This window comes from Mya arenaria, chromosome 4 (assembly GCF_026914265.1).
Source record: "Mya arenaria isolate MELC-2E11 chromosome 4, ASM2691426v1".
Classification (NCBI taxonomy): domain Eukaryota; kingdom Metazoa; phylum Mollusca; class Bivalvia; order Myida; family Myidae; genus Mya; species Mya arenaria.
The window spans coordinates 34,210,223-34,336,940 of record NC_069125.1 but is presented as its reverse complement, the minus strand read 5'-3'; the positions used below and the strand labels follow the sequence as shown (position 1 = coordinate 34,336,940).

Here is a 126,718-nt window from a genome sequence, read left to right as displayed (position 1 = left end):
GCTGCGTAGAAGTTTGCTTTAGAGCGCTCTAGAGTTAAACGCATAACTAAGGACCTCTCGCTGCGTAGAAGTTTGCTTTAGAGCGCTCTAGAGTTAAACGCATAAGTACTTTTGAGGTTGCACTTTAAATGCCTTCATCGAACACATCTGAACTATTTAGTTTATGGGATGTTTTCACATTTTTATACAAAAAACGGTTATGCACTCAAAAAACTAAGCAAGTCTTTTGACATTGTCAACTACATTTATTCAATGACCAAAATTTACCAGACAACCAAACATGTCGTACATAATATTCGAACCAGCTTCCAGGTCGATCAGGCTTTTAAGTACCACGAAAAGAGCAATGGCGCATTATCAGTGTGTACCACGTGATAAATTACGTCATAAATGCTACGTCGGAAGGTACTATTTTGCTTCAAATGAAGACTTGAAACAAAGATAACTTTCCTATTTATTCATTATATTAATTGAAACATGGCGCAGTCTACGCCAATTATAGAGCCCCCCTTCGGTCATTTACCAGAGTTTGATTGAGAGTTTAGTTTCTTAAAACACTTCGACAAACCTTTTCAGAATACGGCCGTCTGACGAAGCATTGTCAAAACATTATTTTGAACAAAGGTTTGTCGAAGTGTTTGAGGAAACTAATCACGTAATCAAACTCACGTTATAAAACGAAGGCGGGGCTCTTTAAGCAGCATAAACTGCCCTTTGTATCATTTCAAAAGGTGAAGAAAATATAGTAACCATTGTATCATGTCATTATTCGAAGCAAAAAATTGCCTTCCGATGAAGCATAAGTGACGCAATTTATCACGTGGTATACACACACTGACTATGGGTTACACCTAGTATGATGTTTATAACTCAAACAGTGCATTTTTTAGAAACTGGGGAATTCCATTGCCAATTAATTAAGAGTACATTTTAAAGTTATAACACAATGTGCAAAGTGTTGAGATAAGTATGTACTTTCAGTTAAAGATGCTGACACTCAAGTAGTCAAGATAAAATGTAGTTATATTTCACCAGCACGTTTTTACGATATCGGAGGGCAAATATTTGCTTCCTCATACAAGTGTTTAACAAAAGCGGTGGATATATTGACCTGTTAAGGATGCATTTATAACATCACGTGATAATGTCAATCAACCAATCACGCAACACCACAGCCATCATTAATTTTCAAACGCGTTACGTTAAAATTCTGGTCTTCAAAGACGATATTTGAGGAAATATCAACATTTGCTGAAGTGTTCCAGCTTTTGGTATTTTTGTTTAAACACTCCTTATAATTTGCCACACTTTAGTTCGAATTTTAAAAAGTGCATTTTACAAACCATGAGCAAGTTACTTTAAAAGTTAAAAGAATATTTTACCGGTACATGTATGTCAACAAAACATCGACTTCGGAAACAAGATCATATAATAATCAACTTTATACAAATATGAACGATGCTAAAGATCGATGACGAATCCAAACAGTTAAGGTAATTCTTAAATAAATAAATAATAAGAAAAACATGTATAAACACACTTAAGTATGCGTAATTATGGCAAAAAAAAAGCTTTTCCGGCCAATATGGTCTGACTGTTTACTAGAATAAACTAAATGAATATAAAAGAAAAACTTAGAATAACCTAAACGAAAACAATAATATTAATAATAAATAAACACAATATGTTAAGCTATTATGTCCTAGGGCACGGTTGAGCTCCGGAAGTGGTGTGGTTATTGTCCGACAAGTTTGACAGCAGTGGCCAGAGTGCTGGACACACTGGTGGTCAGTCAAGTTGGCAACCAGGACACACAGGCTGGGTACTTTGTCACCATACGCACAACCTAAAACATAGGACAAATCAATGTAGCAATAAAGAGCAAGGGTCTGTTCAGGAATCGTTGATGTCTATGTACGACAATTTAACAGCTGCGGACGGAGTGCTTGACAATGATGGTCAGTCAAGTTGGCGACCAGGATGCATGGTATTTTGTCGAAGTACGAACTACCTAAGACATAGTAAAATACATATAGACCTAGTTCCTTGATGAAGGAAGTGGTGTGGTTATTGTCTTATAAGTTTAGTGAACGGAGTATGGCCAGAAGGCTAGACACATTTGTGTTTCAGTAGGTGTCGCTGGTCCAAACAGGTTGGGTACTTTGTCACCGGACATGCGCCCTATAACGTAGGCCAGACATATCGTTTAATAACTTTACTAAGCACGTTTCAGTTCAGAAAGCGGACTGATCAGTTCCCAAAAGTATATACAGTGGAAACTCACTAAACCGGACAAGGGTCGGACTGGGCAAAATTTCCGGTTTAGTGAGGATTCCGGTTTAGTGAGGATTTGATGTACGGAGTAAGTTTACTCAAAATATTAACTGAGTTAACCTTTAAAGGCTTTTGTCCTCTAGGGACAGTTCAATTTTCCGACGTTTAGACAGTGGTTGAGACATGATTAAAACACTTGCAAAAGTGATAAGCTTAATTAAACATTTCTGCGTTTTTATAATCATCTTGAAATAAAACAACTCGCGTAATTTAATGCTTGTTTAGTATGTTTGATAGTTTAATTAACGCACCGCTCTAATTTGATTGAATCATAGAAGTCTTTAGATAAAACAACCCTCCAAAATGATCACTAAATAACCGTTTCTAGTTCTTTATTTTCTGCAACAAACAAATTAATGTTTCAATCAATTTTCTTTTCACAAGTTTGATTATCGTTTGATTATCGCGCGACAGTCAATCCACAGCGCAATCATCATTATCGATTATCGAGTTAACACAACATCACAGGTGTAATATTTAACGACGCACCGGCTGTCAAAATAAAGTGACACGCTATTCGCGAATACCTAATACGCAACATTATTTTGACATGTTTGAACAAATAAACGTCCAGTTTTGTGAGGTAAAATTACGTTGACAACTAACAAATTTTCTCGATTTTTTGTCCGGTTTCCGGAATTCCGGGGTTCCGGTTTTGTAGGGATTTTTTTACATTGAAAATATAAGGAGAAAACCGGGACTCTGAAAAAAGTCCGGTATCCCGAGGATTCCGGTTTTGTGGAGATCCGGTTTAGTGAGTTTCCACTGTATATAGTTCCCGAAGTATTTAGTACACGGTGGTCAGTCTGAAAATCAGACAAATATATTATGCAAGAATATATAAAATAATAACATTTGTGCAAAGATATTTCCTGTTTAGATAGCTGGGTAAATAAAGTGTATCCATTTCATATTGAAACATTTGGCAATTAGATAAAATAATATATGAATCAGCAGACATCCGTTTTAAGTAAATAAAGAATGTTTACCTTCAAAGTCGACCCTAATATCCGAACAGGATTTGCAGCATTTGGTTGCGACCACCGGCGTGTAGCAGACATGTGACCCATGTCTATCTATATACCACGGACAGCTCATGCCACTGGACACCACATGGACATTATCGCACGATCGATTTTGAGAAACAATAGGTGTTGTTGTTGTTGAGTCTTTGGCAACCTTCTCTTCCGTTGGCGTGAAATGTGTCGGGTTCAAATGTTTGCATTTAAATATTTTGGATTAAATTTTATTTTAAAAGCATGGCATCCGATGGGCTGTGCATCTAAAGATAAAGTATTGGTGCGTGCTAGAATAATTGTAACACAATTATGCCGGCAATGATAAAGGATGACTGACTTCAATGTTAATTCGACGTTCAGCACTTTCGTGCGTTATATCGTCTATGCAATTTGTTTGTGTCTATTAAATATAAGTGCATATATTTGTGCACGTACCTGTCTGACATGTGTGGCAGCAGTCGGTCAGGATGGAACTGCTAGCACCCGTCGTTTGCGTGCAGTGCCAGGGGCGACAACCTTGGATACGGTCTCCGTATGCGCAATCTGGGGTAAAAAGAACATATTGAATATATAGAGCGATGTTTAAATTCCAAATCCAGAGATATTCATACAATTGCACAACCTTGCGATATGATAATTGTAACCAACTGTGTACACTTGAATGAATGAAAAGAATGAGGTTGAAGGGGTGTTTAGCCGGCATCTTTGTTTCATTGTTAGGGAAAGTCCAAATACATTATGCAGTGTTAGTCCTAAAGACATTATAAAGCAGATGAGTCATTTGGGCATTACCGTTTTATTGCGGATATATGACTAAATTCTCCTTTATTTTCAATCCAATTGAAATAATGACTGTTTCATGCAGTTCACTTGATTTATTTCATACGCATGAAAACCTGCCTTTAGTAAGATTAATAAGCATGCTTACTTGTGATGGGCGTGGCGACTGCTGAACATGAGCGACAGCATCGGGCTCGGACCTTATCCTGGTAGCAGTAAGCTGGCCATTGGTCAGCCAGCTCCGCGCAAGTCATCGAGTTGAATGCAGGGCCTGGTTGGTCTCCTAACACGCACGAGTCTGGAAATATAAATAAATATAAACCACTAGCTGGAAATGTTACCGCTTTAATAACTAAACAACTAAAATAACACTATCTTTACAAACTAAAGCAAGTACGCTATACCATATCAAATTTACTGTTTTCAGAAACAAATTATGGTCGTTTGAAATACCGTTTAAAGCATATATATTTAAAAAAAGAGAACAGAACAAAACATAAATTGACATGATAGAAAAGGATATAGTTATTGCATTAGACACATTTACATACATGAGTTCAACATTGGGTCCAGCTTTATTGCATGTTTTTGAAAAATGAGCATAAACTCTGAATGCGCACGGCAGTACCTTCTTCAGACAGGAAGTGATGATTTTACAATTATAATGGAGTTAATTTATAATTTGACAAACCTCTGAATTCGGGAGCCTCGTTTGAGAATTCACATTCGCCGTGAACGCACCACTGTAAGAATAGTTGTAGTTGTTATCTTTTTAGTTCATTACAAAAAAGCGTATATTTAAAAAACGTTGAAAATGAGGGACGTATAAATTGATTGTTAATAGGGTTATCATATTAATTAATTTCATAGATTGAAACATGGACTTACCCACTGATGTAAATGCGTTTATCATATTAATTATATAAACAGAAACAGAAATAACAGATTGTAGTGTTTATCTAGTCAATGTACGCTTCTTAAAATGAAACAAAATGAGATTCAAAAACATAAAATGTAATTTCATTAAAGACAGTAAAACGATTTTAACAACTAAATAAAAGAATTTGCGGCTTATGCTGTTTTTGCAAAAACAAAACAACTGCGAAACATGTAAAGGCTGAAAAACCTTTCTCCGTACCCGTTTGTGCCCACAGGAAGTACCCCTGGCGGCCGTGTGCAGCACACAATCTGTGGGAGAGGAGGGGTCCCGACAATATATGGCCTGACACAGTGTGGAAGCGTTTCCGAACTCGGCACCCTGTGAATATACAAACATGTATTATAATGGTAGTATACTAGTAATTATCGGACTGTTTTGTATCCTTTCTGTTGCCAAATATTGTCAATGTTTGGGGTTTGGTGGTCTTATTGCCAAGTTGTTGAAGGTTTTAACAACTTGGAAATAAGTTGGGCTTTTTCATATGTCGCTCTGTGGTTTAGGAGGGGAAGTCGTGTAGAGCGAATGAGGCTTTCAAAAACAGGGCCTAGTTTCACAAAAGGACTGAAGTTGCATTGCAAACTCAGCAAGGCTTATATGATACCCTGGTATCAGGTTATCAGGTTATGATACGCCGGGGTGCCGAGAATGAGAGAGACCTACATGATGATAGTCTTATAAAACAGACTTATCGGATAATTGGTTGTCAGTGTGGGGGATGGGGTGAGGGTAAACGCTATGTTATTATAAAAACGCTTTCACTATTTACCCTACATAAATACGACCCATCTCCCCAGATAAGACGACACTGCTGGTCCGGGTCATACGCCTGGCCCGGTAGTTCAAGGTCATCGTTGTGACCAGGATCAGTCGGCAGCCGGAAGTTGGCATCAGGAACGATGGCGGTTCCTGTCGAGGGTGGGCCAAATAAGCACGTTTGGTCATTCCTGAAAATGAATGTCAATAGCATTCGGAACTCCTCGGCAACTACGTTAGATAAACTTAAAGCTGCACTCTCATAGGATTGACCATTTTAACTACTTTTTATTTTTTGTCATGGAAAAAGCAAATTTTTGCATAAATATCTGCAAACCAATAATCTTAGATTGCTGACAAAAAATAGATCGTAGATTCTCATATTTCTGTTCGAAAATTAATGTTTTATGGCTTAAACCATTTCATTTTTTTAACTTATATATAAAAATCTGCGATCTGATGTTTTTGTCAGCCGGTCTGAGTATGACGCAGATTCCAGCTCATCTGAGACTTCCGTCTACATCATTCCACAACGAAGAGGCCATCAACCCGCTCCTGAACCACCCACAAGCGTCAGTTATGGCAATACCCCATCTTCTGCTTCTTTTCCATCACGTCGCTCCATTCAATCCCCCATAAACTCACTAAATAGTCCCAATGCCCCCTTTCTTGTCCCCTCTTCTATTTCAGTGACCCCGCCGGTGCCTACTCCCAGGCCGAGCCGTACCAGGCGTCCTCCAGAGCGGTACGGAGAGTGGGTATCTTCACAGATAGCGGAAGACGTAGTTATATATATTTAGTGTTTTCTACTATTCTAATTCTGAACACAGTGGTATGTTTTTTTTATTTTGTTGCAGTGCTGAAGCCATTGATATTTCATTGCTGCAATTGTGTTTATTTCGTTTTATACTGTTTTTATCTTTCTTGCTTTGTGCTAAGTTACATATGGTTTTCACATATATATGTATTTCTTGGCAGATACTGGGCAGTGGTGCTGATCGTAGGCCTGACAACCCTACGATGGGATCAGTATCATTTATTATGTTTTGTATGTGTTTATTGTTGCAAAATAATTTTCACCTATACATCTTTTTCAGTGAGGAATGATTTTCTCATTATTGTTTTCATATATTTTTCACTTGACGTGATTTCACTTTCATGTCATATTAGATGTTCATCTTTTAGAAATATTATGTTTAACATTGATAGATTATTTTTCAGTGTGAAGCCCTTTTTATGAATTTTCAGGTAACACCAGGTTCATCAACTTTTATCTTTATGTTAACACTCCTCTTAATAAAATTTTTCATTTAGGAATGTCGGAGACATTTTCAACTAAGAGGGGGAGTGTGTAGAATAGGCCAATTTCAACTATAACTCCACCCCAACTGTCCTGTTTGTTATTGTCACTTGTTTGTCCATGTGATTCTCATGTTTATGTAAATGAGTGTATGAGGTTATGTATGAAAGTGGTCAAACGGGTATATTTATATTTAACTAACAGTTTCATTGGCTCTCCTATTTTTATCCCACCGCCCTTACTAATTTTCTAGGTTTCTCTAATCATTCCCAACCTAAACGCACAACTGCAAAGTTGTCCGTATATAGTTTATACATTCAGTTTCAACATAACTGTCTGAATCTTATTTAAACGATTGTATCGTTTCACAGCCTGGTGAGTTATTATATATAATTACATAGATTACTATTAGTCGTTCGTTTGTATTAATTAATATCTAAATAATAATTAAACCCGTTTTGTATTTGCTTCTATTTTGTTCAAACACGTGGCCATTGTATTGTACCTTGTATAATGTATTTTAAACATTTGCTTATTGTATTATATTATATTTTCGTATATATTATTATGCCCCCTTTTGAAAAAAGTGGGTTTTGCACATGTCGGTCGGTCGGTCGGTCGGTCGGTCGGTCTGTCTGTCTGTCGGTCGGTCGGAATACCAAATGGTTTCCGATCAATAACTTGAGAACGCTTTGACCGAGGGACCTCATACTTGGTATGTGTATTGGTCATCACCAGCAGATGAACCCTATTGATTTTGAGGTCAGTGGGTCAAAGGTCAAGGTCAGTGTGACCTTTACATGAAAAACGGTTTCCGATCAATAACTTGAGAACGCTTTGACCCAGGAACCTCATACTTGGTAGGTGTATTGGTCATGACCAGCAGATGGACCCTATTGATTTTGAGGTCAGTGGGTCAAAGGTCAAGGTCAGTGTGACCTTAACATGAAAAACGGTTTCCGATCAATAACTTGAGAACGCTTTGACCCAGGGACCTCATACTAGGTAGGCTTATTGGTCATGACCAGCAGATGAACCCTATTGATTTTGAGGTCAGTGGGTCAAAGGTCAAGGTCAGTGTGACTGTAAGCTGAAAAAAGGTTTTCTGATTGTCCATATTTTATTTAAGTGTCCAAATCCTACTAACAATTTGGCTCCCAAGGGGGCATAAATGTTTCACTAACATCTCTTGTATTTATAGGTTCTTTCTACATACTGCTTATTTATACATACTGGTAATAAACAGTAGAACCCTGAGAAGTGTTGAGTTTACCACCACCTTCTACATATACAACTGGTTTTAATGGATTTTCGCAAAAATTGGCTCGTTCCAAAACAAAAAAAAAATAATAATAAAAAATAAATAAGTTGTCAAAACATTCAATCTGTGAAAGTACAGCTTTAATGACTTAATACACATGTTACTATATATAGTAACATTTTAACGTTGTCAGAATAGTCATTATCGGCGCGGCTGTACCATAATCATCAAAATTGATAATAGCCCTGGGCTATTATCAGTCACGTGACCGATAATGACCCTGCGATTGTCCGCACGTGCAACGTGACGCAATTTCACGTTGTTGAAGATGGCTGACGGAGTAGACATGGGTGAACGTACGCTCGAAAATTTAGCCAACAGGCTACTTCAACTGGATTCTGCCATCGAAAAAAATGAACATTTCACTGAGGCACAAGCCCGGCAATTCATTGAAGCAAAGAAAAACAATGCTACGGTAACAAAAACAAGGAGTGACATGAAAAAGGTGAACGATTGACTGAATGATGACGGCGAGACCCGCCAGATCAAAGACATTCCACCAAAGGAGCTAGATATTCTTTTATCCAGATTCCTGCTCAGTGTCAAGAAGACCAAGCTTTCGGCAGAGGCGAATGGCCCCGCTGCAACCAACTTCGACCCATCTACCCTGCGTGGCATCTTGTCAAGTGTAAAGAGACACCTGTCCGAGAATGGTAGGCGTATTTCTGCTTGTTATTATTATCTAAAACAACTAAAGTTAATATATTAACACCTTAATAGTTATATATTTTATAGTTGCCTATAATTTTATGCACAGACTTTGATTATTTTAATCATAATCAACTCGTTTTGCAGAGTACGAAGGCGATGTCATGGGCGGAAAAGAGTTCAAACTCACACGGGACACGCTAAAAGCGAAATGCGTGGACTTGAAAGAAAAGGGACTTGGCAACAAAAAACAGAGAGCCGATCCCTTCACTTCCTCAGAGATTCAACATTTCTACGAAAAGGAACTTCTTGGAGCCGGTAAGTTTGGCAGTTAATTGATTGTTTACATATCACTAAGCAACAAAGACAAGGGAGACAACTAAAGCATAAACAGAATGACATAAGCCGGTCCCCGGTATTCAAAAAAGCCTACCTTTATAATATGTATTGCGTGGTAATAATGAATAATGGGTAATTATTATTGTATGACGAAATTCATGGATTTTATGTCTGTTATTTTATATTTCTTTAACCTAATATATATTTTATAAACATTCATTACTATATTAAGGTAGAAAAAAGAAATCTATATGCATTTAGAGTGAGTTTACAGTGCAGTACATTGTTAAACAGTAGAGAACATTATACAACATAATAATCAAGCACATTTTAACTGTGTAATTGTTTCAAATGGTATACATTTCGAATTAATTACAGCCTCTCCAATTTCCCTCACAAATACCATTTGGCTTAACAACACCATGCACCTTGGATTGCGAGGAAGACAGGAGCACTTGACCATGTTGTGGGGGGACTTGGAATTAAGCCAGACCGCCGATGGTGTGAGTTACTTGGCCTTCACGGAGAGGGCGACAAAAACAAGAAACGGAGTTGCTGGTGACCACAGGCAATATGTACCTAAGCTCTTTGAACAGCCAGGTAACCAAGTAAAAATAGCATTGTTATAAAAAGGTTATTTTTTCTATTGATTACAGAATTAATAATTTATATTATATGTATATATAAATAAAGAATACTTGTTTGCAAGAAGGCGACAACTAACCAAGTACATTAAATGTTGATTTATATAGTGTATGCATAACAGTTATATAACTTATTTCTTAATTTGAAAGTATTACGATTAAACATGGCTACGTTTCTATTTAGTTTAACATTATCAGATTGCTTCAGTTCAAATAAATTTGGTAGTATCTTCCAAATATATTTGACAATAAGTGTGTTTCTTAAGTCATTAAACAGAGGACATTCAAAATAAAATGAAATGAAATGACTTAATATAATAATTTTTGTTCACGTGAAATATTAAACTTGTGATTATGTACACTTGTAGATATATATATATGCACACAGTTGTATGTAATTATTGCGAGTTGCATGTATAGTATTACCGAAATAAGATAATTGCTTTGTAAGACGTTAGAGTTGAAAGAACATTGATGGTTAAAACACGATAACTGTGTACATGAATACATCTTAACTAACGATTCAGAGTGAACAAAAGAAAATACAAAGAAGAATCGCACTTAAGATAGATGAGACGAAGAAAACAAAGTAAAACTGAGTCGAAGAAAACAAAGTAAAACTTAAAATCTTAAATACCTGAAAATATATTGATTTTTCAATAATCAAATCCTTTCAGCTGCACGTTTAGCTAGATGTATCCCCTTTCCATACGGAAAATATTCGTGAGCCATGCAATCGACTGAATTAAGATAATATCTTGTTTGTTTAAGTAATGAGTAACACTTTAAGAGTGGGTTTTATTGCACTGAACTTCAATGCATTATGGTTGTATTGCTGAATCCCTTGCTATCCGTTGTAACATAATAGGATGTATCATTTTCCGAGAAAAAAGATATTATAATTTAGTTAAGTCGGCGTTTAATCCATGGTTCACATATTCATAAAGCTCGAAGGATTTGGTGAACCGTATCAATGTTAGTATTTATTCAGTAGTATTCACTTCAAAGTTTCAATTTATTGTAGTATTAAGGAACACATAGCAGGCATAGGGATATTGAATTTCTTCGTTCAATTTTTAACAAGTCCGTGTTTATACAGGGAGATATGCATAAACTGAAAACTTAGAAGTGTCGTCTATTGTAACAGCCCTATAATAAAGAAAAACAAACGCCAACCATGGAATATTTGGCAAAAGCGCCGACAAGAGTAACGTCAAAAACTAAACCGATTTCTGACTGCTGACTGTTTCAACTGATTTTCAAGAGAATCTTAAGCGCGGCTATGTATTGCTTCCAATCGTATTTTGCATTTTAAGCTACGTTTTATAAAATCTAGCTCAACTGAAAAAAATAAGTCTACTATCATTTGAATTCGTTATATCTACTCGAGTGTATGTATTAGAAGCGACCCTCTTAAAATGACCAGATATTTAATGTCAATATCGGACAAAAACAGCAGCAGAAGGCACAATTTTACTTTACATTGCCAAAATGTTCTTGGAGGAGGACACAAACCACTCTGTCCGCATTCACACCATATGTATTCGGTTAATGGTGAGGGGACATTTGTCACAATGTTCGCCCCGAAGCTGCGTTGCCTCTAACGCCAAAGTCAGGGTCCGCCATAGATTAGACATATTTCTGTCGTTTGTTTACATTTAAACTGTGCGTGTTTTCTTACTGGCACTACTGCAATTAAAGAGTATCCCATGTTCATAGGTACGGCTCCTAGCGTCCAATGTACACACTTCCTCAGGCTGTGATGTGTCCACACACTTGGAACTGTCAAATATTGCCATATAGTGCCAAATTAAGATACATTCTCTGCAAAAATAAAATGTTTTTCCTTCTTTCATTCAATTTTAAAAATAATATTGATACTTGAACACAAGCATCATTTTGTATCTATAATTCTATATTAAAAACCAAGGGGCAGATAACTGTAGTGTTGAGCTAGGATGGTTGATGAATTATAGAATTCATCTTATCCATAATAGATGGGAAAACAAAACCCTTAACCAAACGAAGCTCTTACACATAAAAGAAAAGTATGATCATGAACTACTTTTCAGTTATAAAACCTTTTGCACCAATATACACATAATTATAAATCAATTAAAACAATTAAAAATACAATTAAGCCTGCGTAAATATATTTTTATTAGAATAATATGTGCATTTTTATTATGTGGTTTACATCGGCTGTATGGACGATCCACACGAACATATCTCACATAATTATATAGTTGACATACATGTAAATATAAGCTGAAGAAAAAGAACCAGGTAACGCTTATCATAAACATAATTTCGTATTGTCGTTCTTTTGAAACATATTTGTTTCAACTGCCATGGACACATTCCTTCTAGATTGTCTTGATGGAGCCAAAGAAGTTAACCTCTCCCATCATGCTCTTTGTGTAGACTTCCAGTGCCTCGTTTCTGTTTATTACCCCTTGAGCTTCAGCGTTGTTAATCAACGTTTCGTACTTGGTTACTCCGGAACTGTCAGGACTAAAGTTTTCCTGGACCCACTTGGTGTACACGCCGAAATTGCCCTAAAATGATTTTGCAAAAGAAACGGCATAAGGCTGATTATTGTGTAAGTTTATGATATTTGCCTTAGGCTGATACGTGGGCTTTTTTATTTAAGCTAAATAAAATCCCCCATAAAATATTCACCTTCTCAAAAGTTAGGTTATATAGTTCAATATGAGTTTGGCGCGGGACCATATTCGTGTAACTTGACATAGGTCCTTTCAAAATACAATTATTGCCTATTTAATGGTCATTGACAAGTTATAATCTTCAGTTGATAAGCGGAAAGTGCATACTGTATCTGCTGCAATCTGCTGTCCAATCCATGGCCAAAGCTTTGCACAAGGTATGAGGGCAACCACGAAGTATACCGAGTTGAGGTTCATGGCTACATTGTGTTCATGGGCAATGTAGGCCGAGCAAGCTTGGCCTAGCTTTATTCCGGATGCGTCCTCAATATGCCAGGTATTGAACAGTGCTTGGTAGTATCTACAGAGAAATATAGATTGATATAAACGTACATGTATGTACAACAAAAAAGTTCAATGCTTTTTTGTGTATGTCGCCAATGTTCACCGAGCAAGCATCTAGCCATATAGTAGACGAGTCTTCTATATGCCTTGTGTTGAACAAAGGTGATAATGTATAAATAGTTACCCAATGGATACTAATTTAGTTCATGGAACATTGTATTTAAGGCCAATGTACACAGAGGAATTATCGACTAGACCATATGGATATGGTGGATATTTGTTAATTTCAGTGTAAGATTGTAATTTATTTCACGAGTGTCGGGCAAAACATATTTTCACGATTAGCGAAGCCACGGGTGAAAATATAGTTTATATGGAAAATATAGTTTACTCGTGATCATAGAAAAACTATATTTTCCTATGACACTCGTGAAATAAAATACAATTTTACACTGAAATAAAACAAAAATTCTGTTTCTTTAATGCTTATTTTCCGAGTTTTAATTTATTTTCTTAATTACCCCCTTTTTTGAAAAGGGTGTTATTAACGCCGCTACCCGTGAGACGCCCCTCACGCAAAAAAAATGGCTGTCAATTTTCTATTTCCGGTTTGTTGAGAAAAAGTTCTCTGATATTTATTTTCATAAATGATAATTCGCTTCTTTTTAGTGCAAAGATTTTATGAGCAGTTATCAATGAAGTTTTACAAGTACATCTATGTTCCAAAACATAACGAATACACTTTTATTTTAAGCGTGGCATGCATACATAACCAAATAACTACGCCGCCAATTATTGAATGAAAATTTGATTGGGCGAATATCTTAGCAAAACAATTGCAGATAATCATTGGATATAAAACATGTTTCTTAGTTTAAGAATGTGTTTCATGATACATGGATATTCAGTCATCTTACTGTCAGAGACCAGTATGTTTCGATTGAAGACAGGTCGTTTTCCAGGTAATGACAAGACTAATTTTGATGCAAAGAATCAAAGGCGTCGCGAAACAGGACTAAAAGGAAGAAGATGCAGTTTAGTTGCATACCATCACATTCCAGTGATACCGGGATATTATCAGATAAAAAATCTCGGTATAAAATTCCCACCTATTTATTGCCTATTAAAGGTATGATTATCGGATAAAGATATCTTATTTGCTGTTTTTGTATTACAATAAGTATATTCAAGAAGCCGGACTGTCTACCTATTGATACATGTTAATTATGTTTTTAACATATTCAAAGTCATAGTAGATTATTGTTGACATTGATACCGGGCCTATCGATACCGGGATTATATTACCCGGTACTTACTGTGACGAAAAACCCGGGATCAACATAATCCTGTACCATAAACTGTCATACCGGCTTTTCCCAATATCGATACAATGTACCGGGTTTTAGCACTACCCCGGAAGTATATTAACTGTAATTCCTGCCATTTGATTGGTTGACGGGTTATCGTGTGAGCCGACATGAACCAAGCTGAAAAAACCCCGTAGCCATCGAATTTGGGGGCGAGTTATTTAATACCCATTAATTGTGCCCAAAGGTTGGTGAAAACGGTATAAAACATAGGGATTTTTGTGTGTCTTGATTGTTTTTTTATCAAACACATTTTATAGTTTTATTTTACAATACTAATTTGGCTGGTCCATTTTGTTCACGTGATCCTCCATGGTACAACATTGATACCTATCCCAAACTGACGACGCGTCCGAGAAGTTCGTATTAACGTATTGCAACGACAAACAGTTCAGAATACATTTGAACAATGATATAACATTCTATTTATTTTCGAACAGTCGTTTTCGTCTGTAATTTGTTTGGTATGAAAGCAAATGTTCGAACATTAAGCTTCAATATCAAGAAAACGTTTGAAAAATGGGATAACCAGTTTTCTAATAAACGGTAAGTTGTTAATTTCCAAATATATTAAGTTAAATTTAAGTAACATTTCTTTAAATTTATAATGTTTTTGTCAACATTTTCTAGTTCAGTATTCTGTTCTTATCAAGGGCAAGTAACTGCAATGGATTTTAAAAGTAGTTCTGAAAGTTAATATTTTCAATCCTTATTTTGTAGTGGACATATCAAATTGATATTTTCACTGTTGTTATTTCACTGATTAAACTCCATATTTTATCGAAAAGTATGAAAGAAATATGAATAATGTGTCAGTTCTATGAGTATATTACATTCGTTGTTAGTATAAGCCTAACAAGCTTTATGAAACGTCAATATAATATTAAAAGAACATGTCATGCATAAAGTGAAGAAACAAACACTTACTCCTGGTATGATTTTAACGTTTTCTGCAAGAACTGTTTAATAAACGGATCTGTTGCGTTTGATTCGGCGATAGCAATGTTGTTTGATGCCTTATAACAAAACACGGAGTCCTGTAGCATATAACCTCCTGAAATGTTTACATAAGACATTAATGTTACACTTGGTAAGACATTTACTTATGTTTTTGCAGCAACATAATAATGTACTATTTTATGGAAAAGTGAAATACTCTCTATATTTATGTTGTCTGTTTGTTTGATTTTAGGTATTCACATATATAAACGCACTGCATGTCAACAAATTATTTGAATGTACTTTGATATCCTGGTTATATGGTGTTCTGCTTTTATTGTTTGTTGTATAAAATGTACTCAAAACCATCATTTAAAACTATTTCTCTAAATTTGAATCGTCATCGTGTATTTACCGAAGCCCTCGGGGTTGAGCGAAGCGTTCCTAATTCCTTGTACAAACCCGGACTGTAATGCTTGGTTGTGATGCTGTTGCGTCTGTTGCCAAAGGTACTCCGAGAGCAAGGTCCTAGGGGCCTTAAGACCTCTGGCATCAGTGACATCAGCAGCCACCATGAGGGGGCTGGCATCCAAATGATGAACCAAGTGGGTGGCACTGCGGGGACTTCTTCCGATTGACATGGTCGAGGGGCTTCAGTAGATAGGTAAACATTTTCTTATAATACTGTATAAATTGAAAAGGACTCTTCCTCGTTTTGTTCGAGAGACATTAAGTGTTTTGTGAAATATTCTTAAGGTAGGTAAAATGTCATCTAAGAAGAAAATAATTGATCACTAGTTTCTTAAGATTGGAAAAATGTGGCAGAGACTGTACCATCTAGCAGAAAATCAGAATTGCTGTACGGCATATAGCAATGTTTGCCTCGGAAAACGCCTAAAAGCAAAGGCTTTATTTTATTTCTTTGCTTTTTTTAATTACACATGACGCAGTCTATCCCGCTTAAGGGCCCGCTCTCCGGTATCCCGCTTTCAGGGCCCGCTCTCCGGTTCTTTTCTTGAATTGGATTGGTTATCTAGCTACCTTTGTTTTTTCGTTGCTATCTAATCCAAAGTTTTAAACACCATTTGGGGAGAAAATCTTGTCAGCTAGTCCTTAGAATAGAGTAGGACTTATTAATTCCTTTCAATGAATTATGTCTAGAACCAACAATTGCGCGATAGTATAACGACCTGACATTCGTAAACTCCAGAGAAATAAGGGAAATAGTCGGCTTTGACGAGTTCATGTGTGGTTTATATTAAGGAATTCACGGGTTGAATTAGGGCTCTTGAAAGCTTCTCCGTACCCAACTACCCCTTAGCAAACATTGCCGGCTAAAATAATTTCTTGGTTTAAGCATCTTCCGCGGCAAACGCAATTTTTCAAAATAATAACAATTAACATTCAAATATTGTCAACACCCGTTTTAAAGTTGACAAAATTTAATATGTGTTTATATGTTAAATAATCATCAAAAGAATCATATCGAATAAATCTGCCGTGGTCTAATGGTTAAGGTGGCTGACCGCAATTCTAGAGGACACGAGTTCGATCTTTGTTGCCGGCGAAATATGTTTTTTTCTATTATTTTTACCATTTTTTATTTTCTGTTTTATTAGAAAAATGAGAAAGTATCTCATTTATCATATGATATGTATTACAATATTTCCGTTCAAATTCTATATTAAATTACATTTTAAAAAATGCCCCTTGAACTAAAACTTGGCTAATTTGACGCAGCTAATGGTGGTCAAATGCGTTTTGAAACCATGTATTAAACTGGGCGCATCTAGGGAGAAGGTTTGTATTTTGAACTTGTTTTTCTCACAACCAAATGTTGTTATTTTTGCCAGATGGATACATTTGTTCTATTTCAATAATATTTAACAATATGATTAATTCTTGAGTCATTATACAGAGGACGTTCAAAAATAGAATAAAATGAAACTTGTTGATCTACATATGCACAACGGTGTATATAATTATTGCGATAATTGATTGCATGCTATTACTAAAATATGCTAAATTATTTTGTAAGACAGAAGAGTTGAAAGAACATAGACGATTGAAAACACGATTCTTGTAGTGTATACATTTTAACTTACGTTTCAGAGTAAACAGAAGAAAAGACGAAAATAAATCCAAATCCAAATAAAGATAGATGAAACACAGAAAGCATAGTAAAACTTAATATTTGATCTTAACTACTTGAATATCTTGATTTTTCAATAATTAAATCGTTGGTGTTGCACGCATAGCTAGATGTTTTCCCCTTTATATACGGACAAATATTGAGAATTGTGAGTCATGCTATTAATTAAAATAATATCCTGTCTACGATTTCAGCTGAACTTAAATACATTGTAGTTTATTGCCCAATCCTCTTACCTAAGGTTATTATTATAATTTAGTCAAGTCAGCGTTTTATCCAACGTTTACATAAAAAAATATTCATAAAGCTCACATTTAACAACTACGCAAAGATAGCTCAGACTATAAAACAATTGCAGGAGAGAATTTAAAAGCTCTGATCACCTAATGGAAAAGAGAGGTTTTGACAAAAGGAAAATTTCACATAATCTTTAAGCTTTCTTCTCGATTCGGTTCAATTGTAAGTTTAACATATATTATACTGCCTTATGCTGATGTTTTCTGCATTGTCTTACCTATGATTATGGCTAATGTTTGTTATGTATTAGTTTGTGGACTTTTAAATAACTATTATCAAAACCTAAGTGTCTTTTGTCATTCGTATTTGATAATCTTAACTCTACCAATGAACTTAAGAACGCATTTTGTTATGCATATAATGGGTACCATAAAGTAAAATTCTAATCAAAGTAATGTTATCAAATGTCACTTCACAAGTCAATGTGCATTTATGAAATAAAGTTTATAATTTAAACAATATGTATTCAACATGTAAGAAGGTTAATAATATTAGCTCCTAGCTATCTCCTCAATCCACAATGACGGCTCAAGGATTTTAAATAAAAAGGTGTAGCACTGTGCACGTGCACCTACCCCCCCCCCCGACCCACCCCGACCCAACCCCATGGTGATGTCGAAAATACACGTTTGTAGGAGGTCTCGAACCCTCATTCAACATTTTGGAGCCTGTTCGTATCTGTTCAGAATGCACCATTTCACTTAACGCAGCCAAAATGTTCGTTGAGGAGCATTCATACCACTCTGGCCGCATTCACTCCATATATACTTCGGTTAATGGTGAGGGGACATTTGTCACAATGTGCGCCCGGAAAAGGCGTTCCCTCTAACGCCAAAGTCAGGGTCTGCCATAACTAAGATATATTTCTGTTAACATTTAATTTGTGCGTGTTTTCTTACTGGCACGACTGCAATTAAATTGCATCCCATATTTCAATGTTCGACTACTAGCGACCCATTTACGTACTTCCTCAGGCTGTGATTTCAATGTTTACACTGAAACTATCAACTCTTGCAAAAAAGTGTCAATTTCAGTTACATTGCCAAAATAATAGTTTTTTCTTCTTTCATTCAAATTTGAAAATATTTTTTTTACTTGAGCAATAGCACTATTTTTTTATTAACATATAAGGGGCGAATAACTTTGGTGTTGAGCTAGGATGGTTGATGGTCAATTCAGGTTGATCTGTAATATCTCTATAACCATATGCATAGGAAGCAATCATAGAATACAACTTACTTCAAAAGATGGGAATGCATCCCCTAACCAAACGGAAATGACATATCTTCACTTTTCAAATTAAAACTACTTCCTTATAGCATTGTGTATGCAGTCTGGCATACGTGTACAATGTAGTTGTCTTTTACAAAGATTGTTCAAAGTATGGCCCTGTGGTTTAAAGCTGCCCTGAAAAAGGGGTGACAGGTTTTCTATATAAAATATAATAACATCGTTGAAAATGATCTCTGAAACTGCAAATAACAGACCTTTGATATAAAATGATTTGATCGAAATAAAGAAGTATGTGTACTTTGGTTAACATACGCTAACCACGTAAATTAATTTGAATAAGTCTGATTTTGATTTTACGACTTTGAGAAATTCAAAAGAACTATGACTTTATCTGATTAAACGCTTTACCCCCCCCCCCCCACACACACACACACTTAACGAGACTTTTCAAATTTCCAAGCAGTTTTAGTCTAAAGTTTAAACTAGCCCATTCAACAGTGACCCCTTGTGTTGTGTAATTAAATCGGTCCTTTACATCAGGACGAGCCTACAAGGAATTCGAGCCAAGCGAGTTCGAGCCAACGGGGTTCGACTGTATATTAAAGTTAGATAATTCCCACTCAAATGTTAGGTTATATAGTTCAATTTGAGTTTGGCGCGTGACCAAATCGGTGTAACTTTACGTGGGTCCTTTTTCAAAATATAACTTTTGCCTATTTTATGATCATTGACACGTTATAATCTTCAGTTGATAAACGGAAAGTTCATACTGTATCTGCTGCAATCTGCTGTCCAATCCATGGCCAAAGCTTTGCACAAGGTATAAGGGCAACCACGAAGTATACCGAGTTGTAGTTCATTGCTAATTCGTGTTCATGGGCAATGTAGGCCTTGCAAGCTTGGCCCAGCTTGATTCCGGATACATTCTCAATATGCCAGGTATTGAACAGTGCTTGGTAGTAACTATAGAGAGATACAAATTGGTATATACGTAGATTTATGTACAACAAAGATGTTCGATGCGAATTTGTGTCTGTCGCTAATGTACACCGAACAAGCGTCTAACCATACAGTAGAAGAGTCTTTTTAAGCCATGTGTTGAACAGCTATCTATGTTACAATAATTACCCAAGCACTATCATGGTACAGTGTATTCAAGGTCATTATACACTGAGGAATTATTTACTAGATCATATAGAAATATATTATTCCCTACATCAATGTGTCCCTTTGTTGTATATATACAATCGATCGGTCCGTATATCACTGTAATTTGATAAAAATCAAGTTTTATGACGTCAGCGGTCATATCATATGTTCGGCCTTTCCGGACAATGTAATGTGGACCGCTGACGTCAACAGTTAAGTGTGGCTTTCTATTTTTACAACGACGAACATTTTTCGAAAGTAGATATTATAACTTTTGTCCAATAACACATCTCAAGCCCGTTAAAAATATAGAATGATAATATATAATGTTCGGTATAATACAAGAAATATTTCCACATCACTTCGGGTATATGGCATTATTAGGACTGGCAAGTCAGACCCAAAATGTGAATGGACTTTGGCTAACGCCTCGGTTCATATACACTTTCGGTAAATGACTGGCTGGTGTTTATAATGACATGTATATGACCCTCGATGGTGTGTGATATTTTTTAAATATACAATGTGTCCAGTTTATGAGTACATTACGTTCGTGGTCAGTATATGCCGAACAAGCTTAATGAAATGTGTGAAATATTAAAAATCAATTAAAGTAACAAACACTCACTCCTGGTATGCTTGAAACTGTTCCTGCAAGAACTGTTTAATAAACGGATCTGTTGTGTTTGATTCGGCAATAGCAATGTTTTTTGATGCCTCATAACAAAACACAGAGTCCTGAAGCATGAAACCTCCTGAAATGTTTACATCAGATAATTAAGTCAAACATGGTAAGACCTTGACATATGTTTTGTCGGGGCATATACATGCATTTTTGTGGTTAATGATAATGCAGTAACATAATGATGTACTAGTTGTGTTGAATAAAGAAACATATCTATATTTATGGTTTATGCGGTTCTTAAAAAAGCATATAACAATTATGTAGTTTGTTAGCTTTAAATAAAGAATTCACATATATATTAAGGCACTGCATGACAAAAATATTTGTTTGTCCTTTGGTATCCAGGTTATATGGGGTTTTTTTTGTTTTTTGTTCGTTGTATAAAATGTACGCATTATTATCATTCAAAACTACTTCTCTTAATTTAAAATGGTATCGTGTATATACCGAAGCCCTCGGGGTCGAGAGAAGCGCTCCAAATTCCTTGTACAAACCCTGACTGCAATGCTTGGATGTGATACTGTTGCGTCTGCTGCCAAAGGTACTCCGAGAGAAGTATCTCAGTGGTCTTAAAACTAATTGCATCAATGACATCAGCGGCCACCATGAAGGGGCTGGCATCCAAATGATGAACCAAGTGGGTGGCACTGCGGGGACTTCTTTCGATTGACATGGTTGAGGTAGATAGACAAGCATTTAATAACAATACTAAATTAATTGAAAAGGACTTTTTTTCCAAATTCTAAACGGACATACATTAGAAGGTAGGTAATATGTCATCTGAGAAATTATAGATAGATCATTGTTCAATACGATTTTAAAAGCAGACAACCATGTTCATTTAAAAATATATATACAAAAGAACAGTTTGTATATACAACGCGTGATATCATATCATTAATGCTACGCCATATAAAAACGTTTTACCTCTGATAACGCCTAAAAATTAAAGTAACTTTAGGTATTTCTTTAATCGTTTTACTTAGATGTACGTATTACAATATTTCCGTTAAAGATTCATATATGATAACATAAAAGGACGATGCCCCTTGAACGAAAACTTCAGAAAAAAATGAAGCAGCTGGAGCTGGTCACGTGGGCTTTGAAATGGCCGCATCCAGCGAGAAAGTAAGTATTTTGTTTTTGTTCTTCTCTCAATTAAGTGTTGTTGTATTTTCCGACATGCTGCATGACAAATATATTTCATGATTGAATAGTTTATTAGTTTATTCACAATACATATGGACATCATGTCCATGAGATTATATACATACATTAGAATAATTCATTCACAAGTGGACAAGAAATTGTCAAATTACACACAAAATGTACAAAAAGAATATCAGAGAAAAATCATACATGTATGAAAGTATGCGACAACGAGAGGACCATGTACATCAAATTTTGTGTTATAGGTGTATACATAATAGTCTATTGTTAATAGTTATATAACACATTTCATAATTTGAAAGTTGTTATTAAATTTAACATTATCAGATTACATTCAATTTGATTCATTTTGTCTCTTTCAATACCATTTATCAATATGTGTCCATAGTGACATGAAATCACTTTCACTGAAACAATTGTAAATGAGTCACGCCCTTTATATATAAATATATATATGTGTGTGTGGGCGAAATGTCATGAGCCATGCAATTAATTGAAATGAGATAATATCCTGTTTTCCTTGAAATGCAAGTAAAAAGTAATATTAAAATGTGAATTAAGTGTTTCTGTTTAAGTAATCATTCAGCCGAACCTAAATGCATTGTGGTTTTTTTGTGGGTTTTTTGCTTAATTCACTGACTAATTTTTCTTAATTAAATAATTGTCACGATTTCTCCAGGAATTTACTTTTTGTCAAGATAAAAAGATTCTATAATTTATTCAATTCAGAGTTTACACAAACGTTTGAATGTTCATAAACTCGAAGGAGTGACATAAGAGAAAACTCGCATAACTCTTAAGCTTTTTTCTCAAGTATGTCTACTTTAAATCATTTAACATCTATTATACTCCTAAAGTGTAGTGTTTCGCAAATTGTTTCGTGTTAACCTCTTAATTTTCGCGACATTTATTTAGCTAGCTATTTAAAATTGGCAATATTTTTGTTTGTAAGATGATTATCATATGACTAAAAACAGGCTTGTAAGTGCCCAGAACTGCCACCTATTACCCTTTTTAGCTATACAACGATAACAGGTCAACCAGTCATGGTTTATAACACGAAATAATTCGCGAACGTTTACATGTAGTATTACGGCAGTCATCTGTCTCACAGTTATCATGATAAACTTATATCTATTAAACTTATGTCCTTGCCCCAATTTCTCCATCAGCCAACTGACCTACTTACTTACGTCAGTGCTTGTTTTTACAAAACGGAAAATAGTAAAATTCACAAGTAATTTTTGAAGTCTCGGAACAATACTATCTATCATGTGTGTCCGTTCCGGATGGAAAAAGCCCACCGCTACAGAGGCTTGTCGAGTTAACCCCCACGCTGCGTGCCCGAGGGTCGGATTTTTCCAATTGGAAAAATAGTATTGATTATTATTTATTGAATAATCATAAATGATATCATTTAAAAACCTATAATGTCAATATCACTTTTGATAACATTTGACAAACTTTTTGTACAATAAAGTCAGTAAAAATGTTAAACTTACTGAAGTAGTATGCTTTATTGCTTGATGTGTGTTCTATTAATGTTCTGACAGTTTATGTTTGCTATACTGTTTTACATAGGCGTCCACCTGTAAATACTGAATATTTTATTTGTTCACATGGGCCATGGCCTTTTGCATATTTTGTTATAAAAATAAAAGCTTGAAGCTTTAAAACTATTCGCGTGCAAATTATACAATAAGGTACACGGTATCGCTAGCTGCGATAATATTGTTATCAAAGCAATGTATAAGCAACTACATATGACATATACTTAATCTATCTCCTAATCTATATTTGGATTATCATATGCATGAACGAACAATGGCAATGACCTTCAAATAAGGCAAAATATGTTCAATAGATATTGACATCGTTTAATGTGTCAATTCAGCAATAAAAAGCAATATTACATGACAAAAGTATGTCACTAAAATAATGCTCCTGATAAGCGTATGTCGTTTCAACATATTTCTGACGTAACCTTCAAGCAAAACTGCTCTATCTATACAAAATACATATGGAACTAAAATATAAATAAAAACTTAAATTGGGTTTTAAAGCAATGTATAAGCAACAATATATGACTGTAAAAAAGGTTCTCGTTACTGGACGCATGGTTGTTGTTTTTTAAAACATTAGATGATTTTGGTTTCGGTTCTATATGACTTCAAAAGTGTTCTCAACATTGATGTCTAGACATAATAGAAGTAATCAATTGTAGAATACATTATTATTTCAGACAATATTGGTATGAGCCATAGGAAATAGCACAGTGTAAGATGCATATAAAAAGACCAATGAAGATCACCAGTCTTATTCATATATCTTGCATTACGACTATATGTACATACACTTCGTTATCAAATAGGTAGATACACCAGAAATAACACAGCTAGAAAGCAAAGACATGATCTTTGATGCAATACCATTGATGTTGAAGATGAAATTCACTTGTTTTTGTCTTTCTTTTAACAATATAAGAAAGACAAATATAAAGTTATTTTATAACACCATATGTATTTAAGTTTACAATCGTTACAACAAAATTATAGAAATGAACTTCTCAACATCATCCACGCTACGAGCTCCGTACGAGTAGGTTTTATGTCCAAATTTTGCAAATTCGCACGTTGTCCGTACGCACATCGTTGACTTTTGCGAGCATTTTACGGATTTTTTTTTAACTCGTCGAGGCCTCGGCGGTGAATATTTCACCAACCTCCCGAGTTCTTGCTGAGCTCGTAGGAATTTTCGAAGTCGTGAGCAGCTCGAAAAGGGCTTTTTAGAGCTCGTATGGGCATTGCATTTCATGTGGAGAGATACAGAGTGTCTTTTGGGTATGATGGGTCATGGTCAAGGTCGCTGTTTTAGAAAAAAATACTTTTCCACAGAGTTACTTTAGTTAACTTATGTTTTATAGTGATAGGCGTACCTTGGGATTTGCATTTGGGGTCAATGCATGGATTATTCGTGGTGCAGCTTAGTGAATAACAAATGCATGTCAAGATGTGCTTGGGTTTTCATTTGGGGTCAGTTGGGCCAAGGTTAAGGCTGTTGTTACTAAAATAGGAAATGGTTGCCAAACAGTAACTTGAGTGTATAACGATGTATAATGACGAAACATAGTCTATAGCAAGTCACTGTTGTGAAGTTTCTTCCATCTATATCGCCGAACTGGTTAATTCTTGTCGTACGGACACCGTGCGGACACCGTGCGAGCACCGCACGAACACACGTGCATACAACGAGGTACGTCTGAGCTCCTTGCGAGCTCCGCACGACTTGCCTGCGATGACAGTACGGATATTCTACGAGTGCATCCTCCAAAGCATCATACGGGGCCCGTAGTCATGTGACAAGAAGGTATGACAGTACGTACGTATTTAAACACTTCGCTGTCGAACGATACAATTTTATAAATCGAAGGGCATCTAACGGATATGTAACCGAATCATTTAACGTTTTTTTTATATGAATCACAAACACGATCGAAACAATTCTCCTTCTTTTCAAGTGAATGTTATACATAGACAACGTAGGTATGAGTAAACGCCATTTCCGGACAGTACCAATACAGACCCTAGTTCAACATTTTTATTTGAATCAATAAAAATTAAGCGGAAAAAGGAGGGAGCGGGCTTGGATAAAAATATAGCAATTAATTTATAGTCGCCGTTTAGCAAAATATACATATAATTTTATGAGTTTCAAATGAATTGTCTGAAGTATATCAAAACGAGTGCAATATAATAATATGTATGACTATATAGATGCATTATGTAAAATAAATTATGTAAAAAAAAATCACAAAAACGCGTTCCAACGTCTGTCACGGTTTAATTCTCCGGATTCTTGTTATAATAAGGATGCTTTTCAGAATGTTACAGTTCATAAAACAAACACAATCATTTCAGGGCAAAAATGCCGTAGTTTTTAAAATCAATTTTAAAATTATATAAAGAAGCGCTATGGACTTTGGCTGCCACCTGCCCACGTATTGAAGATGTATACTTGGTGATAATACAATGATATATGCATGTGTGAATGTACAATAATGATACATGCAAAGTGGACTTCCTCGACTTCTGTAAAACACTATATGCTGAGATAATCATCACCCATCTTAATGCTACAGATATATGATGTTAAATACAGTCGGTGTACAAGATTGGCTCACGGTGACCGATTTAGGGCCTTAATGGTTTGTTTTTTTAAAACCCTTAAATCATATGTTCTAGTTCTGCTTATTGTGTCCGACTGTATTAAATTTTGGTTTTTCCAAGAGTAAGATTATGGCCTAAATCGCTCACCTATCCTCAAGCCATTGTGGTCTAGACGCTGCAAAATTTTAGCATATTTCCTTTTTAGTATCATAATTATGATAATATCCAAACATGTGTGTAATAATAACAGTTCTACATTACTTACTTTTTTGAACTCCTTTTTCGTTTAACGCGCTTTGAAGATTGGGGGCCTGATATGAAACTTTCGATGTTCAGATGTTGAATGTTTTATCCTGCTATCAGTCCTTCTGATGACGGGATAAAAGTCTGTCAGACAGATAAAAAAAACTGATATCCCCGGCAGACGCGCACGTGCGGCGTATGTATATGAGTTAAATATGATCATTTGCCATGATAACAGATATTCTCACCAAAGTTTTTTTCTCTTTTTTCGTCTGTTGTTCTTACACTGACTAATGCATTTCTCTAAACATCCTATGTCACCATTCGGAGGTCCTCGGCCATTTTTATCGAAGACAACCTCGGATGTATGTCGAAGCATCAGTTCGTAAATTTTTGAATTATATCTTTAATGAGATGTAGTGTTTTAAGGTTGTATCTATTAATCGAAGTTTAAATTGATTTCCAGTGAAGTGTAATATTGCAAACATGACTGCTAAATAAAATGACTACGCGATCTACTTGCAGCGGACTTAAACGTACCACTTTTTGAGTATGTTAACCGTCCAAATTTATCCGAGGTTGTTTCCGAGAAAAATGGCCGAGGAGTTCCGAATGGTTATGACACAAGAACAATAAACATGAAAAATAACAGGATAAATTAGTGATGTTCCGATGATCGATATTATCGAAAATTGATTGGTTGGCGACAATCGATTGTGTTTGGTAATATTCGATCATCGATTCAAGTTGGTTTTCTTGATTTCTCTTTTGAGTTCATTTATACATTCAGAAGTATTTAGATGTAATTGTTAGCAATAAGGCCAAAAGCAATAACGTCAAACATACATTTAACATAAGCATAGTTAAGGATTTCGAGTTATTGTGCAAAATTAAAACAACAATTAAGGTATTGTCAAAAACCGATTGTACTAAATATAATCGGTTACTTGAGTGGACTCGATTATCGATAGTCAAACTGGAACTGATTCAAAACACAAGGATAAATCGAATATATGGTTGGTTGCGAGTTGAAAGATATTAATCCGCCGAGCGGTAAGATTTAGAACTAGTCAAACCAGGTTAACGAATATGAGGTCGAAACTACTTTTGGATTGTCAACTGACAAAAAGTGACCGGCACTAAAAAGAATCATGTAAATCATAGTCCATCAATTGACAAGTTTATAAAAATAGTATGTTTTTAAAAACAAACATAAATCACTGAATGGATGTATCACTGTAATGATAAACAAACTCAATTTTCTTTCAACAAATTGTTTAACGTCGCCGTTAACAAACATGTGAAATACACAAATAGCTCGTGTTCAATCCCTCAACATTATAAAATACGCAATCAAGATTTATCTCTCAACATGATAAGATACGGAAGCCGATTTATCCCTCAACATTATAAGATACGGAATGGCGATTTGTCCCTCAACATGATAAAATACGGAATGCCGATTTATCCCTCAACATTATAAGATACGGAATGGCGATTTGTCCCTCAACATGATAAGATACGGAATGGCGATTTGTCCCTCAACATTATAAGCTACGGACTGGCGATATGTCCCTCAACATTATAAGATATAAAATGCCGATTTATCCCTCAACATTATAAGATACGGAATGGCGATTTGTTGAAGCGTTGTCGTACAGTTGCGAGAAAACTATTATCATTGCCAACATCTTGGAAAAGCCAAACTTCAAAAAAACAAGAGAACACAATAAATCCTTTAACAAAGAGCACCAAGATTTGCGATGTGGATAGGATACCAAGTCCCTTTTTAACATAGTGTAAACGTGTGTCACATATTTATTTTCTTTGGATTATAAAATCTTTAACCAGAACCTAACTATGTTATAATACCTTCTCACTTGAAAGTCAGTTCGCCCCAATTCACCATATATAAAACCATTTTGTGTATTTATTTTTACACCTAACATTTGTTTACAAAAAAATGAAGATGAGCTCGTTCTAATGTATTTCCCTTTACGAACTCCCAGACCACACTGCCATAGTTTAAAATGGGAGTACTAAGTTTATCAAAAAGTTCCATTCTATGATTCACTGATAGATATGTAAATTTATGTAAATACTTATTCATTGCAAAATGCCTTTAAATGATTGGCCCGTTATACGTGTGTGTGCTTTAAAAATGACTCTGTAGTGGTAAAAACAATACCTATATATATATATAAACTTACTTACGATATCAATAATTTCAGCTTTATAATAAAACACAGTATTTCTTGGTAAGCAACCTCCTTTCCTACAAATCATAACTTTACTTTTCCTGACATTAACAAGTTTCCATCGATTATAATAAGATTCCAGTGTATTTAAATTGAACTGCAATTCCTCAATACTTTTCGCAAAAATAACTATGTCGTCTGCGTATAACATAAGAAACATTTTTAAAACATCAACCTCTGAACCATTTAAAAATAATCTTCTATGTCATTCAAAACCATGCTAAATAAAAACGGAGACAAATGTTAACCTTGACGAACATCCCTAACACACAATCAAATTGATCATTTACCTCATTACTTCATTACATTGTTTCACCCTTCATTTTATAGACGAGTAAATAGATCTAATGATGTCAATTATGTTACCTCTAATTCGTAGTTGTATCAATTTCGTCCGCAAGTTCTCTCTAACAACATCATCAAAAACTTTAGTAAAATCAATAAAAGAACAATATAATTTGTTACCTTCATTCAAAATATGTGTAATTATACCATGTAAAACAAAACCATTATCAACCGTACTCATATATAAAATGGAATGGCGATTTATGCCTCAACATACCGCAACGTTATAATATATGGAATGACGGTTAATCTCTTAGCCTTATAAGATGCGGAATCGAAAAATATACGCACTATTTGGCTATAGCGCGCTCTCAAATTAACCGTGTAAGTAATGGCCCCTTTCTGCGTAGGCGTTCGCTTAAGAGCGCTCTTGTGTGGTCCGAGTAAGTAAGGACTTCTTGCTGCGTTAGATTTGACTATAGAGCGCTCTAAAACTAATTGCAAAGGTAAGGATCTCCTGCTGCATAGGATTTGGCAATATAGTGCTCTCAAATTAATCGCTTTAGTTAGGGCCTCTTTCTGCGTAGGATTTCGCGTAAGAGCGCTCTTGTGTGGTCCGAGTAAGTAAGGACCTCTTGCTGCGTTAGATTTGGCTATAGAGCGCTCTAAAATTGACCGCCTAGGTAATGACCTCTTGCTGTGTAAGATTTGGCAAAAGAGCGCTCTAGAATTAACTGCAAGGGTAAAGACCTCTTGCTGCGTAAGATTTGGCCAAAGAGCGCTCTAAAATTAACCGCATAAGTAAGGACCTGTTGCTGCGTAGGAGTTCGCTTAAAAGCGCTCTAGAGTTAACTGCGCATGTAAGGACCCCCGGCTGTGTAGGAGTTCGCTATAGAGCGCTCTTGAATTAACCGCATAAGTAAAAACCTCATTCTGTGCAGAAGTTGGCTAAAGAGCGCTCTAAAGTCAATCGCATAATTAAGGGCCTCTTGCTGCGTAGGAGTTGGCTATAGAGCGCTCTAAATCTAATTGCGTAAGTTAAGGCCTCTTTCTGCGTATGAGGTCGCTATGGAGTGCTCTAGAGTTTACCACTATAGGAAGTAAGGGCGTCTTCCTGCGCAGGAGTTGACTCATCTTAAATGAATTGCGTAAGAAAGGACCTATCGGTGCGTAGGAGTTCGCTCTAGAGCGCTCTAGAGTTAACCTAATAAGGCTAATAACTCTTAAGGTTGTGCTTTAAATGCCTTCATCGAATACACATGAACTATTTAATGTATGGTTGTTTTCACATGTGTATACAAAACAGTTATGCACTCAATAATCTAAACCAGTCTTTTGACATTGTCGGCTACATTTATCCAATGACCAAAATTTACCAGACAACCAAACATGTCGTACATGATATTCGAACCAGCTTCCAGGTCGATCAGGCTTTTACGTAGCACGAAAAGAGCAATGGCGCATTATCAGTGTGTACCACGTGATAAATTACGTCATAAATGCTACGTCGGAAGGCACTATTTTGCTTCAAATGAAGACTTGAAACAAAGATAATTTTCCTATTTATTCATTATATTAATTGAAACATGGCGCAGTCTACGCCGATTATAGAGCCCCCTTCGGTCATTTACCAGAGTTTGATAGAGAGTTTAGTTTCTTAAAACACTTCGACAAACCTTTTCAGAATACGGCCGTCTGACGGAGCATTGTCAAAACATTATTTTGAACAAAGGTTTGTCGAAGTGTTTGAGGAAACTAATCACGTAATCAATCTCACGTTATAAAACGAAGACGGGGCTCTTTAAGCGGCATAAACTGCCCTTTGTATCATTTCAAAAGGTGAAGAAAATATAGTATCCATTGTATCATGTCATTATTCGAAGCAAAAAAATGCCTTCCGACGAAGCATAAGTGACGCAATTTATCACGTGGTATACACACACTGACTTTGGGTTACACCTATTATGATGTGTATAAATCAAACAGTGCAATTTTTAGAAACTGGGGAAATACCATTGCCAATTAATTAAGAGTACATTTTAAAGTTATAACACAATGTGCAAAGTGTAAAGATAAGTATGTACTTTCAGTTAAAGATGCAGACACTCAAGTAGTCAAGATAAAATGTAGTTATATTTCACCAGCACGTTTTTACGATATCGGAGGGCAAATATTTGCTTCCTCTTACAAGTGTTTGAATGACTCGCTCATGATGTTGGACCAAAATTAGTTTTCCCGGTAATGCATCTGAAAACATTATTTTATCATTATTTTACTCTATCATATCAAAATTGCGGAAAAATGAAGTTATAGCAAACAAAGGTATTTTGGTTTTAGAGGGCAAAAACACTGTACAGCCGGCTTGTCCACACGGCCACCGGGACTTTAACAAAAGTGATGGATATATTGACCTGTTAAGGATGCACTGTTAACATCACGTGATAATGTCAATCAACCAATCACGCAACACCACAACCATCATCATTTTTTTTAATAAGCTTTTGGTACTTTTGTTTTAACACTCCTTATAATTTGCCACACTTTAGTTCGTAATTAAAAAAGTGCATTTTTCAAACCATGAGCGAGGTACTTTAAAAGTTAAAAGAATATTTTATCGGTACGTGTATGTCAACAAAACATCAAGCTCGGAAACACGATCATTTAATAATAAACTTTATACAAATATGAACAATGATAAAGATCGTTGGCGAATCCAAACAGTTAAGGTAATTCTTAAATAAATAAAAAATACGAAATACATGTATACACACACTGAAGTTTGAGTTATTATGGCCAAAAAGGCGTGTCAGGTCTTTGAAAAACCTAAATTAATATGAAAGAAACAATAATATTAACGATAAATAAACACAATATGTTAAGTTATGGTGTCTTAGGGCACGGTTGAGCTCAGGAAGTGGTGTGGTCATTGTCCGACAAGTTTTACAGCAGGGGCCGGAGTGCTGGGCACACTGGTGGTCAGTCAAGTTGGCGACCAGGACACACAGGCTGGGTACTTTGTCACCATACGCACAACCTTAAACATCGGACAAATCAATGTAGCAATAAAGAGCAAGGGTCTGTTCAGGAATTGTTGATATCAATGTGCGACATGTTTTACAGCTGTGACCGGAGTGCTGGACACTGATGGTAAGTCAAGTTGGCGACCAGGACACGTGGTAATTTGTCACCGTACGAACTACCTAAGACATAGGATAAATACATATAGACCTGGTTCCTTGATGAAGGAAGTAGTGTGGTTATTGTCCAACAAGTTTAGTGACCGGGGTGTGGCCAGAAGGCTGGACACATTTGTGCTTAGGTAGGTGTCTAGTCCAAACAGGTTGGATACTTTGTCATCGGACATGCTTCCTAGAACATAAGACATAATATATCATTGAATAACTTTGCTAAGCACGGTTCAGTTCAGAAAGTGGATTGGTCAGTTCCCAAAGAATTTTGACAGCAGTTTCCGAAGTATTCAGTACACGGTGGTCCGTCTGAAAATCAGACAAATATATTACTAGTATGCAAAAATGTATAAACACATTACATTTGTGCAAGATATTTCCTGTTTAAATAAAGTGTATTCATTGCGATTCTGGCTTTTTATATCTAAATATTTTGCAATTAAATAAATTTATATATGGATCAGCAATCATCTGTTTTAAGTTAATAAAGAATGTTTACCTTCAATGTCGACCCTAATATCCGTACAGGATTTGCAGCATTTGGTTGCAACCACCGGCGTGTAGCAGACATGTGACCCATGAATATCTATATACCGAGGACAGTTTATGCCATTGGACACCACATTTACATCATCGCACGATCGATTTTGAGGAACAAGTGTTTTTGTTGTTGAGTCTTTGGCAACCTTCTCTTCCATCGGCGTGAAATGTGTCGGGTTCAAATGTTTGCCTTTAGATATATTGGTTAAATTTTATTTTAAACGCATGGCCTTTGATGAGCTGTGTATCTAAAGATATAGTCTTGGTGCGCGTTAGAATAATAGTAACAAAATTATGCCGGCAATGATAAAAGGATGACTGACTTTTTCAATGTTAATTCGACGTTCAGCACTTTCGTGCGTTATATCTTCTGTGCAATTTGTTTGAATCTGTTGAAGATAAATGCATGTATGTGTTCACGTACCTGTCTGACATGTGTGGCAGCAGTCGGTCAGGATGGAACTGCTAGCACCCGTCGTATGCGTGCAGTGCCAGGGGCGGCAACCTTGGATTCGGTCTCCGTATGCGCAATCTGGGGTGAAAAACACATTCTGAATGTATAGAGCAATGTTTAAGTTCCAAATCTAGAGATATTTAAACAATTGTACAACACAATGATAGGAATATTGGAACTAAATGTGTATACTTCAGCAAATGAAAAGAATGGGGGTGAATGGGTGTTTAGCCGGCATTTGTGTACCATTTTTAGGGAAAGTCCAAATACATTTTGCTGGTTAAGTTCAAAGGACATTACAAACCAGGTGAGCCATTTAAGCATTACCGGTTTATTGCTGATTTAGGACAAAATGTTCCTTTAGTTTCAATCCCATTGAAATAATGATCGTGTAGTTCAAATCCAGTTACTTCATAGGCATGGACACCTGTATTTAGTAAGATTTATAACCATGCTTACTTCTGATTGGCGTGGCGATTGCTGAACATGAGCGGCAGCATCGGGCGCGGACCTTGTCCTGGTAGCAGTAAGCTGGCCATTGGTCAGCCAGCTCCGCGCAAGTCATCGAGTTGAACGCAGGGCCTGGTTGGTCTCCTAACACGCACGAGTCTGGAAATTTATACATTTAAACCATAAGCTGGAAGTTACCGGTTTGATAACTTAACAACTAAAATAATACTATCTTTACGAACTAAAATAAGTATGCTTTACCATATTAATTTTACTGTTTTTATAAACAAATTAGGTCTAAAGCATATATATTTCAAAAATAAGAACAGAAAAAAAAACATAAATTCACATGACAGAAAAGGGATATAGTTATTGCATTAGACATATTTACATATATAATTTCTACATTAGGTCCAGCTTTATTGCATGTTTATGTAAATTGAGCATAAATTCTGAATGCGCACGGCAGTACCTTCTTTAGACAGAAAGTGATGATTTTTTTATAATTATAATGGGGTTCATTTATGGTTTCACAAACCTCTGAAATTGGGAGCCTCGTTTGAGAATTCACATTCGCCGTGCACGCACCACTGTAAAGATAGTTGTTATTGTTATATACTTTGTACACCACAAAAAGTACATTTAAGAAAACGTTGAAAAGGAGGGACGTATCAATTGATTGATAATGGGGTTATCAACCTTATATGGGGAGAAAGCTTATTTGTGTACTAAACGTTAAACAACGTTAGAAAAACAGTAACGTTTTTCTCCTATTCAACAATTGGTTGAACGTAACCACTGTGTATTCGGTAAAATAACAATATCCGGTGTACGGAGACAAGCAATGAGGTAAAAATATAAACAATTAAAAGTAGTTCAAGTAGACCCAACACGTTTAGCCTGTTGTTTTTTTGTGTTTTTTTTGAAAGCACAAGCCGTTCAGCTTCAAATCTATAAATATGTAAGGTAGCCAATGGTCTAACAATGTATAACCATGCTTTGATTCACGGTCACGTGCAAAAATGTAACAATGAGTAGACACTTCTGAATTGGTGTAATTTGCCATGAATTGGTGTAATTTGCCCTGAAAACATTACTTTCAGCATTGCGATTTTAATTTATTTACATTGCTTTACGTATATCGACCACTTATGTTGACAACGATTGTTATATAGTAAGGTATTCCATACTTCTTCATTTGTGCATAATTATTTCCGTACAGTCAAACATAAAAGGTAATTTCATTAAGTACAGTGTTTTTGCCACACAACCAAGTACGAAACTTGTCTTAGCTCCAAACCCGCCCCCGTACCCGTTTGTGCCCACAGGAAGTTCCCCTGGCGGCCGTGTGCAATGCACAATCTGTGGGAGAGGAGGGGTCCCGACAATACATGGCCTGACACAGTGTGGAAGCGTTCCCGAACTCGGCACCCTTTAAATATACAAACATGTATAATAATAGTAGTATACTGGTGACTATCGGACTATTTTGTATCCTTTAGGTTGCCAATTGCTGTCAACTATTTCAAGAACTTGGAAATAAGACATCCGAAGCCCAAAAATGATTCCAGTAAGGCTTTTTCAAATGTCGCATTGAGGTTTAGGAGGAGAAGTCGTGTAGAGCGACTGAGGCTTCAAAACAGGGCCTAGTTTCACAAAAGGACTGAAGTTGCATTGCAATGTAAGCAAACTAAGCAATGCCTACATGATGGAAGTCTTATAAAATGTCAGTGTGTGTGGGGGGGGGGGGTACTATTTACCCTGCATAAATACGATCCATCTCCCCAGATAAGACGACACTGCTGGTCCGGGTCATACGCCTGGCCCGGTAGTTCAAGGTCACCGCTGTGGCCAGGATCGGTCGGCAGCCGGAAATTTGCATCCGGAATGATTGCGGTTTCGGTTGAAGGTGAGCCCAGTAAGCACGTTTGGTCGTTCCTGAAAAAGAATGTCAATAGCATTCGGAACACCTCGGCCATTTCTATCGAAAACAACCTCGGATGTGTATATATATATGGTTTAAAATATCAGAAATATTTACGCTCTAACTACGCTGCAAGTAGATCGCGTAATAATTTCAATTAAGAAGTTAAACTTAATAACTTAATTCTTGTGAATCTCAATTATGTTTGCAGTAATTCACTTCACTAAACCAAGATATACAAATACACGTAAAACAACATTTAATTAAAAATATTATTCATTTTTACGAACTACATCTAATGATGTACAGGCATATATCCGTGGAGTTCCGAATGTGTAAATAGATGTTCATTTTGCGGTTAATTTGCATTGATACTATTTTCGGCATTAATACCGTTATTTTTTTCACCAAATTAACATATTGAATATTTATTAGCGTTGACGACCGGACACATTCATTTTATTTTTTTCTTAGAAATGACAGTTTCCTCAAGTGTATTACTCGTAAAGTGCACAAATAGAATTACAGTATTTTATTAAGTTTATAATCAATCATCTTTAAAACGTCAAGACTCATTGAGTTTTTTTGGAAATTAGACGTTTGAAGCGTAACATTTCGGAAAAAAAACTATTTAATACTTTTTAAGGATATTCAGCCATATTAACGAACACATACCAGGGACGGATCCGGTAATTGACGTTATGGGGGGGGGGGGTCATGCGCCCCTTCCTCATAAAATAAATGTATAGGTTTTAAAATGTTGGCAGGGGGGTTTAGGGTACTCATATTTTGATTACAATTTCAGTCCGAAATGAGCGATTATTCCTTTTTTATCCAATATTGACACAAAAACTTAATTTGGACGATAAAGGGGGGGAACGCCCCTCCCCCACCCCCGAATCCGCTAGCGCTTACGAGTTTATCGTTGCATTCGAGGTGATTCGATAAAACGATTCGAATATTTAACTACGACAGTTTTAATAAAAACGCACGAGCGACAAAAATCGATATTGCTAATTCGGCGCTTACGACCTTTAATGGAACGGCCACAAGGCTGGTTATACCATTAACTTTAACTTTACATTATATGTGAACACTTACGACATAAGTTCGGCGATGTGGTGTCGGAAGTACTGCTGTGAACAGTTGGAAAAGAACCACCCATTGGTGACGGCGGCTTCGGATGAAGGACCGGAACCGGACACAGCCATGATGTAGCGGTCCTCCGAGCGGCATGTGTTATTCTCGCCGTCATGCAAAGCGCCGAGACTTAAATGGAAATATTCAAAGGAAATCATAATAATGTTATTCTACACCCCACCTTGTTAAAATCCATTCCAGCCCATCCATCCCGAAATCCGTCCTTTTATTCCTTGAATTTAACTCAACCTTAATTATTGCATCAAACAGGTAAAGCGAGATGTCAGATATCCAGTCGCGCCCACTCCCTGAAATCCCCTAGGGCTCCTCTTCCAGGGCTCGCCTAAGCGCATGTAACGTTCCTATATATGTCAGACCGGAAGCGAGCGCAAGGTCAATTCAATAGTAACATACCGGGGCCGGTATTTTTAAAACATCTTAAGTCATTTCCTAAGCTCAGTATCTCACTCGTCATTTGATATATTAACTTAATAATATCTTAAATACTTTATTTCATTAGTTTTATTGAAAGTGTATACTTTTATTCTTAAAACAAATGCTTTTGTTTTAATTTAACGAGTAAAATTTTAAGAAATCGACTGAAGTTAAGAAATGACTTAAGATGTTTTATGATTACCGCCCCTGTGTCCGATCTCATGCCGAACCCTTAATGGAAATACCGGAGAGGGTTCCGAATGATATGAGGGATGATAGTTGTTTCATAGAATGATTCGAGCGTGTTTCGAATGGTCCCCCAAAAGAGCGAGTCCCTGCCAGGCATATAAGTTTTAGTTCAAATTACCTGTGTCCAATCTCGTGGGCGACGGTCCCGACCCCCTGGAATCCCCCGGGCTCCTCTACAACGGAAAGACTGTCCTCTGAACACAACGTCCCGATGTACGCCAGGCCGGAAGTATGTGCCACCCGGGAGCCGTCCGCGGATGTCTTGTATAAGTCGTATCTTATATAACAGGCTTATTGTGTTAGTATACACTTATTAGGTTTCTCTCAGATTGCGTAACACAATGACCAAATTGCCAGTTCCATTAAGATCGTTAGAAAGTTATCAAAACAGCCTAATACAAACAACTACAACAAGTGTGTGTTCTCAAAATAAAATAACGGCTTTTGTATGTTAGTGAAACAAAAAAATATCATGGGAAAACGTGATTACCCGGTAAAAAGAACGGTATGGTCGCTATACGGAAGTGATGCATTAGCCGCCCAGTCCCGGAAATGGGTTAACGCGACGTCCGCGTCTCTAGTATCACCGGGTGTCTCTGTCTCATTCACGGCGTCAGCTAAAATGTCCTCCTGAAAATGGAACGTACATATAAAATAGAGGAAAACTATGATGACCGTATGTTTATGTATGTATTACAGACTAAGTTTCCAGCTAGGAATATGCTAAAAATGGTCCCTAAACAGCGATATTAAATTCTCAGCAATAATGAGTTTATAATTATCTTGAATAAATGAAGTTTTACTGATGGGCTGGATCCATACATCCGATTGTTAATCTCTTTAGAATACTATTGAACTCGTTTCTAACAACAAGAAAGACCATTGATGCAAAGCATCAAAGGGCGCCGTTTAATAGTTTATGCATTTGTTATATGTTGAAAAACAAGGAATAGTCAAGGCCAATAAGCATATTATGGTGCATTGAACCGCATCCATGAAATTCTCAAAATATGTGTAGTATTCTGCTTAACAACATAAGCAAAAGTAATAAAGTTGAAGAGTTTCAAGTTGAAGATTTCATTAGGGGTGGTACATTAATGAACATGCCAGAATTAGGGTGCTTGTGCACTGTACTTTTTGATATTGCCACCTATCCATATATAAGTTTTATTGCAATACCATGAGTAGATTTAAAGAAATGCTCTGGTCAATAAAAAGCGGCAAAGGGCAAAAATTCTGTAATTAGCTGAAATACAGCTATAGTTATTGTGCACTGCACTTCCTCTCGTGCTTTATGCACCAGTCAATTGTAACCACGGCCCCCAGGTCCGGGGGTATACCGGGGAAATGGGCAGTGTTTTTACATTCCAGGTGGCCCCGCAGTGCCGGGTGAATGCAGTGGTTTTGTCTATGCGCCAAGTATAGCGGGGATGGGCTTTACCTAGGGTCCCTGGGGTGCGGGGGCATTTGCCCGGGCTTGGCTGGACCGGAAGTCAAAGTCCCCGATATTCCCAGGACCTGAGGGCGTGGTTACAATTGACTGGTGCATTACCATTGAATGATGTTTAATGAAATTCCAAACAGTAGTTTTCTAGTTCTGCCACGGCAATGGGGGGGGGGGGGGGGGGGGGGAAGGGAAGGGAAAAATAAGTTTCCTCTTTATATTGGGGATTCATCATGAAGGGGTGATATGAAATGACAATTTAACAATTAATAACAATTTTCGAAGTACTTTAATAAACATTATCATTTCCTCTGAAAGTTGCAAACATAAATAGTAACAATATATATAACAGGAAATCTATATGAAAACAATAATCCTTGAAGGCCATTATTATTTAAACTGAATTAATGAAAGTGTAAGATTTATGAAGTTCCCGCGAAAACATCTTATCATATGACTTACTCGACCAATCGTTTTGTGCGCACTGTGTAGTGTTCTAAAAATAAAACAACTCGGGGGCAATCGTAATGAAATTTTTCTAATGTCACCTTCAACACATTAACAAATAAAGTTAGGTGAACATTTTATTCCGATATCGCTTAAATTAAAGAAAACAGCTTACCTCATGGTTTATCAATGCAGTAAACATAACAAAACAAAATAAAACATAATTATTCACATTCACATAATTACCGGTCCACACATTTTACATTTCCCGCACATGATTACAGGTAACCAATCGGAAAACGTAAACGAATCGGGACCAGTTATTAAACTTATTTGTCGTTCTTCCGAAATAATGTTTAAAGACAATCTATTCAACCATAGATAGCATTTTTAACACCCATGCAATCGCCATCTATTTGCATTTTTTAATCATAATAAAATAACAATAAAACCCAACTGTCCATCAAATTAAAAACCGCCCCCACCACTAACTAAAATAAATTCCCATTCCATAATAGGCGCGCACTTCAGTGCGGCGCCAAAAATCAAAGATATTGCCTGAAAGTGCAAGACCATCAGAGAAAAATGAGCGGTCACATCTAACGCAATAGTATATAATAAAATTCTAGACCCTTACCTGTAAAATGACAATCCCGGACAGTCGGACGGATATTCGGAAGTCTGGAAATCCGAGTGTGCCAAACCTGAGATCCACCTGAATACAAACTATTAATATTTAGTAAATGGTATTCTTTCTTCAAGCACTTCGGAAATGGGGCCGGGGCTTTTCTTCTTGGGGAAAACTGTGATATTTTGACTTAATTTTGGAAGTCCAATTTTGCCTTAAATTAGCAAGAATGCTTTAAGAAAAAACTGAAAAGATAAAAGAATGTGATAAAGTTTTTTTTCTTTACAGAATACACATACGGAAACGGTTTGGGGAATTTTATTTCCTCATATGGGGAAAAAGTATATTGTATGTTTCGTAACTTGGAATGGCGCCAAAACCCAAAATTTGTAAGAAAAAACACTGAAATATAACGTTTTAAAGATTAACATGTTTATCGATTTCTTTGTTTCTATGCCATGTTAAAAACAGTTTTGTTTTACAATTAATCAGTTTATAAAATGGTTAATGAACATTATTAATATTACCTTACCAATAAATGTACAGTTTTATAAAAACAAACAAATGTATCCATACCCCATGAAAGACGTGCGTGTAATAATTTTGGATTTCGTAGTGAGCTGTAGTTGCCGTTTCTTCTGGGGACAGACCCTTATACAGTGTTATCCACCTATATTGAAACATACGAAGAAAACATAGGTGATAATTATTTGTTTACGTGTAAGATGGTAGACGTATATTTCACCGGGTGAGTATTATTCACTTTTGGTGTGCACGAGGTGAAATACATTTTACTCTGAAAAACATAACCAAAAATATAATTAAAACCTTTTTTTTATTATATGCCTTAAATTGGAATTAAAAATCATTTAATTACACATTTCTAGAAAATTGTATGCGCACGTAACGTTTTTCTGAAATGATTTCGTTGAAATTGTGTCCCAGCCTTGTGCACGATGACGTTTGTTTTGGAACCGAAAGCGGGCTTGACACAGTGAAAAGGTTCAAATTGATCACTGTTTGAAATAATGAAATATCAATTTAATTTCACTAATAAATCTCAATAAACTACCGGAAAGCATATAATAAAATAGCAAAACAAAATGACGCATACGTTGCATTTTCAAGCGTTAGTGTTGACACTTTAACGTATTTAGCACACGCCAAAACCACGTGTGCAGACAAGCAAGGAGAAGAAAATAAGCAGAAACGTGACGCTAACGTGGCTTATCAAATGTTTCTTAAACGTTAGTTATGACATTTTACATTATGCAGCACACGTAAAAAGAAGAAAATCGGTAAATCAAAATAAGATCAAAATTAAAGATACATTCCGTAAAAATGTTGCATGGTATCGTTATTATTGAGAAATATCATCGATAAATATGTACCGTTTATGATTTAGCATATCTAAGTCATATTTAAACCAAATATAACCTGTGTTGGATCCAGGATTTGACGTAACTTATGGGTGTAACCTTTTGACTTGGACCCCTCTATCAGAACCAAAGTTATTTGGTTGAAAATATTGGCATGGATGTTTGGAGGTACTTTATACCTCTGAAATACTTTTGGATCCACTATAGCTAGAACGTCAACAGTAAACGTCGTGACGTCATGAATTACATCATTGGAACGCCGAACACGTGAAACGGTGACGTCAGGGATTTGCAGCAGACGGGATTTCTCTGAAACAAATCAGTTCTTAAACACTTAATTTACTTATTGGAATGAACAAAACAAGACATCTATATTAAAAAGTGATAGTGATTTAGTGGTATACATATACAAAATTACGTGAGTTGCCATTTAAAGGAACTCTCTCATTTTTTTGTATGACGAATCAAAGTTTGGCAAATCATTAGGAGTGTTAAAACTAAAATACTGATAGCTGAAACCCTTCAACAAATGTTTATTTACATCTATGCTCAAATATTGTCTTTGAAGTCCACAATTTTTAATAAAGTTAGTAACGCGATTCAACAACAGGCTTAACGGTTAAGTTTTCCATATGTTTGTGTATGAGTCCTTGTGGGCGTGAGGTTTTGTTGTCAGTTTTCTAAAAAAAGTCCTTGACTGTACTAGCGTTTGTTCGCAGCTCACTTAAACCGGAATATTTTTTTTACTTTTAGTGTTACTTCATCTGCAATTTCGGTATCAAAGAGTAAAAAATAAGCTATAATATAAGTGTTTCCAGATGCATTTCCGAGGGGGGGGGAATGCTGCAAAAGCATGAGCGAGTCCCTTTAATATAAAGAAGTTCTTTATAATTTTCCAAAGCGCGTGTCATATTTTTTGCGTATGAAATGCCAACGAGTGTAAGATTCGTTATAACACATTGATCATTCGTCGCAAAAAAATTATGATTTATTAATTTATCCAAAATGGTTTGACGCTAATTGAGTAGGGCGATATGAAGTCTATGTCGTGATAAATGTAATATAAATGTATTTTAAATAATTATGTCTGAAAAAGAAGCTGTGAGAGGCACGTACCTTTGAACTCGTTAGTAAACCAGCTGGTCAGGACCATGATAACGAACAGTCTCAAGTCTGAGTTCAGACTCAAGTGGCAAAAGTGCAAGTCTTCATTTCATTGTAACTTTCCTTCTAGTTGAGTATTAATAATGAAATTCGCTGAATTTTATTACGATTTTAAACTGTTCAATGATTCACCTTTATTTTTGGCAAACAAATGAAATAAAGATACGGGGGGCGGTATTTAATGGAAGTGTTTTTCTGAGTCTGAATCTAGACTTGGACATGAGTTTGTTCGCAATCATTGCCCCAAAACTGGTTTATACCCAGTACCAGGGTACAGACCCAAGAGAGATTTACTAGATCGTGAAAGGAATATTTGATAACTAGACGCTACTATTATATGGTTCGAACACCTAAATATGCATGTAAATGACATAACATCATAAGTACTTGATCGCTCTCCTTACCTATATTTTGATTATCATGTGCATGAACGTACAAAGACAATGGCCTTCAAATAAGGCAGAATATGCTCAATAGATATTGACATCGTATAATGTGTCAATTCAGCAAAAAAAAACCATTAATTCCATGACAAAAGTATGTCACTAAAATACCGCTCCTAATTAGCGCATGTCATGTTAACATATTACTTACGTAATTATCAAGCAAAAAGGCTCGATCTATTAAGAAATGCACATATAAAAACAAGAACAAAATATTTTGTTTTGTAAAAAGTGTTCCACGGACCTATTAGACATTTTAGTATAACTGGTAAACTGCTATGGCCTCATGTTTTATTTTACTAATTTTAAATGATTAAAATGTGAAGTAAAGTGTGTATATATATATATATATATATATATATATATATATATATATATATATATATATATATATATATATATATATATATATATAGCGGTTATCGTGCGATTGCTCAATAATATAAAAATTTGAAATATTTAAAAAAAAAATGCAGTCAATTGTATAAAACTGACTAATTCTTTGGTAATAGCCAAAACGTATATTGATTGGTCAATAATAGTATAAAAAATAACTGCTGACCAATCAATTTACTTTCACTCGAGATAGCTGCTGGTCGTTTGTTCGCCTTTTACTTTTTTGTCAGTGGAAAAGACTTACAAAATCGAAGAAAACTTCATTGTTTGTTCATACGCCATCGGTGCAATTATTTCAAAAAATGTACCAGGATTATTGTATACGTCAAACTTGAGAAAAATTATAACTTGCCCTGATTTTTGATCTGTTTTTAATAAAACAAAATGTCAACAAACCAGATCTGACGTAATCATGCGTGACGACCCCGGGGCGGGCGGTATGGAGCCTCTGCACGTGCACAACAAGAGTACCATTGTGGGATGGGAATGCATGTTTGAACGGATATACAGCATACTCCTCCCCATCAGATAATATCATGCCACTCTATAAAAAGTAGATAAATAATTTTAGGTCGTCTTTTTCAAAGAAAGAAATCAAAGTTGTGTCATAGTCTTGCTGTCATGGTCGGCGGCGCGGCCGTCATTGGAGATGTCGTTCAAACCCCTAACCTTTGGCTTTTTAAGATAGTCACATGAACCTCCAGTACTGCACGTTACGACACTCAGATCTGAGATCTGATAGTCTTCAGCACAGGACAATTAAGATTAAGATCAATACCAAGAAGATGTGTGTACTATACACGGCTTAAAGCTGCACTCTCACAGATATACCATTTTTACAAAAAAAAATAATATTTTTTGTCTTGGAAAGAGCAAAGTTTTGCGTAAATATCTGCAAACCAATGATATTAGATTTCTGACAAAAAATCAGATCGTAGATTTTCATATTTCCGTTCGAAAATTAATGGTTTATGGTCTAAACCGTTACTAACGGTTTAAGAAAAATGCATAAAACATCAATATTTGAACTTAAATGTAAAAATCTGCTATCTAAGTTTTTGTCAGCAGTCTTATATAAATGGTTTCCATGGATTTTCGCAAAAATTGGCTTGTTCCAAGACAAAAAATAAAAAAAAGTTGTCCAAACGTTCAATCTGTGAGAGTGAAGCTTTAAGCCTTTAATGCGTGTGGTATGCCAATTTTAATACGTATATGTGAAAAAAATGTGCATGTGTTATATATCGATATCGTAAATACAAAATAGTATATACTACATACTGATGATGTGATCATGTAGTTTTGTCGACTTGTTTAATGGCAACTTGACGAATTACAAAACGACATGTTGCCATAATCGACGTTTCCGCGTTTGAAATGAATTGTTGTGAAAAAACAAAACAAGTTAAACATGCATAGTCGACGTGTATAACCTAATCTGTCGACAACAAGTGTCATTTCGATGTCAATATAGTTTTAGCAAGTTAACAGGTGAACATGTCGACATAATATTGAAATAATGATCACAGCAATGATATACCCGGCATGTGATATTCTTAGACGCTTTCATAGTTCTGCCCCCTGAATGCAAAATATACATTGACCGTGTTACGGCTATTTTGGGCCAATTTTGTGAGTTAATTTTGTTCCTGTACTATGACAGGAGTAATTTACTTACCACTTTGATTTTAGATTTCTCCGAACAGTCGAATATAAAACGAGCATCTTCCAATGTGCTTTTATATGTGGATGAGTGATTCTGGAAAATAGGAATTGAATAAAAACATTAATTATCGTACCAAGAAATATATGTTATGTTTTCTCCTTGAAGCTTATGACCTCTTTTTTATTCTCCGTAGCATGTATGGAATGGGGTCGAGAATCCCAAAACAACAAAAAGCATGATATGTAACCATATATGTATACAATTCTTTTCAATGAACTATTTCCATTTAATCATTGTTTATACATACACATTACAATAACAAAACCCGTTTGCCATGAAACGTAATGTTGAATTATAAGATATGAAATAGGTAAGAAGTATATTGTTATAACACCGAATCTGGAAGAAATAACCTCTACAGTTGAGAGAAATATATGCAAATTTAAGCATTTTTTTTCGACAACAAGTAGGTCGTGGCTGCAAGTCTAGCTAAAAATTACAATTCACCAATTGTTCAGAATTTTGGTTAAGTTAACAACGTTGTTTACGTCATCGTTGTTAACTTTAACATTGTTACTGCCATGGAAGTTTAATGGATATACATATGATCTGCTGTGTTTCTAACAAGATTTGAGACAACTGTTTCAGCTCTACTTGTTTATTTTAAATATGTAACCACGTCATCAAATGTCTCATGTTTAAATGGTAGCAAAGATGTCGCTAATTACGATGTTAACTTGTAGTTAACAAAGTCCTGAATAATCGGTCTTATGGAAATGATTGTATTGCTGTGATGCCTTTATTCTTGTTATTCACGTGTTTAAGCATTCCATAAATTGATTATTAATTATTATCTTTACCATGTGCATCTAACACGGATGTCTTAATTCCCTAAAACATATTTTTACCTACAACTGTATCTAACTTAAGACAAATGTATGGAGTCATAGAATAAAAATCACCTTAACCATGTTTGAGCGAAGTTTGCCTTGTCGGTAGACCGTAATGGCTTGTGGAGGCTGAATCCGGATGAGATTATATGAGATGTTCTGTCGGGGAACGGCTACAGATGTCATATTTAAACTGAGTCTGTCTGGAAATCTGCAGTCACCGACATTTGAGTCGTCGATGGATGCAAGGAAAATGCCATCTGTGGAAGAAATATGAGATATAATATGACAATATACTGTCGATGCGTGGCTATGGGTGTCAGGTTTTAACTCATGTCAAGCGATGACAAGGAGTGGCTATCGGTGTCAGTTTTTAACTGATGTCAAGGCGTGGCAATTTGTGCCCGGGTCTAACTGATGTCCAGCGATGACAAGGCGTGGCTATTGGTGTCCGGTTTTAACTGATGTCAAGGCGTGGCTATGGGTGTCCGGTTTTAACTGATGCCAAGGCGTGGCTATAGGTGTCAGGTTTTAACTGATGTCAAGGCGTAACTATGGGTGTCAGTTTTTAACTGATGTCAAGGCGTGACTATGGGTGTCCGGTTTTAACTGATGTCAAGGCGTGACAACGGGTGTCAGTTTTTTTACTGATGTCAAGGCGTGGCAATGGATGTCAGGTTTTAACTGATGTTAAGGCGTGGCTATGGGTGTCCGGTTTTAACTGATGTCAAGGCGTGACAACGGGTGTCCGGTTTAAACTGATCAGCGTGGCTATTGGTAACTGATGCCAAGGCTTGGCTATGGGTGTCAGGTTTAAACCGACGTCAAGGCGTGGCTATGGGTGTCCGGTTTTAACTGATGCCAATGCTTGGCTATGGGTGTCAGGTTTTAACTGATCAGCGTGGCTATGGGTGTCCGGTTTTAACTGATCAGCGTGGCTATGGGTGTCCAGTTTTAACTGATCAGCGTGGCTATGGGTGTCCGGTTTTAACTGATGCCAAGGCTTGGCTATGGGTGTAAGGTTTTAACTGACGTCAAGGCGTGGATATGGGTGTAAGGTTTTAACTGACGTCAAGGCGTGGCTATGGGAGTCAGGTTTTAACTGACGTCAAGGCGTGGCTATGGGTGTCCGGTTTAAACTGATCAGCGTGGCTATGGGTGTCCAGTTTTAACTGATCAGCGTGGCTATGGGTGTCCGGTTTTAACTGATGCCAAGGCTTGGCTATGGGTGTAAGGTTTTAACTGACGTCAAGGCGTGGCTATGGGTGTAAGGTTTTAACTGACGTCAATGCGTGGCTATGGGAGTCAGGTTTTAACTGACGTCAAGGCGTGGCTATGGGTGTCCGGTTTTAACTGATCAGCGTGGCTATGGGTGTCCGATTTTAACTGACGCCAATGTGTGGCTATGGGTGTAAGGTTTTAACTGACGCCAAGGCGTGGCTATGGGTGTAAGGTTTTAACTGACGCCAAGGCGTGGCTATGGGTGTAAGGTTTTAACTGACGTCAAGGCGTTGCTTTGGGTGTAAGGTTTTAACTGACGTCAAGGCGTGGATATGGGTGTCAGGTTTAAACTGAAACTGTCGGAAAATCGGCAGTCACTCACAAATGAGTAGTTGATGGTCACATTGAAGTTACCATCTGTTTAGGAATACATAAACGAGATTTATATCGGGGGTTTGCTATGGATTGAACGTTTATAAAATATTTGTGAAATGTATGCATTATAAAATAATTGAATACATGTTTATAATTACAGAAGTAATACACACGGAAAGAGATTTGTTTTCTTGTAAAAAAAAAATGACGAAGATAAAAGTCCAAACGCTTAAAAATTACATACTCGTTCAGAAACGTTCGTAAGTACGATACTGAATCGACGAATTTATGAAATAACAACGATACTGAATCGACAAATTTATGAAATAACAACGATACTGAATCGACGAATTTATGAAGCAACAGCGATACTGAATCGACGAATTTATGAAATAACAAGGATACTGAATCGACTAAATAATGAAATAACAACGATATTGAATCGATGTATTAATGAAATAACAACGATACTGAATCGACGTATTAATGAAATAACAATGAAACTGAATCGACGAAATAATGAAATAACAACGATACTGAATCGACGAAATAATGAAATAACAAGAGTTTCAAGAGTTTATTGGCGAATCGGCATGTTTGCCTTTGGCCATTTACAAACTGTCTAATTATGGCCAAGACACAAAAGTATATTGATTTATAAAGCAATTATGTGATAACATTACATATACATTCACAAAAGCAATATCCTAATAATATATACGAAAATATAACCATTAGAAGCAGCTAAACTTCTAGCTTTTCTTGTCTTAATTTCATAGCACTATATATAAACTTAGCTAAGTTTTGTAAAAATAAGTCCCTCTTTACTGACATCAAATATTTAAATTTAGCCATATTTGGCCAATTAAATTTAATATGATATTTTTTCTAAGATCTGAATAACAACAATATTGAATCGACGTATTAATGAAATAACAACGATACTGAATCGACGAATTAATGAAATAACAACAATACTGAATCGACGAAATAATGAAATAAAAACGATATTGAATCGACGTATTAATCAAATAACAACGATACTGAATCGACGAATTAATGAAATAACAACGATACTGAATCGACGAAATAATGAAATAACAACAATACTGAATCGACATATTAATGAAATAACAATGAAACTGAATCGACGATATAATGAAATAACAACGATACTGAATCGACAAAATAATGAAATAACAACGATTTTGAATCGACCAATTAATGAAATAACAACGATACTGAATCGACACAATTAATGAAATAACAACGATACTGAATCGACGAAATTAATGAAATTACAATATTTAATTCGAACACACAGCTAATAAAGTCATATCGTTAATCAGAAATAAGCAGTTCGATATAAGTAATATAAATGTACCTTGTTCGACTATGTACTGTCCGTTTCCAACTTGTGTAAGAAATCCATAAAAATAGATCAGAAGCACCGCGTTTTTAAACATTTTCATCCACCCAGACAAAAGGAAAATATCCTTTGACATTTAATAGTGAAAATCAACGACATAATAAAAAGACCCCACATCCATTTATATTTTTTCTCAATTTAATGTTTCATGTTTGTCAATTGATGTGTATGTTCTGTAAGATGAAATAAGAATAAATTGTCGCGTTTAATTATTTTCATAAAATCGTCCGGTATAAAAGAACACAAAATATGACAAAACCAAAACATCACTTCAACTCGATAAATCTATTCACTTCTATATTATTAATAGTACAAGTCACGAATTCGTGTCGCGCGTTTACGATCTTGCTAATTGGCTATTTCGGTAGTTACGTTTGTCAAAATGGTGAAACCTTTTCTTTGTTTCATACAGAACTGTCATGTATGTGGTCACATCTCATTAGTCAGTTGCATATGAATTTAGTATTGTTTTAAGGTTTCCGATCCATAGATAATTTGGTTATTTTATATATGCATTCACTACCGAATCAAATGTTATATGGTGATCCCTTACTTAACATTGCTGGTGCTGTTTCAAATGGTTATTTGTTGGCAAAAATAGTTTTCTAAATAAAATGATCACAAGTGTTGTGATTATTTGGTGTGTTTCTATATATTATAAGTTCGTTATGTTATATCACGTATTTTCTATTTGTTGCATGTGTACGTACACGCATTTTGTCCTATGTATTAGGCCAATAAACTATAAATAATATATATATATTTGATTATAACGAGCGAATTGTACTAGAGTTCATGTATTTCTCTTATAGGCAACGAAATTATATAAAAGGGAGCGACAGTGACCGCTGGACTATGTTCACTAGCGGATCGAGGGGTGGGGGTGGGGCACCGCCCTAAAATTGTCCAAGTTTATTTTTCACTCCAATAAAAGAGATAAAGAGTAATAAAATACGCCCAAAATGCATAATTTCGGACTAGCAAGTGTTATGATTTTCTTTGAGGAGTACCCCTAACCCCCTCTCAACATTATAAACTAAAATGTTCGATTATAAGGGAAAGGCGCAAGTAAAAGCTGTTATGCCCCTGAGTTACGCCCCCTCTAACGACGGTTCCTGGTTCCACCCCTGATGTTCGTTTCATTTGTAATACATGAACTATACCCGTCCAAAATCACCGGGTCCAATCGTTACGAGGTTAACTGTTGGTAGTAACGTTGGTAAGTGAGGGAGTAACGCTGGTCTGTGGTTTGAAACAAGGCCAGACGTAAAACATGTCATTTAAGTCATTGAGAAATCAGTGAACGTTTTATTCACAAGAAAAGATGCAACTCGACATCAAGTGTGAAATAATACAATTTTGGAACAAAGACTTTGCCCACATTGCAATGTCTTAGAACACGAATTTCATTTCTTGATTGAATGCAGTTTTTGTACAAATATTAGATCTAAATATATTCCATATAATTATCGTACTAATCCAAATATGTTTAAAACCATATAATTACTGAATACAGATCATACTGGGCTGTTAAAGAATCTTTCTATTTTCGTGTATAAAGCATTTGCTCAGAGAAAGAATTTCATTACTTTACATTATAATACATGATTATTATATGTTTTAGTACCAGCCGTTAAAATAGTTGTAAAAGGATTTGTACGTAAAAATTAACATTTGCTACTATTTTTGTTACTGTAAATTCACAACTAGTTAAATAAACTTATATAAAGCGCCAACCAACTGTTTATCATGGACTATCATAGTCTACTTCATTGATGTATATATGAGTGATGTTATGTGTGGAAGTAAATTTGTGTTTTGTATTCTAGTATTATTGAGTCAATGTATGTTTAACAGATAAGAGATTTCCTATGGACCGAAGCTGTCTTGCCATTCCTTGGTTGTATTTTTTCCTGCGTTTTTTTTTACCTTTTTAAGAAAGCGGATCGTGCTTTCATATAAAGATCGTCTTGCACCTTTCCCATCGTGTAAAGTAAGCGTATGAGGGCTTCTCGAGGTTGTTTGGAGTTTTTAATACTCGCACTTGGGTAAGTCGTGGACTTTTTAAATAATGATAGATCGGTACGCATTGGGAAGGGGTCGTACGAGGGTCTTGAATAGGAATGAACATGCCACAACAAACCTCCCCAACAAGTCTGGGTTACATAGGTCTAAGCGTTCTTTATTTATCAATCAAACAAGGTTTAGCATTCATAGCCGAGATTATTTTTATTTGTCATCTAATTGTATTCTTGTCTTAACGAACAAGAGTTTGGGCTTATGACCGATATTTTCAATAAATTTATCCAAGAATTTATGTGTGGTATTGAAAGTGTCAAACAAAATTTGGAAATCACAACATAAAAATACGGTTTGAAACTGGTATTGAAAAATCTTATTTTAGAATAGTTTTCAAATAATTAACAATTGCAATTTTTGCATTTTATATACATGTACAGTCCAACCCCACGGGCTCGAACTCGCTTGGGTCGAATTTCTCGTTGGTTCGAAGTGAATGTTTAGGACCGAGTTCATTATGCTGAACATAAGTATTCCCGCTTGGCTCGAAATTACCGAAGCTCGATGTATATTCGCTGATCCTTAGGTGTTCGAGCCAACGGGGCTGTATATTCACATGCACTGTATACTGATTGATGTTATTTATTTAGATTTATTATAACAGATTTTTAGGCTTTAACTTTAGCTCAAGACTTTTGTAATATATCACATAAATTCAATGAGTCCATGTGGAATTGAACATCATACTCCAATGTACGAAATTTCAATGCAAAATCAGTCTCTGAAACATACCTGGAATAATATTTGACTTAAAAAATAATTTCATGTAAGAGTTAATGTATGTAATATTTTGCGTATATAAACAGTAGTGAGTGAAGATTGGGTGCTTGGGCGGGCGGGTGTGCGGACAGGCAGGTGTGAGAGCGGGCGGGCGAGTGATATTGTATGATTCATATGATATTTTTTGAACATCGTGCATAGAATCATCGCTCAATCCGTTCAGCACTATCAGTGCTTTGATTAATTCTTATGACTGGTTAATTTCAATTTTAAAGGCATTGCACACAGAAAGTACTAAAGTAGATTTAATCTATCTAAAAGAAGATTAAACAAGAGGGCCAGAATGGCTCTATAAAATTGACTAGACAACTAACTAGTCGGTGGTTATTAAGGATGTTTGTAAACAATCACTACATTAGGCTACACAATTATCAAAATAATTTCAAAGTTTTTATTGTATAAGTATGTAGTTGACCCTTGGAGCTTGGTCATTGTTCGCCCTTTGGACAAATTTGAACAATCTTGGCAAAGAACCACTGCATAATCAAATATCAAGGGTTTGCATGGGCGTTGCGCTTTCAGGAGAAGATTTTCAAAGATTTTACTAAATAGGTATAAAGAAAAGGTTGGACCCCAAGGTTGTGGTCATCTTTGACCCCAGGGGCATTATTTGAAGTTTTGGTAAAAGGCCAGTTCAAGATGCTGCATACCAAATAACAAAGGTCTGGGTTTTGCTGTTTCAGAGAAAACGCTTTTCAGAATTCCATTATTCAAGTATCAGGAAAACTTTGGATTCCTCAAAGTGTGATGAGCTTTGACCTCAAGGAAGTTATCAATTTTTGAACAATCATGATTAAAAGCCACTACATCAGGCTACATAAGTCTTCACCTTACAGTTTGAGTGTGATTCTTCAACTCAGCCCTACGCATGTATACCAGAAGCCAACCAAGTTTCAGAGAATGTAGGACTAAGTGAACCAGACTAAGTGAATCATTTCCCATATGAATGAGGACTAAGTGAGCCACTTGGTCAGACCTAGACATCTACTCGTATATGGTTATATAGGGATTTTTGTCTGAATGTTATATTATATTTCTGAATTTATTTTCTTGATTAAAAATGATGTAAAGGTAATATGAATACATTGTTTATCATATCAAAGTCTTTAATTATTAGTATTTTGATAAAAGTTTTGAAAAAAGAAAACAATCATCAAAATTACCTTTTTTTATTTAATCCCCAATGAATATATAATCACTTTCCCAAAAGTTTTTATTTTAAAACACTACGTTCTTATTATTCATGAACTTTTAAAAAAACTTACGTTTTCATGATTGCAGTGTGCCATCACACTATAGTCACGTGTATGTATATGTGGTTCACTTGGTTCTGAAATGGTACACTTGGGAAGTGGTTCACTTAAGTAGTGGTTCACTTAGTATTGCACCCGTATCAGCAGGGCTTATCAGCTAGTAAATCACTCATAACTGTTAATCTCCCATTAACATGACCCTGAGCCGAGACCTGTTTAAAGTTTTAAGCTGTTGATACTGGACGCCAGACAACAAACATTGATCGGTTACAATAGCAATTTGTGATCAGGTGAGCTAAAAATATGCAGAAGAGTGTGCACTGGTTTTTCATTGATTTTCATCTCTAAAAACATTACGACTGTGTTCACTTGCTCATGAAAAAAATTAATTGATGGTTGTTTTCACAGTAGGCAATGTGGCAGGCTGCAACATTTTTTGTGATAAATTGAGTTATTCCTATTCCTTCATCTCCCATAAGCTGACATAAAATGTTTTACATAGCTGTGTTTGGAGACACCAGTTTCTCTAAAATTTATTCAGTTAAGACTTTCAATGCTTTTATATTAAACAATTAAGATTCTTGTGTACATATTTGGCTGGGAATATGGTAATATGTGACAGCTTCTTGTTAGATTTATCCAAATAAATAAATTCTGCCTGGTACCTATATTTAGTCTTATATATCTAAAGCAAGTTATTCCCTACAATGTACATGTTATGGTACGTGAAGTGCACTTATTTTACTTCAAAATAAATTATATATTTGCCACTTTCTTACTTATTAAGAAAGTTTAATGTGATTGTCTGTTTATGAATAAAAGCCAATGTTATAAAGTTTTCCCAAGATGATATTGATGTCACCAAAGTTATCAACTTATCACAATATCGCAACTTTTTTTCAAAAAAGAAGAAAAACTAACTATACATTTGTGAATGAGCATTTAATGTGATCCATCAATTATCAAGTTTGAAATAACATGTTTTTAATACACATTGCCCAGAGTAAATCAGCTGAGATCAAAAGTCGAGCTTGGACTTGCCAGAGCCACCAGTACCACATGATGACCCAGCTGCCAGTTTAGGGACCGGGTCTTCCTGGGAGCGGCTAGCTGTCTCCGAAAGGTCTGGTGGAAGGTGCAACTTCTCTATCACAAACTTCTTTCGCCTAAGCTTAAAAGCTAGATCAAGAGACTCAGGCATATGGCAAACTAAAGTGTTCAAACTTGGGAGTTTCTTGATATTGAACAGTCCATGATATTCTTTGTAAGCAGGGTTTTTCTCCCTTTCTGAACCAACAAAGCTATCTAGGTGTACAACGGTGTCACACATCCTTTCTACTCGATTTATAAAAGCTTTGTCACAAAACAGATGTGTTGGAATCGTTACCACACAAACACCAAATGATGATCTAAGAATGGCTCGCAGTCCTAAAAGAAACTTGATAAGTGAAGGATCGTAATGGTCATCCGGTTGAAGTCCCCCGTTTTCACCCCAGAGAGGTGATCCAAGGGAATGCATAGCTATTCTCAATATGTTTCTTTTTTCAGGTGTTGCAGAAGTTCCAAAACCACCAACTTCAATGCACTCTTGTATGCTTTTCAACAGATGGAGATATTTCGGATTATGGTTGTTGCAGGCCGGAGATTGCATAATATCTTCAGAACCTATCATTTTCACATTGATTGTTGATACTAAATCATCTTCCATTGTTTTACTTAAGTCATAGTAGTGTCCAAACTTTACTGCAGTAGAGGAAGACTGAAACTTTGGCAAGTGCCGATAACGCCAAGCAATCTTCATGCTATCATCTTCACCTACAGTAATGTTTGCCTCTTCCTTTACTCCTGGATCATCTAAAATTGGCCTAGGCAATTCCTTTAACAACTGATCAGGATCATTATCAGCAGAAGAGACCATCAGGGAATGTCCTGTCATAACCGACTCGGCACAAAAATACTTAAGCAGAAGTCTGGCATAGCTGCCAAATGTGTCTTCCTCCACAAGCATCACAGTGCCGACTGCCAACCCTCCTCCAAGCAGCTGATCCAGTGAGGGGATGCCTGTTGAAACTAGCAGCTGATTGTTATACAAAGAAGGTTTCGCCCCGGGGATCTGAAGGACCTTGCCCCTGGCTTTCTTCTGGAAACTTGTCGTCATCTCTCTTAAAATAAATTGATTAATTTATAATTAAGCCGATTAATAAACATATCTTTAAAGTGACTTGTATTACTATCAGTAAGTAAGAAAGTGTTGTCAAAGCATGCTGAGTCAGTGTCAGTGCAACATAGTACCATTATTTGTGAATTAATTGGACAGAAAAATGCGGACAAATGGATAATTATGTACGGTTAAAATGTTTAAATTAAAATAAGGTATATGTATAAGATGACGAAATGAGGCAAAAACAATATTACATTAAAACAATGCGGAAGTGAACATGTGTTTGCAAGTTTTACAAAACATTTTTATAGTGACACCGGCTTCAATGAATACAAGATGAGCCTGAATAATTATTGATTTTCCAAAGCTTTTTATCAATGTATTTCCTTAAATTCAACACTTAAAATGAACCCTCCTAGGAAATTATCGTAAGTACACATTTACATACCAATATTTCGACATGGACATGTAACACCTTGGTTTAGGAAGCGTTTGAAATATGCCGGTTTCCCTTTTACAAATTCGGTGTAGTTAAATTTAACTTCATTTAAAATACTTTGATAGGTTGCCCGATAGTCAAGCGAGGTTGCTTGACAAGGATGCGTCAACTTTAATGAAGATTGTTTGGTACAATGAACAGGGAAGCCTATACAGTATGACTTAATTTGTGTAAATGAAGAATGTTCTCCATCTGGACATTTTGGTACAAACCATAAGACATAACATATGCCCCATAGCTTTAGATATCAGTATTCGAAATAGCTTTGTTTCTAAATAAAATTAAATATAGTATTACATTACCCATGTAATAAACATAGTGGCACATAGCGGCCATCTAATGTAAATATTTTAATTAGTAGGCATGCCATTTTCACATTCTAGGTGTAGTCTAAAATAATAGACGTGTTATACGGGATTCTTCCAATCCCTAACGTCTAAACGGGAATGTGCAAAAAACGGGGGTGTTTTAAAAATATTGAAATTGTTTTAAGTGAAGTATTTTATGGTTGAAATTGATCATAAAGAGTTATATTCATATTTTATCATGTAAGTGAAATGTTATTTTGCACTTAACAAGCATTTAATGCATTAAAACAAGTTGTTTACCTTTCCAATAAAACGAAAGTTGACTGACACAGAAAACAATTATGCGAAGGGGAACAACTCGATACAATCGTAATAACTCGGCCTCCTCCGACAAAGCTTCGAGATAGACCTCGTTGCACAATCGTAACAACTCGGCCATGGCCGAAATGTTCCGAGCGATTAAAACTGTGCCCTAAAGCCTTGCAGGTGCCCTTCATGTATATATCGCCTTATGTTTTGACAGAATGAAATGAAGAAAAGCCGTCAAACTCATAATTATAAGTTGGATATTTATTTTTTGTGTACGGAACTAATATAAAATAACATTATCTGGTAATATTTCTTGTTTTTATGATATTTTATAGACGCTATATGCTTTAAACCGGAATCCTGATCGGAACAACTACCCACTTTTGATACTAAACAATTTGTACGTGAAGGATTTGCCATATCAAAAATCTAAAAAAATCCGCCAACGTACAATTATTTGGACTAATTCTAGGTGATGTTATATAGACACCACAAGTCCTTCGGATAAGCCTGTAATTGCATACTATTCAAAAATATTATACCTTACATTAATGTGTCCCTTCTTTGTATATATATATAGTTGATCGGTCTGTATATCACTGTCCGGTCCTTATAATGTCATATGACCCTCAGTGATGACTGATGTGTAATATTTCTTAAAGAAATACTCTTTGTTCCAAAACCTTATCTCTTCTCACACAAAAAAAATAATTTTACACAGTTGATACAAGAGCAAAAACATAGTGCTGATTTTGATCCTGTTAGTAAAATAAAAGACATGATTGTATAATTTGTATTAGAAATTAGGTTCATTGTTTTGCACTCAGAAGAACAATTGAAAGTGTAAATTTTAAAGAAGATCCCTGTTTAGTGCCTTAATACCTTTCTTGTGACGGTGCTTTTGTCACTAGTAGTATGTAACCCAGTAGACTGTTAGGTAGGGTTATGAGAGATTTGCATGCTCTCTCACGGATGTGTGCCTTGGAGCACAATGGTCATGTTCTTGAAATGATAGAACTTGAAGAGCAAAAATATGAGTGTTTCTGTAGGTTTTAAAGAGTTCAAGTTTAATAATAAAGGGTAATGACAATTATGGGAACAAGGACACCCCAAAAACACTTCACCTATAAAATTTACTGGTGTGTCATATCATGATGAATGGCTTTATAGGTCATTTCAGTACTTGCATTATGGAATACATGACTTAAGTTAGTGTTTCTTCCAGGATTGACAAAAGGCACAGGGTTTTTTCTCCTGAGAAAGAAACAACTGTAACATACCACTGTTAACACTTCTTTAAAGGGCACCATGGAAAATCTGACTTCTTCCTTTAATAAAAATAAACTACAGTTTTTCAACCAGAACTTACATTAGGCAGCACGGCACATTTCTGGCAGTCAAAGGGGCAAAATGGCATGATGCCATGGTCAAAAGGCATAGAAGAAACACAAGTTTACATTGTATGAATTAAAACATACTCAGTGTTGCTTTAAGGCATTCTGCCATTTTGCCTGCGTTAATTGCACCATGCTGCCAAATTGAAGGCTCCCAATCAAAATTTCTGAAAAACATTATGACTTTAATATAGAAGAAGTTCTGTTTGAAAAACTGTAGCTATTGTTGTCAAAGTTATAAGGGTAGAGGTTATTTTCCCAAATACCAACAAAAAAACATAAATTAGAATATCAGTTAATATGGGAGGGGGGTGCACACCAAGTCCTGTGAATCACTGTTATGGCAGGCAAGGAGAAAAGTACATGTGTGTCATTTAAGGAAATTGAATCATAAGGGTTGTTCCCTTTTCTGGTCAAAATACCATATTCATCAATCATAGGCACAGTCTTTTAGGCATTTTCTTGCTATTTTTACAATCTTAAGGGCCTTGGGGCCCCATTTTATGGCAAGTAGGTAGAAAAAATGTGTGTTTTTACTCAATCAATATTACCCTTTAATAATAGTATAATGAAAAGTATATTTAACTTTTCAGAGTGCAACAACTTTTTCTATCTGGGTTGTCATTTACATTTTTCCAAAAAGTAACTACTGGTAACGAAATGCCCTGGTGCATCTATATAAATTGTGTATTAATAATGATATTGACCCCAAATGTGTTTTTTGTAATTAATTAAGGTATTAGGGCATGAGGTTTTGCGGCAACAGCTTGCATGATTAATATAAACAAGAGACACCAATGACTAATATATATGAGAAGTAACATAAACATAATTGTACACATATTGTTAATATGTGTACGTCAATAAATATATATATCAATAATTGATGAAAATATTGATATATATATATTTATTTAACAACAGGGTTTTCCCAAGAATTTTTCAGCTGGGTGTTCTCTGACCTCCGTGCTGGGCAAATTATTTGTCATTATATGCAATCCCAGTTCATCATTTTCACTGAATAAAAGCTTAATTTTGGAATCAAGAGGATGCCCAATAAGTTAAATAGATAAAATTCCGGTTTTCTGCATCAGGGAAAAATTTGGTCATGGCTAGAATTGTGTGCATTTTGTATTTCAGTAAGTCTGGAGAATCCTTGTATCAGTTACTTGGACTTCAAAAGGGCGCGGACCATGGTGAGATTAAAAAGGCTTATAGAAAGGTAAGACCAGTGTTTTTTCAAAGGCTTCTTATTGGTCCCTATCGTATACATATATGTACAAAGAAGCCATAAAATTTATGCCAACTGGGAATTCCACACAGGGATGATAAAGTTAAGGAATAATCTTTAAACAAGGATGTTGAGCTTTCAATTTTAGGTTGTAGTTATTTGTAGTTTGATTTTTGCTGGTCATTTACATTATAAGTTGATAGAAATACCTTGAAATGGATATGCTTGGCTTTGAAAACAATTTCAGTAGGGTTCAAGAGGGGTATAAGCTTTTTAACCCTCTCTTTAGGTCTGAATTGCTTGTTCTCACAGTAAACTTTTATGACAGGGACTTTCAGTCTGTCACCAAACCTGCCCACATTACTTTTAATGAGTGGGTGACAACGGTGCCTTTGATAATCCTACTTTATCAATTGGTTTATACTAAATCATTTTTGCTCGATTGTAAAGACAAATGAAAGCTGATATGATTCACTTTCTGGCCAAAAAACTAGTGACTGGTGTTGGTCATTAGGAAGTATTAATAGTGGGACTCAAACCCACAACCACTTTAGGTGAGAATGGGACACCTATACCACTCACACCCTGAGATGTGAATTTAAGAACCATTAAACAACCAAAATACTTCAAAAGCTCATTATTATGTAATCCTTATGTTTTCCAGCTTGCTTTGAAGTACCATCCGGACAAAACACAGGGAGATGATGAATCAACAGAAAAAGTAGGTTTCGGTATAAATCAGTCATTCAGTATTTACGGTCTTAATCTTTTATCTATGATTTTTTTGGTCGTTTTAAATGAAACATTTAACCTTTTTCAATTATGATTTTGAAACTGGAAGTATCAATTTCATTGTAATCAATTTTGGATTATTTTTTTTCGAAATGTGAATAATCTAAACTCAGAATTTTCCAACTTTCCGGTCGAAGGTAGAATAATTTTCAAATGTAACTTGCCAACTTAATTATGTTCAAGTATTTTATTTTACTTCAAGTCATTTTGTTCTTTATCACAACTGAAATCAGATATAAATGTCATAAAATGCCATCTTTAAAGGCCAGAAAACGTGGATGTAATATATGTTTATAATTTTTGGTTTAATTTTACATTTCCTTTTACTGCACAAAAAAAAACTAGAAAAAGATACCAAAATAAGAAACGGTTTCCAAGTATCTAAAGTTCACATATTTGTGGGTCGTATACCTTAAAGTGTGTATACCTTAAAGTGTGTATGTAAACATATAATAATAGTCCGAAGTATAGGCCAAATTTGGCATTGTAATCAAACTTGAATGCCATATTTATGAATGTATACCAATATATTGATTACCAGATTCATCAATGACACTCCATAGAGACCAACTTTTTATTTTATGCATTAAGCAAATTATCCCCCAAGGCTGTACAATGCTGTATGGTAAGCAACTCAATAGTTTCAGGATCACTTACTTGTAAAAGTTTTGGTGGTATTGTTTCTTAAATTGTCTGGAATATTCGATACATTTACCAAATAATCTGCCTTGTTACTGTATGAAAAATTGAGTAGGTAAAAAGTGGGATACAGTCATGTATTAGAGGGTAAAATTAATGCTGAGACTATTGCTATTTAGGATGCTGTAAAAGTGACATTATTTCTGAATGGTTAATTTAAAATACAGCAAAATGTCATTGCATGTACTTACAAAAATAAATAGTTTGATGCGACACAGTTGCATATCAATTTATTTTGAGTAGGTTAACATACTAACAATCTTTAACTTTTTTAGTTGTCTACATAAATGTACTATTGTGTAAACTTGTGACCTACTCAATGGACCAGCCACTGTTTATATCTATCACTTCACCTGATTTAAATCAATAAAGGCTGACTGCTGATTTACTGAAATAAATGTATTGAAAAACTTGAGAAAAAGTGCCTTCTCAATTGGACAAAATAAAATGTTGACCTCTAAATCTACTTAAAATGAGTATCTAATTTGGAAATCAGTTGGTTTTTTTTTTATAGAAGCCTTTTCAGTGTTTAGAACTCACTTATGTACACAAAATATAGCTCTGCAAATAGCATGAAACTTTTATAATGGGAACATCATAAATTATTTAAATGGTTTACGGAGAAGAGTCATAAGATAACGAGCATTCCAACTGTTTGCTAATTAACTTTAAGCCAGCATCTCAGCAGAACATCTTTGTCAATCAGTTAAGGTAGCTCACTCTTATAAGTTATATGTCTGCTTTTTGTGCAGTCCGGCATTTTAAATTTAGCAGTTTTGTCACATGATACTTGAACACCAATTACTGATGTTCTTTTTATGTTCCTGGAACGTATATCATTCAGCAGACAATCCTGGATAGCGGCAGACTTAACACTTGAACTATTCAAGCCTTTAAAACCTCCAAATGCTTAATCCATTTGCAAGAAGTAATAGCAGTAAACAGTGTCGTCTAACGATAGGTACTGACTTTACTGACAATTGCACACAGCAGTTTTGAAATGTCAATCAGTTTAAAAGTGAAACTGAAAGTGTTCAATTTTAAAATGACAGACCCACACTTCTCATGATTAATTTAATTGATATATTGCTTAATTTCCTAATTTCTACTTTGATATACAGTTTGAGCACCATCATAATATTTACAGTTATTCTTAATTCTGATTAAGATCTTAACTATTTATATTTTGTTCTAAGAAGAATTCATATCCATGACATTATCTTCATCTTTCTTATATGTTACTATGGCAACTGACACTGAAAAATTATATATTTTCTTCAAGGTCAATTCAAAATTGAAAATAAAGATTCGAAATTTTTAAATATCATTTTGGTAATTAATAAGAATGTTACAATAAAGGAATAATTTATGGGGGTTTTAAGTAAAAATGACATTGATTCAGTTTAAACATAAATAAGATGATGTCAGAATGCTTTAAAAATGTGTGTAACGTCAAATTTAGAAGCCATGTAGACTGTAAGATTTGAACAAGCATTCACAAAAACATGACAGAACAATTTCCCCAAATTTCCTGATTTAAAAGATGCATTATTTTTTTTAATATCTTTTTATCTCACATTTTGAATTTATTCACTACAACCAATATATTTTTTATTTCAGTTTAAGGAGATCAACCATGCTCATCGTGTGTTGACAGACAACACGAGACGAGGCATCTATGACCGTTATGGCTCGCTGGGCTTGTACGCGGCAGAAATGGTCGGGGAGGAGAATGTCAATACATACTTTGTTCTCACCAGTGGCTGGTGCAAGGTAGGAATTGTAACCCTACGTGATGTACAAGCTTGTCTTGTTCAGAAGGTCAAGGTTTGGACTTTACAATGTACTTTAACATGGTACTGCTTCATTGGAACATTCTTACAAAATGTAATGACCTTTGGAAACAGTTTTTAGCTCAACTATTAGACGAATAAGGAGAGCTATACTACCCACCCTGGTTTGGGAGTCGGCATCATATTTTGGTGAATGTTTTTTGCATGTTAGCACATTAAAGGCAATATGATTATATCTAAGCAAAAACTCCATGTACTGCATTGGAACTTGAGAAAAATGTTCCCAACCATCCAACCTACTTTATTAATCAGGTAAGATAACTCCATCTTGCATTACTAATTCTGGTCAAGGTTTTGCATGTTAATGAATATCTCAGGAAATACATCATGTATTGCATTGGAACTTAAGACATGTGTTCCCATCCATCCAACCTACTTAATCAAGTAAGATTACTCTATTTTGCTGTATTATGCAACTAAGAAAAAACAATTAAACAATGAACCGCGATGTCTTTATATGACAGGGCTTGTTTTCACATGTGGTCTACTTTAAAAGGAAAAAATGATCAGGTATTCAACCAAATTGTCATTACCTTGATATCGTCATCAGCATTGTTGTTATCAGCAAAAACTTCAAAATTGGCCATTTCTTTGAAACCACTGAAAATATTAATATGAAACTTGGTATACATGTTCACACTGACAATAAGCTCCCTTGTGTGCCAAGCTTCATTTGAATATATTTGAACAGATTTTTTTCAAATTTTGAACAGATTTTAACAAGGTGAAAGTTTTCGCACAACAATGTCAATTCCGATGACGACACCCATGCAGACGACGACACTTTAGCTATCATAAACCTGACTTCTTTTTCTTTGAAAAAAAAACGAGCAAAAAATGGACAAGACTTGGCATCCACTTGCAGTTCTGATATATTTAACTTGTGTATTTCAGGGCTTGTTTATATGCTGCGGGGTTATCACCGGTTGCTACTGCTGCTGCTGTTGTTTCTGCTGCTGTTTCAACTTCTGTTGTGGAAAGTACAAGCCCAAGATGCCGGATGAGGATGGGGATGGGGATTATGCCAACCTCCATGTAAGGACTGCTGTAAATATCATTTTACTGTTTTCCATTCTTTCCATTTGTCAACTCTATTCAAATCAACTCAAAGCATGTTTACTATTATCGCTAGTTTAGTTTATTTTATACAAATTTCTTTTAGCTTGATTGTGACGAAAGCTGATAGCTGGTAGAGTCATTCTCGAGTCTGATTCCTGTCAACCTGTTCACCTCTCACTCAAGAGGTTTTGAGTATGATCCCCACCAGGGGTACTTTCTCTCAGCTTCTTAAAATGGACACAAGTACTGGTTTCAAGCAAATGAATCTATTTAAAGACAAAATGACTGATAATATGAGTACAAAATCAAACAATTTGTATGTAGAAGAAATGAAAGAAACTCTGGAAAAATGGTGACCTTCCCTGCACGATTACCTCCCTTCCTTCTTACTGTGTGTAAATGGGACCAGGCTTTTTAGAATGATGAAAATAGATGAGAATTCACCATAGTATATCTAAAACAATGCAAGGCCCCCTTTAAGATCATGGATTTAAAGAATTTTAAAAGAATCAGACTGCATTCAAACATAACTGTACCAGTTTTTTTAAATATTTTCTTTTTGGCACTTTTTTAGTGTTTAATTGTGAATTGCAAGTCCAATACTGTGAAAAACAAACAAACAAAATGTTGGAATGTGAATCAGGCCAAATTTCCATTTTCAGTTGAAAAAAAAAACTACCTTAAAAGTATTCTTGATCTTAAAAGCATGTAACACTATGGTGCTGCCATTCTATTTTTAGACACAGGAAACTATGGCATCATATTTCTTGCCTAGATATCATATTTATTATCAAGACTTCTCTCTGCTTGATGCTGTTTGTGTTTACCTGTAATAATAAATATTTTCCTATCAATGACCATTGTCTATGTGTTTTTATCTGTTGCAGGAGGAGGATAGCAGCACACCAGAAGAGGAGGACAACCCTGTGACATCCCAGCCCACAGGGGAAGGAGTGGCATCAGGGGCAGCTATTCCCATGCCTCCACCCTCCGGAGCAGACGAGAACACCACCCTCACCACAGAATCCAAACCCTTGTACGGCACCGACCCCGAACCCACTCAAGATAGGAAAACAGAAAGCTACGCAGATAGTTAATGACAGATTAGCCACCTAGTTTATGATTTCTTTATGCTAAAATGTGGTTTGGAATAACGCAGGAAAACAAAGAACTACACAGACCGTGTTGTCGGTAACCTCACTACTTTCTCCGTAACACTTTATTAACACCGTGGGAAAATTGACTGACAAAATCTCCTTTTAATGAATATGCATGAGGCAGGGGAGACAGCTTTTCTTCCAATGAAATTGCATGTAACAATTCAATATTCTTCAATAACCCTTTATTGTCAGTTGTCTCCATAATTAAGTGGTCTACAAAGCTTTTATAAATTTGTAATGATATGGTGGACAAGGTTCAATTTCAGCTAGAATATTTCTTTAGTGTCTGTGCATTTATACACATGGGTTCATTGCATAATAAAAAAATGCCTCATTAATTATTCATGATTACAAGATTTTCGTAGCCAAATTGCCCACGGTACACACGAAAGCATAACGCAGTAGTATATCGGTGGTTTCCGAAGATGCACAGATAGTGAATGACAGATTAGCCACCTAGTTTATGATTTCTAATGCCATATTGTGGTTTGGAATAATACCAAAGTCATCACCTTGGGGTCGGTATTCATAAAATATCTACAGTCATTTTCTAACTTACTTCACTTTTTAACCTACTTCACTTTCCAAATTAGGTATGTCACTGGTCATATGGTATAATAACTCCATCATTTCTGAAGTACTGTATTTTCATCTATTTTATGGAAAATCCATACATTTATGTAAAAAACACTTAAACTAACTTTACTTTTAATTTGAATATGAACATTCTAGAAAATTGACTTACTGGAAACAAAGAAGGGACAAAGGATGTTTCTAATTGAACCTGGTTACCTGTTTAGCAGCCATAGGGCTGTATACAATAGCCAACTCATATCTAACTTAATTTTAAGATCTGAGCGTTTTATAAGAATAAGAATAAGATTGTATTCTACCCATGTTATTTTATTTTAAGGATTATTTATATTTGCATGAATAAATTGGGACATTATTTCAAACCAGGCTGCGTGCAGTATCGTGTTTCTGTAGTGTTTAGTTGTGGCGGACCAATTTTATCCATAAAGCTCACAACCATTGTAACATTGCTTTAATGTGAACGGGTTATATATATATAACATATATTATTAAAGTACTGTTTATTAGCCTTTTGCAAGTGTGTTTAAACCTGCAGTTTTGTTATGTCCATATTTGTAACAATATAATCTGACTTTTTCTACATAAGCTGACTTTTTCTTCATAGCCTGACTGTTCAACATAACCTGAGTTTTTCTACATAACCTGACTATTTCTTAAATTTGATAGGAGATTTTTTAGACTTTTATGTTGATCAAATTTATTCATATGTGTTTTATCACTCAAATTTATATATTGTGTAATTAGATTACCTTCACTATATCTCCATGTATTGTACCTGTGTAGCACATGAAACTTAAGGCATTTTATTTTACATAAATTAGGCTGAGATGGATGCTAATACACATCGTCATACAGCAAATTGTAAAGCTGCACTCCCACAGATTTACCATTTTGTTAGCTTTTTATTCTTTGTCTTGGAATGAGGAATTTTTTTATGGCTAAAGGTTACTAACGGTTTAAGAAAAATGCATAAAACATCAATTTTTGAACTTAAATATGAAAATCTGTGATCTGATTTTTTGTCAGCATTCTTATATAACTGGTTTCCATGCATATTCGCATTAATTGGCCCGTTCCATGACAAATAATAAAAAAAGTTGTCAAAACTTTCAATCTATGAGAGTGCAGCTTTAAGGTTGTTATTTTGATTATGCGCATTCACATGGGGTGCACTTTTGTTCAATGTGTAACCAACATTTATTTATAAGTGACTATTCACTGTCATTTTTTGTTAACCTGTGTTTGTTGATAAAGTTGCAAAATGTCATTCACATACTTTAAAACAGTTCAATCCTTTGTGCTTGCATATACAGTCAAACCCCATTGGCTAGAACTCCCAGGGACAAGCCTCAAGCCTCAGAAAATTTGAGCCAAGTGGGAATGCTTACATTAGTATAAAGAATTCAGTCCTTTACATTCATTTCAAGCCAACAAGAAAGCTGTGCCAAGCGAGTTCGAGCCAATCAGGTTTGACTGTTAATTCTTAAATTGAACTCAAGCTCATTTTATATCCAAATTCTAAGAATATAAAGGGGATCTGTATTCTTACACAATTCATAAGGATTATAGCAAGTCAATTCCTTAGTGCTACATGTGTATCCACCCATTTCATAACAAGGGATAAACCCATGCTAAAAAGGGAGTACCATACCTCAGAGTTTATGAATATTTATGTTTATAACTATTCAAAGGAATTTGACTCCTTGTTTGACAATTTTATGACAAAAACAATGATTTCTGACAAAACAGGGTCACTTGTACTGTCTTTAAAGATTTATTTTATGGAAAGTAATAGCTACCAGTTGTTTTTTCCGAAATCATTGATTTTTCTGCAATCGTTTTTTTTGTTATCAAACAAAAAGTCAAATTTCTGTGGAATAAATAACAGTGAATCAAGAGGTTTTCATGAAATTTCATATACAGCTTCGTGGTAGTCTAATTCTCCTGAAATTACATATACAGCCTCGTGGTAGTTTTATTCTCATGAAATCACATATACAGCTTCATGATTTTCTGTTAACCAATGTGTATGGCGAAATGTGCTCTCCGCTCTTAACTCTGTATTTTAGTGATAAAGTGATTGGCAGACTTACATTATCTGTCTTTATTTTCATTTATAATGTCACCTGTGTATTTTTGTGATTAAGTGATTAGCAGACTTGAATTATCTGTCTTTATTCTCGTTGTTGATGTGTCTGTGTGATGTGCAATACAGGGTTGTGGTGTATTGTAGGATAATAAAAATGAATTGCTTTACATGTTTTACTCTGGGATGAATTTCATATAAGGTTCTTAATCCGATTCGGAACTTCAATTATTCTGCAATCTGTTAAAGTGACACTCTTAATAAAAATCAATACATACACATGTATAACCAACATAAATTTTGAGTGATAAACCTTTAACCTCTTACAAAATAATGCATTTATTGAAAATATTAATCACTAACTGTTTAAGAAAAATGTATAAAACATCATTTTTATGCCCCCACAAAGTGGCGGCATATAGGGTTGCCCTTGTCCGTACGTACGTACGTACGTCCCGAAGATTGTTTCCGATCTAATTCTTGAAAACCGTTTGTCCAATCCTCACCAAACTTTAAACACATGTTTGTGACCATAATATCTTGATCAAGTTCGATAGTCATGGAAATCGCTTTAGTCATTTAGGAGTTACGGCCCTTTTTTGCCAAAAATACTTCAAAAATATATGTTTCCAATCTAATTCTTGAAAAGTATGTGTCCAATCCTCACCAAACTTTACATACATGATTGTGACCATAATATCTTGATCAAGTTCGATAGCCATGGAAATCGCTTTTGTCATTTAGGAGTTACGGCCCTTTATTTGCAAAAAAAGACTTGAAAAATACGTCCCGAAGATTGTTTCCGATCTAATTCTTGAAAACTGTTTGTCCAATCCTCACCAAACTTTAAACACATGTTTGTGACCATAATATCTTGATCAAGTTCGATAGTCATGGAAATCGCTTTAGTCATTTAGGAGTTACGGCCCTTTTTTGCCAAAAATACTTCAAAAATCATTATGGCTTATTTTCTGTGACAAAAAACCGAAGTGGGGGCATCCGTGTCCTATGGACACATTTCTAGTTTTAACTTAAATATGAAAATCAGCTATCTGATTTTTTGTCAGTAGTCTTATAGCAATGGCTGTCATGCATTTTCACATAAATTGGCTAATTCCAAACAAAGAATAAAAAAGTTGTCAAAACGTACAATCTGTGAGAGTGCAGCTTTAAGCCAGTATTGTAATCGATAATGCACTTGAGCAAACATTACCAAACATATTCATCGTAATGTGAAATTATCTTAGTAAGTTGCTAAGAATTTGTAAGAATTGAATTTAAAGCAGTATTTTTATTGATAACACACTAGAGAAAACACTTAAATATTTTCATCATAAAGTGAAATTTTCTAATTTTTATATTTTTGTTACTTGCTATATATTTACAACAACTGAATTTATGCCAGTATACATATTTGTGGCGTAAAAATTAAGATCCTTTTATGAAATGCCTCCCTGGTATTTTTAGCTAAATGAACAAAATTATTTGAAATACTTTTTTTTCTTTTTTTTATGTATATTTTTGAGCATTTAAGTTGTTGTTTAACACATACATCTGCATGAAGTTCTCATGTGTTTGTTTTGAGAACAGTGCTTACAATTATTCACGTTTTCATCGTCTTTATGATTTGTTTCATACTGTTAAAATTATATGTAAAATAAAACAAAGAAAATATTTGGCACTTGCTTGTTTAGTACGGGTATATAACATGTCCTTTGGATATTGTTACACTCGTACAAAAATTAAGTAAAAGCTTTGAGCTTTGTCATATGGATTTCAGGGAATTCGTATTCCAGCCGATATCTTAAATTACAAAAAAGAAGTCAATGCTTTGTCATATCATGGATTTCAAGGAATTCGTATTCCAGCCTATATCTTAAACTACAAAAATGAAGTCAAAGCTATGTCACATGGATTTCAGGGAATTTGTATTCCAGCCTATATCTTAAATTACAAAAATGAAGTCAAAGCTATGTCATATGGATTTCAGGGAACTCGTATTCCAGCCTATCAAAGCTATGTCACATGAATTTCAGGGAATTCGTATTCCAGCCTATATCTTAAATACCAAAAAAGAAGTCAATGCTTTGTCATATCATGGATTTCAGGGATTTCGTATTCCAGCCTATATCTTAAATTACAAAAATGAAGTCAAAGCTATGTCACATGAATTTCAGAGAATTTGTATTAAATCTCTGGGCCCATACTGAATCTTAAGTTTCCGAGTTTCCATGACACCAATATTTATTTTTCAATAAAATTGTTAATAATCTAAAGCAATGATGTTAGAAATAACTGTTAATTCTCCAGGTAACAGGAATTACTATTTCCAAGTCATATTTCATCAAAAAGAATGAGACTAATAGCGTTTTTGTTTTAATCAAATTTTCGCCTTTCTCTGTACGTGATTACGAACAGTTTCATGTTTAAGTCCCAAACTCAGGCGCCAGGCCCTAATATCTCGAAAATATCTAAGCCAAATCTCAATCTCAGTCTCAACTCAGTTTACCTCATGTTTTGTTCACTTTTTTAAAACGCATTCTACAATCATAGAATATGTTTATTAAAAACGTTTTATCAGCATTCCAAGGGGAAAATATGATATAGCCAAAATGTATTTGAGTACATTTTATTATTTTTTTACGTTTCAAAATAAGTGTCACCTACATACTATATATGTAGGGACATTTCAACACTTTGGGAGAATTGTTTGGCTTAAATGGAATAAATAAGCACCACGACGACCAAACTTAGTATGTTGTAACCCTACGTGAATTCTACAATTTGAAATTGGAAACCAAGCTCCCGTTTGATCCAGAGCATCTGTCAAACTTGTTGACATGGCAGACTGGGGAAACAGAAGAAATGGAACTGGTACCGGTAAAACTTTTCTAGATTTAAAATATATAAACTTAAAATGATAATTAAATGTTGTCAAAAAATCAATTATCTGTAAAATTCATTGCTTTTGTGCTATCATTTGTTCGTAATTTTGGTATTTATTTATCATAATTAATCATGATAAGGCGACGCTTATTAAAATGTAATTGCGTTTGTTTTGTAAAGAGAGTGCTACATAGATTAAGATATGTACTCACCACTATTTAAGGTGAGGATATGCCAAAAGAAATAACAGACCATGTACATGTACTTTTTACATTTATTTACTTATGAGTAATCATTGCCATTGTTGACTTATGTTCTTGTTGTTCAGGTAGAACAGAGGAGATGCTGGACACTGAGAACCAGGCCAGAGTTGAGGGACTGGCTGGGAAAATATCCAGGCTGAAAGGGGTACTTACTTACATTGGTGTTAGAAATTATCTGTATCCAATAGGTTGGCTGTGTTTCCCAAAGTCACTGTACATTTATTTTGGTAAATCAGCAGTCATCCATTACTGATTTTAATCAGGTAGTTCAGCTGATTTAAATAGAGACAGTAGACAAAATATATAAATTTGAACACCTTTTAATCCTCTTAATGCCTCTATCCATAGCCTCATACAGGGCCTCTTTACCCTTCTTTGCCATAACCAATACCCAGCTACTGAAATTCCCCATTTTCCCCCATTTTCATATATTATAAATGAGAATCTGGAGATTCATGAACTGATATTTCTGAGTGATATTATATTTACTCAGGTATTTGCTCATATTGTGAAACAGATTTGGAAATGAATCACTGTTATTTACCGGTGTCTTTATACATTTTGCAGTGCTCACTTTTATAAATTGTTAACTGTGAACTTGGGTCCCATTTCAATAAAGAAGTTGTAAAGTGAAGTTATCTGATTTTCATTATCTTTCAATACGATATTATCTGAATTGAAATTTTACCATGATAGAAGTTATAAACCAAGTCAAGGAATTGAAATAAATCAACTTGATGTCAGCATTTGTAAGTCAGGACTTGGATCCTTTTATGAAGCAGGCTGGAGTGTAAATATTTGCATCTTATCACCCATGTAATTTATTTCAGATTGCGCTGGATATAGAAACAGAAACAAAAAGTCAAAATATGTATATGGATGATCACATGGTGAGTTAGACATTTGATGTATTATTTAAATTATCCACAAAAAGTCATTAAATATTTTTGCTTAGAAGTCAGATACTCTAAGTAAACAGTGAGTTACTAGTCAAGCCAAGTTGACACTTTATTTCAGTAGAAAAAGGCCACCTTTTTTCTCTGGCATTTTCATTACTGATTTCATCCTTCAGATTTACTTTGACTAGGGATTAAAGGATGATCAAGTATTCTCAAAAGTTGGTCTTTCGTCCCCTTATAGTCAGCATTAATTGAATATGATTTTCAAACATTAATTATTCTCAACTATTACAATTCATTATCCGTAGGATTATATACTAAAACAAGAACAACATTGTAACAATAAGCCTTTAGTCGACGTCTAAATTATAAAAATTATTTACACCCTTTCATATGTTAGTTCTCTGCAGCCAATTGTATCAAACTCGGATAAGCTGTCCACAGGGTAATTAAATATTGACCGATGGATAAACATTTTGGCTAACTTAAACCAAACCGAAACAAAACCCAGATTTATACAATTGGCTCCTGGTGTGACAAATGAAGTGGAAAGTGTATTTTAAAAACATTTTGATAACTACTGACTTAACAGCATTCCCTTCCCTTTAAAAATAAATAAAAAAAATTATGATGAACTGGATGATTAATTGAAATGGCCTATCTGATTGTTTTCCATTATCATGTTTGGTTTTGGTCATTTCTCAAATTTTTTCTATTTAACATTCTGTAATTTAGATGTTTTTGTTTGGAGAAAAGTATTGAAAGAAAAAATGTGCTATCAAATGCACTCTTGAAAAAAGCAATATAAGAAATGGCTAATTATGACTTGCATAGTTGGTTCTCTCTTCGGCATTGACTGTTTGAGATGTTTAAAAAAAAATGGATCTGAAAATGGTTGTAAATATGAATGTGTAAATTTACATTGGGCTGTATCGAATAGTGACATGCCTATCAGAATTGCTGTACATATGACTTTGTGAAGAAAAGAAAGATCAGGCAGCTTTGTCTGTCAGAACTCTCAGCATGAATGGAATTCTTTTCTTTGTTAAATTGTTTTAATAACGTTTCTGAAGGCATTCTGATATATCTGGGACAAGTACATTCATGAATTCTAGTTTAATGTAATGACTTGATGTCATTAAGGATTTGCCCTTTTTAAATGGTGCATGGTGCTTGTTATAAGGCATTTTTTGTGTATTTATCACATTAGTTTTACTATATAAATATTAAATCATATATTTGCTCATACAACTCAGCCAAGCCTCTTTTATAAATATAAACAAAATCAATATTAATGTATTGAACAACTGCTCAGGTAATTATTATCCTCTACTTTCAGAGCGGAGAATTTGACAGCAGCCAGGGCCTGCTGACGGGAAGCATGAACCGTATCAACAGCATGGTTAACTCTGGCAGGGGAAACAGGAAAGTCATGTGCTACATCATTGCTGGACTTGTTATTCTCTTCTTCATATCTTACTATCTAGTGACAAAAGTGACAGGTGGATGAATAACAGCACTGTGTTCCATATGGTGTATTGATTATATTGTGGGATTCTCATTTTGTGATATTTGTTTAATCATGCATCTTTCTATTTCAAACTGATTAAAATGTATTCATGTTTATTTTTAGCTCATCTGTTTTTTCGAGGAATAAAATGTTGAGGTTTTGACATAGCCTTGCAGTCGTTGACTGCATGCAAAAACTTAAACCTTCATCATAACTCAAAAAAAAGTATTGAAATATGACTTGGTACACATGTTGCCAGAGAGAGACAATATTCACATGTACAGAAAGGCCTATACTCTGGCTTTAGCTAGTTTAAAAAGTTATGCCCCTTTTTTAAAATGAAAATCAACAGATGAGCGTTAGCTTTTGCTCTGCAGCGCTCTTGTTTTTAAATTATCCTAGCGGTAAAATATAATTTTCGGTACCCAAAACAAGGCTCATGTGTTGTATTTATTATGGTATCTGTATTCATTTATTAAAGATGTTTTGATGCAAACATTCATTTATTTGCCTGTTCCATAGCATGTTTTGTAAACAAGCTGTGCTGCCTCAGATCATAATATTACCCAGACAGTGGTATGGCAGTGCCATGGAATTTGTATTGTACTGACTGTATTAGAATTTGAGTGTTTATGCTTCTGGAATAAGAGTCATGCCAATAATTCTTATTATTTTAAATCTGTGATTCATGTTATTCCTGATTGTAGAAATGAAATGGTATGTGTACATGTGCACAATTTGTTTATATACAATAAATGTCTTCTGATATCCATTACTTGTATTTTGTTTTATGTATAATCCTATATGCAGCTGTGCTGCATCTCAAAGGTAAAATGTCCTGAATGCGTATATGTTAGAAAGAACAGTGATTTCTTTTGGAAATATTTCCAACACCCGTGGCCAAAAGTGATGAAAACAATTCTGACATTGGAAAAATACAAAATCATTCCAAAAAAGCTCACATGAGAACAAATATTCATTGATTGTTTAAAGTAGGGAAATGGAATTAAGGGAAAGATTTTAGTTTGAAACTTATGAATTTTACAAGTTTATATAAAATATTCCTTGAATATTTAACTATCTGTAAAAAGTTGATGATATTAGCATATCCTCTTGCAAATAAAGCTTTTCAAATAGCTATCCTGCATTCAAATAAGTGGTTGCTGTGTGATAACTTGGACATAAACAGTCACAATTCTTGATCATGTATTTGATCTGCCTTTTGAAGTACCGTATCAGCCAAAAAAGACATGATACAAGAAAGTCAAGAGTATTTCTTAGAATGTTTAGAGCTTGAAATTTCTTTAAAGGTCTCTTGAGTAATAACAATGGTATTTTTGTTTACTTTTTGGGTGAGTACCGATATATGTTGATATGACATTGGTCACATGTTTAATTTATCAGTGCCAAGTGCAAAACACATCTCAGAATCTTGCCAAGTCTTTTTCTGCGCCCTCTTTTATCTTCTGTCATCTTCTGCGTTATGTTGATGAAACTTTAGTCACATTATCTACTCCAAACAGAACCATTGTCTGGCACATCACATGAAAACAATGGTTAAATCTGTTCTTTTTCTTTTATTTAATTTGGAACCGGGCTAGGCCAAGGCCAAACTCGACTCTTTATTCAACTTTGGTAGTTGTTAAACCCTATCCTACTAGCAGAGAAGGAAACTTGTTGGAACCAGGCTGGCTCAATGCCAAGATCAAGTCATTATTATGTCTTCCTCAAGACAAAGTTCCTAGGTCAATCTTTCTTTAGTAATTGAGAGGAAACAATGTGTGACTGGTGACCAACAAATTGTTTTTCAACTGAAGGTCACTGTCTTTGACCTCCTGACCTCAAAATCACTACTCATGACCAACGAGCATACCAAGTATTAGTTCCTTGGTCCAAGCGTTCTATAGTTATTGATTGGAAACAAAGTGTGACGTATTGACTGACTAACGGCTTGACCATTAAAATCAAAAGGGATCATCTGCTAGTCATGGGTAACCTACCACTTTTTGATGAAAGTTTGACTGTCCTAGGCCTAACCAATATGGAGCTGACAAACTTCATCAGACTGGTAAATTTAACCAACTGACCTAAAAAACAATAGTGATCGTTTAACGGACATGTGCAACTTACCACTAATTTTTCATGGTCCTAGCTAAGGTCGCATCATTCATGAGTTATTGTGTGGACAAGACTTGTTCTACCGACTTATATTTATACACATATATGCCCATTTTTAATTAAGTGAGCATAACAAGTTTATCAATATAGGATTCTCATGGGTCCTCACAACTGCAGGTCAAGTCAGCATCTTGTGAGATATATTGTATACAAAGATACATTGTCTATACCGGTACTGTGTGCAAACCCAAAACTCATCATAAAAATCGTCAATTTTGTTTTAGTTAATTTATTTTTATTTTAGATTTATGGTAAAACATAAGATTGAAAAAAAAAATCAGAAAATTCAACAATAAATTTATGTCCATGGTAGAAAGTTTGAAAAAGCAACTGTACCAATTAAACAATAAGATACAAAGTATGTGATTACAATTCTAGTATTTAAATCTTGCTGTTTAAATGCAGTCAATTGTGATATCACTTTATTTCTCCACGATTCATGCAAGTTTTCATCTCTTTCCACTTGTGGACAATCAAGGGAGGTAATATCATATTTGTTGAACTGTTTCTGGATTGCCTCCCCTGGTGATATGAGACGGGCACTGTACCAGTACAGGACAGGGCAGGAAGAAAACACCATTCTTGTCAGAACCTGAAAATTTAAACAAACTTGTTCTTACTTTGAAAAGAACATAATTTAACAACAGTGTATGTATAAACATTAGGGGAGCATCTTATCCAGTGTGTGTATAACACATGATAAATTACATCATAAATACTACGTTGAAAGGCAATATTTTGCTTCGAATGATGACTTAAAACAAAGATAACTTTTCTTTTTCTTCACCATTTTAAATGAAACAAAGGGCAGTCTATGCTTCTTAAAGAGCCCCGCCTTCGTTATATTACTGGAGTTTGATTAGGTGAGCAGTTTCCTCAAACACTTAGTCAAACCTGTTTCCAAATTAATGTTTTGAAAGTGCTCCAATAGGAGGTTGTTTCGTGGAAAGGTTTGTCGAAGTGTTTTAAGAAACTAAACTTTCTATCAAACTTTAGTTAAAGAGCAAATGCGGGGCTATTTATGTGGCATAGACTGCCCCATGTTTCATTTAATTTTGTGAATAAATAGTAAAGTTATCTATGTTTTACATGTAAGTCATTATTCGAAGCAAAATGTTGCCTTCCAACATGGCATTTATTTAATCAGTATTTTTTTTCCACTTTTAAGACAATGGTGATGTGTCCCTTTGATAGGGGAAAAAGGGTTGTTTTTTTAGAATGGGAATTTTTTACATTGGTATGGGAAAAATATATATACTTTTTCAGGACAGGAATGGGGTCGAATTTCGATCGCGAAAAAAGGGCCAGGAGAACATTTTAATTTAACTTGCAGATCTAAATAAGCATGGAGTTAATTTTACCAGTTTTCACTGTTGGTTTTGAAATATATCTCATTAAAACTGAGATTAAAGGATTTGAAATAAAATTCTTTAACAGTTAAGTAAATTTAATTATGGCAAAGGTAAAAGCTGTTGGGCGAAGATGCTGAAGCCAAAGACACTAAGGCTATGACAAAAAAAAAAGAATCTTAAAAAAAAAAAGACAAGCTTAAAACTCTCCACAGCTTGTGATTTAGTGCCAACATGTGCAAATTTCATCATATTATGTTCAAGCTGGTCATTGCATTACATGTACTTAGGTTATAGGATTTATACTAACCTGTATGTGGATAAAGGCCCATGCAAATACAGTAAGTGCCAGTGACTGTACAACATGAGGTAGCAGGGCCACGCCCACCAGTCTAAAGTGGGGACCAGGATCTGCCTCCTTCTTGGCTGCACCATCCTCATCCAGGCCCAGGGTAACACAAACATACCTGGAAATTGATTACCCATATCAAATAAAAGAGAGCCCAATACCACAGTTATTCATTTATATGGACAAAAGTCTGATAGCAGACTGAATTTGCTTGAACCAATGCATGAAATATATCTGAATAACAACTTCTATTAAAATATGTAAATTATTTAACGAAGAAAAAGCGAGCAAACAGTTAATTTAACTAAAAATATACTCTACTAACATTATAATAATATTATTAAAAACATGGACTACCGATGTACCTATTGTTTTTCCAGAACGTCCATGCAAGGCTGAGTACCAGCAGTGTGGCGGGGGTGGCGAGAAGGAAGTTAGGCGTCTGTTTCCACTCCCAGTACTGGAGGAAACCCTGGTCCCAATAGTGGCTCTGAATGTAGCTGAAACATGCATACTTTATTTACAGCAAGCTTAGTACAAGTTGTTACAATGAAATTATTTAACTACCGTAATTTAAACTAATTCAATCACACTTTATTGCATCAGCAATAAACAAGAGGCCCAAAAGGGCCTATGCTCTACTGTTGTTGTTGTTGAGTTTATAAAGTTCTGCCCGCACCCTATAATGGCTGCATTGTGGCTTGACCCCATCACATCCCCAAGTGTGACTTAAACACAATTTTGAACCCAAAGGGGAGTTTTACCCCCATCAGTTGATGGGATATTTGCCAAAGGAGTATTTTTGTACCCAAAATGCTGCGAAACCTGTGATGAATGACATCTGGAGTGGTCCCACAGCTCTGACTATTGGATATGGTTTCATTTCCCTAGTCTTACCAGTTGTAATTTGCTATGCTCTACTGCCATGAATTTTATGGTTATATTCTGAACTCTCATTCAAAGGTATGCAATCAGTGAACCACTTGTTCCAAAAAAGGCAAGAACAATAATACACAACTTTCTGTACAAAGTTGTTTCCCTTAGAAAATACTTTTCATTTTATGATTAGTTAATTACACAGCTTACAACTCCAAAGTAAGTAATTTCATTGTTTGATAATGACAGTCCGGCAAAACTTGTTTACACAGCAACATAGTATTTAAAACAAGTATTTTATTAATGATTACTTATAAACTTAACTAGATTTTTTTAAACAAAACAAATAAGGTGTATGTTTTGCTACCTGTAAGCTAAAGGTAATTTGTCCTGGCACCATGAGGAAGGTTCATCTCCTTGAATATTCAGACCATTTTCTCTCCCATATGCCACAATCTGCTCAGCAATATGCAGCTTGTAAGCTCCAGTACAATAAAGCTTGTAGCAGTATAGCTGGTAGCCCAGGAATGGAATCACACAAATAACCACAAGGAACAAATATGGTATAACAGTTGTGGTGAAGAAGATCCATGGTATTGCTAAACTCACTTGCCAGTTCATCATGGCTGCTCTGGACAAATTTCTGATTTCCTTTAAGACTGATTTACCAAGCACATACAAAAGGAAAAACATGTTTAAAGCTCCATTTGACCGTGTTACAAAACTCAATCCAAAATAAACAGCTGCCATTGTCTTTCTATTTTGATGTAATTTCAGTAATCCTGATAATGTCAGAAATGAATAAAGGCATTCTGAGTATGGAGCAGTCATGAATATTGAGGCTGGTGTGATACAGAATAACAGAGCAGCATTGTATGCTATAGCATCATTTTTAAGAACTTCTCTACCAAGAGAGAACAAAACTTCAGCAGTTCTGACAAACACTGTCACATTCACTAATACTGCTGATACAAGAAGCACACTTGAATATTGTACCAGGAACTGTAAGGGAAGCAAAACAGAGTTTGCCGTTAATCTCACAAATGTTGGAAATAGAGGAAAGAATGCTAAGGTATTCTCGTATGTGTAGCCGTGTTCAGCTATGTGAAGAAAGTAAACCCCATCCCATCTTCTCAGTCCTCCAAACAGTGACTGTATGATGCTGTCCAGAAGGTTTCCTTCATTGATGTCATACGGAGGTTTAAATGCATCTGCATCATGGTCTGGAAGAAGAATGTTGCTAACCACCTAAAATAAATTAACAAAATTATATGTTTAAGTATATTTACAGCACAAACATTAAAACACTATTTCACTTTATATTGATAACTTTTTGAATGGGTGATTTGGTCATTTTTAAAAAAATGTTTAAAGCCCAATCAATTAATCAAAAATTTGTCAGTAGCACAGTTGGGAGAAACGTTGACAGGACTCCCCCAACGGCCACCACAGGTATTAGATGCGTTGTTTTATATTGCGAATTTATTTTCTGTGGAACTTTTTATAAATGATCCTGTTCCAATCATTTTTGCTTTTGAAAATTTCAGTTTTTACTATTTTCTTTTTTGTGGGGGGGGGGGCGTGTCTGTACCGTGGGTCATGTATACGTAACTACCGCCTGTGGTCAATTACTAATTAGTACGACAAAAGTTGTAAAATCAGCCTATGCTAATCATTCGAAGTTTGCCAAGACTATAACTTTTATAATCATAAGAAATGATTGACATTGCATTCACCTGAATAATTATAGTTGCTAATCTGCATGTAATGGCAAAGAATGCAATCTTCTTTAGTAAAATATGTTTGTTATTCATGGGCGCTGCCATCTTTGTTTCTAGACAAGTGTGTTTGAAAAACGTGGATTTTCATTGGTTTAACAGTTTGCTGAGGACCAATCGTGTTGTTGCTTTCATATCAGAATAAGTCGCCGTAGGCAAAATTTATGTAAACGAATTTTTATAAGTAATAAAATAGTTAATGCATACTTAAAATATTTCCCTTCATTATTTTGTTAAATTTTTATGAACTTTTAAATATATACCCAAAGAATTGAATATCTGTATTGAATGTGGAAAATAATGTTACTAAGATTGAAGTAACACTTTCGTCTAAACTAGGAAAGTAATTATATTCTTTACAGAATCCCATCAAAATGGCAGCGATCAGCAGAAATTTTAGAGTTTACCATAAACTTGAACCTCCCTTCAGCCTTATGCTTGAAAATAAAAGTATTGAAGATACGCTTATGTTCGAGAGTAATGCTGTCACCATTTTGTGTACGTTTCTTTTTCTGATTAGATGTTTTTGCTGTAATAATTCAATTTATCTTACGACCTATTGATCTTTCAATTATCATAATTTTGGCAGACGATCTATTTCAAATTATCTTATGTTATTGAACATGATTCATATTTCAATTTAAGGGGTCTTCACGAACCTTTTCATTTATGCCATTTTCATACCTTGTTGCACAGCAGAAAACGATAGTCCAAGCTTATTATATTCCCAATTGCTTATAAATATTAACATCAATGATCACAGACACAGGTTACATTGTTATGCCACACCCATTGACCACGCCCCCTCCCCCAGGGGTGTAGAAATTAATTCAAGTAGCAGGGAATATCCTAAAAGTAGGCGGGGGGTCTGGGTGTCCTCCCCCTGTTAGGGTCAAGGGGGCAACGCCTCTTGTGGGATGAATTTAAGCCTGTTTAACCAAACATTCTAGTCTTCTGGTGCATGTTTATTTTGTAACAGGGAACCTTAACATAAATGTACTATAATATGATACTGAAACTGAGTACTATCCCCCCCCCCACCCACCAGTGAGGGCTAACTAATGAACCAAACTACTGTCAAATTCAGAATCAGGATAATATTATAACATTCCAGACCACATGCCTTGACATTTGCTAGCTATTCCCTCCTAATTATATATGTAATTTCTTCTCTACCAATTATATACTTTCAGCCACTGAATCAATATTTATAACCTCTGAAAATTAAACATCTAACTTCATTTTCTGTGGTTCTAGATATTTCACCTGCCGCTAACTTATTCCATTTTAATAACCAAAATAAATATATGGACACTTTGTGATGATTAAAGCGTACTAAATTTCACCCAACGTACATGTAAAATTCATCAAAATAATGGATTATTTTTAGCAGTGACATCACCGCAAGCTTATTCATTTTGTTTACACCTGGTTAACACGCGTATATAAAATTTACTGTTGCGTAAATGGTAATAGGACTAACAGAAGGCCAGACATGCTCATGTTGCATACTTCCTACGCTTTTTTGTGTCTGGAAAAAAATATTTATTTCACCCTCTATTGCTTCGCAAATCAATAATTTCATAACATCCGCAGAGGGGGATGCGACTAATAAGGTCATGTATCGAGCTATGTTATTGTATTTGGAACCCTGGGAAACCCAAACCTAATACTTGAAAAACATCCCAGAGGGGGATGGGACTAATGACGTCACGTATCAAGCTAATGCTGTATTGTAGTCGGAATGCGCGGAAAGCAAAATAAACAATACCAACAATCAGGGTTTTAAACGGATGTAAACAGAACAGACATGACAAAAAATAACAGATTTTATTTTTGTTGAAGCAGAGAAATTAGCCGGGTGGAGATGCTAAAGTAACTGGGTTTTTTTACCGGCTCCCGGCCCATTTCTAAAAAATAGCTAAATATTCACAGGCTTATAAATAATGATGTGGGAACTGTTACTAGTAATAACTAACTATATTTCCTTTTACTTGCCGAGATGACCATGTTCAGGTAGTCTTAAATTATAGGCGTGTTATACAGGATTCTTCCGATCCCTAACGTCTAAACGGGTTTGTGCAAAAACCGGAGGTGTTTTGAAAAATATTGAAATTGTATTAAGTGAAGTATTTTATGGTTTAAATTGATCATAAAGGTTTATATTCATATATTACCTTGTAAGTGAAAAGTTATTTTGCACTAAACAAGCATTTAATGCGTTAAAACACATTATTTACCTTTCCAATAAAACGAAAGTTGACTGACACAGACAACAATTATGCCAAGCGGAACAACTCGACCCAATCGTAATAACTCGGCCACCTCCGACAAGCTTCGAGATAGACCTAGTAAATTCAATCGTAACAACTCGGCCATGGCTGAAATTTTCCGATTGTTTAAAAAATTGTGCCCTGAAGCCTTGCAGGTGCCCTTCATGTATATATCGCTATGTTTTGACAGCAAGAAATTAAAAAAACACGTCAAACTCATAATTATTTGTAGGATATGACATTTTTATGTATGGAACTGATATAAAATAACACAATCTGGTAATATTTCTTGTTTTTATGATACTTTTTAGATGTTAAATGCTTTAACCCGGAATCCCGATCAGAATAACTACCCACTTTTGATACTAAACAATTTGTACGTGAAGGATTTGCCATATCAAAAAACGTAAAAAAATCCGTAAACGTACAATCATTTGGACTACATGTTCAGGAGGCCATAACTTTGTCAAATTCAAACCAAACTTAACATTTTTGGGCTTTCCTTGGAAAGTTGCAATCCATCTTTAATATGTCCACATAAAAAAATGCCATTTCTATCCCAAGATGCAAAAAAATATGGCTAGCCGACCCGCCAGTACTACTACCTGCTCATTTTACCTAAGTGTTCCTGACTAACATTTAAAAATACATTAACCTGCTATCACATCATCAAATTGGAAAAACAGTTAGTTATTACTAGTTACAGTTCCCCCATCATTATTAAGGTGTGACATTACAATGCGACCTGACCCTGTGGTCACAGGTAACAGGTACATTACTGATGTAGTCTTAGAAGTAAGACACATTCATAACAAAACTCAACAGTCTCATGTATGACAATCATACAGAATGGGGTTTATGTGTGATTCTTAATCTACATAAATGTAACTTATATGATTTTTATTTGATTATTTCTTTTAGCCTCAGCAGAAACTGACACAATTAAAAAGCAGTATTCGAAGATTTTAGATGCGTATGGTTGCCTTGGAGTTTTAAACTTGAATACAGGAGGTAAAATATTAATTACTATCTGATGTGAATATTTTTTATTCAATTTCGTTGGTTACACGTACGTAAACAATATCATTGTGCTACTTCATGTTAGTCATTTATGTTAATGTAAATAATATTTCTTATAATTGTTTCTACATAAAAAAACACTCTTATTAGAAGAATTCTAGAAAATATGTTAGCCTAAGCATATTTATATAATTGAGGTAAGGTGATTTATATATTTCAGGAGATGAGAATATTCTATACCTGGTGCTTGTGACGGGCTGTGTGTCTGTTGGTAAGATCGGCGACTCTGAGATCTTCTGTATCACTGCCACCCACTTCGTTTCCCTGCAGAACCGCCCAGGCGATGAAGACAGGATTGTGGGAGTGAGAAATGTACTTAACTCTCGGACTTTCTACTTTGCTTGGAGCTCAACTGGTGTTCCTTGGGATCTCACTCTGTGCGCTCAACGCAAAATCCAGGACCATGACACTGATAGCAGATTCTTTTGGTAAGCTATTGGTTTATTGAGTTTTTAGCTTTATATGCTTAAATTACCAGTTAAAAGTTATGAGAGAAATTCAAAGAAATATAAAAACAGTCCTAATGAATTGTTATAAATCTGTTTAATCTCTTCCTTTCCTTCATCTGATAGATAAGTTTTCAATATTTCAGTTTGTATCTTTAAGTGTCGAGTGAAGTCCTTGACAGTTGTGAGATTAGAAAGTCCTTTTATTTCACCCATTTGTTATGTAAACATAACTTTAACTAAGTAATAAGCCAATATATTTTTTACAGTCGTAAATTTTTATGAGATCTTACTTATTTGCATTACAATATATAATTGTACTTGTATTTTGCAGGAACCGTTCCATGCATGTTCACTTGCAGCGGTTTGGTATTGATTGTGACACCTGGTTGTTCAAAACCATCTGTGGTGGGGTGGAGATTCGCACAGTGTACGCGGCCCACAGGCAGGCTAGGGCATGCCTCATCTCTCGGCTCTCGTGTGAGAGGGCGGGAACGCGCTTCAATGTGCGAGGGACCAACGATGATGGTCATGTGGCAAACTTTTGTGAAACAGAGCAGGTGGGATAATAATACAATGAAAAATACAGAGACAAGCCCAGTAGTTGAAAAAAAAAATAAACCTGTTAAGGGGCACAAGGCAAGGGCCCAAACAACAATGAACTAGAGACACAAACATATTAACATCACATACACAAACACCAAAAACAAACTTACACCACATACGCAAATACAAACAACACAAACAAACCATACCCTCGTCAAAATTGCTTATCTGTTAAATATAAGATAACAATGATGTTGAAGTTAGAATAATCCTGAAATCAGGATTGAAAGATTTCAATTTTAGACAATCGTACATTTGATTGTTTTTTTGCTGGACATTTGCATTGAAAATAGTAAAAAGTAATTTGAAAGGGATATTCATGGTTTTGAAAGCTATTTCAACAGGGGGTGCCTTGCTTTTGGTCTGAATCCCTCAAGCTTTTCAGCCCCATTCTTGGGGTTTTGGTCTGTTATCACTCTTGTGTTAAACATACAGATTAAAAAAAGCATGTATTGTTTAAATTATTAACTTCAGGTACACTTACTTTATATTAAATGCAAACAAAATAGAAAAACAATAGATTTTTAATTCATTCGATTTTTGAAGGTTTATGCACTCATTTTTCAAAGATAACTTAGTATGCCATGGCCATTGCTGATTTGACCCTTCTGCTCATACCAATAATAAATGCTGTTTATTTTCAGGTGATATTTTTGGATGGGCTGATAGCTTCATATTTGCAAACCAGAGGTTCTGTGCCATTGTTTTGGGAACAGCCAGGCATACAAGTAAGATAATCATTTTGTTTTGTAGCTTTGTCTGAATTTTTATTATACCCCCAGATTCATGGGAGCTTTGGAGGAGTTGCGTCCCTGCAAATTCTTGTTTTGCATTTAGCTTAAAAAGAATTGCACCTACATTCATGAAACTTCATGAATGTTGGTCAGCTTTGGAAATTGATCACCTGCTCTTTGTGTGACATTTCATTCAGTCTAACAAGAGTTATGGCCCTTGACTTAGTAAAAATGGTCTGAAAAATACCATTTCTATGTCCTGTTAGCCTCTGGGTATTTTAATATAGTTTTTGTGATATAGCTCTTGTTTGAATTGCAGTGTAGTTTTCTGAGTATAAGAAAAGCAGACATTTATGCCTTTACTCTCGTAATCATCAACTTAAAATGTTCTAATAACAAGCCTAAATTATTGCACTTACCATCTGCTACATTGTACATAGTTTCAAAAATGGTGCACGGCCCAATACTAATTGTATACCAAGTCATATGTGACGTAGACCTTAATTTTCATGATCAACACTATGCTAATACTGTTACTTGTTTTACAACAGAGTCAAGATTAAATGCTTTAATTTTCAAGTCTCAAATTAAGACTCAAAGAATTAGTTAATATGGGCCCAGGGCTAACAGCTTTGTGCTAAATTTGATCACAGCTTTGCAATATGTACATGTACAAATGATTTGTCCCATGCCAGGTTGGATCTCACAAAGTGAAGATGTCGCGAGGGTACGAGGCTAGCGCCCCGGCGTTTGAGCGTCACCTGGGCACACTGAAGGAGCAGTACGGGGAGCAAGTGGTCGTCAATCTATTGGGCCGCAAGGAGGGGGAACACCTCCTCAGTCAGGCTTTCATGGTACGTATAGGGGCACAAGATGTTCTGCACCATGGGGAGATTGCAATGCACAATGAGGCCATTACTCTACCCCAGTTTTATGAAATTTCTTAAGCATAACAAGCTCAAGTATCTTAGTTCATTTATTCGAATTCCATTCTCTAATTTTTTTTACAAAAGAAATTATACCAAATTTCCTTTCAAATGAGAATATTACCCCATTTATATAAAAAAAAGAGATACAGGAAGTGGGCTAACATGTAGCCTGTTATAAGACACTTAAGTGTGTTTGAGAAACTGTATGACCTTTAGAACTTCCTGTGTAGAAAAAAGATGAATATTTTAACTTTGTTGAAATAATCCTTAAATTATCAGATGTTTGTATGTTATAAATACTTTTGTTTAATTTGGTTGTATTTTTTTACACACATAAATTACTGAATGGGGTAGTTTTACTTAATGAATGAGTGATGCCACTAACAGAATGATTGATTGAATGACAGATTAAATACTGCTTTTTGAAAGACTTCTCCATCCCCAAGGCTTCTCTCTTTTTCAAACTGGGAAAGGCAACTTCTCCCTAAAATTTGAATCTAGCAAGAACCCTGGTTAAAGTCCATATACTTATTCAAATTATCACAATTCATCCATCATTAATAAAAAAAAAATGCTACTGGTAAAGTTTCATTTTAAGGTTACAAATGTATGTTTAAATACTTTTTAAGTTTTCACTGGGAACAAAAATTTTAATTAATAAAATTGCTATATAATAGTAGTAAAATTTTGTCTTACCTCCCTTTAATAGATAATATAACACTAATACCTTCATTATGGGGTTATTGGAAAATGTGATCCATGCAAAAATAATATAATGGTTAATCAATACATGGCTTTTTCACCTTCTTTGCTAGGGGCCGAAATTAGGCTACTTCACAATTGGGAAAAATGGCATTTTTTCCCAATTTCCAGATATTTTTTTCACAAATCCCAGATATTTTTCCCAAAAAGGAAGATCTTACTTCAAAAATTTACTATAAAAATTTATTCTGGTTGAGCAAATTATTCTTTTTTATCTTTTAAGTTGACATAAGAAGAAAGCTGTATAATTTAAATGTTATTCGAGGACCAATTACTCCATAGAATTATATTGTTATCAATTTCCCATTTTGAGATGTTAATGCATTTAAATTTCCCAATTTGCAGAATTTCACGCCTTTAAATTTCCCAAAATGAAAAGGCTAGGCCTCTTCACAATTTTTGGTGAAAAAGCCCTGCAATATAAATTAAACATTGACATCTCGATGTTAATATCTAATATGCACTTACACATCTTTGCATCCTAATGATAGATGGATATAGTCATTACCTAAAAAAAATTGATGCCTTATACACCAAACAATCATGCTAGTGATATGTAAAGAGAAATGGCATATTTCATTATTTTATTTTAAATACTAGTAAGCGGACAGCATTAGTCATCAAAGTTTAAAATGCATTTGACAAACATCTTCATCATTTTTAGAATCACCACAAGGCTTCAAGATTTGCCCATGACATTCCTCTGATATCATTCGACTACCACACAGAGTGTCGGGGCGGGAACTTGAAGAACCTGGAAAAGTTGCGGGCCATACTCCAGAAATACTACGATAAGTTTGAGTACTTCTACAGTGAGAATGGAGAGAAGAAGAGGTATGGGGAGAGGCCATTACCTAATCATGTGCTGCTGTACACCATACTGTACACTTTCATAAAAGCCACCTGTAGAATAATAATAGCGCTCCAATTAGGCCAAAATAGCAGGGTTGGGCACCCAGCTGCCCTTTTACAGCACCCTGCTGTCTGATAGAGTCAATTTTCAGAATTAAGTAAAGAATAAAAACAACATAGTCTTGACACTGAAGTAAAGATCACAGCTAAGGTATTTATAACAAACTGTTAGTATTGAAAGAAGTTACAACACATACACAAAAGTGATAGGTATTCTTTGATCATGTTATGCTCTCTCTTAACAGTCTTTTAGTCTAAATACTCTCAAATAATAAATCTGTGCATTCCAATCAAACATGATCTTGAAGTGTTCTACATCTGTAGGCAGAACAACTTTTTTTACTGCAGTATGATATATATTTTCACAACAAACATGTAAAGTTATGAACTTTCATATATAAAAGATTAATCAATTGAACACATTTCACTGACAATAAACAGCAATAGAAGCACTTAAAATATGGTTAAAAGTAAAAAAAAAGTAAACATTCACAAATAAATTTATAAAACATGGAAACATTTAAAAAAATCAAAATGTAACATGAACAAGTGTATGGTATGGTGTAAGATTGCCCAAATTTAATTAAAGTCATGTGGAAAAAGTTCAAATAATTTAATTGTTATAATAAGAAACACATTATCAGTGGTTGACATTAGTACCAGCCTAAAAAGCTACAATAAGATAAAAAAAATAATCAAGTCTATTAAATAATCTATTGAACTATTAATAAACCTGCCTGTATATATATGTGAATGTTTCTTGGCAGGTACCAGACGGGCACTGTGAGGACCAACTGTCTTGATTGCCTGGACCGGACCAATGCTGTACAATGTCTACTCGGCCTACAGGTAGGGTAAGAGTGGTGTTGTTTCTAGGAATGTAAGCTGTTTGAGAAACATAGCTAGAAAAAATAACATATATTTGATACTGCCCCCTGATCTATAAAGGGGCATACTCCGGTTTGGCTAGTTCATAGATTATATTTAGGAACCAAAAAAATATATGCTTACTTGTGATTTATCTTAGTGAAATAAAAATGATATTTCACTGTTTGAAATTTTAACCAAGGACACAAATTAAAATATAGAAAAGAAAAATGCTACCAATAGTATTCATTGTACAGAATTAAGTAATCAGAACATATATTTTTTCTGAGTCACTCTTTCACTTTGTTTAAAAGTATCTTCCAACAACAGACAACAGTGGTCAAAACAAAAAAACAATACACCTTTAAATTTTCAGATCCTGAATCGTCAGCTGGAGGACCTTGGTCTGGCGGGGAAGCCGCAGATGGTGTCCCGCTTCACAGAGATTTACAAACAGATCTGGATCCTCAATGGGGACCATATCAGCATGATCTACGCGGGAACCGGTGCTCTTGGGGGAGGCAGGTCCAAGGTGAGGGATGGTGTAGAGTTAATGAAAGAAAGACATAAATTTGGTAAAAGAATGCATTTACATGAATAAGAAGAAAGCTGGATGGCTTGAATTTGCTAAAACGAAAGTACTGGAAGGAAGACCTTGACAATAGTACCCTAAATGACATATAGGACACACTTTTTTCCGCAGAAATCCTAAAAAAAAATGCCTGTGTCTTTTCTATAGTATACCTTATGATGTCAATCAACCAATTACCCCACAACAAATTACTGAAACCTGTTAGTCACCCTATTAAAAATTGTGGTCTTCAAAGGCAATATTTGAGCAAATATCAACATTTGCTGAAAGTGTCCAGCCTTCAGTGTCTTAGTTTTAATACTAATGATTGACCACAGTTTTTACACACCATGAGCGAGTCCCTTTAATAGAGAAAAATGGAAGTGTTTGTTAACATTTCACTTCAAAGGGATGTAACTCACATCAATTAATGTATTTAGTCATATTGGCTGTGGAAAGTTACGGTAAGCATCAGCAGACGAGAACAAATAAATGCAGTTGGTTATTTTAAGGATTCATAATTGTAGTATATTCTGTATTAAGAAAAGTAAATAGACATGCATACTTTGAAGTGAATTTTAAAGGTGTGAAAATCTCCCTCTGCCTTACTATATTTTCATTTAGTTTGATGTTGCATACAGATAACTGTTTTATGTTGCAGACCTCAGATGCTGCGCGGTCAGCTACGAGAACAATTCAGAATAATTTCTTAGACAACAACAAGCAGGAGGCCATGGACATTTTGCTGTTGGGAAGCACACTGAGAGGAGAACTAGCTGACAGAGCACGGGCGCTACTCACCACATGCAGGATGAACGGTATGGATGAGTGGCTTTACCATTTGGCCTATGATTACAAATGGTATAGTCCAAGCTTCTTAGACTTCTCTTTGACAAATCCATAGTGAAACACTACAGCCCAGTGTCTGAATTTCAGACGATCTTGTATTTGAAAGTATTGGGAAGTATCACTTTTATAAACTGATATTGTGTTATACCAACACTTTATCTAATAATATTATAATGTTATTAGTTTGGTGATTTCATATTGGCCTAGTTATTTGTCCGAGGTTAGATGTATTTGACTGAGCCCGAAAGGGCGAAGGCAATTACAGCTGACCAAGGACAAATAACTGGGCCAATATGAAATCACCTAATTAATAAGTATTTTGTTAATTACCGTAATTATTACCATTTTGGTCACAAACATTCTTATAAATTACCTTTAGTTCACATTGAAGTCGTATTTATCCCTTATTCATTCATGGTGTCTGCTTTTTATGCCCCCAAAGGTGGGCATATTAAAATCGCACCGTCCGTCCGGACGTACGTGTGTCCGATAACTCGTGTCCGGGCTGTAACTTTCCCTTGTATGGACAGATTTTAAAATAACTTGCCACATGTGTTCCACATACCAAGACAATGTGTCGTGTGCAAGACCCGTGTCCCTACCTCTAAGGTTAAGGTCACACTTAGTGTTTATTCACAATGGAGTGCTGCATATAAGGACATAGAGTATAGTTTGTCGTGTCCGTGCTGTAACTTTCCCTTGTATGGACAGATTTTAAAATAACTTGCCACATGTGTTCCACATACCAAGACGATGTGTTGCGTGCAAGAGCTGTGTCCCTACCTCAAAGGTCAAGGTCACACTTAGTGTTTATTCACAATGGAGTGCTGTATATAAGGACATAGAGTATAGGTTGGCGTGTCCGGGTTGTAACTTTCCCTTGTATGGACAGATTTTAAAATAATTTGCCACATGTGTTCCACATACGGTACCAAGACGACATGTCGCGTGCAAGACCAGTGTCCCTACCTCTAAGGTTAAGGTCACACTTAAGTGTTTATTCACAATGGAGTGCTGCATATAAGGACATAGAATATAGGTACAATGTAGTCGTGTCCGGGCTGTAACTTTCCCTTCTATGGACAGATTTTAAAATGACTTGCCACATGTATTCGACATACCAAGACGACGTGTCGCGTGCAAGATCCATGTCCCTACCTCTAAGTTCAAGGTCACACTTAGTGTTTATTCACAATGGAATGCTGCATATAAGGACACAGAGTATAGTTTGTCGTGTCCGTGCTGTAACTTTCTCTTGTATGGACAGATTTTAAAATAACTTGCCACATGTGTTTGACATACCAAGACGACGTGTCGGGTACAAGACCCATGTCCCTACCTCTAAGGTGAAAGATACTCTTAGTGTTTATTCACAATGGAATGCTGAATATAAGGACATAACAGTGTAGGTTGTTAAGTATGGGTGGTATTTTTTTAAGTTCAGAGGCAATTTAAAATAACTTGCCATATGTATTTGACATGTAAAGGCAAGATCAAATTTTCATGTACTGACCTTGTTCATAGGTCAATGTCACATTCAGGGGCATTCGTCACATACTGTGACAGCTCTTGTCTAGACTTGACTTTGCTGATTTTGACATGCATCCTTAAAGTGACATTGCACATACTCAAATCCTACATTACGCGAGTTTTGTAGCCAATCAAAACAGAGGAAACTTATAATATTAGCCGAGTTTTGTTGATATTGGCCGAGTTTGATCTATATTGTGCGAGTTCTTGCATATATTGTCTTCAATTGTCTGGTATTTGTACCGCAATTGTCTCTGTATCTCGTCAAATACGTAATACTGTGAAATCATTAATGTTCGTGGGTATGAAATTTCGTGGTTTGCCGAAAAGAAAACAATTTCGTGGGTACTTGAATTCGTGGATTTTCATTTTTGAAAAAAAAAATCGAAGATGCGATCGTCCTAGATCGTCTGCATAATATCCACGCGCTGGCCCGTGATTTCCGTCTTCTACGTCACTCGGTTTATGACACTCGCTAATGTGGTACGACATGCCAATTAGTGCATATACCCATGTCACTTATCGATTTAATTGGGAATAAATGTAATAAAAGAAGATGTACCCTGATCATAAATACAGATAGGGGAAGCCATTGAATGCCAATTAAGAATTTTGCAAACTGTGAAAACACCGAAAAGGTGCGTATATTGTCACGTTCGGTGCTTAGTAACCTTCAATATACTAGTAATCGATTAATTATTTTATTAAATAAAAAAATCGAGTATGGACACTCATCACGCACATCTTGTAAACTTGGAGATTTTCATTAACAGCACACGTTTAAACACGTGCTTATAACTGTCATTTGCTGCATAAAACACATTTAATTGATTTGGTTTATTATTTGTTAAAGGCAGTTATAATATATTAACAGAATAATGATCGTATGTTATACAGTGAGACAGGTTTTAACACTGTATACTGCGACCTCTGTAAATAATATACTAGAGTATGAACGTAACAAGGCAATTGAAAAAGTGAATAAAGGGTTTATATTTCGTGGGATCTTGAATTCGTGGATCACCCAACCCACGAAAACCACGAACATTAATGCCCCACGAACATTAATGATTTCACAGTAGTTTATTATTTAAATCCAATAACAACTAGTTATAGTAAAGAATAAGAATATTTTGTGTTTAACTAAAAGGGCCTTTCTCAGTCAAATTTCCCCTTTGAAGGGCTTGGTCCCATACCCCTACAGCTGAAAGATGGCCTTTTTGATAAAGAGAAGAAAAAAATAGCATGTCCTTATTGCCAATGTCATTTCAAACAGTATAACAATGTTTCTTTCATTGTTTTAGCCCCTCCAGCAGTACTGTACAATGTTGTGAGTCGCTACAGGGAGTATGTCGACACAGAGAATTTTCGTGTCTGTGCCGGCACATGGAACGTGAACGGAGGAAAACATTTCCGCTCCATCGCCTTCAAACATCAATCCATGAATGACTGGCTCCTAGATGCTCCCAAGATGACAGCGAAGACCAAACCTGGTAGGATTGTAGTTTAGTTAATACTAAAAAATATCATCTTGATTGTGAAGACAGTTGAAGGTGCTATGTCCATCTACTGGCATGAAACTAGTTATATCCCCACAAACGAAGTTTGAGGGGGTATATAGGAGTGAGCTTGTTGGTCAGTCGGTCTGTTGGTTTTCATGGTTTCCGGACTATAACTCATGAAAGGCTAGACAGATTTGAACAATTTTTGGTACACAGGTGTAACATCAGAAGATACAGGTCAAGTTCGATATTGGGGCTGGTTGGGCCAAGGTCATGGTCACTGTTACTAAAAATAGAAAAACGGTTTCCGGACGATAACTCATGAAAGGCTTGACAGATTTGAACAATTTTTGGTACACAGGTGTAACATCAGAAGATACAGGTCAAGTTTGATATTGGGGCCAAGGTCAAGGTCACTGTTACTAAAAATAGAAAAACGTTTTCCGGACGATAACTCATGAAAGGCTAGACAGATTTGAACAGTTTTTGGTACACAGGAGTAACATCAGAAGATACAGGTCAAGTTCGATATTGGGGCTGGTCGGGCCAAGGTCAAGGTCATTGTTACTAAAAATAGAAAAACGGTTTCTGGACGATAACTCATGAAAGGCTTGACAGATTTGAACAATTTTTGGTACACAGGTGTAACATCAGAAGATACAGGTCAAGTTCGATATTGGGGCCAAGGTCAAGGTCACTGTTACTAAAAATAGAAAAACGTTTTCCGGACGATAACTCATGAAAGGCTAGACAGATTTGAACAATTTTTGGTACACAGGAGTAACATCAGAAGATACAGGTCAAGTTCGATATTGGGGCTGGTCGGGCCAAGGTCAAGGTCATTGTTACTAAAAATAGAAAAACAGTTTCCGGACGAAAACTCATGAAAGGCTTGACAGATTTGAACAATTTTTGGTACACAGGTGTAACATCAGAAGATACAGGTCAAGTTCGATATTGGGGCTACTGAGGTCAAGGTCACTGTTACTAAAAATAGAAAAACGGTTTTCGGACGATAACTCATGAAAGGCTAGACAGATTTGAACAATTTTTGGTACACAGGTGAAACATCAGAAGATACAGGTCAAGTTCGATATTGGGGCTGGTGGGGCCAAGGTCAAGGTCACTGTTACTAAAAATAGAAAAACGGTTTCCTGATGATTACTCATGAAAGGCTAGACAGATTTGAACAATTTTTGGTACACAGGTGTAACATTAGAAGATACAGTTTGGTACACAGATGTAACATCAGAAGATATAGGTCAAGTTCGATATTGGGGCTGGTGGGGCCAAGGTCAAGGTCACTGTTACTTAAAATAGAAAAACGGTTTCCGGACGATAACTCATGAAAGGCTTGACAGATTTGAACAATTTTTGGTACACAGGTGTAACATCAGAAGATACAGGTCAAGTTCGATATTGGGGCTGGTGGGGCCAAAGTCAAGGTCACTGTTACTAAAAATAGAAAAACGGTTTCCGGACAATAAACCATGAAAGGCTTGACAGATTTGAACAATTTTTGGTACACAGGTGTAACATCAGAAGATACAGGTCAAGTTCGATATTGGGGCTGGTTGGGCCAAGGTCAAGGTCATTGTTACTAAAAATAGAAAAACGGTTTCCGGACAATAACTCATGAAAGGCTTGACAGATTTGAACAATTTTTGGTACACAGGTGTAACATCAGAAGATACAGGTCAAGTTCGATATTGGGGCTAGTGGGGCCAAGGTCAAGGTCACTGTTACTAAAAATAGAATAACGGTTTCCGGACGATAACTCATGAAAGGCTAGACAGATTTGAACAATTTTTGGTACACAGGTGTAACATCAGAAGATACAGGTCAAGTTCGATATTGGGGCTGGTGGGGCCAAGGTCAAGGTCACTGTTACTAAAAATAGAAAAACGGTTTCCGGATGATAACTCATGAAAGGCTAGACAGATTTGAACAATTTTTGGTACGCAGGTGTAACATCAGAAGATACAGGTCAAGTTCGATATTGGGGCTGGTGGGGCCAAGGTCAAGGTCACTGTTACTAAAAATAGAAAAACAGTTCCGGTTGATAACTCATGAAAGGCTAGTTTTTCTTGTCAGAAGTGTAACTTCTAAATTACTCAACAGATTTAAATAAAAGAATTCATGCATGATAAAAGAAGATGCAGTGTGCAGTAACCTTGGAGTTATGGCCTCTTTTCAAAGGAATGGTTTGCCATTCCTGTGTCCAGGCGGCATTTGGGGGTATTCGTCACTCCTGTGACAGCTCTAGTTATGGTGTACTTTGGAGAGGCCATGAGAATTCACAACCTCTTGTGTGAGAGGCCGACATCCTTACCACCAGACCACACACACACACTTAAGAATTGTAGCCTATTTTTTCGTTGTTTACTTATTCTAGTAGCATGGTTATATACATCAGGAAAACCCCTAAAAACCCTTAAAAACGTTTAAATATTAAAATGACCCCACCCCCCTTTTTTGGGGGGGGGGGGGGGGGTGGAGTTGCTTTTGGTTGTTACTTGTTGATAGTATTGACACTCGTTTCTTCCAATTTGACTAAGGCACCTTAAGAACCCATTGCCAAAATGTTACATCTTGGGTGATGCTCTTGTTTTACTGAAAATAAAAGACAAGCATTGGCTTCACTCAGCGGCGCACTACTTAAAAAGGTCCTCCTTAACTGCATGATAGCAATCATATATGATTTAGAATGAATGAATTCTTGATATATATACATGTTAACCTACCTTTTTAATTCTGTGCACAGAGATGTTGGATCCATCTGTGGACTATGATGTACCAGTGGACATCTTTGCCATCGGATTTGAGGAGATGGTGGACCTCAATGCCAGCAACATTGTTAACACAAGGTAAGCAGCACCCTGACAGTGGTTTTATTTTGACTGTTACTTAAGAGAGAGACATTAAATATATATAACCAATGTCACGCTTAAATAATCAGCTTGGTGACGTAACTTGATTCCTTGGGCTACTTCATTTTCACATCTGGCCAGGTTTTCGCAGATTTTGTCTTGAATGCAGTTAGTAATAGTGTAATCTATTTTGGAGATATTCTCTGTGTTGAAGATAGAGTTTTGTCCCTTTGGTGTTCTTTCATACTGTGGCTTGCAAATTGAGTGTAGAAAATACAGTCTAGTTTAGAGTGTGGTTTTACTAGAATATATATCAGTAAAGTTCTTCTTACAGAAAAGCATCTTTTAACCTACTAATATTAATCATTATAACTAAGTTTGTCTTCATCCATTGTAGCCAGACAAATTCTCGAGAGTGGGAGAAGTACATACAGAAGACGATATCAAGGGACCACAAGTACGTTCTCCTGACCAAGGTCCAGCTGGTCGGCGTGCTGCTATATGTCTTTATACGACCACAACTCGCACCGTACATCAGGTAACAGCATGCATCTGCACAGATGACAGTCTAGCCCAGAGAAAATCATGAGTGAATGTCTTTGCTATAATGCACTTGTCAATTTGCTGCGGGCAATGCATGCATTTTCAAGTTTCAGATGACTGTCTAGCCAAGAAAAAAATCATGTTTGAATTACATTGCTATAATGTACTTGTGCAAATCATGATTGAAAGTCTTTGCTATAAAGCACTTGTCAACTTGCTGCGGGCAATGAATGGACTGTCTAGCCAATAAAAAATCATTCTTAAATAACCTAGCTATAATGCACTTGTGCATATCATTTCATAGTTATAAGTTGACTGTCTAGCTCAGAGAAACACATGTTTGAATATCTTTGCTATAATGCGCTTGTCAAGGGGCAGAAGGCAATTCATGCATAGTCAGTGTTCAGTTGACTTTTTATAATGCACTTGTCAAGGGGCAGCAGGCAATTCAAGCATTGTCAGTATTCAGTTGACTGGCTAGCCTGGAGAAATCATGTTTGAATAACATTGCTATAATGTCAATGGGCAGCAGACAATGCATGCAATTTCACCTAGTTCAGTTGACAGTTGAGCCCAGAGAAAAGAATTGAATTTGAATATCCTTTCTATAATGCACCTATCAATGGGCAATTGGCACAGGCATGAGTTTTAGGCAAAATGCAAATCATGTCTAAATTCCAACCCTGGAGCAGATAAATTATTCGGGGGGGGGGGGGGGGGGGGGGTAAAGTGTCCCATGCATCAAAAATATTTGAAAAAATCTGGCCAAGTCAATATCCCATCTTGGGTGGAACATCGATAGGTGAATAATCAGGTTTCGGCGAGAAGAGATTCCTATGGTTAAGTCTTTTAGTTTAAAGTTCATTATGTATATTTTCATTTTTGGAAATAATCTCATTCTGATGTATGGATGTGTTACAATTGAAAGCTCTTATTTAATCAGAGAATTTTGATTGTCTTTTCCATTTGGTTGTATGTTTTTTGCTATAAATATATGATGTTCTATATGAAATAATATGGAACTGAAAATTTGAAGGGCATTGATAATGCTTCCTGGTGTTTATTGCCAAGTAGGGTAGTAGGTATAAACAAAAACTGACAAAAATTATCAATGTTGATGCAAAATTTTGATAATTTTATATTCCAGTGTTTTCTAAAGCTGTAAAAATCTTTCTGGTTTGCAGCAAATTGCTACCTTGCTGGCTTAGATAAATCTAACTCTTATCTCCTCTCTCAGGGATGTGGCAGTGGATATAGTGAAAACGGGCATGGGCGGGGCGGCGGGTAACAAGGGCGGAGTAGGCATCCGCTTCCTGCTTCACGCCACATCCATCTGCTTCGTATGCGCCCATCTTGCTGCTGGACAGTCACAGATCAACGACCGCAATAATGACTACGCAGAGATCTCCAAGAAAATGTCTTTTCCTATGGTGCGTTTCTTTGGAATATAAATTAAATATCAATTTATAACTGAACATGTTATTTTACCCCAAGTTAATTATACCTGGGGGCTATATAAGAGTTGCGCTCATCATTGCGCTCTGAAAAATATTGTCCAGCCAGAGTCTGCGGGTACTTCTGTGATGTTTCCAGGCAAACCAGTATTGCCCTTCATGAACAAACTTCAATCAGTTTAATTTATTAAATCAGTGAAATGCTGTTGTAATAATTGTCAATACTGAAAAGTAGTTTACCATAACATATCAAGAAATATTTTAAAACAAGAGATAATTATTTTGATTGTAATTTGTATAATAATTTGTTAATGATGATTTCATATACATGAAAAATTTGATATGTAATGCCAAATACCTTGATATTTTGCTTTCTGTACTTGGCTAAATTTTCTTTGATTTTCATGATTTTTAATTTCTCTGACACAGGAAGTTTGCCGAGTATGTTCTTATGTTGTTACGTATTTAGATTAGTTTAGACACACAGCCTATCATTATGCTAAAAGGATGGTCTTATGGTAAAGGTGTCCATTTCTCACTTAAGAGGTTGTGGGCTCCATACCCACCTGGGTGAGATTGGGCTAGTGGTATAGGTGTCCACCTCTCACCTAAGAGGTTGTGGGCTCCATTCCTACCAGGGTGAGAGTGGTCTAGTGGTATAGGTGTCAGCCTCTCACCCAAGAGATTGTGGGTTCAAACCCACTAGGGTGAGAGTGGTCTAGTGGTATAGGTGTCAGCCTCTCACCTTAGAGATTGTGGGTTCAATATCCACTAGGGTGAGAGTGGTCTAGTGGTATAGGTGTCAGCCTCTCACCCAAGAGATTGTGGGTTCAATATCCACTAGGGTGAGAGTGGTCTTATGGTATAGGTGTATACCTCTCACCCAAGAGATTGTGGGTTCAATATCCACTAGGGTGAGAGTGGTCTAGTGGTATAGGTGTCAGCCTCTCACCTTAGAGATTGTGGGTTCAATATCCACTAGGGTGAGAGTGGTCTAGTGGTATAGGTGTCAGCCTCTCACCTTAGAGATTGTGGGTTCAATATCCACTAGGGTGAGAGTGGTCTAGTGGTATAGGTGTCAGCCTCTCACCCAAGAGATTGTGGGTTCAATATCCACTAGGGTGAGAGTGGTCTAGTGGTATAGGTGTCAGCCTCTCACCCAAGAGATTGTGGGTTCAATATCCACTAGGGTGAGAGTGGTCTTATGGTATAGGTGTCAGCCTCTCACCCAAGAGATTGTGGGTTCAATATCCACTAGGGTGAGAGTGGTCTAGTGGTATAGGTGTCAGCCTCTCACCCAAGAGATTGTGGGTTCAATATCCACTAGGGTGAGAGTGGTCTTATGGTATAGGTGTCAGCCTCTCACCCAAGAGATTGTGGGTTCAATATCCACTAGGGTGAGAGTGGTCTTATGGTATAGGTGTCAGCCTCTCACCCAAGAGATTGTGGGTTCAATATCCACCAGGGTGAGAGTGGTCTTATGGTATAGGTGTCAGCCTCTCACCCAAGAGGTTGTGGGTTCAATATCCACTAGGGTGAGAGTGGTCTTATGGTATAGGTGTCAGCCTCTCACCTAAGAGATTGTGGGTTCAAACCCACTAGGGTGAGAGTGGTCTAGTGGTATAGGTGTCAGCCTCTCACCCAAGAGATTGTAGGTTTAATATCCACTAGGGTGAGAGTGGTCTTATGGTATAGGTGTCAGCCTCTCACCCAAGAGATTGTGGGTTCAATACCCACTAGGGTGAGAGTGGTCTTATGGTATAGGTGTCAGCCTCTCACCCAAGAGATTGTGGGTTCAATATCCACTAGGGTGAGAGTGGTCTTATGGTATAGGTGTCAGCCTCTCACCCAAGAGATTGTGGGTTCAATATCCACTAGGGTGAGAGTGGTCTTATGGTATAGGTGTCAGCCTCTCACCCAAGAGATTGTGGGTTCAATATCCACTAGGGTGAGAGTGGTCTTATGGTATAGGTGTATACCTCTCACCTAAGAGATTGTGGGTTCAAACCCACTAGGGTGAGAGTGGTCTAGTGGTATAGGTGTCAGCCTCTCACCTAAGAGATTGTGGGTTCAAACCCACTAGGGTGAGAGTGTTCTAGTGGTATAGGTGTCAGCCTCTCACCCAAGAGATTGTAGGTTCAATATCCACTAGGGTGAGAGTGGTCTTATGGTATAGGTGTCAGCCTCTCACCCAAGAGATTGTGGGTTCAATATCCACTAGGGTGAGAGTGTTCTAGTGGTATAGGTGTCAGCCTCTCACCCAAGAGATTGTAGGTTCAATATCCACTAGGGTGAGAGTGGTCTTATGGTATAGGTGTCAGCCTCTCACCCAAGAGATTGTGGGTTCAATATCCACCAGGGTGAGAGTGGTCTTATGGTATAGGTGTCAGCCTCTCACCCAAGAGATTGTGGGTTCAATATCCACTAGGGTGAGAGTGTTCTAGTGGTATAGGTGTCAGCCTCTCACCCAAGAGATTGTGGGTTCAATATCCACCAGGGTGAGAGTGGTCTTATGGTATAGGTGTCAGCCTCTCACCCAAGAGATTGTGGGTTCAATATCCACCAGGGTGAGAGTGGTCTTATGGTATAGGTGTCAGCCTCTCACCCAAGAGATTGTGGGTTCAATATCCACTAGGGTGAGAGTGGTCTAGTGGTATAGGTGTCAGCCTCTCACCCAAGAGATTGTGGGTTCAATATCCACCAGGGTGAGAGTGGTCTTATGGTATAGGTGTCAGCCTCTCACCCAAGAGATTGTGGGTTCAATATCCACTAGGGTGAGAGTGGTCTTATGGTATAGGTGTCAGCCTCTCACCCAAGAGATTGTAGGTTCAATATCCACTAGGGTGAGAGTGGTCTTATGGTATAGGTGTCAGCCTCTCACCCAAGGGATTGTGGGTTCAATATCCACCAGGGTGAGAGTGGTCTTATGGTATAGGTGTCAGCCTCTCACCCAAGATATTGTGGGTTCAATATCCACTAGGGTGAGAGTGGTCTTATGGTATAGGTGTCAGCCTCTCACCCAAGAGATTGTGGGTTCAATATCCACTAGGGTGAGAGTGGTCTTATGGTATAGGTGTCAGCCTCTCACCCAAGAGATTGTGGGTTCAATATCCACTAGGGTGAGAGTGGTCTTATGGTATAGGTGTCAGCCTCTCACCCAAGAGATTGTGGGTTCAATATCCACTAGGGTGAGAGTGGTCTTATGGTATAGGTGTCAGCCTCTCACCCAAGAGATTGTGGGTTCAATATCCACTAGGGTGAGAGTGGTCTTATGGTATAGGTGTCAGCCTCTCACCCAAGAGATTGTGGGTTCAATATCCACTAGGGTGAGAGTGGTCTTATGGTATAGGTGTCAGCCTCCCACCCAAGAGATTGTGGGTTCAATATCCACTAGGGTGAGAGTGGTCTAGTGGTATAGGTGTCAGCCTCTCACCCAAGAGATTGTGGGTTCAATAACCACTAGGGTGAGAGTGGTCTTATGGTATAGGTGTCAGCCTCTCACCCAAGAGATTGTGGGTTCAATACCCACTAGGGTGAGAGTGGTCTTATGGTATAGGTGTCAGCCTCTCACCCAAGAGATTGTGGGTTCAATATCCACTAGGGTGAGAGTGGTCTTATGGTATAGGTGTCAGCCTCTCACCCAAGAGATTGTGGGTTCAATACCCACTAGGGTGAGAGTGGTCTTATGGTATAGGTGTCTGCCTCTCACCCAAGAGATTGTGGGTTCAATACCCACTAGGGTGAGAGTGGTCTTATGGTATAGGTGTCAGCCTCTCACCCAAGAGATTCACTAGGGTGAGAGTGGTCTTATGGTATAGGTGTCAGCCTCTCACCCAAGAGATTGTGGGTTCAATATCCACTAGGGTGAGAGTGGTCTTATGGTATAGGTGTCAGCCTCTCACCCAAGAGATTGTGGGTTCAATATCCACTAGGGTGAGAGTGGTCTTATGGTATAGGTGTCAGCCTCTCACCCAAGAGATTGTGGGTTCAATATCCACTAGGGTGAGAGTGGTCTTATGGTATAGGTGTCAGCCTCTCACCCAAGAGATTGTGCAACCAAGAGATAATGGGTTTGATCCCCACCATGGGAACTTTATCATGGCCTTCCAAAATGGACACCAGTACTGGTTTCTACCTAGGAAATAGACTCCACAGTGATTCTATAAGCTATGAGTTTTCGTCACAATCTAGCATAAAGACATTAGCATAAACTATCATGCTATCAATAGGCGTAGTTTAGATATTGTTGTGAGTCAATCTGTAATGATTTACAGTGATTCTTATATATGCTCTTAGTATGCTGCATATTTATGAAAAAGAAGCGGCTAGTTCTACTTAGTTATTTTATTTATATTATATTCAATATTTATTAGCTCCTCTATCTTTTGACTAAAGAAAGTTGAGGAATTGTGATAGCCTTGTTGTCGCTGTGGCCGTCTTCGTTTTCGCCGTGCACAAACTATTACCTTGGCCATAACTCAGGACCATTCAAGATGCAAATGAAACTTGTTGCACATGTTGCCAATAACAATATATACATGTATAGGAGGGTCCATAACTCTGACATTAGTAATTGTTGAATAATGCCCCCTTTTTGACAAAAGAATTTGCAAAAATCTTAACTTTGGCAATAACTAAAAAAATGTACTAGTTATTCAAATAAAACTTGGTACATATATTGGTGGAGATATTAAGCACATGTTAAGTGAGGCCAATAACTGATTTAAATAATTGTACAGTTGTGCATCTTTTATATATATATATACCAGTCCTGAGTGATGCACTTAGAAAAAATATATATGGAAAGAAATCACTGCTTTAAAGCTGCACTCTCACAGATTGACCAATTTGACAACTTTTTTTATTTTTTGTCTTGGAACAAACAATTTGTTGCGAAAATCCATGGAAACCGGTGATATAAGACTGTTGACAAAAATTAGATCGCAGATTTTTATTTCTAGTTTAAACATTACGTAATGTTTTATGTATTTTTCTCAAACCGTTAGTAACCGTTTAAGCCATAAAACATTATTTTCCGAATGGAAGTATGAAAATCTGCAATCTGATCTTTTGTCAGCCATCTTTTATCATTGGTTTGTAGATATTTACACAAAAATTTGCTCTTTCCAAGAATAAAAAAAATAAAAAGTTGTTTACACAGTATATCTGTGAGAGTGCAGCTTTAATGTATAATGGACCTGTTTTTATAGCAAATGTATTGTATAATAGCTGTTTGAATTTATGTATTGATCTTTGTAGTACAATGCCTTGTATATGTCAAGGGTATTGAAGACAAAGTTTATATAAATATGCTAGCATGGTTTGTTTGGGACACCTTTTTATATTGCATTAAATCTATCAGACATATACATGAATATATCTTTGTGTGTAACATTTTCAGCCTGGGAGCTCTGTTAGAAGAGGGAATGTAATGTTTCATTCATAGTTGCTCCGCCTTTGCTATGAAATACACCATCCTGACATTTGACACATACTAGCCTTTTCATCCAAATAGACTTAACTCATTGCTATTTTTATACTCCATGTCCATGTTGTGCGTAATAAATTTCTGTCCATGAAAAAGAATACACTTACAGGGATGTGATTTATCTGCGGATTTCCAGGGATTCAATAGCTCCCCCACCCCCACCACCTTCTTTTAATTAACTGATTAAAAATAATCAGTTGGTTGCGTCTGGTTGTTATTTTATTAGTTTATAGTTTTGACATCCAAGTTTGCCTTGAATTTGAAGCAAGAAGAGCCGTCAAAGATTTCTAAATTTCAGTTATGCTTCATCCCATTGTAGACCTAAAGCAGCCCCCTGACCCCTCTTTGAAATGGTTTTAGACCTCCAGCTGCCGGGTCAATCACATCCCTGATTAAGTTATAGCATGTAATCTTGCACAACATGAAAGGGACTCTTCACAACATAAAAAAAAAAGGGGGGGGAAATATGTACAGAATGCTTGTTTGACTGGTATGCCATCAAGATTTCAAGGTAGAGTTCTATTGTTGAAATTATTTGAAAATGCTCTATTTTGTCAAAAAAAATTATTAAGACAATGGCAGCAGATTTTTTATTTTATTTAATTTTTAAACAAATCAAATTTGTATTGGAAATATATAGACAGCTCAAAGTGCATTTTTATCAAAAACAAACAAAATCTATAATATTTCACATTTTGGCATGGTAATTTTTACTTTGGAATTATCAGAAGAAAAAATTGTTTCTTAATAATAATTGAAAATACGGTGCCAGTGATTTGAGGCTCAATTTACAAAATTTTGTCAGAATGAGTAACTGTCATTGCTGTTATGTATTTGTTACATTGAAACAAAATTTAAAAGAAATTGTGAGTGAGTTCCTTTCAAAAGAAACAGCTGTACTCAAGATAAAGCCAGTAAATGATAAGATAATTATAAGAAATACTGTGCATGAGAATCAGTTGTCATCTGAGTCAAATATTGCCTTTGAATGAAAGTTTCTGATTCTTGCAATTTTCTCCGGTTGAATTCAGTGCTGTCACACAGCACACCAAAATGTTTTGCACTTTTGATTATCTGAGCCAATATATCTTGGCATTTCTCATTGACTTTGTTAGCAATATGAGGGATTTTGTATGAACCTAAAAAACTGATTTGTTATCTTTGTATTTTCAGAAGTTTTCTCAGTCATACATTTTTATAAAAAGGTATAATTAAATACTGAATCTTAATAATTCCCTATTAGGACTTGTAATGTTTTCTCTAAATTCCATATGTATTGTGCTAATTTTCTGTGACAGTCTGTATATTCCTACTGTAGGGTCGTGCTCTGCCCTCCCACAACTACGTATTCTGGTGCGGGGACTTTAACTACCGTATTGACCTGCCCAACGAGCAAGTGAAGGACCTTATAGCCGCAGAGAACTGGGACGCTCTCGAGGCGTTTGACCAGTTAAACATCCAACGCAAAGAGGACAAGGTACACTGCTGTAATAATGCTGTAATAATGTCTTAACAAAAAAAAACTTATATGAATCATGGGCTCAAGCAGAGTTGGTGAAATCCGGCTGACCCAACCGCCAAGTGTAATAGTTGAATGGGACTGGTAATTTTTTTTTATCAAATTTACAATAGACATAGAACAGCAATACCGGTAATTGAAAGTGACTTAAGGGTCTGATAAAGCTAGAATTTTGTCGTGATTTCTGCTCACGGGATATTACAACATAATGGTGAGCAGCAACAAATCACTTTATTAATGTTGTTTTATGTGTGCATTTTTACTAAAAAGAATCTTTTTGGATCGCTTGTTTTTCAAACCTTAAAGTTAAAGTTAAGCCATGGCAGTGAGTTAGACTAAATATTAAACTTGACGTTTCGCACTATCAAAGGAAACAGTTTATGAATGTTTATTAATGCATTCTTAATAACTCATTAAATCTGTATTTAATCTGTGAATGTTATTGTACTGTACTGTTCATATATTACGGGACTAGAGCAAGACAATTGTAACTTGGTATAGAAATTGAAGGGGTTACAACAGTGTTGCACTAACTCCTCGATATGCAAGTCATGATTTTTATGAAGTGATGGGGAAAAAAAAGATGCTTTTAGAAGATGCAAATGATTGAACCATTCCCCATTTGTTACAATTGATCCTCTACGGCGTCTGGCCACCTGTTGAAAGGTTTTCTCATTAGCATCTTCCTAATGGGTTTATTCTCCTGTTGAACAAAGCAAGTAATTTTAGCATGATGTTGACATGTTTGCCACAAAATCACCATCCTGATCTCAACATTTATGAAGCCTTTGCTACTTTTGGTACAAAAGTGAGAATTTGCATTTACAAGTAAAGACTGTTATGGTTGTTTATACCGGTAGTTGATGATTTAAGGTCACATTGAACAAGAATTTTAGGCATCATTGCATGTGCCTTTGAATTTGAAAGGGATGAGCTACAAAACTTATCAACATAGTTCACATATTTTTCTATGGGAAATTCTCATCTTTGGCGAGTTTAATTTAATTATTTTTTTAATTTACGGATGAAAAATTACTTAAAAGTTTGAGCTAGGCCTCTTGGACTGACTTAGCTGGTAAGGAAAAATGTCGGCAAAGATGATGGCTGTGTTCTAAAGTATGTCTAATTCATCTAAAACAAAACAAAATACACATTTAAATGTTAAATGCAGATGCATTTAAGAAACTTTATAATGGTATATAAACCCAATTGAGTAGTACCGGTTTGTGCCCAAAGGCGCAATTGAATGACGTCTCTGACTGCAGACCCAAAGGAACCGGGTTTGAGTCGCACTTCTGATCATCCTTTTATGTATTTTCTCGTGTATTTTTTGTTTATATCCTTAAGTCTGTAGAACTTATTTCATTCTTACCTTATACGTAAAATTATGTGGGGGTATGAAGGGGGACGTACTGTACTGTTTTGATTAGTTTTCTTAAATTTTGTATTGTTTTTCAAAACGTTTAGAAATATTTTAACTTTGATTACAATGAAAATGTATTGAGCCTTACGTATCATTGAACTAGCCTTTGAAAATAAATCTAATGGCAAGTAATTGAACTGTAACTGCATGTGTTTTTGCTTGCAGGCCTTTCAGGGCTTTAGTGAAGGTCCAACAAGGTTTGCCCCAACCTACAAGTATGACCTGTTCTGTGACGACTATGACACGAGTGACAAGAGTCGTACACCGGCATGGACGGACAGGGTGTTGTGGAGACATAACCCTTTCCTTAAATTCCAGAAAACAGGTAAACATACATGCAATAAGTCTCCCTGAATTTTGATCCATCAGCAGCATGCAAGATTTTACAAGACCAAAGCTCACTAACAGTTAAAGATATTGAAATAATACTTTGTACACATTTTTCCAGAGACAATACCACATGTTTATTGATGCCCATATAAAACTTTTGTACACATGTTAACTGAGACAATAACACATGTTTATTGATGCCCATAACCCTGGTTTAAATAATTATTGAGTTATGCCCCTTTTTAACTGAATATTAACAGACTAGTGTTGACTGTTTTCTGCAGCTTTCTTGTTACAACAAATATAACTTACTTCTGCAGATGAAGAGGAGCTGAAGAAGTGGCCCAAGCTGTTACTGTACACAAGATCAGAGCTGAAAACCTCAGACCATAGGTAATGTTCTCAGAATTTCTTTTTGACAGAAAATGGGGCTGAAATTTGTCCCCCTTTACAATCCACTTTTTTTATCAGTTCACAATTTTAGGCATTTTGTTACTATTTTCACAATTCTTAGGCATGTGGTCCCATTCACAAAAAAGTTGTGTTGTCTTACTGTCCCTAATAAAGATACAGTTGATTGTATGAGGGTCCACCCCATTCTACCATTGCAGGCCAGTGCTGGGGCTGTTTGATGTGCAGGTGATGAAGGTCCGGGACACAGACCGGGACCGGGTGTACGAGGAGGCTCTGTACGCCCAGGGACCACAAGATGCCACAGTGATTGTCTCCATGGTGACTGGGGAGTTTGACGATGACATGGTGGATGAGATTGTCGGCACATTCTCTGATGCAGGGGAGATCATTCTTGTCAGGTACGGCTGACTTTGGAAACAGTAAAATTTGTTTTTAACTTCAATCAGGGTTTGCACGGTCAGGGAAATGTCAGGGAAATATTTTATTTTTTTTCAAGGTCAGGGAAAAGTCAGGGAATTTTTAAATAGGACATGAAAATTCAGGATATGGGTAAAGGTCAGGGAAGAATAGGAACCTGTGATCTAGGGCTGTGGAAACAATTGTAAAATAGCAGAAAGAAGGAAATAATTATGAAATAAAACAGAAAAAAATATGAAATAAAAAAGCCACTTTATAAGAAGAGGTTGGCTGATGAGGAGGATTGAGGTCAACATTATTAATTATGCTTAAAGATGATCAATTAAGCTCCTATGAACACAGATAGTTTGGTCAGGGAAAATTTGGATTTGGTAAAGGAAAAGTCACGGATTTTTATATTCTATGATTTGTGGGAATCTTGTCAGTCAATGCTATTCTTTTTATGATTTTTGGTTGATGTGTAATGTCCTTTAAGTTTAAAAACAATGAAAAATAATGTTACAACATGTTTATGAATTTCGAAAACAGAAGTCATGGTCTTGTCTTGTCATTGTTGTTGTTGTCTTGCGCAAACACTTGAATCTAGGCCATCACTCAAAAACCATTCAAGATATTCAAATAAAAATTGACACAATATGCACATATATAGCAAGGGCATAATTCTGTCTTTAATAGTTATTGAGTGTGTTACTCATTATTAAGAGACGTTCCCTTATTGGACTGGAAAAAACAAGAACAGGCAAGCATTGGTGTTTGCTGTTGTCTGAATAGCCCTGTAAGTTTAAGTGAAGGAAATGTTGACCCTTGAAAGAAGGGAGATTTCTCCTTTCAAGTTTCTTTCTAGCTTAACTTGTGCACTCAATAAGATATGTACTAGTTATGTGTATTGATGTTGGCTGCAGGTTTGTTGACGAGGAGATGTGGCTGATCTACAAGACCGGGGCCATGGCCCTACAGGCCCTACAGTACAACAACACTCAGGTGGGTGCTGTAATTATACACTAATCATACGTCTGTATATGAAGGTTGTTGATTAGTTATGATAACAGCTTCTTTTATGGTGTCCTGAGTTCTTGGGGAGTATTCATAAAACATCTTAAGTCAACATGAAAGTGTGTACTTCGAAACAAATGAATGATTTGAAATTAAAGTATTTCAGATATTATGAAGCTATTCTATCATATTTTAAATGAGATACTAAAGAACTAAAGAAAATGACTAAAATTAGCAAATGACTTAGTATGGTTTATGAGTACGGCCCCTGATACTTTACATGAGGATAGTTTATCATGATGATCATAAAGCTAATTTCCTTTAAAAGTCTCAGAAATCTTCATGATGAGAATACCGTATTACACAAATTATACCATAACAGAAATAATAAGTTCAGCTTGATCCTGTTATAAAGAGACTTAAAATGTTTTCAGAAATTGGGTTTGTATACTTAAATATAGTTAAATGCATCTCAAGCATAGTTAAAAGTCTCTTAAGCATAGTTAAATATATCTGACATGGAGTTCAATGCATCTCAAGCATAGTTAAATTAAACTCAAGCATAGTTAAAAGTCCCTCAAGCATAGTTAAATTAAACTCAAGCATAGTTAAATTAAACTCAAGCATAGTTAAAAGTCCCTCAAGCATAGTTAAATTAAACTCAAGCATAGTTAAATTTATCTGACATGGAGTTCAATGCATCTCAAGCATAGTTAAATTAAACTCAAGCATAGTTAAAAGTCTCTCAAGCATTGTTAAATTAAACTCAAGCATAGTTAAAAGTCTCTTAAGCATAGTTAAATATATCTGATAGGAGTTCAATGCATCTCAAGCGTAGTTAAATTAAACTCAAGCATAGTTAAAAGTCTCTTAAGCATAGTTAAATTAAACTCAAGCATAGTTAAAAGTCTCTTAAGCATAGTTAAATATATCTTATAGGAGTTCAATGCATCTCAAGCGTAGTTAAATTAAACTCAAGCATAGTTAAAAGTCTCTTAAGCATAGTTAAATTAAACTCAAGCATAGTTAAAAGTCTCTTAAGCATAGTTAAATATATCTGACATGGAGTTCAATGCATCTCAAGCATAGTTAAATTAAACTCAAGCATAGTTAAAAGTCTCTTAAGCATAGTTAAATATATCTTATAGGAGTTCAATGCATCTCAAGCGTAGTTAAATTAAACTCAAGCATAGTTAAAAGTCTCTTAAGCATTGTTAAATATATCTGACATGGAGTTCAATGCATCTCAAGCATAGTTAAATTAAACTCAAGCATAGTTAAAAGTCTCTTAAGCATAGCTAAATATATCTTATAGGAGTTCAATGCATCTCAAGCGTAGTAAAATTAAACTCAAGCATAGTTAAAAGTCTCTTAAGCATAGTTAAATATATCTGACATGGAGTTCAATGCATCTCAAGCGTAGTAAAATTAAACTCAAGCATAGTTAAAAGTCTCTTAAGCATAGTTAAATATATCTGACATGGAGTTCAATGCATCTCAAGCATAGTTAAATTAAACTCAAGCATAGTTAAAAGTCTCTTAAGCATAGTTAAATATATCTGACATGGAGTTCAATGCATCTCAAGCATAGTTAAATTAAACTCAAGCATAGTTAAAAGTCTCTTAAGCATAGTTAAATATATCTGACATGGAGTTCAATGCATCTCAAGCATAGTTAAAATAAACTCAAGCATAGTTAAAAGTCTCTTAAGCATAGTTAAATATATCTGACATGGAGTTCAATGCATCTCAAGCATAGTTAAATTAAACTCAAGCATAGTTAAAAGTCTCTTAAGCATAGTTAAATATATCTGACATGGAGTTCAATGCATCTCAAGCATAGTTAAATTAAACTTAAGCATAGTTAAAAGTCTCTTAAGCATAGTTAAATATATCTGACATGGAGTTCAATGCATCTCAAGCATAGTTAAAATAAACTCAAGCATAGTTAAAAGTCTCTTAAGCATAGTTAAATATATCTGACATGGAGTTCAATGCATCTCAAGCATAGTTAAATTAAACTCAAGCATAGTTAAAAGTCTCTCAAGCATAGTTAAATATATCTGACATGGAGTTCAATGCATCTCAAGCATAGTTAAATTAAACTCAAGCATAGTTAAAAGTCTCTTAAGCATAGTTAAATATATCTGACATGGAGTTCAATGCATCTCAAGCATAGTTAAAATAAACTCAAGCATAGTTAAAAGTCTCTTAAGCATAGTTAAATATATCTGACATGGAATTCAATGCATCTCAAGCATAGTTAAATTAATTTCAAGCATAGTTAAAAGTCTCTTAAGCATAGTTAAATATATCTGACATGGAGTTCAATGCATCTCAAGCATAGTTAAAATAAACTCAAGCATAGTTAAAAGTCTCTTAAGCATAGTTAAATATATCTGACATGGAGTTCAATGCATCTCAAGCATAGTTAAATTAAACTCAAGCATAGTTAAAAGTCTCTTAAGCATAGTTAAATATATCTGACATGGAGTTCAATGCATCTCAAGCATAGTTAAATTAAACTCAAGCATAGTTAAAAGTCTCTTAAGCATAGTTAAATATATCTGACATGGAGTTCAATGCATCTCAAGCATAGTTAAATTAAACTCAAGCATAGTTAAAAGTCTCTTAAGCATAGTTAAATATATCTGACATGGAGTTCAATGCATCTCAAGCATAGTTAAATTAAACTCAAGCATAGTTAAAAGTCTCTTAAGCATAGTTAAATATATCTGACATGGAGTTCAATGCATCTCAAGCATAGTTAAATTAAACTCAAGCATAGTTAAAAGTCTCTTAAGCATAGTTAAATATATCTGACATGGAGTTCAATGCATCTCAAGCATAGTTAAAATAAACTCAAGCATAGTTAAAAGTCTCTTAAGCATAGTTAAATATATCTGACATGGAGTTCAATGCATCTCAAGCATAGTTAAAATAAACTCAAGCATAGTTAAAAGTCTCTTAAGCATAGTTAAATATATCTGACATGGAGTTCAATGCATCTCAAGCATAGTTAAAATAAACTCAAGCATAGTTAAAAGTCTCTTAAGCATAGTTAAATATATCTGATAGGAGTTCAATGCATCTCAAGCATAGTTAAATTAAACTCAAGCATAGTTAAAAGTCTCTTAAGCATAGTTAAATATATCTGACATGGAGTTCAATGCATCTCAAGCATAGTTAAATGTATCTCAAGTGTAGTTATATATATCTCAAGCCTGGTTAATTGTATCTCAAGCTGGGTTTTAAGTATCTCAAGCCTAATAAAATGAATCTTAAAAGTAGTTAGGGTATACTGTCACATACAGTAATACAGTACTACTATGATGTTACAGATCAGCGATCAGGAGGTTGGTGTGCGGTTGAAGACTGGTAACTGGCGTGAGCTGGTAGAGGCAGAGATGCGGGCAGCCAGTCTACGCTCTGAGCCCCTTTTTAACCAGTTCACAAACAGCCTGCTGGGGGAGGACTTTGATGTGCCGGGGATGGAGAATTATGACAGTGAGGGGGATGAGGAGGAGGGGGATACAGAGTCCCTCCCTGAACCAATACAGCCCGCCCGCACTGGGGATGGTTCACCGCACTCTGGTTTGTTCATTGATTTTTCTGCTAGCTATTAAAACAATTTACCCTAGAAATAAACAGGAGTTACAATAAATTCTATCACATTTTTTAAGCTTAAGAAATATTGTAATAGGTATATTTTCATGTGGCAAAATATACTTAGTGTTGCAAAATATACTTTAACAATTAGAATGAATATAGTACATAGTATAAATATAATGTAAGTCAAGGTCTGTAAAGAGAAATTATTTCAGGCTCCCCAAGTCCTGCAGATGGAATGTTTGAAACAAGTAAGCCTAAAAGTAAGCCCGCTCAGAGTGTCCCTCCCCTTCGCCCCCAGCCCAGTAGTCGGTCAAGACCCCCTCCCACTAGGCCACGTGACTCACCCCCCACTGGAAGGGAACGGGACATGACTCTAGAACAGAAACAGGAGGCGACTCCACAAGTGGCTAGAAGTGCTGCTGACATGGTGATAGTTCCAGAATCGGCACCAATGGTCAGAGGAAATCCTTCAGAGGTTAGTGCATTTGTGATTACATTAAAGTCAAAGCATGAAATTGTATTGACAAAAAATAAGTAAATTGATTATAACTACAATATTATTAAAGTTTCATTTCTTTGTTTTATTGAAATCCAGTGAAAAAGCTGTGTATAAAATCATAATTTTTCTTATTCTGCGAAACATCACTTTCATGACAGTTTCTTTTCTAAAACCTCTTGAAATGTGTTGTTGTGATACAATTAAACAGAAAATGATTTAATGATTATAATACCACCTGAAGACGATCGCAAAGCCGAGTGCCGCAAGTCGAACTGGCCCACCTGTGAAGCCTCCACCCCCACAGAGGCCAGTCGGGGGACCCCCCAGACCATCTCCACCCAAACCCTCCTCCTCACCCCTGTCCGGCCGGAAACCACCCGGTCCAGCCATAAAACAGCCGCTGGGATCACAGGCTATTGGCAAGATCAAGTCCAAGCAACAAAACAAGGTAGGAAATGTTGGGTTTCATGTCACCCAGTAGCATGGCAGAAACATACAGGTCATGTTGTCTGGCTTTGTCATCATCAACGGCGTCAAACTTTAATTTAATTTCTTCACCAATTTTTGGAAAACTTGGCAGCAATGCTTTTTGGCATAATATCTCAACTAAGTTTGATTCTGACTTTATTCTCAACTGAGTCAGATCGCCATTTTCACTCTAGAGTTATAGGCTTTGATTTGTCAAAACGATGAGTGTTGGCAGGTGGCACGTTCAATAAAAAAGATAAAAGAGATAAAAGAATCTTTATTTTAAGTCAGGTATATTTTAACAAGAAACATTAGCTCAATTAGCTATTTTTCGACAGGAATAACAACCTTACATATAACATATCAAAACATGTGACCTGGAAATAAAAGCAAATTTGTACCTATGAAATAGGTACAAATATTGGAACACATATTTACAAAAGCCTTTTCTTATTATTTTTATGCAATATATCAAATTTGTGGAGTTCTAGCTTTTGTTGCATTTGCAATGTACAAATAGGAAGAGATGTCATTATTTTTAAAATCATTTTAATCATAATATTTAAGATAGAAGTTGTTGTATATTGTGATTTTTAAAAAAAGAAGTAAAGAAATGTTTTCATACGCCTGAGAAAGATGTAATAGTTACCAGAAGTGTCTTCTTTAGCATTACTAAACGTTGAAGCCATTCTTTACTATTAAATCAGATTATTGAGTGTTCTATTGCTGTATACATGAACACAATCTAAGTCACACTATGAGGTATCTCTGCCATTTGTTTCAGATTGTGAGAATCGGTCTTCCCACGAATGTGACCCACATGGGACATGCCAACTCCCCGGAGGAGGCTGCAGCTCTTATAGAAAAACTGATGCTACCAGGAGGTTCTGATTTGAAGGGAACTTTACCCGCTCCGCTCAAACCTGGAGGTATTGTCCATCATAGGAAATATGCTTTGTCCTTTTCATTAAGGACCTCACATCTTTAGGGTCAGACATTGATATAATTAATTTTGTGTGAAATTTGAACAAAATGCCTGTTTCAATGATGAAACATCATGTAAAGTTCATCAAATGAAATTTGCGAAAAATTATTTTAAAAATTTAAAAAAAAAAAGCTCTATTTTGCCTTCAATGTAAGGCATACTTTTAAGAATGAAATATCTACAAATTTCTGTTCAAATAAGTTTCTGCAAGATGCTGTTCGGTGGTTGTTGATAAAAGTAAATTTGAACGACATATATGAAAACGGTGGTTTAATTAAATCTGTGCGGGGTCGTTTAATGTTAAATAAGGAATCAAGCTCTAATAGTGATTGTATGCCCTAGGGCTCACATTTTGAGGAATACAATTTATAGAAGTGATATTGTGTGAAGAAAAACATGGCAGTGTCTGTATTGTTTTGCAATTCTTATCAAATGCTTTGTATTTTATGGTTTTAGGTTTAAAGGCGTCCACAAATATTCCTCGTAGTAAGACTTCAGAGGATGTTAATAGTGACACTCTGCCTCCACCTCCATGTGTTACTAAGGCCCAAAGTGTAGAAAACATCTCCTCAACTTCCCGGCCAATTCCACCTCTCCCACAGCTTGACCCTGGAGCTGGACCTCCACCTCAGCCAGCACCTAGGAGGGAAAGTTTACCCGCAGAAAAGGAGACTGAGGGTGTCGCAAGGCCAAGACCGGCCCCACGTCGCAATGTCCAGAGCTGTGTATTTGACCCTAGCTCAGTGAATGTACCAGCTGTGGCCTCCAGGCCAATGTCTGTGGCAGACAGGGGGAACTTGCCACGCCTCCCCCAGTCCTACCCAGAGACAAGTCAGAACTATTACTCAAGTGTGGTGGATCACACACGCATCAACCCTGACATGGGAAAAGTGTTGTTAAATGGTTCCTCCAAACACACTGAATCATCAGCTGAACAAAGTGCGGCCATGTCGACCCCTGGTGCTGGACACCAGGAAGGTGAATATGAAACATTGTGGGGAAATACTCCTGCCGTGCCAAAACGCAAAGACATTGTAGAGGAACCCAACACCCTTCTTGACAAGCCCATCTCGCCACAAGCTTTTACATCAAGTATTGATCCCTTTGACACCAGTGCAATAACCCAGAGGCTTCCACCAAGTGTACCCCTCCAGCCACTAGCCCCAGCCATGGCCCCTCCCACCCTTCCATCAGTCCCGCCCCGCCCAGGGACACAACCTACAAAACATTCCACAAATATAATGTCACAGTTGGATGAGCAGGTTACCAATGGGGATTCAAGGAGCTACGATGCGCCTCCCTCCAGCCCTCCCCCATCCCCTCCAAGATTTGACTGCCCGGCAGAACCACCGCCCCCACCCCCTTCAGAGGACTTCCCTTCCCTTGATGAGCTTTCAGCAACAAACTCCACCAGTATGAATGAGGTCGCGAATAAATTAATGCTCCTTAAAGAACCAACTGGACCTGCGCCAGTGTTAGCCCCACCCCCTGTGCCAACCCGTCCCCCAGTATCAGCTGACCTTGCGTCGACCAATCAGCAGCCAGGGCTTATGGAAATGCCTCCAATCCCAGCAAGACCTGCCGTGCCCCCTCCTGTTCCAAAACGACCTACAAATTAACATATGCCTGGCTATGATTAGTGAAATTTATATTCATTATTGTGATAGAAGATCATGTGACTTTGCAAAATGTATTTAAACATAATGTTACTCTTCCTACACATTTTTTTTGAAAATACTCATCACCAAGCTTTATGTGACCATGTAGTGAATAAATATAATTATATTCTCAAAGATCGATATTGTTCATGTTATTGGAATATTAGTATTGATCAGCAACCAGAACCTGTGTGCATTGTACAGTATGTGTGTAGTTAATACATGATTTATTTTACAACGATTGTAAAGAAATTTATATTAACGTATGCTTAGTCACTTTCGTTGGCATGATGTTGCGCTAGAGAATGGTGTTTGTGTTATGGGGGAATCCAGATTGCCCAGAGAAAACCCACTTTTCCGGCCAATCAAACTCTCATACTTACATACACCCAAGCCAGAAATCAAAACCATGACACCTTGATGAGAACTGAGTTAGCTTATAACTTCGGCTAACCAGACTACGAGTGAAGTGTTATGCGCTATTTGTGTGATAGTTATAGACTCGCATTTTAAAACTTGCTTTGTATTTAATTCTGTGCAATATGATTAGTGCTTAAAGCGGTAGTGAGCGATATTTAGGCTAGATAGCTTACATTTATATGAATTTAAATTGCATGTACAATTTCACAATAAAATATCTTTCATGTTTTAGATTGTTAAAGATGTTATTAAGGTATAAGATTTACAATTAAGCTTGCCATTTTATTGATGATAATGTTAAGTGTTTATGCTTGGTGACTCCATATACTTTTGACACTTTTATTTATTTTTTGTCTCAGAATCTTAAAGCATTATTAACGCTTTTAGCCATCAAACATCAATTTTCGAAGTTAAATATGATAAACTGCAATCTGATTTTTTCTCAGCAGTTTTATATCACTGGTTTGCAGACATTTATGCAAAAAATTGGCTCATTCAAAAGACAAAAACTAAAAAAGATGTCAAAACTACCAATCTGTAAGAGTGCAGCTTTAAAAGGATAATGCATGCTGATCACTTATATGTTTATTAAATAACCGAAAAAGGATTGAAGACAAAGTTATTGCAGTTTGTTATCTTAAAACAGAAAATCAGGATGTGAAGTGACCTGTTTTGCAATCTTTCAAGGCCAATAGAGCTTGTTTACAATATTTTTGTAGGTAAACTTGTAAAATATTCATTATCTACGCATCAAACAAATGATACTTGAAGATGCACTCTTACCCCAGCAGTGATTTTTTTTGGTGCAATTTACTGCCTTCTAAGGCTGTTTCCCCTTGTGAAAAACTGTCCATTTTTCCCAAAATTTTACAAAAAAATTCCCAATTTGATAAATGCCGATTATGTTAATTAATAAAAAAGCAATAAATTTCATGAAATAAAAACAAAATCTTGACAAGACTAACTGTTCCACAGCATAATGTATGCATACAAAAATAAAAACATGTATATTTGCCATTATATTGTTTTGGCCTGATTTTGTATTTTTCCCAAAGTTGACTTTTTTTTCCCAATTTGCAAGGAACAGGGGGTAAATATAATTCCAAAAAAAATCATTGCTCCAAAAAAAGATGTACAACAATTAACACATTTTTTTTTCATTTACTGGAAAATGATGAACAAATATTGAAAACCAATGGTTCTTATGAAGAATATCGTGTTTAGTTTGGAAGAAAGGTGCAGAATATACGGTATTCCTACCTAATGAGACGATTGTTGATCACTGTAAATCTTTAAGGGCCAACCTGTCATTTAATGTTTGTGTGTTTTCAGCTATACAATACATGATTACATAGATGTTAATGTACTGAGTGTCACTTTAAATAATATGGAGTTGCCAGGTATACAAAATTCCCATAATTGTACATAGATACCACAAGTGATAAACACATTCCAGATTTGTTCCGAGGTGTCACCCTTACAGCTGATGTTTGAACTTGCATGAACTCTTTAAAGGCTGACGCCAAAATAAAACATTTTAATGCATTATCAGGGGCGTAGTTTGGCCTATTAAAAAGTATAGGCCCACTTGGTAGGGGGTTTGGGGATATTTTTTTACTCCAGATCGAATAATGTGCGTTTTAGCGTATATCTGGAGCCTTTTTAGTCATCGAAATTTGCTTTATATTGCACTTCACTAAACTTTATTGTTGTCTTGCTCATGATGTACAATAACAGAACTGAAATTCAAAACTGATTAGAAAATATATTAGTTAACCTGTAGTGTTTACTTGAATGTTAATTAAGCTGTCACCCCCTTTCCTTTAAGTTATTATTGCAGATTTGAACGTTTTGTATTTTTCATTTTTGGAAATGAAGTGTAGGCCCGGGCCTACCGTGCCTATTGGAGCTACGCCGATGATTATTGTGTCATTTGACTTAAGTTAAATGATCAAAACAAAAAAGTGCTTATGATTTAGGTACAGATAAAAATAGCGATATCTTGGGCTTTTTTTACTGTGGAATTTGTGGCCACGTAGCTAATAACTGAAAAACAGACCTTTATAAAGGCTTATATTTTTTTATCAGTTCCGAAATCATATGCTTTTTTTGCTTTTATCACATGTCAAATGAGTTGAACATGATAATGCATTAAAATTACTGATTTTATTTTTGCATCAACCTATATTGTGTGCCCTTAACCCAAACCGTTATCACTTTGTAAAATCAGATTAAGTTATTTAAATTGTTATTGTTACACCGTTTTTTTAGTCCAACATGCCTTTAGGAGTGTATGGCAGCTGGGAGTATGTTGTTTATAACTGGTCCCAGGTGCTAGTATGCAAATATCCTGAGTTGACATTTACCAATTGTTCGATTTTTTTGAAGAAAGGTCTATTTATGAGTATTGCACTTGATACCGTAATTATTCTATTCATTGCCCGGGTGTTTATTAGAATCGTACCTGAGTTCAAAGTAGGTGATTGGCATTACTTAGAGAAAATTGCTTTTATCCAAGATGAAAATCGGTTATCATTATAATATTTGGACGTAGAGACAAAAATGGTGTAGTAAGATTTAATATAAAGTAGGGAATCAGGAAACTTGTTGTTTGAAAGATATGCTTTTTTTTTTTAAATTGGGGGTGGGCTTTTAAAGGAGGCAAAGTTTTTGCATGATTTTGCCAAAAAAGACCCAAACTTTTTCAGGCCTAAAACTGGGGTCGGTGGACAATCATTAGAGGATGGGCGATTAATAGAACAATTACGGTATTTGTGGTTGGCTGTTCCAGTAAAAATGACGTTTATTCCTTGCATAATAAAGTACATGTAGCGTTCCGTGGCTGTGATTTAGTCCAATTTTTTGTTTTCAATTATTCATTATTGTTTTCTATATGGCTGACCTTTGTTAAAGCTTAAAAAGCCTTAGTTTTATGTAAAAATAATTTTAAAAAAAGTTATGCCTTAAAGCTGCACTCCCACAGATTGAACGTTTTGATAACTTTTTTATTTATTGTCTTGGAACGATGCGAATTTTTGCATAAATATCTGCAAACCAGTGATAAAAGACTGAAGAGACAAAAGATGCGCTCGCAGATCTTCATATTTCCTCTCCAAAATTGATGTTTTATGCATTTTTCTTAAACCGTTAGTAACGGTTTTAAGCCATAAAACATTAAATTTGAGTTGGGAATATGAAAATCTGGGATCTGATCATTTGTCAGCAGTCTTTCATCAGAGGTTTGCAGATATTTACGCAAAATTTTGCTAATTCCAAGACAAAAGATGGAAAAACGGTAAATCTGTGAGAGTGCAGCTTTAAGGGAATTTTTTTAAACATGTTGAATGGTTCAAAGTTGGGCCAATACTAGCTCTTTAAATATGTTGATTTCAATTATAACATTGAATACATATATGGCATGTATAATGAACAAGGATTGATTCAAATTTGTTGAAGAGTTAATTGATACCACTAATAAATATAATGCATTTATCATGTAAAGTACATCTCTTATATATTACACCAACTATTCGACACTCAAGTAAATGTATTTTGTACATTGCAAATTAATTAGTTAAAGAATTCAGTGCTTATAATGGGTGAAGTTTTAAGTTATTTTATTTACAATTTAAGGGAATAGACACAAGATTATACAATTGCAAGAAAAAAAGAAAATCGTCAAAAACTTACATAAAATTGATATAGTTGTGGACAACCAATTGAATTTTACTCATGTATCGCATCGCTTGTGACACCTGTTTCGTTTGCATTTTTAGTGTTTTTTTCGCAATTTGAAATTTACTGGGTTTGTGTACCACGTAAATAGTAGTAAATTAAAAAATATCATTGGTATATATATCTGTACTAATCAAGTGACTTTTATATTCTTAATATACACGCTATAAACAGGAAAACCATAAGGCGCTATTTTTCAAACAAGTTAACTCAGCTCAGATAGGGACAAAAATCACTCAAAATATTCTTTTAAATTATGTTAAGTGATTTTTATCAGTTTCATAATAGCTAGTATTGACAATGTTGGGCTTGTTTTAGGAAAAAATGTATTTGGGACCATCTGGTGTCTAGTCCATTTAGGGTACCCGGTAGTCACTTTATCTAGCCAATGGCAACAATGTTAAATATTGAAGCCTGGTGTCAACTATATAATTTTAATATCATTTGAAAGGTTATTGCTGGCAGATTACTTGTAAGTTAATTTAAATAAACTTTTGAAAATAATTTGTAGATAAAATTATTGCAGGTTGTATATATTTAATCTTTACTGAAATCCTTAGTGACATAGCCAATTTTTGACTTCTCCAAGGCCAAAAAAGCTTCTTTCAAATATGTTGACTGGGGAAAACTTACATATTATTTTTCTGCACATTAAAACCCATTTAAAGAACATCAAAATAATATGGGGTCACTGGGCATCCAAAGTATGTATTATTGTATACCAGGTGTCCAACCTGAAAAAAAAATGTTGCCAGTAAAAGGTTTGTGTCCCAAACAGCAATGAAGAATTCACCCTGATTGTGCTTAGTATCATTTTTGGCATCCCGGCATATCACAACCTATATGATATATTTTTTGTAAACAATTGGCTTAGTGTGTGATGTTCTTTTATTCAATAGTTCTGTGATAAGCATTGTATCAATTTTATTCTTTAAAGTTTTTAATTTTTTGGTGTTTGAATATAAAGATTTATGAAAGAATGTATGACCATGATTTATGTTTAACCTGTCGTTATACATGTTGTGCATGTATATAGTCAATAGATCGAGGTACACCAATGTTGTTACTAGGAGTTAATAGACTGTATTACAGTAAAATCTATTGTAACCAGTGTGTTTTTGTTTTTTAACTCGTCTGGTCGGTTTTGCCATTCAATATAAAACAGTTAAGGTAATTTCATAGCAATTCAATTCCATTCAATTCATTTTATTTTATTCAAGTAAACAAAGGCCCACTGGCCCAAAATACACAAAATGTACAAAAAAAACATAGTATATCATTGATGTCATCATCATGGTTATTGTTGAGTAAAACTTTGGCCTCAACTTAAAAACCATTCAAGATATTTTCATGGAACTTTGTACATATGTTGTATTAGTAAAGCAAGGCCCATTACTCTGACTTAATAACTATTGAGATATGTCAATTTTTGATAAGAATGAAAACGAAGGAGGGGAGTGTTCGCATTCACTCCACAATACTCTTGTTTAACCTGTAACCATTGCCCATTTCATTGCTGAGTTTGACCGACCTGTCACAAAAATGGACGGACAGACACTATCTGTGCGCAAGATCTTCTGACCAATCAAATGCTGTTAGAAAATCATGTAAAGAATGCCCCAAAAATACTTTTCAATGTAAACAAGATTGTTTTAAGGAGGTTTGAATGTGCTAAAATACTGAGTCCCTATTTTTATGGAGAAGTAATACAGGGATGGAAAAAAATAAATCATAAATCCTTTTCTTAAAATGTGTGTTTATTTGCTAAATAACATATATATTATGACATTTATCATTATTACTATTATAAATATTATTATTATAATTATTATTATAAGTATTATACTAATTATTATTATTATTATTATTATTATTATTATTATTATTACAACCAATTATATATTAATGGTTTTATAGTTTTTATAGATATTAAACCAGCCAAAAAAACTCACATTGCAACAGAATAGTATGCAGTGGTTTTTTGTGGCCGAAATTCGTTCCCATTCTCCTCCTGAAAAAGTATATATTTTCCTCTACTTTGGTAAAAAAAAAAATCCCCTTTATTTTTCTTTGAGGAGGAGTATTGTCCCCTGAGCAAGTGTATCAATAAAGTGCCATTAATGAATATGTCAATATGTTTGCTGAATAAAAGGTTTGAACACAATTTGAACATAATGTCAATCATGTGAACGATGCTATTTCCCCCAGTAAAACAGTTTGTCCATTTTAATAAGCTTATGCTTAACGATGCACTGCATATCCTAAAATAAAGTATGTACTTGTAAGGTTAATTGATTACACTTTGTTGTTTTTATTCCAGTATGAGCTGTTATTCAACTATCTCAAGGACTTAAATTAACATAAATTTAAATAGTTTGCAGCTTTTACTGAAGTGTAGCGTTATGTATTTGTACACCATCAAAAAAGCGATGTCTTGTTCGATTTGTTTGCTATTCAATATGGTCTTAATTGGATCTAACATCGATATAAAGTGGTCTTAATCGGACATTCGATTGATATAGCTAATCGGATTGCGTGGTATACATGGCCAACCTATACTGCAAATGGGGTCATTGCGGCATGACCATGCGGTTGACTTAAGTTGCAAAATTAATACCATCCAAAGACATAAAACTACTGCATGGGTGGTATTCAATATGCAACATAATTAAAGTTTATCATGGCTTATGGTCATACATCCGTGATTTCTTTTACTCGATAGGTCAGTTATTTATATCACGCGATCCTATCTAATTAAGACCAATATTGAATACCACCCTTGACCTTTTCAACTTGTACAACTCGAGGTCAACTTAAAGTCAGATAATGTAAATTTGATTTATCACCTGACCGACTTTATCAGAAAAGCATAACCTTCTATTGGTTATTAGCCATTTAGATGCCAGATGCCAAAAGGTCAACGCGCGCGTACATGTACGTTTATAGCCTTGTCCTTGATCAAGGTTATATAGAGCCATACTCCATTATTTCGCCCTGGCGTACAAATCAATGTTGGTTCCCCCGATTAGGAGATACATCCGATTTGTTATTAGTATATATTGTAGTCTGTCATCTTATCTTTCTGTCGGAGAGTTTTAAAGTTTGAAATGGTAGAACTAATAATGAATATTGACATATTAAATATAGAGGACAGTGATTGATCTATATAATAAAGAGCTATAAAACCGTCTGCGTGGCCTAGTGGTTAAGGCATCCGCCTACTGAGCGGGAGGTCGTGGGTTCAATCCCTGACCTCGTCATACCGAAAGACGTTAAAAAGTTGGTACAAGTAGCTCCCGGGCCTGGCGCTCGGCATTTTTAAAAAGGGTAGTGCTTGGAAAAGTGGTGTAAACAGTACTGGTTCAACCAAGGAAAGTTGTACCACGTGTATCGGTACACGAAAAAGAGCTAGGGTATCGCAACCATACTTCCATATCCAACCACTGACTCCGACTTATGAGTGCTGTCTCTTCAGCAAAAAAAACAAAGCACCCCCGTTGGAAATAAGTGCTTGCACTTTCACGGGTTATCCTTGACCGAAAGGATTAAAGAAATACACACTTATAAATCAGTGGTGTAGCTACATATAGGCCTTCTAGGCTTGGGCATACAACTTTTTTGAAAAATGACAAATTCAAATAACCCTAAAATGCAATAAAGATAAATACTTTAATACGTTGAACAACTCTAAAATTTGTTTTATTTCTAACGTAAGAATTTTTAATCATCGAAAACAATTATATTTTCAATGATTACAATAAATTCAAGTAAACACCATGCACGTAGTTCAAATCAACACCAAACTTGCTTAAAATATATACCATTGTCTTTAAGACGTCATTTAATAAACGGTACTGGGCGAGTACCTAAATCGGAACAGTACCTAATTATGGAACACCCATTATAAAAGTGCTTTTTCGATCGAGATCAGTTTGTTTACGATTTTAATCAATAAAGACGCTTGCTTTAGATTCAAGTTCCAAAAAAGACGATTCTCTCGTAAGTATTTCAAATACTGCGATCATTTAAAGTTTTTCATGTTCAAATGTCAATACATGGCACGCGGGGGGAAAGACTTCATGCTTGCCACAATCACAGCATATTGGTACAGCCTTATTTTACTGAAACCATCAAATTTTACTGACAAAATGACAAAAAGACAAGATGGAAATAACATAAATTATTAATTTAATTAAACAAAACACGGAGCAATAATTTTAAAAGAATACATAAATATAAAAAAAAAAAACGAATTCAAACTGTTCCATATTTAGGTGCTCCTAGGACGAAAATGGCAGTTCTTGATCAAGTTGTGCGGTTAATAAAGTACTTTTCATGCAGATTGGTAGTATCTTGAAAATACCATTTACATCAACCAATTGGTCTTGAATCCTAGTATGCTGATGGAAAATTTTGTAGTTGTGGTGCAAGTCTAACTAAAAATATTTCACACATAGTCACGGTGGAGAACCCACGTGACATATTTGGTAAAGTGCACGGCAACAAATGTCAACAATTCTCGATTCAGGTAAGGTTTTTAAAGATAACTTTCATAATATTTGGAGAATTTTTGTGAAATAAAGACCATAAACCCCGCATTTAAGAGCTCTATCCACTGTACTAAAGAACTTTCTCTAATGTTCTAAAGTTTTCCTGAAAATCTAGACCAACTGATTTCTCAGAGTTGAAATCTAAGGCAAAGTACACGGCTTTTGACAAATCTATCGCTTTACTTCATGTTAGCCGTAAATAATTCATACACAAATCTTATTTTAAGCAAATTTTATGTATTTTAAAGTTTTCAGCGTGTATTGTTGAACTTCTTATAGTTATTTCATAGGCGAAAATGAACTAAAACCAAATTGATAAAGTACACGGACATTCTAGGTTCGATAAAGTACACGGTCGTTTACAACATTCAGTGTATATACTCATTATTTCACTGACTGGTGCTAAAACAAGTTATTATAAATTTATTTATTATTTCTATTCTTCAAATTCATTATTGAACATTGCTCCATGTTTGAAAAGACCCATTGTAATGGAAATGCAATGGAAGAATGAACGCGTTTTAACAGTTAGACCGACGGAGTCGCCTAAATGATGGACTCATTTTCATGAATCATGGACACGTGTTATCACACTAAAATTCAGTCCCGTATTTTAACAATATATTCGCAATTGACATATAAAGGGCTTGAAGTTTTTGTAAAGGGTGTTCCACTTCTTTTTCGTATCGTATATGTAAAACGTGTTTGTATTCATTATACATGGTAAACAGTAACACATATAACTGCTTATTCATTTTGTCAATTTTGAGAAAGAAAAGTGTTCTTGTACTTTTAATGTCTTCGATTGCTAGCTGATTTGATAGACTTATGATTTTGTGAAATTTGTTTCATTTCAGAATATGAAGACTCCGACTTTATGCAAAGAATGCGGAATGGCATTTCAAAATAAAACAAAACAACATCTAGTAGACCACGATAGAAGGCATTCTGGTCAATTGCCATCGTTTTTGCGGGAACGTGTTTACACAGACACAGGTTAGTTTTTAGCTTTATTTTTTCGCAGAGAAATAAGAATATACTAACAGTTATACTTTTATTGCGACTCCCCTCGTGTAGAGGTTAAGATTTGCCGTCGTCTGACTGTGTTTTCAATGTTTTTTAGGGGTTGCGTTTTTCACATAATAATGTGGTCCGCGTTTCAGTGGACAGGGTCGTTTAGTTTTATGATGCTGATTACACGATCAAACACTGATTGCGTGGCAGCAATATAGTGGGTTTTTTTATAAATTATATTCAAGTACTGACATTGCCAGCATTTCTCGCTAACTTGTGACAGTACATGTCTTTTTTTCTGGTGCAGCAATCACGGCGAGACAAAGTTGCACGTTTGCAAATATTGTGGCAAAAACTGCTCTTGCAAGACTTGAAGATACACGAAAGACGCGAAAGCGGCCAAATGAAGCTAACCTGTGATGTGTGTGGATTCAAATTGGGTGACACGACCAATCTCAGTGACCAGATTTCTACTAGACACAGGGGAATGACACGTCACAAATGTCTACAGTGTCGCTCAGCATTCAAGTTCAAATCTGGACTCAGCAGGCACGTTAAGGCGAAACACACCTAATCAGGACACATTGAAAGATCACAATGGTCTAGTTAGAAGTGCATTCCAGTATGTTGCCGAGTTAAAATAACGTTTTGATGAGTTTAACATTTTATTAAGATAAATAGCAAAACGTACTGTTACCAAATGGTGCTCTTTCAAAATGTTCGTTTGTCTTACAGTATTGAAAAAAATGCTGTGTTAAATTAGTATGACAACGGATTGAGCATAAAACATTTTCACAAGGTTAAGAGATGCATTGTTGTCATTTCCCCATTGATGTCCTATAAACTCTTAACTGCATGTATCTTATATAATTCAGCAAGCTTTGAAACACAATTATTTTGTACATTTCAGCCTTTAGTCTAGAACATTCTAATGTTCCATGCTCAGCTCTTATCTAGATGTTCAAGTCTTAGTCCTAGCCTGTAAGTTGGTAATATAGTGTGCTCTCATTCCTCCTTGCTGTTTCCCATCTAACGCCGAGCCTCCATCTTAACAATGAGTTCCTGTCTGTATTGTTCGAACGACCGCAGTTTTACTGATGTAGATCAGATAATATTTGTTCAGACTGGACCAAATAAAAGATTCAGCGTTACCTGAAAGGTATGAAGAATATGCTTTAAATCTGGAAATATATATAAAGTAATTGTGATGTGCCTATTTTATTGTTTTATATCACATCAAAATAGGAGCATTCATGAAATTTATAATCACCACAAACGGGCCGCTAACTACAGAGATGTTTTATTCGCCGTCAGTCCAGATTATAATTTATAAGTAAAACTATCTGATTTTTGAAGAAATGTATGTATGATTATGTATTGATCTGCATATTTAAAAGTAATCGAACTCATAATGGCAGACTTTCTCTTAAATTATCCCATAGATTATCTTTCAACTCCACATTAAATATGATTGCTACATATTTAGTTATTTAGGTGTGCGTTATAATGCAAAATTTATTGATACAACTTAAATAAAAACTAAACACTATACATTCTGACTTCACGAATAGAAAATGCTTATATAACTATTAGTTTGTAAACCGCACACTACTTTCAAACATAGACTAAAATGACCGTGTACTTTGCCATCCTAAAATGTCCGTGTACTTTATCAATTTGGTTTTAGTTCATTTTTACCTTTGAAATAACTAGAAGTTAAACAATACACGCTGAAAACTATAAAATACATAACATTTGCTTAAAATAAGATTTGTGTATGAATTATTTACGGCTAACATGAAGTAAAGCGATAGATTTGTCAAAAGCCGTGTACTTTGCCTTAGATTTCAACTCTGAGAAATCAGTTGGTCAAGATTTTCAGGAAAACTTTAGGATATTAGAGAAAGTTCTTTATTACAGTTGATAGAGCTCTTAAACGCGGGGTTTATGATCTTTATTTCACAAAAATTCTTTGAAAACCTTACCTGAATCGAGAATTGTTGACATATGTTGCCGTGCACTTTACCA

The 126,718-nt window shown here is 35.6% G+C and overlaps 9 protein-coding genes across 11 annotated transcripts; 3 read left to right on the top strand and 6 right to left on the bottom strand.

Moving 5' to 3' along the window:
- Nucleotides 1-3,671: 3,671 nt before the first annotated feature.
- On the bottom strand, nt 3,672-6,040 carry LOC128230767 (metalloprotease mig-17-like). The gene is made up of 5 exons (XM_052943208.1): nt 5,840-6,040; nt 5,272-5,391; nt 4,825-4,876; nt 4,282-4,431; nt 3,672-3,896 (listed from the first exon to the last, which is right to left on the bottom strand). Exons 1-5 carry the CDS (start codon nt 6,038-6,040, stop codon nt 3,757-3,759), a joined length of 663 nt encoding a protein of 220 aa, XP_052799168.1. The 3' UTR covers nt 3,672-3,756.
- A 6,185-nt stretch (nt 6,041-12,225) lies between these two features.
- LOC128232745 (uncharacterized) lies at nt 12,226-17,650 on the bottom strand. The gene is made up of 5 exons (XM_052946466.1): nt 17,501-17,650; nt 15,811-16,046; nt 15,384-15,510; nt 12,913-13,105; nt 12,226-12,636 (listed from the first exon to the last, which is right to left on the bottom strand). The coding sequence occupies exons 1-5, from the start codon at nt 17,572-17,574 to the stop codon at nt 12,445-12,447; spliced, it is 822 nt and encodes a 273-aa protein (XP_052802426.1). The 5' UTR covers nt 17,575-17,650; the 3' UTR covers nt 12,226-12,444.
- Nucleotides 17,651-19,841: 2,191 nt separating this feature from the next.
- LOC128230766 (uncharacterized) lies at nt 19,842-21,584 on the bottom strand. The gene is made up of 3 exons (XM_052943206.1): nt 21,359-21,584; nt 20,855-20,981; nt 19,842-20,040 (listed from the first exon to the last, which is right to left on the bottom strand). Exons 1-3 carry the CDS (start codon nt 21,582-21,584, stop codon nt 19,842-19,844), a joined length of 552 nt encoding a protein of 183 aa, XP_052799166.1.
- A 10,094-nt stretch (nt 21,585-31,678) lies between these two features.
- LOC128232763 (A disintegrin and metalloproteinase with thrombospondin motifs adt-2-like) lies at nt 31,679-49,240 on the bottom strand. The gene is made up of 17 exons (XM_052946492.1): nt 48,848-49,240; nt 45,940-46,127; nt 44,990-45,070; nt 43,711-43,858; nt 41,491-41,620; nt 40,509-40,602; nt 39,942-40,019; nt 37,904-38,043; nt 37,532-37,690; nt 36,691-36,858; nt 35,426-35,603; nt 34,978-35,097; nt 34,204-34,255; nt 33,675-33,824; nt 33,186-33,293; nt 32,721-32,951; nt 31,679-32,067 (listed from the first exon to the last, which is right to left on the bottom strand). Exons 1-17 carry the CDS (start codon nt 48,966-48,968, stop codon nt 31,862-31,864), a joined length of 2,352 nt encoding a protein of 783 aa, XP_052802452.1. The 5' UTR covers nt 48,969-49,240; the 3' UTR covers nt 31,679-31,861.
- Nucleotides 49,241-53,930: 4,690 nt separating this feature from the next.
- On the bottom strand, nt 53,931-55,455 carry LOC128231819 (elongator complex protein 4-like). The gene is made up of 2 exons (XM_052945021.1): nt 55,420-55,455; nt 53,931-55,166 (listed from the first exon to the last, which is right to left on the bottom strand). Exon 2 carries the CDS (start codon nt 55,160-55,162, stop codon nt 54,023-54,025), a length of 1,140 nt encoding a protein of 379 aa, XP_052800981.1. The 5' UTR covers nt 55,163-55,166; nt 55,420-55,455; the 3' UTR covers nt 53,931-54,022.
- A 26-nt stretch (nt 55,456-55,481) lies between these two features.
- On the top strand, nt 55,482-68,823 carry LOC128231818 (dnaJ homolog subfamily C member 5-like). 2 transcript variants are annotated; one of them, XM_052945020.1, is made up of 6 exons: nt 55,482-55,593; nt 58,816-58,897; nt 59,571-59,627; nt 62,018-62,170; nt 63,145-63,285; nt 64,197-68,823. In XM_052945020.1, the coding sequence occupies exons 1-6, from the start codon at nt 55,571-55,573 to the stop codon at nt 64,404-64,406; spliced, it is 666 nt and encodes a 221-aa protein (XP_052800980.1). In that variant the 5' UTR covers nt 55,482-55,570; the 3' UTR covers nt 64,407-68,823. The 2 variants fall into 2 exon arrangements, with proteins under 2 accessions (XP_052800980.1, XP_052800978.1); XM_052945018.1 differs by having other exon boundaries at nt 63,145-63,297.
- A 1,104-nt stretch (nt 68,824-69,927) lies between these two features.
- LOC128232246 (BET1-like protein) lies at nt 69,928-73,482 on the top strand. 2 transcript variants are annotated; one of them, XM_052945696.1, is made up of 4 exons: nt 69,928-70,029; nt 70,364-70,443; nt 71,129-71,188; nt 72,537-73,482. In XM_052945696.1, the coding sequence occupies exons 1-4, from the start codon at nt 69,990-69,992 to the stop codon at nt 72,705-72,707; spliced, it is 351 nt and encodes a 116-aa protein (XP_052801656.1). In that variant the 5' UTR covers nt 69,928-69,989; the 3' UTR covers nt 72,708-73,482. The 2 variants fall into 2 exon arrangements, with proteins under 2 accessions (XP_052801656.1, XP_052801657.1); XM_052945697.1 differs by having other exon boundaries at nt 69,952-70,023.
- A 1,681-nt stretch (nt 73,483-75,163) lies between these two features.
- Nucleotides 75,164-79,284, bottom strand: LOC128232954 (GPI mannosyltransferase 2-like). Its single transcript, XM_052946767.1, has 5 exons — nt 79,196-79,284; nt 77,827-78,707; nt 76,949-77,083; nt 76,545-76,701; nt 75,164-75,477 (listed from the first exon to the last, which is right to left on the bottom strand). The coding sequence occupies exons 1-5, from the start codon at nt 79,271-79,273 to the stop codon at nt 75,184-75,186; spliced, it is 1,545 nt and encodes a 514-aa protein (XP_052802727.1). The 5' UTR covers nt 79,274-79,284; the 3' UTR covers nt 75,164-75,183.
- A 327-nt stretch (nt 79,285-79,611) lies between these two features.
- LOC128232271 (synaptojanin-1-like) lies at nt 79,612-118,410 on the top strand. The gene is made up of 24 exons (XM_052945740.1): nt 79,612-79,735; nt 82,432-82,521; nt 82,751-83,018; nt 83,371-83,596; nt 84,287-84,370; nt 85,072-85,230; nt 86,732-86,901; nt 87,747-87,828; nt 88,223-88,378; nt 89,079-89,235; nt 92,101-92,289; nt 95,063-95,165; nt 95,566-95,706; nt 96,949-97,141; nt 103,972-104,130; nt 105,761-105,920; nt 106,246-106,318; nt 106,537-106,737; nt 107,659-107,737; nt 111,091-111,343; nt 111,574-111,836; nt 112,102-112,308; nt 113,113-113,257; nt 113,770-118,410. The coding sequence occupies exons 1-24, from the start codon at nt 79,612-79,614 to the stop codon at nt 114,930-114,932; spliced, it is 4,845 nt and encodes a 1,614-aa protein (XP_052801700.1). The 3' UTR covers nt 114,933-118,410.
- The last annotated feature ends 8,308 nt before the right edge of the window (nt 118,411-126,718 follow it).

Excerpts from the sequence above, each read along its gene's own strand:
- LOC128232271 (XM_052945740.1), top strand. The coding sequence starts at position 79,612 with ATGGCAGCGATCAGCAGAAATTTTAGAGTTTACCATAAACTTGAACCT. Across the intron at positions 79,736-82,431 it reads TAATGCTGTCACCATTTTGT|CCTCAGCAGAAACTGACACA; the intron begins GTACGTTTCTTT and ends TATTTCTTTTAG. Across the intron at positions 113,258-113,769 it reads CGCTCCGCTCAAACCTGGAG|GTTTAAAGGCGTCCACAAAT; the intron begins GTATTGTCCATC and ends TTATGGTTTTAG.
- LOC128232763 (XM_052946492.1), bottom strand. The coding sequence starts at position 48,968 with ATGTCAAAGGATATTTTCCTTTTGTCTGGGTGGATGAAAATGTTTAAA. Across the intron at positions 45,071-45,939 it reads TTCGCTCAAACATGGTTAAG|AATCACTCATCCACATATAA; the intron begins GTGATTTTTATT and ends CCTATTTTCCAG. Across the intron at positions 40,020-40,508 it reads ACACGCACGTCTTTCATGGG|GTGGATCTCAGGTTTGGCAC; the intron begins GTATGGATACAT and ends GTTTGTATTCAG.
- LOC128231818 (XM_052945018.1), top strand. The coding sequence starts at position 55,571 with ATGAACCCTCCTAGGAAATTATC. Across the intron at positions 62,171-63,144 it reads TCACCAGTGGCTGGTGCAAG|GGCTTGTTTATATGCTGCGG; the intron begins GTAGGAATTGTA and ends TGTGTATTTCAG. Across the intron at positions 63,298-64,196 it reads ACCTCCATGTAAGGACTGCT|GAGGAGGATAGCAGCACACC; the intron begins GTAAATATCATT and ends TATCTGTTGCAG.
- LOC128230766 (XM_052943206.1), bottom strand. The coding sequence starts at position 21,584 with ATGTCAATCGAAAGAAGTCCCCGCAGTGCCACCCACTTGGTTCATCAT. Across the intron at positions 20,982-21,358 it reads TCTCGACCCCGAGGGCTTCG|GAGGTTTCATGCTTCAGGAC; the intron begins GTATATACACGA and ends TAAACATTTCAG. Across the intron at positions 20,041-20,854 it reads CAGTTTCAAGCATACCAGGA|TTACTACCAAGCACTGTTCA; the intron begins GTGAGTGTTTGT and ends ATCTCTCTATAG.
- LOC128232745 (XM_052946466.1), bottom strand. The coding sequence starts at position 17,574 with ATGCTTTCTGTGTTTCATCTATCTTTATTTGGATTTGGATTTATTTTC. Across the intron at positions 16,047-17,500 it reads TCTTCTGTTTACTCTGAAAC|CCCCTCGACCATGTCAATCG; the intron begins GTAAGTTAAAAT and ends TATCTACTGAAG. Across the intron at positions 15,511-15,810 it reads GCTCAACCCCGAGGGCTTCG|GAGGTTATATGCTACAGGAC; the intron begins GTAAATACACGA and ends TAAACATTTCAG.
- LOC128231819 (XM_052945021.1), bottom strand. The coding sequence starts at position 55,162 with ATGACGACAAGTTTCCAGAAGAAAGCCAGGGGCAAGGTCCTTCAGATC.
- LOC128232246 (XM_052945696.1), top strand. The coding sequence starts at position 69,990 with ATGGCAGACTGGGGAAACAGAAGAAATGGAACTGGTACCG. Across the intron at positions 70,030-70,363 it reads AAGAAATGGAACTGGTACCG|GTAGAACAGAGGAGATGCTG; the intron begins GTAAAACTTTTC and ends CTTGTTGTTCAG. Across the intron at positions 71,189-72,536 it reads TGTATATGGATGATCACATG|AGCGGAGAATTTGACAGCAG; the intron begins GTGAGTTAGACA and ends CTCTACTTTCAG.
- LOC128232954 (XM_052946767.1), bottom strand. The coding sequence starts at position 79,273 with ATGAATAACAAACATATTTTACTAAAGAAGATTGCATTCTTTGCCATT. Across the intron at positions 78,708-79,195 it reads TAGCAACTATAATTATTCAG|GTGGTTAGCAACATTCTTCT; the intron begins GTGAATGCAATG and ends AATTTATTTTAG. Across the intron at positions 77,084-77,826 it reads AAATTACCTTTAGCTTACAG|CTACATTCAGAGCCACTATT; the intron begins GTAGCAAAACAT and ends TGCATGTTTCAG.
- LOC128230767 (XM_052943208.1), bottom strand. The coding sequence starts at position 6,040 with ATGCTATTGACATTCATTTTCAGGAATGACCAAACGTGCTTATTTGGC. Across the intron at positions 4,432-4,824 it reads CGAGGCTCCCGAATTCAGAG|ACTCGTGCGTGTTAGGAGAC; the intron begins GTTTGTCAAATT and ends TTATATTTCCAG. Across the intron at positions 3,897-4,281 it reads AGTCGCCACGCCCATCACAA|ATTGCGCATACGGAGACCGT; the intron begins GTAAGCATGCTT and ends TTTTTACCCCAG.